At 35.1% G+C, this 144,179-nt stretch overlaps 12 protein-coding genes and 1 long non-coding RNA gene across 16 annotated transcripts in view; 7 read left to right on the top strand and 6 right to left on the bottom strand.

Annotated features, from left to right (window-relative positions):
- Positions 1-5,517: 5,517 nt before the first annotated feature.
- LOC132301155 (GDSL esterase/lipase At5g03980-like) lies at positions 5,518-8,246 on the bottom strand. Its single transcript, XM_059798431.1, has 5 exons — positions 7,982-8,246; positions 6,646-6,858; positions 6,418-6,566; positions 6,029-6,302; positions 5,518-5,914 (listed from the first exon to the last, which is right to left on the bottom strand). Exons 1-5 carry the CDS (start codon positions 8,244-8,246, stop codon positions 5,697-5,699), a joined length of 1,119 nt encoding a protein of 372 aa, XP_059654414.1. The 3' UTR covers positions 5,518-5,696.
- A 17,853-nt stretch (positions 8,247-26,099) lies between these two features.
- On the top strand, positions 26,100-33,849 carry LOC132299660 (26S proteasome regulatory subunit 6A homolog). The gene is made up of 10 exons (XM_059796414.1): positions 26,100-26,326; positions 26,417-26,533; positions 27,278-27,385; positions 27,800-27,991; positions 28,081-28,272; positions 28,668-28,786; positions 28,933-29,020; positions 29,406-29,525; positions 29,615-29,755; positions 33,602-33,849. The coding sequence occupies exons 1-10, from the start codon at positions 26,210-26,212 to the stop codon at positions 33,677-33,679; spliced, it is 1,272 nt and encodes a 423-aa protein (XP_059652397.1). The 5' UTR covers positions 26,100-26,209; the 3' UTR covers positions 33,680-33,849.
- An 18,579-nt stretch (positions 33,850-52,428) lies between these two features.
- Positions 52,429-59,109, top strand: LOC132299659 (probable U6 snRNA-associated Sm-like protein LSm4). The gene is made up of 6 exons (XM_059796412.1): positions 52,429-53,379; positions 54,226-54,267; positions 54,715-54,789; positions 54,881-54,940; positions 57,195-57,234; positions 58,238-59,109. The coding sequence occupies exons 2-6, from the start codon at positions 54,265-54,267 to the stop codon at positions 58,471-58,473; spliced, it is 414 nt and encodes a 137-aa protein (XP_059652395.1). The 5' UTR covers positions 52,429-53,379; positions 54,226-54,264; the 3' UTR covers positions 58,474-59,109.
- A 440-nt stretch (positions 59,110-59,549) lies between these two features.
- LOC132298668 (GDSL esterase/lipase At5g03980-like) lies at positions 59,550-60,951 on the bottom strand. Its single transcript, XM_059795059.1, has 4 exons — positions 60,741-60,951; positions 60,470-60,618; positions 60,105-60,390; positions 59,550-59,860 (listed from the first exon to the last, which is right to left on the bottom strand). The coding sequence occupies exons 1-4, from the start codon at positions 60,949-60,951 to the stop codon at positions 59,646-59,648; spliced, it is 861 nt and encodes a 286-aa protein (XP_059651042.1). The 3' UTR covers positions 59,550-59,645.
- Positions 60,952-61,378: 427 nt separating this feature from the next.
- On the top strand, positions 61,379-67,221 carry LOC132299658 (uncharacterized). Its single transcript, XR_009480157.1, has 5 exons — positions 61,379-61,922; positions 63,317-63,368; positions 63,513-63,646; positions 66,227-66,346; positions 66,492-67,221. It is a non-coding gene; the product is annotated as an uncharacterized LOC132299658 (long non-coding RNA).
- A 579-nt stretch (positions 67,222-67,800) lies between these two features.
- LOC132299657 (26S proteasome regulatory subunit 6A homolog A-like) lies at positions 67,801-73,986 on the top strand. 2 transcript variants are annotated; one of them, XM_059796410.1, is made up of 11 exons: positions 67,801-67,868; positions 67,950-68,105; positions 68,201-68,317; positions 68,834-68,941; positions 69,360-69,551; positions 69,642-69,833; positions 70,405-70,523; positions 70,670-70,757; positions 71,121-71,240; positions 71,333-71,473; positions 73,606-73,986. In XM_059796410.1, the coding sequence occupies exons 2-11, from the start codon at positions 68,001-68,003 to the stop codon at positions 73,681-73,683; spliced, it is 1,260 nt and encodes a 419-aa protein (XP_059652393.1). In that variant the 5' UTR covers positions 67,801-67,868; positions 67,950-68,000; the 3' UTR covers positions 73,684-73,986. The 2 variants fall into 2 exon arrangements, with proteins under 2 accessions (XP_059652393.1, XP_059652394.1); XM_059796411.1 differs by lacking the exon at positions 67,801-67,868 and having other exon boundaries at positions 67,878-68,105.
- A 2,636-nt stretch (positions 73,987-76,622) lies between these two features.
- LOC132299656 (translationally-controlled tumor protein homolog) lies at positions 76,623-79,412 on the bottom strand. The gene is made up of 5 exons (XM_059796409.1): positions 79,258-79,412; positions 77,854-77,927; positions 77,556-77,684; positions 77,318-77,475; positions 76,623-76,958 (listed from the first exon to the last, which is right to left on the bottom strand). Exons 1-5 carry the CDS (start codon positions 79,283-79,285, stop codon positions 76,841-76,843), a joined length of 507 nt encoding a protein of 168 aa, XP_059652392.1. The 5' UTR covers positions 79,286-79,412; the 3' UTR covers positions 76,623-76,840.
- A 4,070-nt stretch (positions 79,413-83,482) lies between these two features.
- Positions 83,483-93,834, top strand: LOC132299655 (E3 ubiquitin-protein ligase RFI2). Its single transcript, XM_059796408.1, has 6 exons — positions 83,483-84,017; positions 86,888-87,057; positions 90,355-90,413; positions 92,106-92,131; positions 92,262-92,649; positions 93,138-93,834. The coding sequence occupies exons 1-6, from the start codon at positions 83,870-83,872 to the stop codon at positions 93,598-93,600; spliced, it is 1,254 nt and encodes a 417-aa protein (XP_059652391.1). The 5' UTR covers positions 83,483-83,869; the 3' UTR covers positions 93,601-93,834.
- A 6,785-nt stretch (positions 93,835-100,619) lies between these two features.
- On the top strand, positions 100,620-103,892 carry LOC132301153 (putative disease resistance protein At3g14460). The gene has a single exon (XM_059798430.1). The coding sequence runs from the start codon at positions 100,620-100,622 to the stop codon at positions 103,890-103,892; it is 3,273 nt and encodes a 1,090-aa protein (XP_059654413.1).
- Positions 103,893-118,411: 14,519 nt separating this feature from the next.
- Positions 118,412-126,308, bottom strand: LOC132299652 (nuclear poly(A) polymerase 1-like). The gene is made up of 10 exons (XM_059796403.1): positions 125,744-126,308; positions 125,597-125,656; positions 125,387-125,494; positions 122,341-122,403; positions 122,078-122,239; positions 121,350-121,463; positions 121,134-121,196; positions 120,706-121,035; positions 119,839-120,003; positions 118,412-119,727 (listed from the first exon to the last, which is right to left on the bottom strand). Exons 1-10 carry the CDS (start codon positions 125,840-125,842, stop codon positions 119,017-119,019), a joined length of 1,875 nt encoding a protein of 624 aa, XP_059652386.1. The 5' UTR covers positions 125,843-126,308; the 3' UTR covers positions 118,412-119,016.
- A 372-nt stretch (positions 126,309-126,680) lies between these two features.
- Positions 126,681-129,850, bottom strand: LOC132299653 (SNW/SKI-interacting protein A-like). 2 transcript variants are annotated; one of them, XM_059796404.1, is made up of 3 exons: positions 129,701-129,850; positions 127,796-129,564; positions 126,681-127,357 (listed from the first exon to the last, which is right to left on the bottom strand). In XM_059796404.1, exons 1-2 carry the CDS (start codon positions 129,717-129,719, stop codon positions 127,820-127,822), a joined length of 1,764 nt encoding a protein of 587 aa, XP_059652387.1. In that variant the 5' UTR covers positions 129,720-129,850; the 3' UTR covers positions 126,681-127,357; positions 127,796-127,819. The 2 variants fall into 2 exon arrangements, with proteins under 2 accessions (XP_059652387.1, XP_059652388.1); XM_059796405.1 differs by lacking the exon at positions 126,681-127,357 and having other exon boundaries at positions 127,631-129,564.
- Positions 129,851-131,463: 1,613 nt separating this feature from the next.
- LOC132299654 (serine/arginine-rich splicing factor SR30-like) lies at positions 131,464-140,380 on the bottom strand. 2 transcript variants are annotated; one of them, XM_059796407.1, is made up of 14 exons: positions 140,298-140,380; positions 139,482-139,573; positions 137,804-137,869; positions 137,526-137,600; positions 137,277-137,382; positions 137,132-137,178; positions 136,956-137,013; positions 135,576-135,625; positions 135,324-135,380; positions 135,077-135,183; positions 134,893-134,994; positions 132,257-132,290; positions 132,046-132,120; positions 131,464-131,924 (listed from the first exon to the last, which is right to left on the bottom strand). In XM_059796407.1, the coding sequence occupies exons 2-14, from the start codon at positions 139,566-139,568 to the stop codon at positions 131,910-131,912; spliced, it is 879 nt and encodes a 292-aa protein (XP_059652390.1). In that variant the 5' UTR covers positions 139,569-139,573; positions 140,298-140,380; the 3' UTR covers positions 131,464-131,909. The 2 variants fall into 2 exon arrangements, 1 of the variants encoding a protein (XP_059652390.1); XR_009480156.1 differs by lacking the exon at positions 131,464-131,924 and adding an exon at positions 132,830-132,946.
- Positions 140,381-141,790: 1,410 nt separating this feature from the next.
- LOC132298667 (uncharacterized) overlaps positions 141,791-144,179 on the top strand; it is a 3,147-nt gene continuing 758 nt past the window's right edge. Inside the window, exons 1-2 of the mRNA XM_059795058.1 lie at positions 141,791-142,135; positions 142,248-142,338. Of these exons, the coding sequence (XP_059651041.1) occupies positions 142,060-142,135; positions 142,248-142,338 (167 nt within the window). The 5' untranslated portion in view covers positions 141,791-142,059. The remainder of the gene's footprint in view (positions 142,136-142,247; positions 142,339-144,179) is intronic.

Here is a 144,179-nt window from a genome sequence, read left to right as displayed (position 1 = left end):
TATCGGAGATTTGTGAAGGATTTCTCCCGTTTGGCAGCTCCTATGACCCGTTTGACCCGGAAAGGGGTCAAGTTTGTCTGGAATGAGGCCTGTGATTCATCTTTTCAGGAGTTGAAGATGAGATTGACTACAGCTCCAGTGTTGGTGATACCTGAGCGTGGCTTAGGTTATGTGATCTATTGTGATGCTTCACGTGACGGGTTGGGATGTGTGTTGATGTAGGATGGTAGAGTAGTGGCTTATGGGTCTCGACAGTTGAAGACTCACGAGGACAACTACCCTACTCATGACCTGGAGTTAGCGGCAGTTGTATTTGCCTAGAAGTGTTGGAGACACTATTTGTATGGTGAGAGATTCGAGGTATTTTCAGATCACAAAAGTCTCAAGTACCTTTTCTCCCAAAAGGACTTGAACAACAGACAGAGGCGATGGGTCGAATTCTTGGAGGACTACAATTTTGACTTGCAATATCATCCGGGCAAGGCGAATGTGGTAGCGGATGCCTTAAGCCGAAAATCTCGTGGAACTTTGGCCAGTTTAGCTATTCGGAAGTGGAAAATGCTTGAAGATCTGGCAGAGATGGGATTACAGTGTTGTGATGATGATGCTTGCAGTGAGTCGGCATTCTTATTTAGTCTTGTGGCTCAGCCTACTCTTGTTGTACGAGTGATTGAGTCACAGAGACAGGACCTGGACTTAGATGCCATCCACGCTTTGATCTCTAGTGGTGAGACAGTGAAAGATTGGGCCTTGCATGCAGATGGGGGTCTACGGTTCAGGAGCTTGTTGGTGGTTCCCACAGTTTGTCGTGAGGATGTCCTACGGGAGTTTCACACTTCCCGTTTTGCAGTTCATCCAGGTGGTACTAAAATGTATCACAATTTGAGGCGTCAGTATTGGTGGAGCGGGATGAAGAATGATGTTGCACAGTTTGTGGCTAGATGCCTTACCTGTCAGCAGGTGAAGGCCGAGCATCAGAGGCCAGCAGGTTTGTTGCAACCGTTACCTGTAGCGCAATGGAAATGGGAGCATTTTGTTATGGATTTTGTGACAGGTTTTCCAAGGTCACGGAGGGGCAATGAGGCCGTATGGGTCATCATTGACAGATTAACCAAGACGGCTCACTTTTTGCCTATTAAAGCAACAGATGATGCAGAGAAGCTTGGTGTTCTTTATGTGAAAGAAATTGTAAGGTTGCATGGAGTTCCTGTAACCATTGTGTCAGATAGGGATGCTAAGTTCACTTTAAAGTTCTGGGAAGGACTTCAAGTAGCGTTTGGTTCAGCGTTGCATCTTAGTACGACATTCCATCCACAGACGGACGGTCAGTCGGAGCGTACTATCCAGATTTTGGAAGATATGCTTCGGGCATGTGTACTTGATTTGGGAGGTAGTTGGGAGGATCACCTTCCACTTATTGAGTTTGCCTACAACAACAGTTATCAGGCGAGCATCCAGATAGCTCCATTTGAGGCGTTGTATGGTAGACCTTGTAGGTCTCCTGTTTGTTGGACTGAGGTAGGCGAGACAGCCGCCTTAGGACCCGACATTGTACTCGAGACTACTGAGAAGATTAAGTTGATAAGACAGAGGTTACTTACAGCTCAGAGCCGACAGAAGAGCTATGCGGATAAGCGGAGACGACCGTTATCCTTTGAGGTGGGAGACCACGTTTTTCTACGGGTTTCTCCACGGAAGGGATTGATGAGATTTGGGAAGAGTGGCAAGTTATCGCCACGATTTATTGGACCATTCGAGATTTTGGACCGAGTAGGAGAGGTTGCCTACAGGCTTGCTTTGCCACCACAGTTGGATAGGGTCCACAATGTTTTCCATGTATCGATGTTACGGAAGTACGAACCGGATCCATCTCACATTTTGAGTTGGGTAGATGTGGACATTGATGAGGATGTTTCCTGCGAGGAAGGACCAGTTCAGATCCTTGACACACAACAGAAGGTGTTGAGGAACAAGACGATACCAATGGTGAAAGTCCTTTGGAGACACCATGGAGTCGAGGAAGCTACTTGGGAGCTTGAACAGGAGGTTCGGTCCAAGTATCCAGCGTTGTTTTCTTCCTCAGGTATGTCTTGATTTCGGAGACGAAATCTTTTAAAGTTGGGGAGAATGTAATGTTTAAGTTTTTATTTTTATTTTTATATATATGTGTGTTAGTGGAGGGACCCACAATTTTGTTTTAAAGTGGTCATTAAGACCACATTTGTGTTTTTGGTTTCTGCATCTCACTCTCTCTTTCCCAGCTGCCCGCTTCCACCTTCCTCTCTGTTTTCTTTTTCCTTTTTCCACTTCATGGTTTCAATCCTTGATTGCTCCCTCATTTCTTTGTGTTTTTAAGTATCGTTTGAGGCAAAACAAAGCCCGCGACGAGCTCTACGCGCTCATACAAGCAATTTCAGGTTTTGGTCTTCCTAGGGGCTTCGAATTTAGAGACCCAATTTCTAGGGTTTTGCCTATTTTGAGGTAGGGGCATCTTAATCCATTCTAGTCTTGTTCTATTGTGAATTTTACCTCCATGTTGTATTAAATATGCTTAATTTAGAGTTAATTATATCTATGATGGTATTAATGATGTCTAGAGGGTTTTCACGATCTTAGATATGGTTGGTTCATGTGCAAATTATATTTAGTTGTTGATTTCCTATGTTTATTATGTGCTAGCATGCTGAAATTGATGTATGAGAGTATGCTTATTTAAATTGCGCCAAATTTCCCAATTCATGATGTTGAGCTCATATATGTATATACATGCATATGCTTAAATGTATTTTGTTGTATCTTAATATGTTAATAATTACTTAGGAGATGTTGAACATGTTGAATGTTTAATTTTATGATGGAAAATTTTAAATGCCATGACATTGAATGTATGGAACATATATACATGCACATACCATTGGGTTTGCATGAAATGGGAGAAATTGTTCTTGAAATTGTTCTTGAAATAAATATGGGGAATTTCAGGGAAGTGTTTTTGATAAAATGGTTTTATGCGAAACCCGGTCGCTGCGGGGTTACCAACGGGCCGGAAGTTAATATAGCCTAGAGGGGACTAGGGAGTCGCCCTAGCGTGGTTGAGCTAGCTGGGCCCCATAATGACGCCGCGGGGTTACCAAGGGTCAGGGACACTAGCCAATCCTCCTTTCGTGTCGCGGCGGGGTTACCAAAGGGCGGGCTGTATTAACGTTTGAAAGTGATGATTTTGAGAATGAAAACGGGGAGTGTCATTGACATGCATTGCATTTCATTTCATTGCAATGCATTGTTTATACTTGGAATTGACTTATATGTTGTATTTGATCCCCTACGTTGTATGATCCCTATCTCCCATTGGCCTATGCTTTGCTTAAATTCACAAGGATACAAGATTTGTGTCTTAAGTGTCACCTACTGAGCATATAGCTCACCCTACTATTTATACATTTTTTTCAGGTCTTGGAAAAGAATCGGTGGACGACAACCCACCTCAAGCTTGAGCGATACTAGAAGCTCACTTTTGTGTCTTTTGTATATTTCCCATTATTTTTGCAAAGCACTAAAAGTATAAAGGTATATATGTATATTTTGCAAACTTTGTCATGTAACCTTGTTGATGAATGGGAAGGATAATCTTAGTTAAAGTAATTATCGGTGTTATTTGATTGTGTATGATCATATACTGTTGTCGTGAATTCGGAATTTGAGCCATGATAGGTTAAAAATGAATTTAAACAGGGTATGGTAGGCCTATTTTTAGGGGAGGTTATGCCGAATTTTTTTGTAAAATTCTTGGCATCAGCTAGGGTCGTTACAAATTTGGTATCAGAGCAAAGGTTCGAAAACCTTTAGGACGACGGGTAGAGGCCTACATAGAGTCGCATGGGATGTTGTTTATATTGTTTACTTGACTACTTGCTACGTGGTATCTTATTTAAATGAGCATGCTTAACTGCCTATGTGCTTACTTGCTTACTTGTTTATGTTAAAATGTTTCTTGCATAGTCTTGTATGCTAAGTGTTGTACGATATTAATTCTTGTTGAGTCGTCCACAGTGGACCTTAGTGTCATATTTCTGAATCGTTTTCTTATTTTATAGCACGATGTCACGGCGTGAGGAACCTAGAGAAGTTGGCCCTAGGCCAACAAGGGGCGATGTTGGTGAGAGCTCTAGCTCCAATCCGGCGGAGCCAGTTGATGAGAACATGCTTCTTAGGGACTTGATTCCCCCAAGAGCTGTTCCCCCAAGAAGAGAGAATGTTGAAACACCCGTACCCGTAGAAGTGGGTGAAGGTTCTGTGGCACTGGAGTTTAATCGTTTGTCGCAAAATGTCGTGAGAGCAACTATTGTTGCTCAGCCGCAGTTAGTACCACAACCTACAGTTCAAGTTGAGGAGACTCCAGCTCAGAAGCGTCTCAAGATCATTAAGGGGTTTTCTCAGCTGATGCCGGTTATGTTTGAGGGCAGTGCGGATCCAATGGTAGCAGATGACTACTTGGATCAAGTTGAAACCCAACTAACTTCAATGGATGTGACAGAGGATCATCTAAAGATCATCCTAGCTACGTATAAGTTTGCTAAGGATGCTAAGGTTTGGTGGAAGTCAGTCACCAACCAGTACAATGCTTAGCAATTCCACATGGTTGCATGAACCCTAATTTCTTTCCAAGAACTTGCAGTAAGGTGTCCATTTAATTTCATCTTCAACATCTTTGAAACCTCCATTGATTATTTTTGAAAATATTAGCAACGTCGGGCTTGGATTGAGAGTTCTAAATCTTTAATGATTTTTAGTCCAAAGTCCACCCAATATATATAGGTCCAAAAGCAAATGGTAATGAAGTAGCCTTTCCATTCTCTATATGGTGCGACATAAACCTTTACACAACCTCAAGTACCTTCCTCCAGCCCTAGCACACCATCTCCAATTCCTTAGGGCCAGTTTGGTGAGAAGGGAATGGAAGGAAAAGAAAAGAAAGGTAACCGAGGGAGATGTGATGTTTGTGTTTGGTACAAAATGTTGGAAAGAAAAGAAACGGAACGGAGGGATTTGGAAGGATTCAATATATAATACTCCATGCCTTATTGAAAGAATATTATGGAGTATTATTCGGATTAACTACTAGGTATGAAAGAATATTCAAATTGAATACACTTATATGTAAAAATCCCAAGAATATTCGGATTAACATTTGCAAATCCATGCAACTGTAAGAAAGAAGACATAAGCTAGCTTCTTGATGGAAGTTGAAAGGTGTCTACAACCTGTCTAGTAACATTATAGGTTAGGTGTAGACTTGTTTTACGACAAACGACCACGAATTCCACAGCAAGCTTTTTGCAGATCTGGTAAGGAATTGGATCGATCTCCACACCCAATATTGCACACTCAGGACAACTCCAACTGTGTGTGTGTGTTGAGGAGGTGTTTGGTTATATAAACCATTTTTCTATTTACTGCAATAGTTGAAAATCTGGTAAGGAATTGGATCTCCACACCCATCACCATCAAACACCATGTTACTGTTTTGTAAAAGGACATTGTTTTTTTAACTAATTCAAATCAATCAAACAAACAACATAATTTACAACAACACTCTCAATCCTACCTATTAAAAATAAATAAATACACAAAAGTGTCCTAAAACAAAATACCTATGAATGACTACATATGACATTGGCAAAGCAAATAAAACTATTTTAAGCCATACATTGTAGTTGGGGTAGGGTGTCATCAATAAGCTTTCCCGCCATAACCTTGTATGCCTCTTGTGTCAATTGGACTCCATCCCAACTAATGAGTCTATTAGGTTCACCACAAACTGGAACTTCAGGAGCTCCACACATTCTTGCTAGACTAAAATTGTTGTCACCGCCAATTCCACAGCAAGCTTTTTGCAGAGAAGTGGCATCAAATCCTGTAACAAAAATAAATAAATTAAGAACAATGCTACTCTAACCGATAAGTTTAACCTAAAACACAAGTCGAAGGGTCCCACTTGGAACGTATCTAGATGCAGAGAGAGACTCACCCTGATTTGAAGCCTCATGTAAAAGCCATTGGAAGGCATTGTAGTGATCACCATATACAATGATTGCATTAGGGTATTCTTGCTTCAGACCTTCAATGGCTTTCTGCAGACAATCATTGTGATACATCGAAAAGCTGTTCAACGCTTTCAGACAATGATTTTCATCATAAGCCGACAAGTCATTAGTTTTAAATCCTGTGAGATAAATCGGAAAACAACCTATTGGAAAATTTCCGGGAACAACCACTCGAACTGCTCCATACTGAATAACTCTCTGCAGCCCAATTCATAGAATTAGAATTAGATAGAGTTAAAATAGATAGTAGCAAATAATTATACACACACACACACACACACACATATATATATTGATTTTTAGAAAATCTTACTCTAACAGCATCCATAATGGCTTCAACAATTTCAGGCACCATGCTCTTGACCTCCTCCATGGATTTGCCTTGAAACAATGCATACTTATAATCATTCCCTCCTATCTCTCCAACAAAGAAGAGAGAGTTTTTGAGCTTCTCAACACAATCTGTGAAAACAATATTAATAATAAGAACTTAAATCTCTTAATTCAAAGTTCATGTAATTGATTTGATTCAATCAACAACCTCTCTCATCGTAGCAGATGGAATTGAAATGTGTGAACATCCAATCAAGCTGAACGCTGAGAGAACTACCGGTGACCGGAGACGAAATGTTCTTGACTGCAAGAATCTCTGTTGGTAATGCTGTAGAACCAGCAACTGCAAAGTTTGCTCCATGTCTGAAGATTGCATCAGTGTTCTTGAAAGGATTGAGAAGTGGAAGCCCAGCTGCCATTGCTGTGAGAATATGAAATATATTACAATTTAGTAATTTAATTAACTACATAAAAATAATAATTATTAAACAAATAACTCATAGCATGAAATTCATTCGTTATTCCAAAAATAAAATAAAAAATTTGTGTCATTTGCATAAATGTTGTGGAAACAAACTTCTAGGACCCATGCATACGGTAAAACGTACTATGCATATTTGTATATCATTGGAGGATGTATCATATGGAAATACATACATAGCAATGCCTAACCATAAGCAAAATTAAAAAATAAATCACTCCCCATAATTACATGTTTCCTTTTGATTATATTAATTTGACAAGAAATTTTTTGTTTTTTTTTTTTTTTTTTAATATCCTCCCCATAATAATATGTTTCCTTTTGATTAAATTTGACCATTTGACGAGACTCAATACATGCATTAAAAATTAAAATCCCATACCATGCAGCATAGAGTAACAATATTTCAATATTTGAAACTAAAAATGAAAGTGATATGTACAATTGTGTGTGTGTGTGTGTGTATGAATAAACCATATGATTTCTTCATCAACACTACACCAAGAAATTTAAACTGTGAAATTCAACTTCAAATTCCATCTTAAGATTTGTTATAAGTTCCTTAATAGAAAATTCTGGATGTTCTTATTTATCAAGATTTTTAAAAAAAAATCTTGATGTTCTTATATATATATATTGCTAATCTGCTAGGCTTCCATTAAAATTATTCGGAGGGTCTCCAAGAAGATCAAAAGATAGAAAACAAAGATAAATGGAGTCATATTAATGGTAACTGTTTAGAAAAGACAAAAATAAATAAATTGTGAGGCCCTTTTTCTCTCCTTTTCTTAAAGTACCTTTCAGTAAAAGTTTAAACTTTTGTGAAAAGCAAAAGAAATATTTGAACTGTATGGCACTTATTATGTTACTTTACTTTAGATAGTTTTGATGGTAAACTATCAAAATTACATAAACAAAAATAATAATAAATAATGCAATAAATGATTGAGATCAAAAGAGAGAAAATTTATTTTTTTAAATAGAGACATTAATAGTCTTTGTTGGACTTTATTTATTGAAATCAAGCGAGAATGAAAAAATAATAATAATTAAAATGTCATACCAAGGTAGTCAATCATGAGGAGGCCATTCGAGCACCGACCGGTGGCAGTTTTAAAGAAAGTTTCACCATATGGAAGTCTAGCGAACGGAGATGCAGCTCCAAATGTACTCTCCCTTATCAAATTTCCGGTGTCGGAAATCGAGTCTCCGAGTTGATAAATCTGATCAAGATTGCAGCTCTGCAATGGATGAGCATACCATGCAGGAAGAAGAAAGATGGAGCAGAGCATCAAAAGCAGAGAGAAGAGCACATGGGTGGTGGCCATTTCTCTAAAAGTTTAGCTTAGTGCATGAATTAGGTAGCTTTATATAGATCTGAATAGTTTACAAATTTGGAACCCTAGTATTATGGAAAGTAATGTACTGTAGTACGTTACGATAAATGATTGAGATTAATTTCATGTTGTATTTCATAGTCCAACGTCAAACTCAAAGTTGACTTTGACCACATGGGACCCATAGTGTTAAGAATGCAATGAATGGTACGGATGGGATGGTGATTGCGAGATTAACGGTACTCAAGAGTTAAGAGTTAAAGTAAGATTGGAAAAGTTAGAAGTGGGTGGGGTTTGGTTCAGTTTGACTCATGGTGGGCCTACTAGTTTTACTTTGGGTTCTGAATAATTTGGCTCGATTTACTCCGTTTGATAAAAAGGAAGGAAATTAGATGGAAAGAAGAGAGTAAGGGAACATAGTTTGGCTCGATTTGCTCCGTTTGGCTCGACTTGCCCATTAATAATACATTTGCTTACTTGTTAAATGGTGATGGCTAATGATACCATGTAATAATTTATCCTCTTCCTTTCTCTTTTCTAACCATATTTTGATGATTAAAATTTTATGTCGTCAGAGTGACAGCTCCATCCATCATTTTTTTCCCATTCCTCCGTGTATCTCCTTACCAAACAAAAGAAGTTTATTTATTCCTTCTTATTTTCCTTTCACGCAGGCACAAACCCACAATAGGACCAGTAGGGCGAATGCCACCACTGGATTTTTTCTTTTTTCGTTTTATATTTCAAATTTTTAAGAATGTATGAATATGTCCCCACTAAAATTACAATTCGCCGCCACTAAAATTCTTTTTTTGCATTTTATATTTCAAATTTTTGAGAATTTATGAAGATGGCCCCCATTAAAATTACAATTCGTCTCATTGAAATTCTTTTATTTATTATACATTTTATACTTCAATTTTTTGAGAATTATGAAGATGATCCAAATAAAATTACAAAAATTGACTCACTATATAAATTTGTCCCCGCAAATTAAAAGTCCGCCTCCTCTCAAAATTTTCTGGTCTCAAATAAAGTAGAATTGGACAACTAAAAGTGGGTTGGGTTGGGCTAGGTTCAATTTGAAATTAATGGGTCTCAAAACTATGGGGCTATTACCAATTAGCATTAGTCATGTTTACAAGTATTGTATGTTTAGATACATATTCCGCCAAAGCTACCATACGACCCAATAAAAATATTCGAACAAAACAAAGTGTTTGCAACCGCACAATAGATTTGTTTGGTAATTGTTTTTGTTTATTGTTTATGTATAACTTTTGGTTATGGATAAATACATATATTGCTTTCACGTAATAAATTGTTTCATTTTTTTTTTAAGATATTCATTACTTAAGTAATAAAAGACCCACCAAAAGAATGATGTTTGTTTTTTTTATTAGCTCTTTGTTTTCTTCATGAAAAAAAAAAAAAAACTAACGATTATAAAATTGACCTGTTGATTATATAACTGAATCTATAAATATAAACAAGTTATTATAATCAAATCACTTTACTAGTAGGACATGGATTGGTGATCAAAAGTTATATTTATATATATGTGCATGCATATATGCTCATCAATCCGAGCCGCTCCATTAACGCATTAAGCACAAAGTAAGAATGGAGACATACAATCAGCCTCCTTCCACCGCCGCCGACCTGATCCAGGCCCCTTCCGCCTCCGGCGACCGGACCGTTCGCTTCGCCTCCGCCGACCCACACTCGATCCGACCCACTGGCTTCGCCGTAGATGGAGACGACAACGTGGCGGTAAGCAACAACTCTAATCCTTTTTTTAATTTATTTTTACTATATATTATTATTATTTTTTGGTTTTGGCTGGTAATAAATAAATAGCGTGGAATTATAGATTCGGGAGGTAGTTGCGGGATAGATCTACGGGACCTATTTTGTATTTGAATGTAAGGCTTGCAAGGGCGAGTACCATCTCGATGATGTTTCAGGATGGTATTTATTTTTGGAAAAATTACATATAAATGGAGTTAAAGTTTCATATTTATTTAGAGGCTGAGTCAAAGTTTTATATTTCTCTAAAATGGAGTGCTGAGGTGGCACATGGTTTTTTACTGTTTAGAAATTGTAATGCCTAAAATACCCTTCCGCGAAGGTACTACTTTTTCTTCGAAGGTATTACTTTTTTGAACTGAAGGTACTACTTTTTGGCGTCCAGGTACCATGTTTTTTAAACACTCGCGAAGGTACTACTTTTTTGAACTGAAGGTACTGCTTTTTTGAACGGAAGGTACTACTTTTTTGTTAGGGAATGGCATTTTAGGCACCACAATTTTCTAAACAGTAAAAAACCATGTGCCATCTCAGCAATCCATTTTAGAGAAATATGAAACTTTGACTCAGTCTCTAAGTAAATATGAAACTTTGACTCCATTTATATGTAATTTTCCCTTTATTCTTCTACCACTATACTAATTGTTTTATTTTTTTATTTTATCCCGCGAAATTCTATATATATAAAGTTATTTTATGCTTCGACTTATTACCATACCTTTACTAGTGCACAAGCTCTCATATTGGAGCATGTGTAAAATCAAGACACACTCAATTCAATTTTAAGACTTGCCAAACTTATATTCGGCCAATTTAAAATATTTAGTCAAAATAATTTTTTAATAAATTTAACTCAAAGAATTCTCAATTTCGCACCGGACTCATGTAGAGATTTTTTTTTTTTTTTTTTGGCATACCCCTTCAATGTCCCCTTTCAATAAAATTTCTAGGTCCGTCATTATGTGAGGTTCGTAAAGCATTTCAATTCACATAGTTTAGTAAAGCACGTCAATTCACATGTGACTTTATTTCATATTTCATTGTGTTAATATAAGTATATGTTTTGAACAGGTCTGAATCCTTGTGTAGCAGTCACAGTCCATAATTTAAGTCTACTCTTATATATTAATCCTATATTCTCTTGTGTGTGTAAAACTCTTGGCATAACCAATCGAAAACAAACCCAATCAAAAGCAACTCAATTGGAAAACCTCATGAATATTTTGTCATCCATCATTAAGCAAACCCAGCACAAAATTCTCCACCCATCACCAACTCAATGTAACAGAACTTTAATTGAAACCACTAGTCGATCATTGGGTGAGTCTTTCGTCACTGATTTTCACAGTCGTCATTAGAATCTGTCACTGTCATATTCCTCACCAAATATGTCTCTGGATTAAAGGCTAAGATGTCGGTGGAGATTGTGCTGGAGAGAAAGAGGGTGGTGTTGGCCGGTCGTCGATAGTGGGGATCTTTGAAGAAGAAAGAATATAGTAGTGTATATATATATATATATATTTACACACACGTCACATTCTGATTGGCTATTGATGATAAGGTTGGTGTGTTGTCGACTTTGTAGTGGATGCTAAGATTACACCCCTCGATGACTAATTCAATGAGAACCCTCCTATCATAAAATTTTGTAATTTATTAATACACTTTTGCAGGACTATTTTCTCAATCTTGGAGCTGTATTTAACTGGTTTATCAAATATTAATGGTCCACGATTATATAATAATTTATCCTATGGTTAGACTATTGGTGATAAGTTGGTTGTGTGTTATCATATTTTTAGTGGATGTTGTGATTATACCACTCCATGTCATTTACTTTATTGAAACCAACTTGAAACAATATAGTTTTGTATATGGGTAAAATTATTTTTAATTTTTTCTGTTCTCACCAATTGGCTGGAGATGTTACATTTGTGCTTTATTGCAAAAATTTAATAATTCAAGGGGACAAATTATAATTCTGAGGTTAATTGCAAATGGCCGAGTTTTTATATCCTATCATACCGTGTCCGTACCTCCTAACTTTCCATCTATATGCTCTTTGTTTATTTATCCACTAATTAGAATCATATTTTTAAAATTATTTTCCTCAAGTATGTGCTTCAAAAATTGTTTTTGTTTATAAAATGCAACTTGAATGGTTAAAAATTTTTAAAAAGTCAATCTAGTAATAACTTTTCACTGCATTGGATTTTGATAGACTGATAATAAATTATGGGAGTCAATGAAAATTGTGCACTGCAAAATTTTGATTTTCAAAAGGATAATACTTTGCCTACTTATCGGTGAATAAAAAATTTCTACGTACCATTGATGTGGCTTAAAAATGAGATGACAAGTGTATCGTCAATTAAAATAAATAAAAAATAAAAATCTAAAATGAATTCAAAGTAAACCAAATAGCAAACCGGATCCAAATTAAATTCCTAATTATTTGCCCTGTCTCTCTCACGCTGCTCTAGCCAAAGAAAACTAAAGACTGTAATCTCTCTCGCTACTCTAGTAGAAGACAACGGACAACCTGCAAATTCTGTTGGTTGAGTCTCGTTGGGACATTTTGTGGTTGAGAAGATGAATCCTAATAGTTTGAATTTTATCCAAACTCTTCACCATCATCCAGATCTTTATGGACAGAAGAATGAGATGCATTGTGATTACTTGTATGATTACTTCTTTTTTTTCTTTGGCTCTGCCCCCACTTTCCCATCGTTCATAACTATGGGGAAAAAAAAAAAATTCAGATTTAGAAATTGATTCTCTTCTAATTTTCCAAGAGACTTTTCAGATGCCAAACAAATGAGAACCGAAAAGGAGTAGTGACAGGAAATTGATTGTCAGTAGTGAAGGATTGATGGTGGAAAGCCTAATGGGACTGTAAGTCTTAGATGAGTTAGAGTGATTTGGGAATTGTTTGTTGCCTTGGGCTAGGGTAGCATTTCTAAAAGGGGATTGGAGGCTATTCATCTGTCTTTGGCTAGAATAGTGAGAGAGAGGGGAATGAATTAGGGATTCAATTTGGATCCGGTTTTTATTTGGGTTTAATCCAAATGCATTTCAGATTTTTGTTTTTTATTTATTTTAATTGACAGTACACTTGTCATCTCATTTTCGCACCTCGATGGTAAGTAGGAATTTTCAATTCACCGGTGAATAGGTAAGTATTGTTCTTTTTAAAAACAAAAAGAAAGGGGGATTTACATTATCAGAAATTGATAGTGCGACGTGACTCTTACGACCATTTCATAGTTTCATATTGCAAAAAAAAAAAAAAAAAACAACAACCCCACTAAATTTTTTATATTTCAAATTTTTAAAAATTTATGAATATATCCTCACTAAAATTACAATTCGCCTTCACTAAATTTTTTTTTTTTTGTATTTTATATTTCAATTTTTTGAAAATTTATGAAGATGACCCCATTAAAATTACAATTCGCCCCATTGGAATTCTTGTTTTTATTAAAAAAAAAATTGCATTTTATATTTCAAATTTTTGAGAATTTATGAAAATGACCCAACTAAAATTACAAAAATTGACTCACTATATAAATTTATCCCTACAAATTAAAAATCCGCCCCCTCTCAAAATTTCAACGTCTCTTTTTTCCTTCCTACCAAACAAAGAAAGTAGGATTGAGGCATCTAAAAGTGGGTTGGGCTAGGTTCAATTTGAAATTAATGAGCATTAGCAATTAGCATTAGTCATGTTTACAAGTATTGTATATTTATTTATATATTCCCCCAACGCGCTACCCTTATGACCCAATAAAAATATTCCAAGCACAACAAATTACAATGGTATGTTTTTGATTATAATTTATCATTTAAGTTTAAACATAATGAGTATTTATGTGTAACTTTTGTTTATCCATAAATAGATATATTGCTTAAAAATATTTATCTTTTTTTTAAAATAATAAAAAGAAAAACATAATTAACCTTATAATGCCTTAAAATAAAAAAATAAAAAATAAAAAATAAAAATTAAAAATTAACACTAGTTTTAATCAAATAATAAAAGCATTTATGAAGTGTCCAATTAATTCTTACTTATAATAGTCCATAGCTTTTAGGTAACCAATTGTGATATTTTAAAATATTCATTATGAAGACTTACCAAGAGAATAAAGTTTGTTTTGCTTATTAATTCTCTGTTTTCTTCATACCAAAAAAAAAATCATAAACGTAAACATAAACATTGTTTTCACGTTTACAAAATTGAACTGTTCATTATATAACTGAATCTATAAAAACATAAACGCGAATATATTTTTCTTCCAAATTTGTTTATATAAATAATAAATAATAAATATAAATAGTTACCAAACCTCCTAAGTATTATAATCAATCCACTCTACTAGTAGGACATGGATTGGTCATCAAAAGCTATATATATATGCATGCATGCATGTATCCTCGTCAATCCGAGCCGCTCCATTAAGGCATTAAGCACAAAGTAAGAATGGAAACATACAATCAGCCTCCTTCCACCGCCGCCGACGACCTGATCCAGGCCCCTTCCGCCTCCACCGACCTGATCCAGGCCCTTCAGCGGCCTCCGCAGACCTGATCCAGGCCCCTTCCACCTCCGCCGACCTGATCCCGGTCCCTTCCGCCGCCGCCGACCTGATCCAGGTCCCATCCGCCGCCGCCGACCCATCCGGCCCATTGGCTTCAAAATGTTTGTAAGGGGCCTATTAGTAAATAGAGTGCATTCTGTAGGTTCGGGAGGTGACGTGTGCTTGCGGGCGAACGCGTACAGTGGAGGTGTCGCACGGTACTTATTTAAGATTAACATGCCTGCTTTGCAAGGCGAGTATGCCCTCGAGGATGTTCCAGGATGGTATTCATTCTTCTACCACTATGCTTTGTGTCAGTGTTCTTTATTTATTTATTTGTGGTGGACATAATAATCTATTTGATCATTGATTTTTTTTTTTTTTTTTTCCTTCTTAGTGAGAATATTGTTGCCGCAATTCGCCAATATCCAGATTTTAATGCCTTGATGGATACTGCTTATTTAAAAGCCTCCAAGGCGCTTTTAAAAGCGCTTTTGGACCTTCAAGGCGCTTATCACGTTCCTTCATTGTTCTTTCTTGAGCTTAATTAGTCGGAGTTAGCTCTTGGATCTCTGAATAAGTTTTTACTAAAGCACCACCATTACTTTTCCCTAAATCACCCATGTAATGGTGCCAAAACCCCACACTTTATTTATATATATATAGTTATTTTATGCTTTGACTTCTTGGGACTTTTTGGGCTTGGTAAATTTATTATTTCATATATATATATAAATAATTAAAAAATTGATGAGTTTAGATGTGTTCGTACTTTTACATGTTATTTTATGCTTCGACTTCTTGGAGTTCTTGGGACTTATTGCGCTTATTACCATTGGTCCTTACAGGATGTAAATTTGTTATTTCATATATATATAAATAAATTGATGAGTTTAGATGAGTTTGCACTTTTACATGTTTGATGTGGTATTACTTTATATTAATTCTCTTAAGCCGTTGGATATATCTTCCTGATTTTAGCTGTATTTTTGCCCTAATTACTGGAATTAGGGTAAAAGGGCATTTATGTCCATGAACAAATACTTCTAATTAGTTTGATCATGAGTTACTCCATAAATAATCTTATTAAGTCCATCTCAAAAAGTCTAATATATAAGTTACCAAAAAAAAGTCTAATAAACTCACATATTCGAACATGTGTAAAATCAAGACACACTTAATTCAATTTCAATGATTTAATTTTAATTTTAAGAGTTGTCAAATCTATGTTCGGCTGCTAAAATTTATGGAATTTTGGTGTAATTTTAAACCAAGTCTTTCGGGCAACTTCAAAGTAATTTTCAAATTCAATTTAAGTATAAAAATTCTCAAGTTCACGCTGGATTCATGATTTCTTTTTTCTGGTTTTTTTGCATACCCCTTCAATGACCCCTTTCAATGATGTTTCTAGGTCCGTCATTATGTGACGTGGACATAGTTTTGTAAAGCACATCAATTCACATGTGACTTTATTTCATCCTACTCTCTCAATTAAGTGTGGGTAATTGGATATCCCTGTGTTAATGTAAGTATATGTTTTGAACAGGTCTCAATCCTTGTGTAGTAGTCACAGTCCATAATTCAAATCTGCTCTTATAAATTAATCCTATGTTCTCTTCCTCAGCAGTACATTAGCTAGGGGAGAAAGTTTTGTTTGGATTAATTACCAACATCTTTTGTCCACTAAATTCGCTTTATTTATTTTACCTCCCAACGTGAACGACAAGGATTTGAGTATTCAAATGAACAAAATGGGTGTTTATGAATTTCTTGCCATTAACAAAATAAAAAATTAGTTTTATTTCTTTCCACTCTCTCAATGAACTGGGCACATATAACCAGGCTGAAAAGTATTTGATTTTTTAAAATAAAATTTTAAACACGGCTAGGATATGCATGAAGACGAGTTCGAATACGTTTTAAGCAAATTTATAATTTTTTCTTTTATAAAGTGGGGTTCACTAAGTAATATTCAAATTTGGGTGAAGACGAGTTCGAATAGCAGCATGCCTTCATGGATGCTGCTATTTTAAAAGCTTCAGGAACTTTAAGGCGCTTTTAAAAGCTTTTGGGACCTTCAAGGCGCTTATCATGATCCTTCATCAATGGTTCAACCCTGTTCCTTCTTGAGTTTAATTAGTCGGAGATAGCTCTTGGATCTCTGAATAAGGTTTTACTAAAATACCACCGTTACTTTTCCCTAAATCACCCATGTAATGGTACCAAAACCCCACACTTTATTTATATATATATTTATATAGTTATAGTTATTTTATGCTTCGACTTCTTGGTACTTTTTGGGCTTATTTCCATTGGTAAATTTGTTGTTATTTCATATATATATATATATATATATATATATATATAAAATAAAAAAATTGATGAGTTTAGATATGTTCGCACTTTTACATATCTGTAGTATTACTTTATATTAATTATCTTATAGCATCTTCAGCGATTTGTTAAAATCTTTTTGTGTAAAATATACACCACCACATATGAGTTATAAATTTTTTTCATCACCAATAGTCTGTTAAGATACTTTTTTCATCACCAGTATCACCAATGTGTAAAAGGGTTGTGTATTTTATACTGCCCTTTTACACAGTCAAGTAAGCATATTTTTTCAACTGACGACAAGGCAAGAACTGTTCGACCATTTTTTATTGATTTAATTATTTATTTAATAAAAATAGTTTGATTCATCACTTTCGTTTCTATCTTCTGTGTAAATTCTAGGGTTTTTTTAAAAAAAATTTATTCTTTCACATTATATTCTAATGAGATAAATATGTACTAACCAAATATTAGATATATATTTTAATCACGATTTTATATAATTGTTGTTTGATACAGTTATACAAATTATTCTTATATTTTTCTTTAGTCAATTCAATCGTATTTGTTGTTACATATTTTTTGTTTATGTAGAAAGTGAAATATAAGGGGAAATTATTATTTTTTTCCTAATTGAAAAGGAATGAGATGTGAGGTTTAATCACGAAAAAGTAAATGAATCAAGTAAGTTCTGTAAAAGTTATGTTGGGCCTTAAGTATGACACATGATTGGAATCAAGTAAGTTTGTAAAAGTTATATAGGGCTGTAACGTCCCTAAATTGATACCAAAAAAAAAAATTTGGCATGACCTCCCCTAAAAAGGGTCCTACCACAACCTGTTCAAATGAAAAAAAAATGCGATGGCCTTTCAAGACCTATCCAACATGTCCCAACACACAATATAAAAGAAATATAATACATTCCCTAATACTACAACATCAACAATCTCCCCAAGTTAGCCCATCATCATCATCCCATTCAACTTAAGCATTTATATAGTCTTGCTTCCCTTCAAAATATCAACAAGAGTTATGATTTATAATACATGACCTTGTCTTGCAAAAATGAATACACGACATTTTAGTTTTGAGACTATACAAAAAAAAAAAAAAAAAAAAAAAAAATTGGCTAAGATACAAAAGATAACAAAATACAACTCCTAATCTTTTTTTTTTTGTTAAAAGGGTAAGATTTATAAATAAGAAATATATACAACAAAGCAACCAAAGAAGGAGAACTTCCATAGCTTAGAACACTACAAAACACCAACATGTTACATAGTCTATAGAACTATTACTAATCTGAGCCTATCAAGAGTTGTGACAAACGAAAGCAGTCATTCTTGCGGTGGAAACCATGATTGACCTCTTGCATACGCACAGCCTTGTATGAAAAGTTGTTGCATAGCTTCTACATTGCCAATCTTACTCAATTCAGCAGCATTTCTTAACTTGAAAGAGGCAAATCTAGCTCTGATGCATCATTTGATGAGATTAATGATTTGGTAGGTTGTTGCAGACTTGTTCCTGAAGGCTCTTGAATTTCTCTCCTGCCAAATGAAGTATATGGCACAAGAAATGAGGAGCTTGTGAGTGATGAAGTGCTGTTGTGTCCATGTTGATGAGCACCAAGCAATCAGGTCTCTCCATGAATCTGGTTTGATGTAGAAGCCTGCAGCATGCTGTACAAAATCCCAAATGCTACAATTGAATTTACATTTGAAAAATAAATGATCTATAGTTTCACAATCAGCAAGGCACAAGTAGCATGCATTTGTATAATGCTTCTTCATCATTGGCTTTGTGTCCAGTGTTGCTAACCTTTCTTTCAATGCTAACCATGTAATATAAGCATGCATGGGAATATGATGTTTGAACCATATTAGGTGAGTCCAAGCAAAGACAAAAGAGGGAGGAGAGAAGTACTCCAAAGTGAGCCTGTGAGAATACTTCTTTGTCAAACTGGGGAGCCAATGGATTTGATCCTCATCAGTTGTTGGTGTAGGGATAGATTGCAGCTGGGAGTTGAATTCCTGTGATTGAAAGAAAGGGATTTGTAGAAGAGAAGGTGGAATCACCCACTGATCATTGGAAATTAGGCTATCAACTTTGACTTGGGGGTCCAGTTGAAGAATTTCCAATTCAGTTAGGTTGAGCTGCTGTACAATAGGGCCATTTGGTAACCAAAAATCCAACCACATGCTGATGCTACTCCTCTTCCCTACACTATGCTTGACAAGTCCCCTAGACATGTCTCTCAGCTTGAGTAGCCTTCTCCAAAACCCTGAACTTGTGCTTGTAGCCTTTACTGTCCAGAAAGATTTTCTCTTAATTAAATACCTGTATATCCAGTCAACCCAAAGGCTTTCCTTCCTTGAACAAAGTCTCCATAGATGCTTAAGGCTAGAAACCCTGTTTGTGAGATCAAAGCAGGGAAATTCAAGACCCCCAAGGTTTTTTGGTTTATAAATTGCTGTCCATGCCACTTTAGCACCTGTCTTCTTGAGCTCCACACCAGACTAAAAAAACTTCTTAACACTTGGTTAATTTGTTCAATTACTTTCATAGGAAGTATAAAAGCTTGAGTCCAATATGATTGCATAGAAAATAAGACTGACTTGATAAGCAATGCTCGTCCAATATAAGAAAGGAACCTTGATGTCCAGTTGCCTATTCTTGCAGTAATTTTTTGTACAAGGATTTGGCAGTCCAATACATTTAAAGCTGAAGAAGACAGAGGTAAACCTAGGTATTTGATTGGTAATGTACCAATATCAAATTGAAGAGAGGACGATATGGTGTTTCTGGTGTGATTGTCAACCCCTGCAAAGAAAGCTTGACTCTTGGAGCAGTTGATGGATAAACCAGAGATTAGGAGGAAATTTTCCAGAGCTGAATATAACACCTCCACAGATGCAGTGTCCCCATAAGAGAAAAGCATTAAATCATCCGCAAATGCTAAATGAGATAATGAGAGTTTACTACACCTCCAGTGATATTTGAAGTTTGAACATTGTGCAATAGCTTTATTAAGTGATAATGAGAGAATTTCCATTGCAATGACAAACAATTGAGGGGAAATAGGGTCTCCTTGTCTCACTCCCCTCTTCCCTTTGAAAAAACCACACAATTGGCCATTTAAAGAGATTGAGTAGGAATGTGTGGTTATACACTGACTAATCCAATGAATGAACTGATATGGAAATCCAAAGAGGTGAAGAGCATCAATTAGGAATTGCCAATGAATGGTATCAAAAGCTTTCCTAAGATCAATTTTGAGAGTACAAGAAGGAGGGTGAGAAGTTTTGTGATAACCATTAAGCAATTCATGAGCAAGTAAGATGTTATCAGTGATATGCCTTCCTTTCACAAATGCAGTTTGATTTGGGCTTATGATTGAGGGGAGGACAAGGCTCAATTTGGCTGCAAGGAGTTTAGAAATACATTTGTATAACAAGTTACAACAAGATATTGGTCTATAATCATTGACAGTGGTGGGGTTAGGGATTTTGGGAACAAGGGCAATGTATGAACAATTAAGCTCAGCTAGCATTCTCCCAGAGACAAAAAAATCCCTAATAGCAGCTGTGATTTCTTGGCCAATGATAGGCCAAGCTTGTGTGAAAAAATAAGAGTTAAAGCCATCAAGTTTAAGGCTTTTGTAGGGATTAAAGGAGAAAATGCATAGTTGAATTTCCAGGTCTGTGGGAATTTCAGTGAGTAAAGCAATGAGGTTGGAGGGAACAGACTTAGAAATAATGCTAGAGAAAGAAGGCATACCTAGGTATTGATTGTAGCTTTGTCCCAGCAAGCTTTGAAAGTGATTGAGAAACTCATTCTGCATGTGAACACCTTGAACAGCATCACCATTTTGATTCTCAACTGTGACAATTTTCCTTTTATTCACCTTTGAGGAGAAGCATTTCATAAAATAGGCAGTGTTTTGATCACCAACTCTTAACCAATGCATCTGTGATTTCTATTTGAAAAACATTTCTTCTGCCAAACAGAGATCAGCATACCTTTTAGCAATTGTTTTCTCACTAATTCTCAACAAATCATCAGCAGGGTTGTGGTCAAGGCTTATTTGACACTGTGAAAGCTCTTCCTTACATGCTTGGACCTTCAAGGTAATGTCACTGTATTCATTTTTGTTGAGTGATCTCAGAGGGTGCTTCAATGCTCTTAACTTTTTGACAACACAAAACATTTTAGTGCCATGAACTTGCATTTGCCAACCTTGAAAAACTATGTCAATGAACTTGTCATTAGCAGCCCAGAAATTGAAGAATCTAAATGAAAGGTTCTTTTTTGGTGCAATTGTTCCAAGCTTGACCACCATTGGTGAGTGATCTGAAATTCCATGGGGTAGGAACTCAGTTGAGGATTGGGTAAAAAGGTTCATCCAAGCATGATTAGCAAGGACTCTATCTAACTACTTAGAAATATTAGCAGGACCAAGGGTGTTGTTGGTCCAGGTAAAGAAAATACCAGTGTATCTCAAATTTTCAAGCTTATTACTTAATAAGCAATTCCTAAAATCATCCATCCCCTGAGTCCACCTTGGTGCTCCCCCAAATGCTTCATTGACATGAAGTATAACATTGAAATCCCCTATTAAGATCCATGGTACATTGGGGTCATTATGATTCTTTAGGCTTCTCCAAAAAGGTACTCTTTCAGAGGCAGTATTGGCTACATAAATAAAGGATACAAGGCATCTTAACTTTAAATCAATTAACCATACAACACAGTTTAGGATTTGACTGTTTTCTATCATCACCATTAAGGATAAAACTGCAGGGTTCCATAACACCCATACTCTTCCCATCACTGATGATAAGTAATTACATCTTTTTTGCCAAGAAGGAGCAATGACCTTATGAATAGATTCCATGTTTGCTCAGCAAACTTTGGTTTCAAGTATAGCCACTAAACTTAAACCAGCATCTCTGATCAAGTTTATAACCTCTACTTGTTTGGGGTGAGAGTTCAACCCCCTGATGTTCCAAGCTGCCCAGTTCATCTCAATGAACTAGTGAGCTTACACAATCCCCTAAACCCCTTAAGGGGTGAAACTTGGCTCAAATTTGGCTTGATAACCTTTGACTTTTTGGCAATTTTGGAATGTTTTCCAAGGGAAGGCTTTCTTATCTTCATTGCTTTGTTTATAATTGGTGAGTAGGATGGATCATAGGGTTCCAGGTTTGATGAATTCTCATCCTCTGAAGCAGTATCATCCACATTTGCAGCTTCATATTTCCCATCATTATTTGCATCACAACTTAGGAATGCAAAGTTATTGGAGACAATGATTGGTGCTGAGGGAGGACATTTATCAATATCAACAGACAAATTGTGACCTGTTAAATTAACCACCAAGTCCAAGGTTTTGAAGTTCATAGTTGATTGAGGTTCAATTTGTAAGGGTTCAATGCCAGGTTCAGTTTGCAAAGGCTCAGCTGTATGTTCAGCGTGCTTCATTGTGGATGGTGGTGAGGGGACAGGGCATTTTGATAGTGTTGCTTTGGGGATTCTCTTGTTGGTTTGCAATGTGCTCTCTATAGGAGTTAAATAAATGGGGTGAGCATATTGCTCAGTAGGTGGTACCTAAGACACACCTCTTGTGTCCCTGTGAATTCATACAAAGAATAGAGCAATAAGAATCGTGGTCATACTATATCGGGAAAGTACAACATCACATCCAAACTCAACATCAACAATACAATACAATGGAATGCAATGCGTGTCACATGTCGCTCCCCATTTTCAAAATCATTCATCTGTCACTTTCCAAACTGTTAATATAACCCCCTTTGGTACCCCCGCAGCGCCGAGAGAAAGATTGGCTACTGTTCCTAGACCTTTGGTGACTCCGCAGCGTCATCGAGGGGCCCAAATAGCTCAACCACGCTAGGACAATCTCCCTAATTCCCTCTAGGCTACATTAACCTACCGGCCCGTTGGTGACTCTGCAGCGACCGGGTTTCTAATTCAACATCATAGTCATGGAAAATTCACAAATCAAGCATGCTCTCCACATAAATTAACAATTACACATATATATGCATAATTTTCTAATTCAACAATTGTATCACTTTCAAAGTAATTAATTTAAATAATGCATGCTTTCCACATAACAAATTCTACCAAGTTACAAACACACAAGCATGTAAAATCAACATCTAAACATGTTTATTTCACAAATCTACATATACACATAAATATGAATCTCACATACAAAATCACATCATTTTAGAGGTAATCAACTTAATTAAACATGTTAATCATCAATTTAAACACATTTAACCACAATTAACAAGGAATAACTTACAAGGGAGTAAGAACACATGGATTAGGAACCCCTACCTCTTAGAATGCAAAAATCCTCAAAGTGGGTCTCAAAATTCGAACTCTAAAGGGTGCACGAAATCTGCAATTGTTGGTATGGATGTGTAGAGTTCGTCGTGGGCTTCGTTTTGCCTCAAATGGCACCTTAATCCGGCATGAAATGAGAAAGAAATCTTGTTTCGTAGATTAGTTGTCAAGTGGAAGAAAAAAGAGAAGAGAAATTGAGAGCGAAAAGAATTGGACGGGGAGAGAGAAAGAAATGAAGGGAAAATGGTCTCTAGACCATAAATTGGGCAGTGGTGGGTCCCACCACTATCTTTTGACTTTTCCTTTTTCCATTTGATTTAATTTACTCCACATATGAATACATAGTGTACCACCATGCAAATACTACATAAGTCACATGAAAATAAATGCACCAAAAACAATTGGACTCAACCAAAATCCCACGTGTAAAAGTGAAATGACCAAAATACCCTTGTGGCAACAAAATCCTAGAAAATTGAAAAAAGGCTGAAAATCGGAAACGTTACAAGGGCCTTAAGTATGACACGTGGTTGGTTGTTATGGGGGGATATTTTTTAACACGAAAAATATAAAATAACCCTTAGAACTAAAAATAGGTAATACAAATTTTTTTTGTAAATCTAGTCTGATACATCAAATTTACACAAAAATATATGCACAACGGTTGAAGATACTCTTATGCCATTACATATATATTCCTGATTTTATCTGTATTTTTGCCCTAATTGCTGGAATTAGGGTAAAAGGTCCATCTCAAAAAGTATAATATATAAGTTACCAAAAAAAGGGTCTAATATACTGTTAATAACTAATAAGTGTGCCTTTAGGTTTAAAACTCATGCACAAGCTCACATTTTCTAGCATGTGTAAAATCGATTTAATTTCAATTTTAAGACTTGTCAAACCTATGTTTCGCTGTTAGAATTTCTGAAATTTTGGTGTAATTTTAAATTAAGTCTTTCTTCAATTATACCAATTTTAACTTCAAGATTTCAATTTTATGTAACTGAATATAAGGCAACTTAAAATATTTATTCAAAGTAATTTTCAAATTCAATTTAAGTTTAAAAATTCTCAATCTCACACCAGAGTCGAGATTTTTTTTTTTTTTTTTTTTTTTTTTTTTTTTTGCATACCCCTCCAATGACCCCTTTCAATAAAGTTTCTAAGTCCGTCATTACGTGACGTGGACATAGTTTTGTAAAGCACATCATTTCACAAGTGACTTTATTTCATGCTACTCTCTCAATTAATTGTGGGTAATTGGATATATCGTTGTGTTAATATAAGTAAATGTTTTGAACAGGTCTCAATCCTTGTGTAGTAGTCACAGTCACATAGTTTGAGTCTGCTCTTGTATATTAATCCTATGTTCTCTTCTTCAACAGATGTTCTCTTCTTCAACAGGACATTTGCTAGGGAAGAAATTTTGTTTGGATTAATTATCCACATCTTTTGTCCACTAAATTTGTTTTATTTTTTTAGCTTTCAACGTGAGGTGAGGTTTGAGTATTCAAATGAACAAAGTGGGGATGTATGAGTTTTTTGTCATTGACAAAAAAAATAAATAAATAAAATAATAAGTTTGACAATTTTGTTTTATTTTTGAATTGATTTAGTTTATAAATTAAATATAGATTACCTATCGTTCTGTTTGTTACTTAGAAAGATGAGCCTTTCTCTTTCATCCATTTTGTAGAAATATAGGAAGATGGATATTATTTATGTATAGTATTATATATATTATTTATTTGACATATCTTGTCGTGTTCGTATTCTAAATTTATCGTATCGCTTTCCGTACTCATATTCGTATCCGTACTTCTTAACTCTCAATCTATATGCTCTATGTTTATTTATCCACTAATTAGAATCATATTTTTTAATTATTTTCCTCAAGTATGCAATTTGAATGGGTTAATCCAATTCAATTCAGTAATTACCTTTTTTTTAAATAAAAAAAAGTCAATCTAGTAATAGCTTTTCACTCCATTGGATTTTGATAAACTGATAATGAATTATGGGTGTCAATGCAAAATTTTGATTTAGAAAAACAAAAGCAAAGGGAATTTACATTTATCAGAAATTGGTAGTCGACATGACTGTTTTGACAATTTCATAGTTTCATATTGCTAAAAAAAAAAAAAAAAAAAAAGAAGAAAAAACAGGTGCTTCAGTGAATTGAAAATATCCAATGCTAAGGGTGTGTTTTGGTTAGACATGTAAGGTAGAGTGCAACTTGGGTTGGACAAATTCAACCCGAGCCCAGCTTAATTTTTTTTGTGTTTGGATAATTATTTATACATATAGAGTTTGAGTTAAAAATTTTCAACTTGAATTTAATTAGAGTTGGACTTAAATTAAGGTACTAACCCAAATCTGAATTATAATACTAGTATAATATATATATATATTATATATATTAATTATATTATATATAATTTTGAAACATGATTTCAAATATATTTTTTAAAAGATGATTAAAAAAAAATTTAAAAATAAAAAAATAACCGCTGATACGAGGACTGTGAAGAATCTTAAATTAACAATTTCTTATTTTGAAATTGAAATCGAAATCGAAATCAAAACTGAACCATAATAAAGGAATCTAATCCAAGGACAGTTTCCTATTTTCTTCCATTCTTAACAATTTTTTGTGCACCCCCATCATAAGAGTCATACTTAAAGTAGGATTTGGAAAAGTGGGCTGTGAATAATTTGGCCCGTTATAAGAGTCACAAGGTCATGTTTTTTCTTCCCTAAAGCCACCGAAACAAGGTCTCTCTCTAACTCGAGCCACCGAACAGAGTTCTCTCTTCTCTCACACATTTCACACACTATCTGACAGAGATGGCGACTCCCATGGTCGAGGATAGCAATTTCGAAGACGATCAGCTTGCTTCGATGTCGACAGATGATGTCGTTAGGGCTTCTCGTCTTCTAGACACTGAGATTCGAGTCCTCAAGGTTCTGATCTCTCTATCCTTCTATGTGTCTCATCGATTTCTAAAGTTCATCTAAATTTGACGATCTGTGTGAATCTATTGTGGTTTGAAGGAAGAGTTGCAGAGAACGAATCTCGAATTGGATTCGTTCAAGGAAAAGATAAAGGAGAATCAAGAGAAAATTAAACTCAACAAGCAACTTCCCTATTTGGTCGGCAACATCGTTGAGGTAATAATACTTTTCTTTTTATTTTGTTTGGAGACCGGAAAAGGCTAGAAAAAGAAAATTAGGGCTTTTAATATAATCGGAATAGATTATATTTGTTAGTTTTATTGTGGGTTCTTCTTGTTTATTATTGGGTAAATGCAAATTTGTATGTGTGTGTTTCATCTGAAAATAATTTTCATTCGGATTTTTAATATGGATATGTGAGTTTGCAATGCAATCTCATATCAAATAATGTTGTGATGTGTTTTTCTGTGCTGATGTAGCTAGGGCATGTCGAATAACATGTTTAGGTTGGCTACTAGGTATTTGATGTGTTGTACGAATTAAGTTTGAGGTCATGTGGTATTATGATTGCCTTTGGCCTAAGTTTTTGTGGGACAATAAATGCGTTTTGCAATTTATGGAAACAATTTGTAACTTGTATAATAAATATGACAGGTTTTGAGCCAAACTTTTAAGTATCAAATACATACTTCTTTTATTGGGATTACCTAGTAAGAGATATGGTCTTTTACACTAATACTGATAATGTCAACTTATTTTATTTTATTTTTTTTGAAAGAACTTGTGCTTTGAGTTTACATTTGAAATTATAGTTTGACCGGTATGGATATCCAAAGCTCAGTTAATTAGAGACTATGGATTGTAAGCTACAGTTTCAATGGTGTAGGTTTTAAGCAGAGGTCATCACATGTTTACTGTAGATGTAGTTCTGGTCATTCACTACAAATTTTCTGTCTTTAGATTTTGGAAATGAATCCAGAGGATGAGGCTGAGGAAGATGGTGCAAATATTGATCTTGATTCACAAAGGAAGGGTAAATGTGTTGTATTGAAAACGTCTACACGCCAGGTAAATCATCATGTTCTTATGCATCTATGTGTCTTTTTTCAAATAGAAATATTATATAAATTTCTTTTATGTTTTCATCTTCTTTGGATTATATGCCTTTTTTTCCCTCTTTCATTTCTTTGGGGAATGGGGGTGCAGTTGGGGTGAGTAAGTTGAATTATCTTCAGAGAAGCTCTTATTTTATGTCAAAATTATTGATTTTTTAGACGTTAATTTTCTAATGATATGTATAAAACCATTTTCAGCGAGGTTCTATTTTATATGCAAATTTGAGTTTGTATGCCAATGATTATACTCAAATCCTGATTGCTCCTAATATCATTTGTCAATTATGTTCTGTTCATGCTATTAAGTTGACAAATTGAAAACCCTCAAACTTTATCTTGAAACACCATTCTTCCATCTTAATTGCAGACAATTTTTCTGCCCGTGGTTGGTCTGGTTGATCCTGATAAGCTAAAGCCTGGTGATTTGGTTGGGGTGAACAAAGATAGTTATTTGATATTGGATACCTTGCCATCTGAATATGATTCAAGAGTCAAGGCTATGGAGGTCGATGAAAAACCAACGGAGGACTACAACGATATTGGAGGGCTTGAGAAGCAGGCAAGTTTCTTTTGCTCTGAATTCAAGTTTCTAATATATGTCTACCTGATATATTACTTTTAACTTGAAGTTCATTCTCATTTTGACAGATCCAAGAACTAGTTGAGGCTATTGTTTTGCCGATGACACACAAGGAACGGTTCCAGAAACTAGGAATTCGTCCTCCCAAAGGAGTGCTTCTGTATGGACCTCCTGGGACTGGGAAGACTTTGATGGCCCGTGCATGTGCTGCCCAAACCAATGCTACTTTTCTGAAGCTAGCAGGTCCCCAACTTGTACAGGTATGTTCTTTATCAATTCTTTTTTTCTTTTGTTGTAGTTTTTTTTTTTTTTTTTTTTTTTTTTTTTTTTTTTTTTTTTGGAAATTTACTCGTTTGGATGTTAAGAGACATTTGGACTCATAAACAAAAAATTTCTGCTAAAGTGTATATGGTCTTAACTAAGGAGATGCCATTTTTGTAAATGACTTGAATAGTTATATGGAACTCAATTTTCCAGTTGGTAAAATTAACAAGAACATTATTCAGAATTATAAAAATAATTTTCCTATACTTTTTTGACATCCATAACAAAGAATATCTCTTAGTTGATTTATTCAAGTGTGCACGGATTTATTTATTTTATTAGGATTTATTTTTTACAATTGTAGTAGTAATCTTACTTGTACTGCTCATAGATGTTCATTGGGGATGGAGCAAAACTCGTTCGTGATGCTTTTCAGCTTGCGAAGGAGAAATCTCCTTGCATTATTTTTATAGATGAAATTGATGCTATAGGCACAAAGCGGTTTGACAGGTATGCCATATCTCTATTTTATGTGTAATTTACTTAATCTGCCTTGGCAATTTTCTGAATCTTGGTTTAATGGATTTTGGATTGAATACTTAAGAAGTTATGCCATAATGTGACTAATTGATTGTAAATTCTTTCTTTTGATGCAGTGAAGTCAGTGGGGATAGAGAGGTCCAACGAACAATGTTGGAGTTACTCAATCAGCTTGATGGATTTAGTAGCGATGAACGGATAAAGGTCTTTATCTTTGCCTTTAATTAAACACACTTTTAGTTTTCTGGTCACACATTCAGGCAATTGTGAGCATTTAGAAGGTTTTGAATTCCATAATTAGGAGAGTTTTATTTGGTCCCCATATTTGTGGCATGGAGATTGTATTTTCAGAACATCTTACTTTGTTGAAGGGTCAGATATAAATCTGGGCTATGGTTTCTACATTTTGAGTGTCTTCAGATTATAGTTTTCCTCATCAGCTGAGTCATAGCAGACTCATCTGTGCCCGTGTCTATGAACCATCCTTCAGATGCCACCAACAAATAGCTACTTCACTAATAAAATTTCAGTTAACTTAAATTATTATCTGAGTTAGTAATTCAGTATTTCGTAATCTCATGAACTGCAGGTGATAGCAGCAACAAATAGAGCTGATATTTTGGATCCTGCACTCATGCGTTCTGGTCGATTGGATCGTAAAATTGAGTTTCCTCATCCCACTGAAGAAGCCAGAGCTCGAATATTGCAGGTAGCCTTTTGAGTGTCCTACAAACTTCACAGTATCTCATTGCTCATGATAGATGAACACTTGTTGAATCATTTTCACTGGGATTATAGATCCACTCTAGAAAGATGAATGTTCACCCAGATGTCAATTTTGAGGAGCTTGCTCGTTCCACCGATGATTTTAATGGGGCACAGTTGAAAGCTGTTTGTGTTGAGGCAGGCATGCTAGCTCTTCGCCGTGATGCCACTGAGGTCTCTCTCTCTCCCTCTATTTCTCTCTGTCTCTTTGTGTTTTTTTTTTTGTGTGTGTGTATGTTGCACATTTGAAAAACTTAGTATTAGGTAAGGTGGGTTAGGTGACATTCTAGGACATTAGGAACCGACAGTAACACTGCTTGAGTGAGGCAATGTGTATATTTTGGTCATTTATTTGTATAGGTAATTTGGACATTTTCATTATAGTCTTTTTCTCCAGTATCACCGATTCCGTTATAATCTAAAAATATCGTGTCAAGGTTCTGCACAGAGCAGGTGCCTGGGCCTTCACAGTCTTCAGTAGTTCTTAAATCTGTGGTCATGGATACATCTTCACTCTCCTAAATGGCACTGTTAGTTGATTTATTGTTAATGCAATTGTACAACCACACTTACCAAAAAAATACAATTGAACCACCACACCTGCCATTACTCCTCTATGATGTCATATGTGGAATCGTAGTTGATGATGCTAAATATTTTCTGCGTTGGACCTTCTAAGCCTACCTTATTGTTAAGAAAAGGAGAAAAAGTCCTCTCCAAATCCTCCACTTTTGTGATCCAGTTCTGGACCTCACAAAAGGATCTTAAGAGGGTGGAATCCTTGTGCAATACATATTAAAATCGCACGAGCTGCAGGATCCATAGTTGACTCCCAATTATACAATACTACTGTACAACTTTATAATGTAACTTTTATATTTCTTTTTCATGAATTTTCATCTTATAGTTTGTGTAAGGTTGTTCAAATAAAAAGGTTTTTTTATGCTAGTGAAATTTTCCTTTTATTTATGGAGTATTAATGTGCTAAAAAAATATCGGGGAGAACTTTAGGAAGTTTTTGTGCTCTAAACATTTGCCTTAATCATTTGCATTTTTTCTCGAGTTTTAGGTTAGTTCAACGGGTACTTTTAAGAATTCTTAAGTTGCATAAGTGTTTTTAGATGATATCTCTCTCATTCTGTGGTTAAGCAGTGTTATCAAAGGCCCAAGGCGCACTAAGGTGCTAGAGGTCCTTTGGAGCCTAGGCGCGATGCGAGGCGCACGCCTGAGTGAAGCGAGGAAAGGGGTTAAAATCATAAAACCCACCTCTACTATATTAACAAATAACCCCTTGAAGTATCAAAAAATATCATTTTGCCCCCATTCCGTGACGGAGCTGTTAAGTGAAATGTAAAATGACAAAATGGATCTCCATAATTTAATATTAATTAAAAACCCGAATGAATTATTTTGAAATGACAATTATGCTCTTTGTGGGGTCCAATACCACCATTAGTTGCACAATCCTGATCCCACCATCCCTGTATATATGTATGTATTGACATAGAAACACACACACACACACACACACACACATATATATAATTGAGACAATGAGATTCACAAAAGATGGAATCAATGAAGGGAATCAATTCAGCAGTATCCATTTGATTGTATTAGCCTGAGACACCAACACTGAGACATCATCCGAGAGACATCTTCCCAGAAGAATCCATTGTTATGAGTTATGTCTATCTATAAGCCTTAATAATTGAGTAATTTGATTGACACGATTTGTTGGAGGTTCTACCTTGGGTTTGCCTATCCATTTCTTTGCCAAAATTCCCCGATTTAGAGGTCAAAATTTAATATATTATAAACTTTTATGAATATGTGAGACAATAACTCTTCTCATTCCAACAAATAAGTTGCGGCCCCTGCCTTGTGTTACACTATTACTTGAAGGAAATTCTTGCCAGGGCACCTTGTTTTGTTTTCCTGTGGCTGGTTTAGTGTTGAAAGGCTTTGATTGGTAATGTCCTAGATCCTAAGAACTGTCTAGAATTCCCTCTATTATGGATTCTTTTGGATCAATTGCAGTCTCGAATTCCTCGCCAACTAAACTTCTATATTCTCTGAATAAAATTCCCAATCCAACAGATGAAAGTAATTTCGTTCATCAGTATGATTAAATAAGTCCATCATCTGTGTTCTTCATATTTTCAAGTCATTCTTAATAGGTGCTCCTCAATTATAGATCACTTCTAGTACTTATTCATCCTTAAACCTTTTATCCGACCATTACCAATCAAAGCCTTTCAGAAAGATGGATGGAGAAAGTTAGGGTTAGGGTTCAGAATGATAGAGATAGACTTACTTGGGTGGCTTGGTATGGTGTAAAGATAGAGTTGGGTTAGTCAGCGGGGAGATTGGAGTCCATGTCCAACAACGTGCCTGGAAAATTGAAACTCAGTTTGGTGGTAGTACAATAGTGGACGCGAGAGTGAAGAAGACTACGCACGTGCGACTCCTATGGATTTAAAAGGTTACAATGGTCATTAAGTGATTACAATGATAGTTTGGTCATATTTTAGTTAAAAGGTGGCACGTATGACAGGAACATGCTTTTCTCTGTTTGTTTCAAACGGCAAAGAAACGGAATGGGGTAATATGATAAATTTTTTAAAACTGATGGGGGCGATACGATAGTTTCTTTAATATAGGGGGGGTTATATGACTGTTTTTGGTTACTAGAGGGGGGTTTTATGATTTTAACCATAAAGAAAATTCATATTCCATGTTAAAGGCGCAAATGTTGTCAAAGGCGCACTTGCGCACACAACAGGCGCAATTGTTGCGCTTGTAGGAGCCTAGAGCCTAGGTGCGCCTTTAACAACACTGATCTTAAGATTCTCGATCTGATCTCTCTAGACCTACTTATTGATCCAGCATAGAACCTCAATTTCAAGAACCTTTCATTATATTAATTGACAAGGTTTGGAACTCTTATGAAGTATATTGATTAATTCATTAGTATAAGCATAAAATCCAGATTTCTGCATGCTCAGATGTGCATTGATAGGAGTATAAATCTCATCTACAAGTGGTTCTATATGTTAACTGATTTTCTTGGGCTATGTTGTTTCACTGCATTATGTGGTTGTAGTATATGATATTCTCCATAAATTGCCTGTAGAAGCCTAGAGCCTAGGCGTGTCTTTAACAACACTGATCTTAAGATTCTCGATCTGATCTCTCGAGACCTACTTATTGATCCAGCATAGAACCTCAATTTCAAGAACCTTTCATTATATTAATTGACGAGGTTTAGAACTCTTATGAAGTAGATTGATTAATTCATTAGTATAAGCATAAAATCCAGATATCTGCATGCTTAGATGTGCATTGATAGGAGTATATATCTTATCTACAAGTGGTTCTATATGTTAATAACTGATTTTCTTGGCCTATGTTGTTTCACTGCTTTTATGTGGTTGTATTCTCCATAAATTCTCTATGACATTCACAAAATGGTATATGCCTATAACCATCATGCATTATTTGTTGAAAATTGGTGAAACATAGATGGAGAAATTTAGTATTTTCTTTATTGCGTATAAACTTCATTTTATTCAGCAAGTATGATCTCACCAGTCTGCCAGTGTGAAGATCCATAGTGATAGGATCAGAAAAAAATGCAAGCGCCACGGATTTTGTGCGGTTTTGATGCTAAGAATCAGGATCTTGGTGAAACTTTCCTGTTCTTGTTCGCCCAATATTAGTTGAAAGCTGTAAAGCCAATTTTACTTGTCTAGATTACCCACATCTTTTGTCCAACGTTCACCCTGGGATTAAACCAATAACACTGAATTGTGGTCAAGAAAGCTGGTGCATATGAAAGTTCATATTACCACGACCGGATATATGAAAAATTAACCACAATTGGATGGTAAATTTGTGACAGCTACACATCTAGATATTTTTTGAAAACTTAGTCACTCGGTATTTTCCTAGTGAAGGCACTTCTTGTTGGATTTTACCTCTCTTTACTAATACAAGCATTGATTCGGTGTTTTCCAGGTGAATCACGAAGACTTCAATGAAGGCATTATCCAAGTTCAGGCCAAGAAGAAAGCAAGCTTAAATTATTATGCATAGATTATGCATAGTTTCCGAGTCTCAGAAGATTGTACCCGTTGAGTTTGGTGGAGAAGTGCTACAGAATGTTTACCCTTAATCGATAACTTTTGTTCAACTGAAAGAAAACTAAGAAAAGTTCTGTTTCCTTTATAAAATGAAAGTTTAATGTATTTTTACACTGGGATAAACTGAAAGTCTTTTCGAATTAGTTATGCATAAATGATGAACTACTGGGCACACACACCAACTAGGAAAAAACCTGTTGCGAGTGAAAGGAAGACTTCGGAAATTCAGTTGGGTGATGAGATAAAGTTATGAAGTCCTAATCCTCCCAAGTCACCAGAATTGTTATCAACATAAAGCTGACTTTGTAAAAAAAGGTTTACAAGTCGAATATAAAATGTTTCACTGCTAGTAGAAATAAGTGATATACAACAATAGCATGCCCGAGGAACAACATTACTGTTGGGATTTCCTAGGAGGCAAATTTGCCTTCACCAACTATATATGATTATTCGAATTTAATTAAACTTTGTTGGCAAGAAACTCCTAAACCCGTTTGTCCTTACAAGAACTCGAATCCTCCTCACCTGCCAATTTGGAGGTCAAGACATGCTCATACTCATCTTGAGGCCAGATTAGGAACTGGGTGCGCCCTCCCAAAACTGTCCCCAACCATTGCCGATAGATCTCACAATCATGTACATTGGCAAATGCAATGGATAGCTGGAAAAAAAAAACTAGAGGAGAGTTCCAACCTTCCCTTCCCACAACATTTCTTGAGTCAAGACTAGGAACTGGGTGCGCCCTCCCAAAACTGTCCCCAACCATTGCCGATAGATCTCACAATCATGTACATTGGCAAATGCAAAGGATAGCTGGAAAAAAAAACTAGAGGAGAGTTCCAACCTTCCCTTCCCACAACATTTCATTCTCAATTTCCTTGTATAGGAACGAGTCGGATAACAAAAATTCTTTATTAAAATTCATTGCACCTACACCACAATGCCAACTCAAAAACTGCGTCCATGAGAGTGGGGCAGTGCCGTTTTGCCTCCTACAACATCAATAAACCCGGCGTGTGTCAATAAGTTCGATCTGTGGGTGTTTTTCACGCCATTTTTACTTTTGTTTGGCTAGATATGCTCATGTTTGGCTTGTTTCCGGCTAATATGGGTGGATCTACTGTTTTCTCTCCGACTAGATCTCTTTTCTATGTCGGTTTTGGTTGTTCCCGACTTCATCTAATCTTTTCTACTTGATTTGATCTTGTGCGGGTTTTGGTGGTTTTCTCCCTAGGAGGCGCCTTGTGGATGTAGGTTTGGAGTTGTTGCCTTGATGATGGCCAGGCTTTTGGGTCACTTTGGTTGCTACAACATTTTGGGTTCTTAAGATTTACCATCCAATTGTTGCGGCTGTAGGAGCCTAGAGCTTAGGCGCACCTTTAACAGCACTGATCTTCAGATTCTGGATCTGATCTCTCTAGACCTACTTATTGATCCAGCATAGAACCTCAATTTCAAGAACCTTTCATTATATTAATTGACGAGGTTTAGAACTCTTATGAAGTAGATTGATTAATTCATTAGTATAAGCTTAAAATCCGGATTTCTGCATGCTCAGATGTGCATTGATAGGAGTAAAAATCTTATCTATAAGTGGTTCTATATGTCAACTGATTTTCTTGGGCTATGTTGCTTCGCTGCTTTTATGTGGTTGTTGCATATTTGTGACAACTACACATCTACTCTACTTTGTGTGGATAATTTTTGAAAACTTGTATTCACTCTGTATTTTCCTAGTGAAGGCCATTGTTGTCGAATTTTTCCTCTCTTTACTAGTACAAGCATTGATTCGGTGTTTTCCAGGTGAACCACGAAGACTTTAATGAAGGTATTATCCAAGTTCAGGCTAAGAAGAAAGCAAGCTTAAATTATTATGCATAGTTGAGTTTGGTAGGGAAGTGTCGCAGACTGTTTGCCATTTAATCCTTGTTGCGGATAACTTTATAGTCATTTTATATTATTACATTGGGATAAAGTGATTGCTTACAAATAAAAGATACCCCCATTATATAATTTCTTACCAAGATACATTACTATTAATGGTTTAGATATGCTGTCAAACTTTTGATAGAGATATTTACCATCACTATCTAACCCTTTATTTTTTCTAAAATATTTTATGAATTATAAATTTCTTTAAACTCACTAATGTTCTACTAAAATGTCTCTAATATTTTGACCATCACTACCTAACTCTATACTTTTCTAAAATATTTTATAAATTATAAATTTCTTTAAACTCACTAATGTCCTACTAAAATCTTTCATTACTCTACAGTATTACACAGACCCTCCCTTGGATAACTTCATAGGTTTTTTTCCCACTGGGATAAACTGATTGCTTATCAATAAGAGCCTCCACCCATTTATATAATTTTTTTCACCGTTACGATTAATGGTTTAGATCTACTCTCAAACTTTTGATCCAGATATTTACAATCACTATCTAACTCTCTACTTTTCTAAAATATTTTATAAATTATAAATTCCTTTAAACTCACTAATGTTCTACTAAAATCTTTCATCACTCTACAATATTACAAAATTCTACGTAGAAATGTGAAATGTTCATAACTTAACTTTTCACACATATACGTTATGCAGAGTCTTATCCAATGCTTTTAAAGAAATCCTGCATGTCACCAATCATAAATAAATACATATATAATGTGATACAGAAGACCTTGTGATCCTCTCCAAAGATGTGTTTTTCTTATGTTTAAGATTGGAAATGTTTATTAAACCTTTTTTTTTTTTTTTACTATTTTCCTTCGTACAAGTAATAAAATTTGGGTGTTCTAATTGAGCTGGTGTACAGTCTCTCTACAGAAACAATTTTTTGAAATTTGTGAACTGAAATTTTTAAAATTTGTAAACTGAAATGAATCATTTATTATCTTTTAATTCAAATTCTCCAAAAAATGAGAGGCAGGCATTTGTGATGCAATAAAATCACAACTACTCAATGGTACTTAAAATTTTATGTCAATAAACTACACCAAAATCCCAGTTGACTGCCTCTCATTCCATGTTCAGGTCTACAATAATAAAAAATTGCTTGTATTGTAACTCCCAAAACAGAAATATATTTTAGGAGTTAACAAAAAAATAACTTGGAATGTTTTTTTCGTTACTATCATCACATCATCTCTGATTTTGTTATTAATCATCAGGTCCATTTGTTATTGGTTACATCAAGTCAGATTAAATACATCAAGATGACCTAAGTATTATCTATAGCTTAATAGAGAGTACACTAAAAGTTAGTATGCATGAGGGGTGCACACAGTCCGGCTCAGTATAGTTCTAAGTTAAATTAAAACCAAATCGATTCCAACGGCTCCTAAAAAATTCGAATCGGAACCGTTGGGGGTTAGAACCGAACCGAACGACAGTTCTTTTTTTTTTTTTCCATTAAAAAACACACAGGAAAAAAAAAAAGTAAATAAAACCCAATAACTCACTACCAACCACATGGATTTGGCTTATCAAAGCAAGTACAAGTTTATATAGCAAAGGAGCAAAATAATAAATGCCAACCAAGAAGTAAAATATATTTGTAGTCTAAAAGCAAACCATGCTATTATCCTATTTGTGTAAGACAAATGTGAAATTTAGAAGTAAAAAATCATTTGAGAGTAGCCTTATCTTTGTGTATGGTCTAAAAATCATATTATAGTGTAGTAGGGTGTAGTTTTATGTTACATATATTATATTATTGTTTATTAATATTGTAATATATATATATAGTTTACGGTTCGGTTCCAATGGACTTGGAATCGAAACTGGAATCGTAACAAGGATGGTTGTGCAAATGTGAGGGAACGGTTAGATCTTCATCCATGTTCTGTATGATGAATCTGGTTACAATGAGATGCATGTCTAGTGACATTTCTTGGTAGAAGTATATTTGAACTTATTAACCTCAACTTCCTATGCTTGCTTAATCCGGTGGAGAATTTACTAGCGTAGCTTAATCCGGTTGATCCAACGGCTGAGAGATCCAGCGGCTACGATACCCCCGGGGTATTGCAGACTTTCACAATTATGGTAGAAGTATTGATGGTTGATCCAATGGCTGAGAGACCCCGGTAAGGTACCATCGGGGTATTGTAGACTTTCTCAGTTTGTAAAAGTATACAATATTCTGGGGGTATCTTACCCCTTAGGTTCCCAGCCTTCAAATGTGGTGATGGGACCAACCTAATGGTTGATCTAACGGCTAAAAAACCCTGGGGGTACGATACCCGTGGTATTGTAGACTTTCTCCTAAGGTTCGATGTATATCAGTTGTTAAATTCCACCATCCATTCCACTGTACCCAAGCCTCGATCTCACCATTTCTTCATATTTGCACTCTGACTAATATTTAATATTAAGAGTAAATTACATTGACCTCGATGGGGTTTTGTCAAATAACACACAGGTGGAGCGTTTAATGTTTATTACTCTGTAGGTTTGAGTCGTTTGACACATGTGCCCAAAATCCCCTTGCTTTATTGAAAATTCAATAAAAGTACTAAGTTGCCCTTGTCATGTGTGAAAAGACACTCATAGCCTCAAATTTTGATGAAAATGATATAGCATCATTGATACATTGACCAAAAAGCCCTTATTTATGAAGGACATTTACCAACACCCTAAAGTTTAATTCTCTCTGAGTCTGTCTTTCTCCCTCTTAAAAATCATTCACAGTTCCAAATCAATTCTTTTTTATTTTTTGTTTATTGGTTATCAATTAGCATATATATATTTTCATTCAATTGATTCAGTTATAGAGCACGAGATTTGTTAATTGTTACGAGTATTGGAAGAATTTACAGAGAAACCTTCAATTATAAATGTACAGAACTAGATATATATATGTCTCTATATATATAATATCATAGATTGATGAGATATTTGAATAAGTTGAATTATATTCTAGTTCTGTACATTTATAATTAATTGATGAGATATATTTGAATAAGCAGGGAAATTTGCCTCCTATGAACTCCCAACAGTAATATTATCCCTCGCATGCTATGGTGGTATGTCACTTCTTTCTACTAGTAGAGAAAAAGAGTGACTATCGGTCTACCACCATGAATGAACCTTCTGATTGGAGAGAACAAAACTAAGTATATATGATTATTCAAATTTAATTATTATTATTTTTTTATATTAGCAATAAACTCGTAAATTTGTTTGTCCTGCAAGAACTCGAACCCTCCTCACCTTCCCCATGTGGGGGTCAAGACTGACAAGACATGCGCATCTTAGGCCATACTCATAACAAAAATAGTGACATATATACATGAGTAATGATACTTGCACTGATCACTTTAACAGAATTGTTAGGACTACTATATTTGATTGGTCAATGCTTGCTAAATATAAAAAATGAGACCCTCCACTTCTTTATCTAATGCATTAATGACCTATCATATATAGTAGGCCTCAAGTTACGACCTCAACACATGGCAAAAGCAAAAAAACTTTAGGGTAAAGTGCAAAAAAACCCCCCGAAGTATGGGCCAAAATGCAGTAAACCCCCCTGAACTAAAAAAAATGCAATTAACCCCCTGAACTATTGTACTTCATTGCAATTTACCCACTTCGATGACCGGCAAAATTTTTTTGACCGTAATCAGGTGCGTGTAAGCCATTTTTTTTTTTTTTCTAAATGCCCATTTCACCCTTGTCATACAAAAATACCAAAAAGCCCTTATTACCCAAATCAATTACCCTAATTTGTACTTGTGTCTATATATATAGTAATCTGTCTCTCTCTCTCGATCTGACTCTCTCGATCATAGTATCTATCTTTTTCTTTGTCATCTCTGTCCCCCCCCCCCCCCCCCCTCTCTCTCTCATCTCTGTCCCTCTCGATCACGATCTCTGTCCCTCGATCACGATTCCGGCAAGATATATACGGATTAATTGTTTCGATCTACACTATCTCTTCTCTATCTCTATCATTTACCATCCATATATATACACAGATATATATGGATTATTACAAAGGATGAGGTCAACTGGTGAATCCTCTTGCAGTTCTGGCATTCGAAAAGGTGTATTCAAGAATAGGAAATGTTTTTGTGGTGCCAAGGCTGCTGTATACATATCTGAGTCCAACAACAATCCGGGTAAGCTATATTTCAAATGCAAAAAAGAATTTCATCCTTGTACGTTCTGGGAATGGTGGGTTGAACCTGGTATCCAAGATGAAGTAGCAGCACCAGCTCCAGCACCTTGCCTAGTTGGTCTACCTCATTCACCAAGTTTTGTGAATGATGATGGATTGCCATTGAATGAGTTCATTCAAATTGTAAAAACCATGTATATTAGCAGCATGGTTTATTTGTGATGTGTTTTTTAGTTTTAATTGTTTCAGTTTTTGTGAAATGAAAATTTTGTTGGGTTTTGCAGGTGTATCCGAAATGATGTGTTTTGTGGTTTTGTTTGTGATGTGTTTTGTGGTTGTGGCATTTGTTAAAAATGCAATGCATTGATAGAAAAATCAATTTATGACACCAATTGACCTGCAATACATTGACACGAAGCAATTAAGCACTTATGGATTCAATACCATTTATTGACACTAAAAGCACCTGTATTGACATCACTGAAACAATTTTCAACATCATGAATAAATACCTGCACTTACTACCTGTATTCACATCAGTCAACAATTTTCAACAACCATTACTGAACTGGACTAGGCACTTACTACCTGTATTGACATAACACCATGCAATAATAACATATGACCATTATAAGCTAGCATACTAAACTAAATTTACATTACCAAATCATTCTTACAATAGCCATAACCAAAGTACTTAGCATTCTTACATAACATCCAAATACTTAAAACATTCTTACATTACATTAACTAAATACATGATACATGTCAACAGACACAATGAGACAAAAAATACTTCCACTGCTTCATGTCAATAGTAGCTATCATCAGTTCAGTACCAACCACACCCAAAAATACTTCCAGTTCTTCATGTCTACCATGAAGCATAATCACTGTCCATCATGGACCTGTAAAGAAGTTGGGAAAATAAATAACTTATTAACATGTTTATACATTAACATATTCTGAAGTTGACATGAGAATGAAACACACCTAGAACTGGATGCATGTGTTGATGATAACTGTGAAAATGGTATGTTATGAATCTATTAAGAGCATACACAAGTTAGGAATTTCAGTAGGAATTTCATTGTTAAAGGAAGAAAAAAAAAATACAACTTAAACGTGTACCTCTTGACTTTGAATTGCAGTAGGGATTTCATTTCCAACAGCAGTTGTTCCACCTCTTGCACCTCTCCTGCCCCTTCGTCTTAATGGTATTCCTCTTCCTCTTCCAAGTATTGGTGGTCTGCCTCCCTTTTTTGGAGGAGGTTTCTCAATGACTACTGGTTCAGGGAGTTTACATGTCCTTGAGTTATGGCCTTTCTTCTTGCAGTTTGAACATGTCAACATATCCTTGGAAGTACTAACCTTGGTTGGCTTGCTGGAAGTACTAACCTTGGTTGGCTCATCATTTGAAGTACTAACCTTGGTTGGCTTATCATTTTTCTTATTCCTTGACTTCTTTGGTCTACCAATAGGTTTCCTAAAGATTGGTGGAAGCATTTGCTCACTGGGTTATGATTTCAGCAACTTTCTTATGGGAAATGGATTGATCAAACCAGCATATGCCTTCAAGTAAGTTTCTCTATGATAGCATGGATCAACATATGATTTAGGCACATCCCCCCTCCTTGTAAAAATGCATGCTACAACATGTCTACAAGGGATACCAGTCACATTCCATACCCTGCAGGTGCAACTCTTATTTCCAAGATAAACTTCCTCACTGATACCAAAACACTCAACCTCAAACTTGTTCTCACCAACATAGTGCACCTTGCACATCCTTACTGCCTTCTTCACTTTGTTCAATTTGTTTTGAATATCTGGACACAATAAGCCATCTTTTAATTCCATCCACTCCCTCTTCTATTGAAATCTCAGCATGAGATGCCTCCTGATCCACTCTAACATATAAATTAGTGGTTTATCTCCGGCTTTAAGAATCACAGCATTCCAGCTTTCACACCTATTATTGATCACCATATCACTTTTTGATTGGTCTGTGAAACTTGACTTTGACCACATTTGAGATGGCACATTCTGAAGCCAACCATAAGCTTCAACATTCAACTCCTTTATCTTCCTAATATGTGCATCAAAATCAGGTTGTGTATATGACCTTGCAGCTTCCCACAACTCAATTTTCAACTGCTGTCCTTTAAATCTGAGTTTGAAGTTCTCATACAAATGCCTCACACAATATCTATAGATTGAACCCTCCATGATATGCTCAAAAGTTTCAACCAATCCCTGCATTAATAACAAATTGCACTAAAATAATAGATTTTAAAATAATAAATTGTAGTAAAATAACATATTTTAAAATAATAAATTTTAAATTAACACACTGTAGTAAAATACTGACCTTTTGTCTATCGGATATGAATGTGATGTCAGTATAAGGCCCCACAGCCTCCATCAGTTCTGTCAAAAACCAACTCCAAGAATCCCTTGTCTCAGCCTCAACTACTGCAATTGCAACTGGGAACATTTGTTCATTCCCATCAATAGATATTGCACTCAAAAGGTGGCCACCATATGAACCCATCAAAAAGCAACCATCAACACTAATAAGTTGCCTATAACCTTCTTTAAAACCCTTCCTTATTGCAGCATAATAGATGAAAACCCTTTGAAATCTCCTTACATTCTCTTCACACTTGGGCTCAGTTTGAATTTTAACAACACTTCCAGGGTTGGATGTATATATTAAATGATAGTATTCCCTCATCTTTTGATATTATTCTGTTTTATTTCCTTGAATGACTTCAATAGCTTTTCTCTTTGCCCTTCTTACTTTGTGTTTGGACACATCAATGTGCATATTAAAAGCAATAGTGGTCCTTAGTGTATCACAAGTTATGGTTGGGTTCATTCTCACTTGCTTTAAGTACTTAGTGGCTTAATAAGAAGAGGATGATTGTCCATTAGTTTGAAACCAAAAGCAGTTGGTATGTTCTGACTGATATGTCTTTACTATCAAGCAATTATGACTTTCTGGTTTGCTTGCAAATACTTTCCACCCACATTCAGCCTTACATACTACAGAGATCCTATCACCATCATTTCTTTTGAACTTTATATCAAACATGCCCCTCAATGTTGTTTCTCTAAGTGCCGATCTAAAGTGTTCTGCTGTCCTAAATTTCATTCCTAATTCTAGTTCTTTTACATCTAAATCCCCTGAAGGATTATATTCTGGGTACTTAGGACCACTAACCTCCTCATCTGATCTACATAAACTGATTAACTCATCACTAGGAGTATAATCTGAAATATGTTTAAAAGTATCATCACTTGACCTATTTGAGTCTGAGCTAGCTGTTGGAAGCTGAATCTCTTCCCCTTGCACATTCAACAGAGGTGCAACAATGTATAACTTGATGATGGTTGTTGCCCTCTCAGCTTCATAGTCATAAAACATCCTAAGTACATCTAAGTCACACCTAACCTCTCTGAAGCTTTGACTACCCTTTAAAAATGGTACTTTGTAAAACACTTCAACCAACTCCCCATATCCCATGTTATCTTCCATCTCTTGAATATCATCATATGACATGATGTCTGGGTCAACTGTTGGAATCATAGTGAAATATTCTCCTTATGTATGACATAGGGGGTGTTTTAAAGAACACACCCCCATGATGGAGTTCAATGCTGTAAAAGTGCATCTACATAACATAAACCCACATACTTTAATCACACTTGACCTGACAGTAAACAAATAAAAAAGTTAACCAAATACTTTAATCACACACACATTAAACTAAACAACTAAAAAAGTTGTTGACATTTCAAAAATGTCAAAAAATCGTACCCAACAACACTATAATAGTTGAGATTAGTAAATCGCAACTACTTTTCGTGGATTAACACAATATTTAGCAATTAATAATCATATATTTACCAATTCAAGAACAAAAATCAAGTACGTTTACGGTTTTTGGCTTCTTCTCAGTCGCGATCTTTAGCTTCAGAAACTTGGTAGTCTCCAAAAGCCAAAGTAGTTGTAGTCGGCGCAAAGGGAGAATGAGATATAGCTGAGGTGGTTCAAATCCTAAACCTAGGGCTGTTGATAAAGTGCTTGCTGAGGTGTCAAGTTGTTATTAGCTCTCCAGATTACAATCTGCCATGTCATTGGGTTCAATTTAGGCCTAATAAAGTTTAATAAAACTATGTCGTTTTGTATAAGGGTATTAAAGTCATTTAACATTTCCGGTGAGGGAGTTTGCTCGAAAAAGTTACTATTGTCCTTAATTGCAACAATTTGATAGTTCAATAGGGTTTTTTGTAGTTCAGGGAGGTTATTTGCAAATGGCCCATACTTCAGGGGGGTTTTTTGCACTTTACCCAAAACTTTATATCCCTACATCATTGAAAATCTAGTGCGAGATTGAAATCATTCTAAACACGTGCACACAAACACCAAAGAAAAAAAAAAAAAAAAATCATGTCATGGTGTGTGTGTATGTGTGTGTGTGTCCTCAACACAGCTTATGGTCCAAAACTGTAAGAGATGGCAAAAGCAAAAATATATCCTTGCATCATTAAAAATCTAGTCTGATATTGAACTTTGAGTGAGGGCATTACTTTTCCTTTCAGGACAAGAGGAGGGGTGGATCTAATACTCTTTTTTCTTGGAATTATGAAATCTAACGCTATGATTGGTTGGAAGGAAGGATTGGAGATATATGAGAGAATGGATAGATGATACTTCTCATATTTGGTTAGAAGGAAGGGAGGAAATGAATGAAGCATCCTTGCATGTTTTTTTATATGTCCAAAATTAAGCCGAAGAAAGGAGCAAAAGAAAGAATAATAAATAACTAAAAAAATGTAATGCCATTTTTAACCTGTTAAGTTATTTACCAAATTAACTTATTAAAAATTCTGTGAAATTCTCTTACACATAATGAGGGGTACATTGGTAACAAAAAATTTTAAAAAATGCACTAAGGCATGTGGCGTAGTGGTGTCTCCACTTCTTTCAAAGTACAAGGTGGAGTATTTAGATCTCCTCAAGAACATTTAAGTAGTTATTTGCTAGGAAAAAATATAAAATTTATAAAATTCAAAGAATCAAAGGCCTTGCCAATTTTGACAGAAAATAGCACCAGGAAAGAGATTGCAGTGATGCCTTTCGAAAAAGGATCAAAAGGATTATGTAACTATGATGATGCATGTAGTAGTATATATTATAGATGATGTAAAGCATACTTTAAGATGATAGAGTATGTGCTAGGCTTGGCAGCTTAATAAACATAACTATAACCAATCAAATCAATTGAGGATGCCCTGTGTGACCATGCCAAAAAAAAACTATATAATTCACTACCAATTACATGAATTTGGCTTTTATCAAAGCAAATACAAGTTTATACGGCAAAATAATAAATGTCAATCAAAAAGTAAAATATATTTGTAATCTAAAAACAAACCAGCTATTATCCTATTTGTGTAATGCAAATGTGAAATGTAGAAATAAAAAATCATTTCAAAGTAGTCTTATCTTTGTGTATAGTCTAAAAATCATATTGTTGTGTAGTTTTATCATTGTTGCATATGTTATATTATTGTTTATTAATATATATATATATATATATATATATAGTTTACAATTTGGTTCCAATGGACTTGGAATCGGGACTGGAACCATAACAGGAATGGTTGTGCAGTTCAGTTCGATCTCACCGTTCCTTCCCATTTGCCCTATGCTTAATATTTAGGAAAAATTACAATGACACCTCTTGAGGTTAGGTTAAATATCACACACGGAGACTTTTTGGTTTCAACTTTCACTCAAACCCATGTCAATTTTAAAGTTAAAAAATGTGTGAAATGTCATACATGCCTCCACTTTTTTAATTCAATTTAATAAAAAATAGAGTTAATTTCACTGACACTGTTTGGCCAAATATTACCTTGAAACATCTTCCGAAAAATACTATCATTCACACCGCAAATCACTTTTCCATCACTAACACCGTTAAAATGGGTGTGGAATGTACCAAAAGAAATATCTTCACTAGATAATGGTTCAAGTCCAAAAGACACCTTTACTGATGCACACGACTGTACCAATCGTTCAAAACAAGTGGGGGATTGTTGGAACTTGTTTTAAAATATATAATTATTTTTAAAAGGTTATCAAAGTATCCTTTAAATATATTTACTTTATATTTTATAAAACAACCAACAAGTTGCCTAGTTGGTAGATGGAGATTAGCAGTTTCCATTGTGCACGCACTTAATTATGATTAATCATCCCCCTTGATAAGTTACGTAATCAAGCGATCGTAGCCGTCGGATCTCTCGAGACTCTTGGATCTCTAAAGAGGTTACAAGATCAAATGATTTGGACCATCGAACATGGATTAGTGGTTAATGGGCTGGTGAACTTTGAGCTTCTGGATTAATGACCATCATTTAACCCACCATAAATTAGATCATTATAAAAGGGCTAGTGGAAAACCCATTCTAATATGCCATACTTGAGAACAAGTCCAAGTCTTAAAGGGAATTTCGATGAGAGGGTGAGAAATCCGGTGAAATACCGATGAGGATTCCGACAACAAGCCCGGATTTCGACGAAGGTCTGATGAAGTTTCCGGCCAACAAACCCAGGATTTCGGCAATAAGACCGGATTTCGACGAAGGTCCGATGAAGTTTCCGGCTGACGAACCCAAGTGCAAGCGAGTTTCTGGCGTATTCCGATAAGGTTCCGATGAAGTTTCCAGCTAGACTCCGGCGAAGGCTCTAACATTTCAGTTCGGATTCTGATGGCTATTTCGGCACTCAGAATTGAAATTCTGACCAACTTTTGGGTAATAAATAATGGAATTTTGAACATTCAATGGTACATTTAATATCTATATATATATATATATTGATATATGTGTTTAAATATAATTTATTAAATTATATGTTAGTTTGGACGAATAATTGGATGGAGATGGATACATAGGTTCATAGAGGGTGCCACTCTATGGACATACAGATTGATGAATCTGGCTTTGTATCCTAGAGATAGTGCTGCCATTTGATATTTCGATCTCACCTAGGAGAGACTACAACTATCTTCAAAAAGCGATTTCGCCTGTTTAAGCTTTGATTTGAAATTATATTTAATTTATTTATTAATATTTTTAGAATATTATTATTTATCACACATATATATTTATGTAATTATCTCCTCTTACAATTGGAAATATTGTCACAGTTGCGATCCGGTTTCATCAGATATGAGGGTGGAGAACGTGGTGGTAGTGCCACCGTTAGTTGTTGGGTGTGATGGTGGTGACAGTTACTGCAGGTGATTTTGGGGTGAGGTGGTGGTGGTTATGGGATGGGGATGATATTGCCGTTACCGTGGTAGTGCTGCCACGGCTGGTGGTGTAAAAGGTGGTCGCCGGGGCATTAACTATATATACATATATAATTATAAATTTGCAAAACATTTAGGACAGTTTAGTCTTTTAGTATAATTTGTAAGTTTTTTTTTTTTTTTTTTTTTGACAAAATTAAAGGACATTTAAACCATTTTATATGGGTAGAGTACAACAATTACTTTATTTTGGGACAATGACACCCTGGTGAGATTTGCAAGGCAAAGAGAGCCTTAAAACAGGTGAAAAGCCAACATTACCCTTCCCTATTTTATTAATTTTAATTATAAAATATCAAAATAATCACCCAGTCAATCCTACAACCAGATTTTGCCGTCGCAGCCGCACCAATCTCCACAACCACCAAAACATACAAGCCCCCAAAACCACCTCCATCTCCACTGCTCGCACCATTTTACTCTCTCTCTCCCTAAACCCGTTACTTTCTCTCTTCAAAAGCTTTCTAACATCACAATTTCATCACCAACAGAGCCTCTCTCCCTAAGCTTTCTCTGTGTGCGAAATGTCAAAGTCGAATAAACAATGTTACGTTTCAGTTCCCTCTCAGATAATCAACTTTCTCTCCTCATCTTCGCTTCAATCTCTCCTTCTCTCTCCTAAAAAATCTTCAAAGAGCTCAAAGGCGAAGCTTTTGAAGAACCCAAGATTCTGGTTCTTCTTTCTCTTTCTTTTTGGTTTTCTCAGAATGTTCTTCAAGATGGGTCTCAATCTAGATCCCCTGATTCCATTCTCGCAAAACCCATGTTCGATTCCTCAACAAGGGGCCTCAATCTCAAATGGGTATTTGGATTCGCAGCTTAATACTGTGTCTTTTAGCGAGAAAAATGGTGGGGATGTGGAGAGAGACGAAGAACATAGTGGGTTTTGGAAACAACCTGATGGGTCGACGGAATCGAAGGCGGGACGCGGATCTACCGGCGCCGCCACCACATCAAAATCCACAACCACCAATCTAGCAGCAAAGGCCGCCGTGAAAGCAATATGACGACCGGCATAAGATCGCAGCACTGGGAACGGTCTGCCGTGGTGGCGGCGATTATGGTGGTCGGCAATATGCAACGACGACGGCGATGGAATCGAAGGCGGGCCGCGGATCTATATACATATATGTGTGTATGTATCTGTATATATATATATATATATGTGTATCTGTGTGACAGACTTCGTATGTGTTGGTGTTTTGGGGGCGGAGGAAGAGAGAACAGAGAACAGAGGAGAGAAGGAAAGAAATGATTACGTGTATGAGGTTGAAAACGTCATTTTAATATTTAAATTGATTAATATAGAAGTCAAATATAAAATTCTCATTTCATCACTATTGGAATGTCTTTAATAACTATATTAAACTTGAGGGGTGTTTTGTTTCAAAATAGGTTAAATTTTATCTGTATTTTTTTTTTGACAAAGCTCATATGATATTCCTGTAGTTTACCCCATTTTATATAGTGACAGATGCAGTCACTATTGGGAGTCCGATTGAAAACCGAATAAATTTTTTTTAGATTTTCAATGGTTGTTTTAAGGGAACCGTAAAAACTATATATATATATATATATCAGATGTCAAATTACAATTTTGCAGTGCATAAGTTATTGACAAATAGCAAAGTCTTTCTGACCTAACTGGTAAAATGTCCTTCCGTTGATTCTTGGAGTGCATGCGTTCAAGTTTTGGTACCAACTAACCCCTACACTTGCACTTCAAAAAAATATATATATATTGACAAATAATCACTCTCTTTCCAATGAGTCTGTTCTTCTCTCGCAGTCAACCAAATCACCAAAAAGATACGGACTACTTATGTTACCTTTTGCGCACTAGAATTGGGTGAATAATCTGCGGCGGAGGAAGTGGGTGGTGGAGCGTCACCAAGCGTCGCCTCCATATGATCGGACTAAGAAGCGAGCGTCGGCTAGACAGTGAGGAAGGCGATGTGAGAGAAGAAAGAGAAGGATTGGAAGATCGGTAACGTGGGGAATGCCGGCAAGATGATGAGGAAGGCGATGTGGGCGAAAAAAGAGAAGGATCAAAAGATAGGCAGCATGGGGATCGTCAGCGCAGATTTGAATGAAATGGTCAACGAAGATCAAACCATACAGAGGTTAGCATTTTGTCTTCGATTTGGGTGTATTAGAAAAAGGAAAATTAGTGTATTCTTTCATGTATCTTCAGTCTTCCCCTTCTTGAAGGGTAAGTGCTTTTTCTGTTAAACATCACAAAGACGCAAATACACAAACCCATCAAATACAATTTTGAATGAGTAATTCCTTGTTTTACTGTAGGCAAGAAATTTTAGTGCACATAGGTTTCATTCATTAGTTATCTTGTATATATAAACTTGATGAATAACTAAATTATTTTGTATTGGGTATATTTTTTTTCCCCTTGTGGATGTGATTTGTAATAAAATATTATCATCAACAGCTAAGAAATGAGGAACTAGGTGTTGTGAGGTTGAAGATAGAGATGATAATGACAAAGAAGATAGCTAAAATATTCTATTGAACTAAAATTTTTGTTCCATGATATTTGGTTGGATGATTTTTAACATTGAAACAAATTACAATTTTATGGTTTTTTCATCAACTTCTGATCATTTGGGTGCAACCCAGTTCCTCACCCAAGCACATTTTCTTCATTTACCCTGCCTCTCATTTCAAGTTTTCTTTAATAAAAATGACAGACACGTAAACACACAAAATTGGAATTACCAAAGCTTGCTTGGTGACTAATGCCGACTTCATCTAATTTCCCAATCTGCCACCTCCGAACCACCACCAGCGGCGGCGCTTGCTTTCTCAGATGACAATTCCCGGTGGCCTTTGGCTCCATAGTACACAAGGTATCTCTGTTCTGGTGGAGGTGTTAGAAATCTGGTGGAGGTTTTGGCCGGCGTAGCAGTCGAGGAGGATGTGGAGGGCGAGGGATTTCTTGATGACGCAGACGGGGTGGTTTTGTTGCGAGTGCAGACATGGCTGTGTTATTTAAGGCGAATATAGTGATGGTCTGCCTGCATCGATGCCATCGGTGAGCTTTGTTTGGGTGAGGTAGCTGCTGAAGAGATTATGGCTACATTGGTCACTTAAAAATGGGTCTTGGTGTAGTTAAGTCATTTTATCCGTAAGTCATTTTATACGTGAAAGAAGGGTAGAAATATCATTTTACACGTAAAAAGTCCTCTCACACACTACTAAAAAGTGACATTTGGGATGTGAATGAAATACGAAACAAATCTTCACAATGCGAGTGAAAGTTAAAACTAAAATGTCTCTCCATGTAAGATTTGACCTAACCTCAGGGGATGTCAGTGTAATTTACCCTAATATTTAATATTAAATACTAAGGTTAAATTTGACATTTTACAACTCATCTGACGGGTCGGTAAATCAAGTTTTGGGTTAACTTTATAAATTTTGTTAGTTCATGGTTTTTTTTTTCAATTCTAGTAGGGGTTTTATGCAAGATTTTGAAAGTAGATGGAGGGTTTTGTGATTTTAACCCTATTGTTTATTAATATTATAGTATATCTTTATATAGTTTACGGTTTGGCTTGGAATCCAAATTAGAACTGAAAACTAAGGGCTAGTTTGGCGTGATTGAATGAAATAAAGTGGGAATGGAATGAATTAGAGAATTGAATAGGAATGGAATGACCATTCTTATTCCCATGTTTGGTTATACAGAAAAATATTGTATTTTTGTAAAATATATATTATTAATATATATATATATATATATGTATATATATATATGTGTGTAGTCGACGTTTTATTAAATGCATTTTTTATTCATTTATTTATTATTATTTTTTTAAAGTGGGAATTGAATGGTCATTCCTTTAGTTAGAAAGTGGAATGAATTAGTGGGAATCACCATTCTAGGAAAATGGGTACGAATCATCATTCCCTAAAAATAGTTACAGAGACCTTGATTTGGCACCAAATTTCAATCCAGGGCAACTATTATGATTTATGTATGAGATTGAGGTGGAGAAAGATAGGAGTGGATTTTTAAAATTAGTTCCATTCCCACTTCATTTATTTCCATTCACTCACACCAAACATGGCCTAACAATTCTTTATTTTGGAATTGGAACCGAGAATGAACCGTATAAGAACCGAACTGAAAAGTTTGGAAGAATATGCCCAAAACATATATATATATATATAATGGTTAAAATGATAAAAACCCTTTTTACTTTCAAAATCGTGCATAAAACCCCCTATAGAATTAAAAAAACCTAAACTAATCAAGTAACCCCCAAAATCGTGACTTACCTGTTAAATAGGTTGTGAAATGTCAAATTTGACCTTACTATTTAATATTGAATTAAAAATTATAATTATTATTTAAAAATTACAAAAATAATATTGGGGGCGAGAAATGGGTAATCAATTAGTAGTAAGATAACAACCCAACTAACATTAAATAAGATTATTATAAATGTGCACTTTAAAAATTTTAAAATAATAATTATAGCTTTTAATTGAATATTAAATAGCAAAGTCAAATTTGACATTTCACAATCCATTTAGTGAGTCGGTTGGGGGGTAATTTGATATGTTTTTTTTTTTAAAATTCTACTGGGGTCTTATAACTTTTATGCATGATTTTGAAAGTAGAGGGTTTTTATTTTTTATTTTTTATTTTTTATGATTTTAACCTAAAAAAAAAAAAAATGAGGCATTGTAGCAAATTCACAATTTTATCGAACCCAAAGAACTTCCATCTTCAAAGTTGTTCTCAACAATCAGCAACTTGGGAGACAGAGATCTCTCTCGATCTCTTCACACACAGAGCGATATAAGGTTCTCTCTAGTCATCTCTTTTTAATATGTTTGGTTTCTCTAATTCTAGGTTTAATAGAACTTCAGGAATAATCTCTCAAAGCTGAGGAAAATAAAAGAAAGTCTTATACTTTGCTTGTTTTGGTTTCGGAAACTCAACCCTAACAAGCCTACGTAGTTGTATTAGGAATAAATTACACTGACACTCTTGTAGTTAGGGCTAGGTCATATTTCAGATAAAGATTTTGATTTTTAACTTTTTATTTTTACTCGCACCCTAATTTATTTTTTAGCTTCTAATATATGCGAATTAATAAAATATGTATAATTTTACTCTTAATTTTTTAATACAAAATATGTATAATTTTATAAGAAAAAAATGTCCTGTGTACACACTGTTTGTACATGCGCCGACACCATCCTTAACCCCACCACCCACAACTTCCTGTGTCTGTATATAAAAAAATCCCCGGCGGCAACCCTACCTCCACGTTGCCGCCGCATCATCACAGCTCCACCACCCACAGCCACATCCATCATCACTCCCACAACCACCACAAAATTGACAATACCCACAACCACCATCAAGCCTTCACCTTTGTCCTTGTCACAACATAGCACCGAAATCAACAATAGAACGCGCACCGAAATCAACAACAGAACGCTGAGGACGGTCCTCCACCACACACGTATCAGATCTCGGCCCAGAGGAGTCCGACGATTCCATTCACCGGAATCACTCTGTGTCGTCGGATGGCATGAAAGATGCAGAGTGTAGAGAGAGGGGGCTAAGAATCTGAGGAGAGAGTGTTGAAGTGTGGTCGCCGCCATTACTGCAGATCGAGGTGGTTCAAGACGCGCCGCGTGGGTTCAAGACGCGCCGCGTGGGTTGAACGCGCTGTAACGTCGGCTATGGCGGCAATTCATTCTTGGCCGTCTGGTTGTCTTCAACACTGATGAGGACATCGGCGCCAGCGTGGTGAGGGGAGGCGAGGATTTGGAACCAAGAGAAGGGTTACCTACCGAGAATATTTATCATTGATATCTACCATCTAAAAATAAGCCCTGCTTTTGAAGCATGACATCCAAAGTGCTTGAGCAGCTCTGTTTTAGGGGACACGGGAAACAATTCCTCAAACATGTCAGCACATTTATCATTGATATCTACCATCTCAAAAAAAAAAAAAAAAACAGAGAAGCAAACGCCGAAGAAGAAGACCATGACTGGGTCAACGAGTTTCTTGGAGCACTAGATTGTTCCAGTATAGAAAAGGCAAATTTCTTCGATTGCGCACTGGTAGTTCTAGTCTCTGGTTCCAAATCCAGGTTTGATCTTCAAATCAAAATTTTGGAATCCGTGTTGTGTTTGAGCAAGAAGATAAAGGTACCCCATACAACATTTATGCTTGTAACCGTGTGAGGGGATGAGAGAGAAAGGGGAAAAAGAAAGGTAGAGAGAGAAAGAGGAATCGGAGTGCATGAGGGCTTGAAAGAGAGAATGGGGTTCGAAGAGGAGAGAGGATATGCGTGGGGAGGAGAGAGAAACAGAAGGGGGGAGATTTGGGGCTAGAGAGAGAGAGAGTGGGGTTCATTTTTTACGATGAATAAGAGAGAGAGAGATGCAAAGGTTGGTGATGGTGTTGCGGAACACAGAGACGGGCGGTGGTGATTGTGATGACTAGTTTGGTCACAAAAATAGTCAATAGGATGTCAAAGGATGGTATAGTTGTTTAATATCTCATTATTTAATATCTCAAAAGCCCTGTAACTCTATAAAAAATTAATATTTGAAGTATAAGTGAATGTTAAATCACTAATTCAACCATAAGTGAAATGTAAACCCAAATGTAATTTAGCCTTATATTAGTCCTGTGAATGTGTTGTTTTAAGCTTTAAAAGTCAAGTTTGTTTGTTTGCTTGTTTTTTTTTTTTTTAATACATTTTTTCAGCAACTAAACGAGCTTCTGTTAAATATTACCTCTCTTCTGACCACATTTTGTCTAAAGGTTGATTGACATCGGTAGATTGTGCTGTGTGTATAGCAAGATGGTATGCTAATCACTGCACTGATTTGATACTTCCGTTAGGGTTTGGTTTGGTTTTGTTTGGTGTTCTTTGAAGCTCTGATATTTGCATGTGCCTATTGAACAGATTCAATTGTTTCTGTTTCAGCTTCTACTTTCTCTACTCAAGATTGCACAGGGGCATCCAATGGTGACACTCTTCCCTCCTTTTGAGATGAATTTTTTAATTTAGTCTTTGTTTTGTTACCGAAATTATGCTGAAAACAAATGAAGTTACATACATAGTTCAAATTTATGCTCTGTATGATTGCCAAGAATTTTGAGAAAGAAAAGAAACTCAAACATTTAACAGCAATTACTTGTATACAATCTTAAGCCCAAAATAACAACCAGTGAGTAAATTTACAATTTATTCAAACCATAATAGGCAAAATCTGGGGATTCGAAGTTTTAGTTTCTGTTTTTTTTTTTTTTATTATTATTTTTATTTTATTTTGTCTCTGCTTTCTCAGTGGCTAAAGGGTGAGACTATTGAGAGTTTTAAAAATCATTTGCTTTTATATAAGAAGAATTCTCTCTGTGTCTCTCTAAAGATTTATTGTTGTTGTGGCCGTTGGTGGAACTAAAAAATGGGGAGACTTATAACTGGCATTTGGTGAATTGCGACACCTGGATGAATATCCATCTTCGTGAAGTCATCTGCACCTCAGAAGTATTTGAATATTTTGATCAGCTTTTAAAAATTTTCTTTCTTTCTTTTTTCATGAATCATGATTGCACCTAAAACTGATAATTAATTGTAGGATGGAGAATTGGAGATAGGTTTTGGAGAATGCCTGAATGCTACATTCGTGGGGATACAAGTAAGTATTTTCGTGTTCCAGATGACGTTTGTTTAACTTTTGATGTTTTATGAATATAGTTATTTGAAGACATTCCTGTTATATATCCTACTTTAGATTCTGCTGCTGATGCTGCATATTTATCTTTGTACATTTTTTTGTGTATCAATGGACTTGCTCCAATCAACTAAATATAACTTTGATCCCAACTACTTGATAGTGGTTCATCATCAATGGTTTTTAATTCATTGGACATCAGTTCTTGGTTGTTAGTGTAAAGCATGAGTTTATTCTTTTAATGGCTTGTCGAAAAGGCTGAAATTTCCTTTATTGAGAATTGAAGGAGTTGTGATTCTGTACTGTTGGGAAGTTTATTGGTCTAGGCATGCTTACAGAATTACTACTCTTTGTTTTTTAGGTGTCTTACTGTCTTATTCTTTAGACCATGTACTCTTGTTAAAAAATTTACGAGTGACACAAAATTCTGTAATAATACTTAAATTGATTATGGAGGGAAATTGATGTTCTTTGTGGATACATCTTATTAGCTATCCCTTGTAGTGTATCCTACACAATTTATATTTTAATTTTTGTCAAAGTGGAGGATCTCGGTAAGCCATCGTTACAAATACATGTCCATTTATTTATTATTATTATTATTTGGTTGGGTTGAGGTGGGATATGTCTGGTACAATCTAAAAATATGGTTGAGATAGAAGTTAGAATATCCAAGAATGTCAAATGTTGTTGGGAGGGTGGACTCAAAACATACATAACCTTAGTGTACCGGGTGTGGGGTTAATAATAGATTCGGGAACTGCACAAGTGACTAGTTGTTACAAGGGGAGTCTTGGCCCACATCGGACCCGGATGGGAAGTGAAATGGGTATAAATGGGTTGGGTGTTAGCACCACCTAATGGCTTAAGCTTTTGGGTTTGATTGTGAAACACCCAACCTGTTATAGTTGGTATCAGAGGCAGACCCAATCCTTGATCCGGTGTCATGCAAAGTGCCCAGCCCGGAAATGCTCTGGTTTGCCGCCTAGGTAGGCAAGGTGGCCCGATTGCAACAAGGGAATTGCGAGTTTTTTTTCTTTTTTTTTTTTGGGGGGGGGCGGGGGGGTGGGGGTTGAGAATGTTACAAGGGGAGTGCTGTCCCACTTTGGATCTGGATGGGAAGTGAAATGTGTATAAATGGGTTGGGTGTTAGCCCCACCTAATGATTTAAGCTTTTGGGTTGGACCGTGAAGCACCTGACCCGTTACACTAGTCCTTTTGGGCATGGAACTGACCCATTATGACATTGGTATTAAAGATAACTGGGGGTACTACAATATGGGTCGGAAGAACTAATGTACAGGTCCCACCACCCCACAAGGAGCTGTGGGCAGATCTGAGTAAAATGACAAAAGCTACAAAAGCCAGGGGTTCCCCGTTCCTTTTTTTTTTTTCCCCCTAGTTGGACGGGGGTTCCTATTATTTGACAATTATTGCAATGTACAATCACCAGATCAACAAGGTCTTCAATATCTCAGGAAATATTATGTGGTTTCTAAATGGCATCAATATATTGCATCGCAACTTAAGTATAGCCACTAGACTTACCATCAGGATAAATTACAAATTTAAGTTCCTTTATGTTAACTATAATTTCCTCACATTTTAGCAGGTGTACATTTTTATCTACAGATCCTGCTTTTTAATTATGCTATTTCTTTTTGTCATTTGTTTAATGCAATAGATCTTCCCATCTAAGTTTGCGTAACTGATTGCAATATCATATTTCATGAAGTTCGGTCTATAAGCAGTTTAATGACAATGTTGTAAGCCCATCTGATTTTCTTATAATTTCTAGGGAATGGTTATCTGCTGCTATTTATTGATCTTGCCGGTGAATTGATATAGGCGAAAGTTTTGGTACCATATGTTGTGGGATGAATTCTATGCTCTTGCACAAATGTATCACTGCAGTGATTCTTTGTTGGTTTATGATGTGATTAAATACAATAGTTCACTACTTGATTCCTTCAGCAACATGTTCAGTACCTTATTATTATCATTATTATTTCCAACTGCTGTTTGGTCTCATGAAATTGGACTTCACCTATGTAGTATGTACAGATATTTCATTTCAGAAAGTTGACCAATGCCATTACTTTAAAATCTCGTTGGTCTGTTTCTCTTCATTTTCGATTTTGGTATTGCTTTATTTTATTTTTCGGAATTTCTAATGATGATTTTTGTTGCTGTTATAATGTTGGTTTTGCTTTTCCAGGTGATTGATAAAGTTCAAGAAGAAACCAAGAGCCGTGCAGGTACCGATTGATATTTCATTGTTAAACCCATTGGAATACTCTATTTATATTTATTCTACTGCTGGTGACTTTGTTCTTTTCTCAAACACTAACTGAGATAAACTGTGAACATGTTACTTCTTTAAATGAAGTAATACCTTTCTCCTTTTAGTCTTTTCTTCTCTATACACGTTGAGCGCACATGTAGGCTTTAATAATAATCCATATCACTTTTTTCCCAGTGTCAGCATGGTCATTTCTTTTAGAGTTATCATCCTTGCATGGCCAAATGAGCATACTGGTGCCAGCAGACACCTTCTGTGAATAGCACCAACAACTTTCTACCACAAGTACGTGAAAATTGTAATAAAATCTTTTTCTCAACATAATGCTTTTGACAAGTACTACAACCACTTAGGACAAACTTACCATCTGTGTAGTACTGTCGAGAACTTGTTTGTATCTTGGCTCAAAATTTTACACAGGGCATGAGTATCTACATATTTCATTTTGGGATTCTTTTCTGAAGAAATTATTTATCTTAGGAAAACAATGCAATTTGAACAGGTCTTTATTACTATCAGTGTGGCCTGCATAATTTTTGTGCTTTCTTATAAAAAATCATATAGTTTGTTTGATACTTTGCAAGTTATATGCGAATGCGATGCTGCTTTAGCAGTTCCAAGTGCTGTACCGGTTGAAGTTCCATTTTTTCTGATGTTAACAAAACCATGGAACTGTCTGGATAGAACTTATGCTGAGTCCCAAATCTTTTTGAATTTATTTTATTGTTTCTAGTTCAGAGAAACATAGCATGTGAACAAAAAGGAGGAGAAAATAAAAGATGTTTGACTACATGAAGTGGCAGGCATTTCTAGTTTTTTGGCAATCACTGAAAACTAAAATAGTTATAAAATTTCAGGACATGTTTGTGTATTTGTGCATGCATGCCATGGCAGTTTTGGTTAATTCTCTTTATCACTCATACTTGCAAATTTTGCTACTTGCTGTTTTACCTTTTCAGATAGAAAACCACCTGGGGTAGGGCGTGGAAGAGGAAGAGGTAGAGAGGATGGTCCTGGTGGGAGGCCAGCAAATGGTATTGGGCATGGCATGGATGATGGAGGTGGCAGATGCATAGGTGGAGGCCGGGGCAGGGGAGCGTCTGGTAGCAAGCCTGGTGTCAGCAGAGTTATAAATTTATACTCATTTATTCCTAGTCTAGGATACAAGCAGCAAACCTATAATTCCCATTTCTGATGATTTTCATCACAAAGACAACTGCATGATTTCCTTAAAACATATTGTCGCTGATAAACTTAAACACCATATGAAATTTTTATTCTTTAAATGAACAAATCATGTTTTATGGTGATCATAACACATGGTATCCGTGCACTATTCATGATTTTCTTAAGCATGTATTTTTTTTTCGAGTTTGTAAGAAAAGAAACCCCATGTGAAAAATCGTGTGTTTAAGGTGATCCTCACTTGAATGGTGCATATACCTATTTGTTGAGGAAAATAGCAGTTGCATTTTTGTTGCTTTCTAAGATAATAAGTGGATTGAAATTTGGTGACCGGTGGAGGTCCTGGTCGTGGCTGATACCTATTTGTGACAAAAATAGCAGTTGCATTTTTGTTGCTTTCTAAGATAATCGGTGGATTGAAATTTGGTGACCGGTGGAGGTCCTGGTCGTGGCTGATACAAGTAAAGCTGCCGAATCAAGTAAATGGAAAGAAATTTGCTGCGTTAATGGACAGTTTGTCCCTTTATTGGCGCAATAAAAGTGCAAAAATACATTGTTGGAAGAAAGATCTTCTTATCTCCTCCAATGGTTGAGGAGGAGGATGTGAAGGAAAATGATCACTTTTAAGTAACAGATACTGTCTTCCATTTCTTTTTTGTTTGTTTCTTTGTTTGCTGTAGGTGTGTGTCTCTTGCTTAGATTAAATTATAATGTGGTTGATTTTTCTTGGATAGTTGTAGAAATCCCACCCCTTATCAGTACTGTGTGATATGGTCTGTGGAATGAAAATATATATATATAAACCCTTGTTTAGTTTTAAGGGTTAGTTTTATTTGCTGTGGTAGAAAAAAAGTGTGCGCGCGCGTTTGGGGGGGGTTGGGGGTGGTGGGGTTACGGAGGTGTTTGAATATTAAAACCCTTCTTTATTTTTCTATTTGTTATAATAGAATAAAATCTGATAAGGAATTTTGGATCTCAACATCCATCACCATCAAACACAATAATAATGTTACGTAAAAGGATTTTGTATTTTAAGTAATTCAAAATCAATCAATCAAACCATATATAAATTCAAACTACACTCTTAATCATACCTACTCACAGTTTAAAAAATAAATTTAAATTAAAAAATACACAGAAGATCCTGAAGCAAAATACCCATGAATAAACATATGCCACTATTTAAGCAACGCATTGTAGTTGGGGTAAGATGTCATCAATAAGCTTTCCAGCCATGACCTTATATCCCTCTTCTGTCAAATGGACTCCATCCCAACTAACGAGTCTATTAGGTTCAGGACAAACTGGAACTTCAGGAGCTCCACACATCCTTGTTAGACTAAAATTGTAGTCACCCCCAATTCCACAGCAACCTTTTTGTAGAGTGTTGTCAAATCCTGTAGCAAAAATAAATAAATTAAGACTAATGCTACTCTATCCGATAAGTTAAACCTAAAACTTTAAGTGATAAACATGATCTCACTTGAAACATATCTAAGGATAGATAGCCCTTCTGCCATAGTTTTAGGTCTAACTCATCGGCCTAGATACCATTTTTATGAATTAAATTACAATCAATGTTCATTATCAAATTATTGTGCGCCTTTTGTTAGCGATGATCAGATGCATAGAGAGACTCACCAAGTTTAGGAGCATTATGTAAAAGCCATTGGAAGGCATTGTAGTGATCACCATATACAATGATTGCATTAGGGTATTCTTGCTTCAGATCTTCAATGGCTTTCTGCAGATGGTCATTGTGATACATCAAAACGTTGTTCAATGCTTTCAGACAATGATTTTCATCATAAGCCGTCGAGTCATTGGTTTTAAATCCTGTGAGATAAATCGGAAAGCAACCTGGAAAATTTCTGGGAACAACCACTCGAACTGCTCCATACTGAGCAAGTCTGCAAAATTCATATACCTAGAATTAGATAGAGTTAAAATAGATAGTAGCAAATAATTATATATATATATATATATATATATATAGAAAAACTTACTCTAACAGCATCCATAATGGCTTCAACAATATCAGACACCATGCTCTTGACCTCCTCCATGGATTTGCCTTGAAACGGTGCATAATTATAGTCATTCCCTCCTATCTCTCCAACCACGAAGAGAGAGTTTTTGAGCTTCTCAACACAACATGTGAAAACAAATATTAATAACAACCAAGTAAATAAAATAATTATTCGTAATTACTAGTAAATAAAAACTTAAATCTCTTAATTCCAAGTTCATGCATATATACATGATTGAATCATCAACCTCTATCGTCATAGCAGATGGAATTGAAATGTGTGAACATACAATCAAGTTGAACACTGACAGAATTGCCGGTCACCAGGGATGAAATGTTCTTGTCTGCAAGAATCTCTATTGGTAATGCTGTAGGGCCAGCAACTGCAAAGTTTGCTCCATGTTTGAAGATTGCATCAGTGTTTTTGAATGGATTAAGAACTGGAAGCCCAGCTGCCATTGCTGTGAGAATATGAAATATATTACAATTTACAAATAACTCAATAGCATGAAATTCATCAGCTACCCAAATAAATATAGATTAAAACTAAAAAATAAAAAACTTGTTATCATTTGTGTAAATGTTGTGGAAACAAACTTCTAGAACCCATGCATACAGTAAACTGTATATGTCATTGGAGGATATATCATATGGAAATACATACATAGCAATGCCTAAACATAAGCAAAATTAAAAAATAATTTCCTCCCCATAATAATATGTTTCCTTTAGATTAAATTTGACTGTTTGACAAGAAAATTTTAAAAATAATTTCCTCCCCATAATAATATGTTTCCTTTTGATTAAATTTGACTATTTGACAAGACTCAAGACATGTATTAAAATCCCATACCATGCAGCATAGAGTAACAATATTACAATATTTGAAACTGAGTAGGAAAGTGATATGTATAGTTGTGTGTGTGTATATATATATATATAGAGAGAGAGAGAGTGGTGATCTCTTGCCCAACGGTGAGCAAGAGAATTTATCCACACTTCGTGAAACGCTCATCAAACTCTCTCTCATCCTACTATGTCACTAGAGCACACCATATCATTTCAGTTCATTTTCTCTCTCTGTCTCGATCGATCCTTCATTCCTCTCTCTGTAAGCTAAGGTTTCATAAAACATATATATTTCATCTCCTCTCCCTCTCCCTCTCCCTCTCCCTCTCCCTCTCTTACAGATATTCTCTGTGTTCATGTTCTTCTAACACAACGCTAATCTAGGGCTTATCTTTGTGTTGATGGATTGAGTTTCTGAATCGATCAATTAAGGAGCCATTAAACGTGTTTTGGAGCTCTGAGAGACACACTTAGATTGCATTTTATCAAAGTCCTACATAATCGATCTTCCAGTCTCCAACTCACTACTCTCTCTCTAGGGTTTTCACAGCTCCAAGCACAACGTCCATGAGCACCATCTGGTATGTTTTTGCAATTTTTGTTCCCATTTCCTTTGATTAAAGGCCCTTTAAGGATTCATTTCATTCCATTTGAGTGTTCAATTTTGATATGTCTATTCAATTGTGGTTGATTTGAGCCATTTGAATTTAAATTCTTGTCATGTCCTTTTGAGAATTTTTTTTTTGATTGGATGTTTTGGATTTAATTTATAAATTAAATATATACATATATATGTATCTGTGTTTGCGGCGCGTGTATGCATAAAATAGACTACATAGGAGAGAACCACCGAGTTTTTATAAATTGCACACGTGTTATCTAGTATCTTTGTCAACAGATCATGAGGATTATCCATCCGACTTCTCCCAGTTTTAGCTATGGTCAAGGAAATGGGTAGTTTTTGTCCTGTATTATGTAAAATACAATAAGTAGGAGAGGACCACCAAGCGTTACAAATTTCTCAAACATTATCTGCTGATTCTGTTAACATTGAGAGGATTTCGAGCCGAATTTTCCAAGTTTTGGATATTATCATATACTATGTGGGCATATAAAGCAGTAATGGAGGGGATTGTGGGATGGCAAATTGTTGGTCTCATGAAGTTGGGGTTTAGAGGCACGGACTTGGTGTTTTGGCTTAATTTACATGAAGTAGCTACTTTCATACTTAACCTTTGTTTCCAAACTTCAGGTCTTCACTTTTACCTTTTGTACAAATCTTGGATTGGTCCTATAAGTTGAAGGCAAAGTGGAATATAAGAACATCAGTTGGATTAATAAAAGCTTGTTGATTCCATTATAGTTGAATAGCTAGCAATCATGCACAAATGTAAGAGCAAAAGCAATTAAGTCAGTTCACTAATTTGTATGACAAGTTATAGCACAATATTCGCGGCACTTATCCCAGTTAACGATTATCTTGTGGGACACTTTCACTATGGCATGCTGCAATACACATGTCCAACAGTAGTTTGAATTTGTCTTTTCGATAAAACTGAAAAATATCACGTCAGATGGTTTAGTGAAATCTCATTTTCTATCTCATATTTTTGAAATGACCTTATCTTGGGTTATTATTTCACTTTCAAGTTCCTGCAGTAAGATTATTTAAATCCAAAGGGGACTTCCTAACACAAACTATTGCCCAACAATTGAAAAAGAATAAATTTTGTGTACCATTCGTACCATGTTATAGTATAGGAGGGTGTAAATTGAATTTTAAATTGAGATCACATGTTTGAATTCAATAAATTCATCTGATCCTGACACCAACTCATTTAGCTATTGTGATCGAATATGCAATAAAGGGTGTTTCTGTGAGGATGAGGTTTTTAATTTACTGCTTATAGTTTGACATATCTTCTCCAATGCATGTGTTGCTTATATGATTTGGTGTATCCTGTTTCTGCTGCAGGCTTGCTTCTTTTTAGCAACTAATATCTGATGTCAGCTATTGTTATGGAATGGTATTTTTATCCTTTCTATTTGAAATTTTATTTTATATATTTAGAGAAAAAAATATTTTATATATTTTGTTAAATTCTGATTTTGGCAATGCGAGCTGGATAGTTTACTTTGCTTCTTCGTATTATGTTTCTTGATGAATCAAGTATGTCATTGGGACTTGAAGTTGGAAAATACCTTGTTGGATGGCAGCCCTACTCCTCGCTTGATTGTGACAGATTGACACTTGCGATGGTTTCTATTGTGAGAGCTTCAAACCCAAGAAAAACTATAGACGAAGGTAAATAATCCATGGCTTCCATTGCTCCTTGACACATGCAGCACCAATTAGGGTGCACGTCTTTATTTGAGTAAAATATTTCATTAATCAAAACATGCCTAACACCATTATTTTAGCAAAAAACCTATCTGGAAAGTGCTTTCAAACCCCAAAATCCAAATGACTCTCTATGGAAGGGAGGAAATATGGTCTCTGTTGAGCACCATAGCATGCACCCATCCATTCTCCCCACATTACCTCATCACACCCTCCCCCAAAGTGTTGTTCCTATATACTTAACCTAAACACCTTCTCAACTCTCTCTGCCTCCCAACCTTGAACCCCCTGATGTTTAATACTTTACACTAATCAAATGAAATCAAGTGAGACTTGCTTTGTTCAATATTAATATCAAGTATGTTCTGATGACTTCTTGTTACAAGTTTAATATCTTAAGAATATATATGTATGAGTCCTAGAAAAACTCTCAAGTGAACAAGCCTTGTTGAGTGTGACATTACTAGGACAATGATAATAATATTTGTTTCAAGCATCACAAATAGCAAAGATAAAGTTATGCCTTGTATGCGTCAACTGTCAATTATCGAGTTAAGAGTTTTTGTGTTGCTAGATTGATATGTCAACTTAGAACAGTGCATTAAAAAAAAGGACAATACTTGAGCAGGCAACTTATACTCACCACGTATGTGGCGCAATGTCAAACTGACTAGTGATCTTATATTTAAAATAATTAAAAATAAATAATTTGATAGCTATTGGGTTAAACCCAAATGGATCCAAATCAAATTCTAATTCTCTCTCCTCTCCCTCTTTCTCACGCTTCTATCACGTGGAAGCCCTAATCTCATCTGTTCTGTTCCTCTCCCCTTCTCTTTCGCTCATATTTTTACAGAGTTGGAGGATATGCAAAATCTGCAAATTGAAGTCCTGTAAACAGCAGTGGAATAGCAAGAGATTGAATGATACCATCATCAGAAAATCAGACACAATACGCAATCAAGAGAAGATAATATTTATTTACAGAAGTGTATACCCAACCATCAACATATTCAGCCTTTCCATCGAAGTCCGGTAAACAGCAGTGGAATAGCAAGAGATTGAATGATACCATCATCAGAAAATCGGACACAATACGCAATCTTGAGAAGATTATATTTATTTACAGAAGTGTATACCCAACCATCAACATATTCAGCCTTTCCATCCAAGTGGTAATATACTTCATCCTTGTTGTCCTTTTTGACAAGCTGCCACTCCTCCATTGAATTCTTATTCCCGACTCTATAACAATAGAATTGAGTTTTGCGATCAGGCGGACTTTGATTTGTATCTTCAACTGAAATGAGAATATAGCCCTTGATGACCGCATAACCGAGGACAGTCATGGGTTATTTTTCCTCCCAACCCTGAAACTGATGAGGTAGTAAAGAAGAATCCCACTCTTGATTACCATCATGATTAATAGTAGTATAAGCGCGAGAGAGAGAAGGGGAGAGGAACAGAACGGATAAGATTAGGGCTTCCACAGGATAGAAGCGTGAGAAAGAGGAAGAGGAGTGAGAATTACTACGTAGAATTTTATTCGGATCCATTTGGGTTTAACCCATATAACTATCAAATAATTTATTTTTAATTATTTTAAATATAAGAACACTTGTCAGTTTAGCATTGCGTCACATACGTGGTGAGTATAAGTTTCTTACTCACCGGTGAGTAGGCAAGTATTGTCCTAAAAATTATATGTGAGTGTACGGCATACCAGTCTCAAGTGTTAATGTTTCTACTAGCTTATATGTCTGCGCTTGGAAAACATCAATCTCAGGTTCTCAGGCCTCTCGTCTTCCCTCCATATTTTATCTCCTTAATTTTTGTTGCTTTCCTGGTATTATTAGACACATAGGCACTGATAAAACAATCGAGTGATGTTATATAGTTATTTAATGAAATGTTTCCTGTTAAATATGTGCTTTAGTTTTGTTGAACTTTTGGCATGATAAAGAATAATATGGCTGGTGGATTAAATAAGTTCTTCTCCAAAAGTGGGACGCACATTTATGTGAGTGGTGAATGGGGAAATGATGCCGACATAAAAAAAATCAGACATCGTGAAAATAGTCATGCAATAGTCATTTATTTTCTGGAGGTGGTTTCTTTTTTGGGTGGTGTTGATAAAGTTAGTCATTAAATCAAATCTCGGATTTTGTTTCGTTATAAATCTTGACTATTGTATTTTCATGTAGATTTTTCAGTTAATAATTATGCATTTAAGACAAACTTCTTAAGGTTGGAGTAAAGCACCGGTGAAAGGTGCCAGGTACGAAAATATTTTTGCTGGTTTAGAATTTGACTATGTAGTGAAAATATACCAAATTAAGAAGTCCAACAAATATGTCTTGTTGGTTTATTCAGGGATTGCAATTCGACCGTTTTCTCTGTCAAATGTACTTTTTTGCTCTGTTTCTGCTGCTATACTACTTTCACCTGTATTGTTATCTTTGTTAAAGAATTGGTTCTTCCTACCAAAGAATTTATTTTTACTATTGTATTTTTCTGGTAATAAATAAATTGAGTGAATTATAGGTTCGGGGTGACCTGTGGTTGCGGGAAAACGCATACAGTGAGAGTGATGCATGGGACTTATTTTATTTTAACGTATATTGTTTGCAAGGGCGAGTACCCCCTCGATGATATTCCGGGAAGGTATTCATTCTTCTACAACTAAACAAAACACAGAGCGTTTTTATGTATTTTTATTTTTAATTAATTTATTTATATAATGGACATAATAACAATAATAATCTTTTCAATCAATGATTGTTTACTTTGTTTTTCTTTTTTCTTACAGTGAGGAAATTGTTGCGTTGGTTCGCTGCTGGCCAGATCATGAGTATATCTCATTTCATTCGATCTTGATGAAACTGAAGTAGTTTGAGTGAATCTGCTTCTTAGAATCCTGAAGTTTGAGTGATGCTGCTCTTGGAACCCTTCAACAAAAACAAAAGATATTCAGTGAAAAGAATGGTATTAGGCTCAACTCTAGTGGTACAGGTGGAAATCTGTAGCGTATCACTCATGTTCATTATATTACATGCTTGTGTATAAGTATGTTTACACGACTCTGCTTGTGTAGTAAAACTATTCTAGGGATTTATAATTAATAGCTGTAAATGGTTATATACTTTGCTGCAATATTACAAACTACTGAAGAAAACTACCTAAATCTTGAAGGCAATATATTGATGCAGATATATAATATATACTGTGTTTTCACAGCCCACAAAAAATGGGAAACAAGATTAGAATAGTAAGAAATCTTACCATTGGCATTGTAGGATGTTTACATGAACTTTGAGCGAGGGCATTACTGCAACTTTCAGGAGCAGACGAGGGGGTGGATCTAATACTCTTTTTTCTTGGAAATATGAAATCTAATGCTAGTTTGGTTGGAAGAAGGATTGAGGAGAGTGGGATGAGAGAAGGGATAGATGATGCTTCTCATATTTGGTTGGAGGGAAAAGAGGAGATTGGTGAAGCATCCTCGATTCCCTCATAGCCTCTTTGTTTGTTTAAATTTTTTTTTTGGTCCAAAATTAGTCGGAAGAGAGGAGGGAAAGAATAACTAACCCTCCGAAAAAAAATGTAAAAACAATTTTAACCTTTTAAGTTATTTACCAAATAACTTGTTAATTCCTATGAAATAACTTTTTCGGCTATATCATATAAAAAATTTAAACAATACAATAATTATTATGGATTATAAAAATTAAAACAATGCAATTTTAAAAAGGAAAAAAAAAAAAAAAAATCACTTTTCTCCAAATTTTTTTAGCCCAAAAAAGCCTTCAAGGCACTGCTTGTGTCAGCCAAACAGTGCCTTGAGGGCTCTTTGGTTCAATTATGTTGGGGGAAAAAAGAAAGAAAAAAAAAAAAAGCCAAAAAAACTGATTTTTGGATTTTTTTTTTTTCCCAGCCAAACACGTCCTTATATTGGGTCTTGGTTACAGTGTTTTGGGCCTCAAAATTTAAAAAGAAAAAAGAAGAATCGGGCCCATTTTAACGACCCAAATTGGAGTAGGCTGGGTCGCCAAAAGGACAAAAATCGCAGGATTGGGCTGCTGAGCTGTAGTTTCTCGTCCTACTTAAATTTGGCTTGGGTCTCTCTAACATACCATATTAGGGCAACTTACAAATTGGGCAGCTAAAAAGTGGAGTAAATAACCAGGTCTCTCTATAAAACTCAACTCAATTTGTCTTTCGTTTTGGTTCTTCGCTCTTTCTCTCACAGAAAGTTGTTCGCAAACAGGAGTTCTTCATTATCTGCACTTACTTCACGCGCACACATCATCTGAGGATCATGGCCACTCCCATGGTTGAGGACGACGATCAGCTAGGTTCTATGTCGACAGATGATTTAAGTAGGGCTTCTCGACTTCTAGATACTGAGATTCGAGTGCTCAAGGTAAAATCTCTTTGTCATATTCTGTGGATTTCGTCTATTTTTTCAAAGTTTATTTAAATTTGACAATCTCTGTGTGAATCTATTGTGGTTTGAAGGAAGAGTTGCAGAGATCCAATCTGGAATTGGATTCCTTCAAGGAAAAGATAAAGGAGAATCAAGAGAAAATAAAACTCAACAAGCAGCTTCCATATCTGGTCGGCAACATAGTGGAGGTGATAAATTTTTTTTTTTCACCGAAAAAAGCTGGAAAATAAATTAGGGCTTTTATACTCTGTTTTGTTGTCAAAAATAATTTTATATGAAATTAAGAACCTGAAATTGGTAGGGAATAGATTATATGTATTTATATTTCATTTGAAAATAATCTGTGATTGCAATCTCATATTCTGTGCTGATGGAGTAACTTCTTCCTTTAAGTCATCAAAACATGTAGGCACTTGACTTCTAGATGTGTTGTATCTTCACCCAACATGATTGCCTTTGGCCTAGGTTTTGTGGGACAATAAACGATTTGTAACTTGTATAATAGATCTGACGGGGTTTGAGCCAAACTTCAAAGTATCAAAATATCACAAAACGTACTTCTTTTATTCTAATATTGGGATTACCTAGAGTCTAGAAACATTGAAAGCTACAGCTTCAATGGTGGTGTAGGTTTTAAGCAGAGGTCATCACATGTTTACTGTAGATATTGTTCTGGTCATTCACTGCGAATTTTCTGTCTTCAGATTTTGGAAATGAATCCAGAGGATGAGGCTGAGGAAGATGGTGCTAATATTGATCTTGATTCACAAAGGAAGGGTAAATGTGTTGTATTGAAAACGTCTACACGCCAGGTACATCATCATGTTCTTATGCATCTATTTGTCTTTTTTCAAATAGAAATATTATATAAATTTCTTTTATGTTTTCATCTTCTTTGGATTATATGCCTTTTGTTCCCCTCTTTCATTTCTTTGGGGAATGGGGGTGCAGTTGGGGGTGAGTAAGTTGATTTATCTTCAGAGCAGCTCTTATTTTATGTCAAAATTATCGATTTTTTAGGCATTAATTTTCTAATGATATGTATAAACCATTTTCAGCGAGGTACTATTTTATATGCAAACTTGAGTTTGTATGTCAATGATTATACTCAAATCCTGATTGCTCCTAATATCATTTGTCAATTTTGTTCTGTTCATGCTATTAAGGTGGCTAATGTTTGAAGACCCTCAAACTTTATCTTGAAACACCATTCTTCCATCTTAATTGCAGACAATTTTTCTGCCCGTGGTTGGTCTGGTTGATCCTGATAAGCTAAAGCCCGGTGATTTGGTTGGGGTGAACAAAGATAGTTATTTGATATTGGATACCCTGCCATCTGAATATGATTCCCGAGTCAAGGCTATGGAGGTTGACGAAAAGCCCGTAGAAGACTACAACGATATTGGAGGGCTTGAGAAGCAGGCAAGTTTCTTATGGCTCTGAATACAAGTTTCTAATATTTGTCTACCTGATATATTACTTTTAACTTGGAATTCATTCTCATTTTGACAGATCCAAGAACTAGTTGAGGCTATTGTTTTGCCGATGACTCACAAGGAACGGTTCCAGAAACTAGGAATTCGTCCTCCCAAAGGAGTGCTTCTGTATGGACCTCCTGGGACTGGGAAGACTTTGATGGCCCGTGCATGTGCAGCCCAAACCAATGCTACTTTTCTGAAGCTAGCAGGTCCGCAACTTGTACAGGTATGTTCGTTATAAATTATTTTTTTGAATGTTTTTGGATCTTGTTATATTTAACTTTGGAGATTGCAAATAGTTTTTTTTTCCTTTCCTGAAAAAGTGTATCAGTTCAGTTTTTGAAACATACGGTTTCTTTTTAGTAAAGGATTTTGATTACTTTTTGATGGATTTGCGTCAAGTATTCCTGTACTGGATCTTTCCCTTTGAACCTTTTTTGGTGCGCCAGGAAATGGAATATTATTCTTGTTTCTATTTGTTGCTTGTATAATGGAAATTTACTCTTTTGGTTTGGATGTTAAGAGACGTTTGGACTTGTCAACAAAAAATTTCTGTTAAAGTGTATCTGGTCTTAACTATGGAGATGACATTTTTGTAAATGACTTGAATAGTTACATGGAACTCGATTTTCCAGTTGGTAAAATTGACGAGAACATTATTTTCAGAATTATAAAAGTAATTCTCCTATACCTTTTTTTGCCATCCATAACAAAGAATATCATTTATTCAAGTATTTATTATCAATAGTAAATATTTTTTACAATTGAAGAAGTAATAGTACTTGTACTGCTCATAGATGTTCATTGGGGATGGAGCAAAACTTGTTCGTGATGCTTTTCTACTTGCGAAGGAGAAATCTCCTTGTATTATTTTTATAGATGAAATTGATGCTATAGGCACAAAGCGATTTGACAGGTATGCCATAACTCTATTTTATGTGTAATTTACTTAATCTGCCTTGGCAATTTCTGAATCATGGTGTAATGGAATTTGGGATTGAATACTTAAAGAGGTTGTGTCTTAATGGGACTAATTGATTGTAATTCTTTCTTTCAATACAGTGAAGTCAGCGGGGATAGAGAGGTTCAACGAACAATGTTGGAGTTGCTCAATCAGCTTGATGGATTTAGTAGCGATGAACGGATAAAGGTCTTTATCTTTGCCTTTAATTGAACATACTTTTAGTTTTCTGGTCACACGCTCAGGCAATTTTGAACATTTAGAAGGTTTTGAATTCCATAATTAGCGGATTTTATTTGTTCCCAACTTTTGTGGCATGGAGATTGCATCTTCAGAACATCTTTACTTTGATGGAGGGCAGATATAATTCTGGGCTATGGTTTCTTCAGATCATAGTTTTCCTCATCAGCTGAGTCATAACAGATTCATTATCTTGAACCATGCTTCTGATCCCACCAACAATTGTGCCATTACATAACTAATAAAATTTCAGTTCACTTAATTTATTAACTGAGTTGGTAATTCTGAACTTCGTATTCTCGTGAATTGCAGGTGATAGCTGCAACAAATAGAGCTGATATTTTGGATCCTGCACTCATGCGTTCTGGTCGATTAGATCGTAAAATTGAGTTTCCTCATCCCACTGAAGAAGCCAGAGCTCGAATTTTGCAGGTGTCCTTTTGAGTGTCCTTTTATAAAGTTTAAAGTATCTCATTTCTCATGATTGATGAAATCTTATTGAATAATTTGCACTGGGATTGCAGATCCACTCTAGAAAGATGAATGTTCACCCAGACGTCAATTTTGAGGAGCTTGCTCGTTCCACCGATGATTTTAATGGGGCACAGTTGAAAGCTGTTTGTGTGGAGGCAGGCATGCTAGCTCTTCGCCGTGATGCCACTGAGGTCTCTCTCTCTCTGTTAGTGTTTTTTTGTGTGTGTGTTTTGACAAACTTAATATTGGGAAAGCTAGGTTAGATGAGATGACTAGGACATTAGGAACCAACAATAGCACTACTTGATTAACCATTAGATCATGTTGTGAAATTACTTTCCAGGTTGGACATTTGAAGCTTACCTTATTTTTTAAAAAAATGTCCTTTCTACAAATCCTCCACTTTTGTCATCCAGTTTTGGACCTCACAAAAGAGTCCTGAGAGGGTAGAATGCTTGTGCAATACATATTAAGATCACATGAGCTGCTTTAGGATCCATAGTCGACTCCCAATTCCACAATAGTACCTTGCAACTTTATAATGTAATTTTTGTATTTCTTTTTCATGATTTTTTCATCTTATACTTTGTGTATGGTTGTGTAAATAAAAAGTTCATTATGCCAGTGAAATTTTCCTTTTATTTATGGAGGATTAATGTCCTAGAAAATTATTGGGGAGAACTTTTGGAAGTTTTTATGCTCTAAACATTGTCTTAATTATTTGTATTTTTTCATGAGGTTTAGGTTTGCTCATCATATACTTAGTGTTTTTAGATATTATCCATCTCATTCTGTGGATCTAAAGATTCTTGATCTGATCTCTCCATACCTCCTTACTGATCCAGCATAGAAACTCAATTTCAAGAACCTTTCATTATATTAATTGACGAGGTTTAAAACTCTTATGAAGTAGATTGATTTATTCATCATTATAAGCATCATGCCATGTGTTGAAAATTTGGTGAAACATAGATGGAGAAATTTAGTATTTTTTTTTTATTGTGTCTAAACTTCATTTTATTCTGGAAGTATGATCTCAACAGTCTGCGAGCATGAAGTTCCACCATGTGATAGGAGCATATAAAATTTTTAAGCACCATGGATTTTTGTGCTGTTTTCATGTTATATAGCTAACTACACATCTACTTCACTTGTGTGAATATATTGGGAAAGCTGGGTTAGATATAGATGACATGACTAGGACATTTAGGAACCAACAATAGCACTACTTGACTGGGGCAATGTGTGTTCTTTGGTCAATTACTTTCCAGGTTGGACCTTTGAAGCTTACCTTATTTTTAAGAATAGGAGAAAAGGTCCTTTCTACAAATCCTCCACTTTTTTCATCCAGTTTTGGACATCACAAAAGAATCCTGAGAGGATAGAATGCTTGTGCAAAACATATTAAGATCGCATGAGCTGTAGGATCCATAGTCGACTCCCAATTCTACAAAGTACCTTGCAACTTTATATTGTAATTTTGTGTTTCTTTTTCATGAATTTTTCATCTTATAATTTGTGTATGGTTTTGTAAATAAAAGTTGCTAGTGAAATTTTCCTTCTATTTATGGAGGATTAATGTGCTAGAAAATTATCGGGGAGAGCTTTTGGAAGTTTTTGTGGTCTAAACATTCGTCTTAATCATTTGTATTTTTTTCATGAGGTTTGGGTTCGTTCATCATAGACTTTTAAGAATTCTTAAGTTGCACAAGTGTTTTTAGATATTATCCATCTCATTCAGTGGATCTAAAGATTCTCGATCTGATCTCTCCATACCTCCTTACTGATCCAGCATACTTTTAAGAATTCGTAGGTTTGGGTTTGTTCAACGCATGCTTGTAAGAATTCTTAAGTTGCACAAGTGTTTTTAGATATTATCTATCTCATTCTGTGGATCTAAAGATTCTCGTTCTGATCTCTCCAGACCTCCTTACTGATCCAGCATAGAAACTCAATTTCAAGAACCTTGCATTATATTAATTGACGAGGTTTAGAACTCATGTGAAGTAGATTGATTAATTCATCATTATAAGCATCATGCCATGTGTTGAAAATTTGGTGAAACATAGATGGAGAAATTTAGTATTTTATTTTATTTTATTGTGTATAAACTTAGTTCCACCATAGTGATAGGAGCAGATAAGCACCGTGGATTTTTGTGCGGTTTTCATGTTATATAGCTTACTACACATCTACTTCACTTGTGTGAATATATTTTGAAAACTTGGAGTAAGCGTTTGGTATTTTCCAGGGGAAGTCACATGTCACTCGATTTTTCTTCTCTCGCTTTACTAATACAAAGCATTCATTCGGTGTTTTCCAGGTGAACCATGAAGACTTCAACGAGGGTATTATCCAAGTTCAGTCTAAGAAGAAAGCAAGCTTGAATTATTATGCATAGATTCCGAGTCTCAGAAGATTGTACCAGTTGAGGCTGGTGGTGGAGAAGTGCTGCAGACTGTTTACCATCCTTGTAGCGATAACTTTCCTTCAAACTGCTGAATTATGTAACACTAATTTTTCTTCAATTTTAGTTCCAAATTAGACTGGATGTCATTGATGGTACTGTAGTTGATTTGATACAGGTGGACATCCAGTAGTATTTGGGTTGTATGTAGTAAGAACAACAGCAAAGTCCTGGGTTTGATTTTGATAATTTATCCATCCCTCTCAGGTTACTATATAACAAAAAATGGTTCTGTCAGGCATGAATAACCATATATTATGAGACCTAAAATTATCTCCTTACTTTTTTGGCCACGTCTATAATTATAAATTCCGTGCTCGATAATGAAAAACTCAAAATAAATTTTTATTTTTTTATTTGTCCAAAAATATCAATTGGAGCACACGCATTAAGATCTGTATGCCAAAAATGATACTTATTTCGCAAAAATTTCCTCAACATAGAAACATGGAAAATATTGTGGAAACGATGTAAATGGTCTACACGATCCGTAATCATAAATGGTATCACGAAACGTGGTGACTTCTCTTCTTCCCAAAGCCCGTCACTCCGTTCATGGGAGAAACTTTGAGAAAAATTTGATTCCTAACTTGAAACTATAGTTTTTACCTTTGACCATTTTTCACAGGATGTCATTGTGTATTTACCACACTACCCTATAACTAACTTTTTTTAATAAAAAATAAAAATAAATAAAAGACAAAATATCTTAAATGCTTTCTCTAATAAATTGAGGTATTATTATTACATGATCCTAAATTGACTAGAGTATTGTAACTCCTCATATGGGCCTTCTGTCTAGTTTATGTGAACTCGTGCCGAATGAGTTTCCTCCTCCTTTTCTTCTACAGAATTGGAGAACACGTGTTCATTAATTTTTTCATCATTTGTAGTTCTATTTATTTATTATTTTTTATAACACTTCTTCATTTGTATTCATGGCCTTGTTCAGTAGAGAGTAAAAAGACGAAAAATCATTCAGAGCACAAAACTAAATAGTAACTTATTGAAGTTTCAAGCAAATGAAATCCTTGAAATCTTTAAGGTGAGGAATGAGGAAAGCTTTTGAGGCCAAAAAAGGATTTACAATCCCACATTTCAAATCATATGTAAGTGGGGCTTTAACTACGTCCCTTTCATGGTTGTATTATATCCTCAGATATATTGTATTATATTACAGACTAGTTGATATAATCTAGTTCTCAAAACTCTTTTAGTAGATAGAAAATATAGAAGTGAAAGAAATACACATGAACATATATGTATATATACCAACGGGCCAGTGGCCTAGCGGTATTAGTCTTTTACTTTCCAAAGGAAGGTCAGGGGTTTATGTCTCAGAAGAGACAAGTGTGTGCGAGTACCAACTAAGAAAATAATAATAATAATAATAATAATTTTTATATATTACAACTTACTATAATCAAATACACACACATATATATATGTTTGAATGAACTGGCTTTGGAGGGAGAGCATAAAGAGAAGATGCAAATGGAAAGGAGAGAACAAAAATAGGTTTGATTGGAACAAAGGAATGCAAAAGCTTTTTATATTGGAGGGTACTTTTGGGATTAATCAAAAAGTATCAATCATATGCATCACAATATGGTAAGAAAGCGGTTGGAAGTAAAATGTAAAGTGACAAATTGTTCACTTTTGAAACTATAGGGACGGACTCGCTCACTTGGTGAAACTTCAGATTTTTTTTTTTTTTGCACTTTTGCCTAAATACTTTTTACAATTAAAATATTTTTTAATTTATTTGGTAAGAATATTTGTTTAAACCCTTTTATTGTTAATTTTACAATAATATCCTTTAATAGGATGTTAGTCTTACTATATATATGATAATATCAACTTTATTAAGGAATGAGTGTAATTATCTTTATAAAAAATAAAAAGACAAAATTGTCTAATGAAAAAAAATTACCTAAAGTATTCAACCTCTACCCGCAATTATCTATTAAGTTAAATTTGATAACCATTAAAAATACTTTTAATATATATCAAACATATCCAAACGCAATCTTATACTTTCTTTAAATTTAAATTTTCTAAAGTAAATTTTTTTTATAATATATGAATTTTAGTTAAGGATTCAAAATAGTAAAGATTATAAGATTTGAGCCATATTCTAAAAAAAAAATTACTTTATTATATCTCACAAATTTCCAAATTCTAATAACATAATTTGTATATACGTGCACCGCATTTGGATCGGTTAGTAGCTCAGGAACAATAGACCTTCCTACTACCGCCCTATCCCTAGCTCTTGTGTGTCTTTTCTTGTGGGTTACACCACTAAGGTTCGAATCCCTGACCTTCTTTTAAGAAGTAGAGATCTTGTACCGCTAGGCTTTTAGGAAGTAGGCGTCTTGTACCGCTAGGCCACAAGCCTATTGGTTTGAAATGGCAAATTGTGTTATCTTTTGTTGCTTGAGAGTGATCATGTTCAAGCTTCTTTTTTGTTTTAGATGAGATTCATATTCGGTGATGAGATACAAGTTACGATGCCCTAATCCTAAGTCACCAGTTAGGAGGCAAATTACAGTTAGGAGGCAAATTAGCCTGCTCCAAGTATTACATATGTTTATTCGAATTTAGGTCATCTGCTCGACTCTTGTTGAGACATACTCATCTTAGGCCACATTCATCCCGAGGTGAGATTGGAAACTGATCTAAGAAATTATTATAGGATCCGGGACTACATGGTCCCAGGTGAAATTACTTGCTCGGCAGATTGGTACAAACTAGGACCATGCAGTCCAGATCATGTAATAATTTCTCCCCAAACCTGCCCCTAACCATTGCTGATAGTCTTCACATAGAAGACACGATCATGTACAAATTAATTGCAAAATCAAACTACATTATCCTCAAACACAGTGAAACGTATTATTAGGTAGTATATATCCATGTCAACATGGAAGCATATTTTACCAAAAGCAACATCTCAATCCAAGACTCAAAAAAAAAAAAAAAAACAATGTAGAACCTCATGTTTACCAATGGTAAAAGAAACAAGATAATTTAACCATATAGATCACAACAAGTGCCTCCATCTTAGAGCTAGACCGACCAAAATCCTCTAACACTTGACCTCCTTTAACCCATGTGCAAAATACAGAAAGGTTGGATCGGCCGCACCGTCCTTGTAATATGCAAACACCATGGTGCTGTCATCATGCATGCTCTCCCCAACAAAACTGCAAGACAAATTCAAACAGTTACATTATTAGATATAAATACCATTCTACCATATAAACACATCCATTACGTATCCAAGGTCTTTTGTTCTTATTGGCATGAGGTCGAGAAGGTTCAATTGTCAGAAATGAATTTATAGACTCGGGATTTATCAACGTCGAGTTCGTAAAAATTCTTCTTGCCAATTATGTATGGTCAAACAACTAAATTATGAAAGGAAAACCTTCGCTTATTTATATTCTTTTTCTACTAGATATAGGAATTCCTTATACCGCGTTCCTAGTTATATAAATTCAAAATTAAATTGCAACCCTTAATAAAGATGGTGTGTATTAGATAAGAGCTAAGATGCACATACAATTGGAGGTCACTGAGCTTCGAGAGAAGGAACTTAGTTGCCCCCTGGATGGACTTCATGAACAACTCTTGCTGCTCTGGTTCCAACTTAGGTGTTAGCTGCTTAATGTACTTCTTAACGTATGCAACAAACTGCTTCTTGTCAAAAGGAGGTTGCTCCTACAAAATTTAAGAAACGATTTTAGAGACATGGCAAGAAAATCAAAACAGTGGCCATGAACACAGTGTACTCGACTTACCTGAAGTCTGAATGTATCAACAATATCAACGACCTTAACAGCCTGGTCGTCGACACCCTCATCTTCTCCTCCACCTTCTGCAGAAGGGTTAGCCCCAATATCTACGTCAACTGCTCCTTGGACAACCCACTGCAAAAAAGCCATATCAAGACACCAAGTTATATAATTGCACCGTAGGACATTGTCTAGACAACAATGGGGCAAAAGAAACAAATCATTCACAGATGTTCATCACCAAAAGAAATGGATGGCTGAAAACTGAAGAAATTCAAAAAACAAAAAAGAAGAGGGTTCCGACCTTCCCTTCCACTTCCCACAGTATCCCATTCTCAATTTCCTTGTACGGGAACGAGTCAGATAGAAGCTCATCACCTGAAATTCATGATTAAAATAAGTTGCATCAACACTACTAAGACACAATACCAACTCAAAATACACATAACTAAATTAATTTTCCAACATATTCTTGAACAACAAACACATTCGTATAGAGTTTGGCAACATCATAACAAAAAATAGCGGCCAATCCAACCCAAACTGTAAGATGGCAGAAACAAAAAACTTATATCCCTGCATCATTGAAAATCCAGTGCGAGTTGAATTCATTCTAAACACACGTGCGTGACAGTGCACACCCAACCAAAAACTATTGATCTCTTCCCATGTAGTACATAAATTGTATTGAAGAATCAAAATAAATGCTTCCACTAGATAGAAGCACAATCAGACGAGCCAAAATTGGTAAAAAGGGTAAATTCTAGTGAAGTAAGATCAAGTATCTTTGATAAGGTGCTTCAGTAGAGGTAATATTAAAATAACATATGTTACATGTATTCAGAATTAAGCAACAAACAATATCACACGAGTAACACAATAAATTTTTTGAATTGAATGGAACTCACACCATACAAAGAATGGATTACAAAGAAATATAAATTAAAAAAATAAAATAAAAAATCCCTTTTTGTTCGTCTGCAGCTTTTGAAACACTAATTCGAGCAAATCAAGTAAATTTTTTTTTTTTTTTTTTTTTTTTTTTTTTTTTTTTTTTTTTTTTTTTTGAGTATTTGGCTCAGCTGATGTGACTTTTGAAAACCAAAGCAACATAAAAATCCAAACATGTAATTTTTTATCCTCAGTTAGCAATTTATAATCCACTAGACAAACAATAGTATGATAGAAAGACTATCCAAAATTGATAAGCTTTCACATGATAAATTTTTATTTTTTACAAAAAAAAAAAACATCAGCAATTTAACGTCCAACACAGCACAAAACAATAATTAACATCGACCTCATGTCTCATAAAATTTTAAAAAATAAAAAATAAAAAATAAAACAGTTGTTTTAATAAAGACTACAAACAAAACACACAATTAAATTAAAAACAAAAAAACAAAAAACAAAAACACAAACAAACAGATAACTACAATTTCCATATTCAAAAGATTAACTCTACCGAGCAAAATCTACAAATCATGAAATCTTCAATAAAAATAACGTCATACAACTCAAAACACAAAACCCATATAAACCCACCAAATAAAATCTTTAAAAAAAAATCATTCCAAACAGAACACAACAAAATTCTACACACATGCGAAACACAATTTGAAATTTAACTCCAAATTTCTAAAATAATCTAACAAAATAGATAAAACAAACAGAAGAAAGAAAGAAAGAAATAAAAAATTGAAAGTACCGGTTAGGAGATCCTGGTAAACCAACATGATGATTGCAGAATAATACTACTTTCTCTCTCTAGAATTGTTTGGAAGAGAGAACAAAAGCCAGATAAAAAGGGAGTTTACGCGGTGACAGAATATGAAATAAAGAACGAATTTCGGGGGTTCAGCGGCGGTGAATATTTATAGCTGAGGCTTTTCCGGATTGGGTAATGGGTTCGGTACCCATTTTACCAAAATAGCCCTGTTGTGTCCTTGAAACTACGATTCTGTTTCCCTTTCCGGTTCAAAATAGGATTAGATTCGGTGAACCGACCATGAGCTGCCATTTTTGACTAGGAGACTACGCACCATGTGCGTGGTGGAGTAACTGCACCTTTATTGATACTAACAAGTAGTAGTAGATACTAATGAGGTTTAAAATTTACTTTTTTCGAATTTTAAATTTAATTAAGAGGTTATTAGATAGTCTTGAATCATTATTAAAATTATTTATTAATTAGGTAAGTTTTTAATTTTTATTTTTTAGTAACAAAATTAGATAGGATTTGCAAGTTATAATTATAATAGGATTTTAAGATTACGAATTCGAAATATGACACAGTTTGTCTGCATGCAATCAGACAATATTAAAATTTTATGATGTATTTTTAATCCTTTTCGCACTAGCAAGAGCCTTTCTTCTAATTTTTTTTTGGAAAATATTAAAATTTTATCAAGTAGACAAAGGTGTTACCTATCAAGGATAGGATAATGTGGAAAACTCTTTTCATTCTAAAAGCATGAGCTTAGAGATACTGTCCCTTTTGAAAAATAGAAATTTAATACCGCTTGACCGGTTGGTGATATAGTTCATATATTTACTGAAATTAATATGTAGAGACAGTGAAAATAATTTGTATTGTTTAGAGTTGCATCCACTCAAAATTCAATTTTTATATTTTCTGTCTCCACAGTTAATATAAATTGAAATTGAGTTGATCTCAAATTGCTCAAATATAGCATCTAGTTTCATTTTTGAGCTAAAGCATGAACATAAACTTGAAACGAAGATTTATAAAAGAGAAAATTTAATGAATAATACTTAGTTACTCGTCAATGAGTGGTTCATCCCTACTAATTATTGATGTGGTTCAATTACAAAATGGACTCATAGTCGGTAATTACAAAATTTGAAAAGTTATAAATAAGGACAATATATATATATATATATATATATATATATATATATATATATAGAATAAATTTGCATCATTCCTTCTAATTTTCTTATTTATCACTTTTCTGATTTTGTAATCACAAACTATATATGTATTTGTGATTGGACCACATTAACAATAGTAAGGATGAACTACTCACTAATGAGTAGCTAAGTATGGTTTAAATTTAATTATAGATCCAAACAAATCTTAATAAAGCGTGTTCATTAATTTAAATAACCTATTCACAGATGGACTGAAAATTTTCAGTAGTCTAAGTAGCTCGTTTTTAAAACTAGTTCGAACTTAAAACAAGATTTAGTCATAGTTGAATTTGAACTGTCATGAAAAAATCAATTCATTTGTTATTTTGATTTGTAATTATGAAAACAATATTCTGTTATCAGAAAACTGAAAATAGTATAAAAAAAAATTCTGATTAGTTCAATTTTCTGAGAACTCAATATAAAAAGTCATATTTTAAAAAAATAATTTTTATATTTATTTATTTTAAAAATTTTTAAAAATTATTTTCAGAATTACAAATCAAACAAACCTAAATTTTTATATTTGGGGATATAAATGTCACTCTATATTGAGATTCTGTCACATCAACTAACTAGTGATTTAGTTTTAATTCTATTCATCATTTTTTTTTTTTTTTGACGATCCTTGAGTTATAATTGTGCTTAGCATTCTCTCCTCTAAAACGACCAAGGCAGAAAGCCAAGGCCGCCCAAAATTATTCGATGTGGTCCCATGCACCTCACAAACCACTTTAACAAGTGGATCGCAGGGGCCAGTGATGATAAAGTATACTACAATATAATTGATTAATTGTGTTGTATTTCACTGGTGCGAATATTTTATTCGAACCTAGACATATTCTTTTCCATAAGTTTAGTGGGACAATAACAAAATGCTACAGTAGTAATTAATTTGACCAAAAACCAAACAATAAGAAGGAAAAAAAACACGGCTGACTATGGTGTGTTAACGCAGGCAAAAGTATAAAAAAAAATTTCTCAAAACTATTTTAAAATCGTAGTAAATTTTCTCATAATATTGCCGGTTTACTGGCAAATCGAACAATAAACTATTAAAAATTTACAAATTGTTCTTTTTTGTCATCGTCATTTTTCGACGTCGAGATGATTAAAATTATCTAAATAATCCCATTATATACTTATATAACATTCATAAAGTATCACAAATATAAAATACCCATAATATCCTTTAGGTCATCTTGCAACTAACCAATAGTTCAGAATTTTATTTATTTATATTTTTTAACTCTAAATTTCCTTTATCTTCTTAGGTTCTCCTGTTAACTACTCGAAAGAATGATCAAATGCCTGTTTTATGAGCACACGCTTACCTAATGACAAGGTCTTACTCAGCAATGTTAAAGATATATAAAATTGACATGTGTCCTCAACAATATCGCTAATATTTTATTTTCGGCAAACTTGTACATGTACGTATATTATCATCACATTATCTATCACACTAGTGTGACCAATGGAATTTCTTCAACATTCAGCAACCTTGGAGAATTTGAGCCACAAACCCCTCCATTAGACTCAAAATATAATAATATTTTAAAATCTAATTCAAGTTAATTTTGTCATTACTTTTGCAGCTACTTACTATACCATGTAACATATTATTATTTTTTGTATTATGTTTTTGGTACTTAACTTCTTTTTTTTTTTTTTTTTAAGTTGCTCAACTATAGCTATAATTGCGATGTTCCGCTCATGGTATTTGCTTCTGTCAATCATATTCACAACTGGGAGTTTATATGTACAAAGTTTGGAGGAAAGTGCTAGCTCGTCATCTCTGCCAAGGTAGATTAACCATTCTTAAATTTTGGATTTCTTAATTTAAAAATTTTTTTTTTTAATTATTTGTATTTGTTTATTGGTTTTCTGTCATTTTAAAAGCTAATATGATAAGAATTGAAGATGCTGAAGGAAGCTTGCACAACACAGAAGTGATACTACGCATTTTGGGTAATAGATAGAGTATGAATTCATTTAGATTTAGTACCCATTGAATTGTCACTGAATTAAGAACACGAGAATGTTTAAATTTACAAAACTTAATTTGCAGAAACTTAAATTTTTTTAATTTTTTTTTTTAAACTCCACCTAAATTGGGCTGAAGGTAATATTGTAATTTTTTCTATCCATACAAATATTAGGTGTAACATCAAATTGGATATAACGTTCTGTGATATATCTCGAGCCCTTACCTAACTTAACTCGAATATAATTTATAATGATGGTTTGTTTAGTTACTTACCTTCCTATTTATTGGTAAAATACCTTAATGTGATATGTTGTAACCTATGCAAGTGTCGCATATACAGTACTAAGACAATTCTAATTTTTTAGAATGCTACAAAAGATCAATGAATGACGATATTTAAGCTCCACTATATCAAATGTTGAGAATCACCTACAAACCTGCACAATTCTCTATGCAAGTGTAAAGAGTTATAAAACGCATTTGCTACCCATTAATTTCCTCTCCATATGTCCTCTAAGCTATCATCCAATAAGGAACAAGGAATTTCATTACTTTTGCATCTACTTACTGTACCATGTAACATATGGTTATATGGGCAACCTAATTTAAACAAAAATATGACATGACGTATTTATAATCTTATAAAAAAAATTATAAAACCACATACTTATCTTATCATATATTTTTCCTATCACCACACGTCACACTAATCCATAAGCAATTGGAGTCATTGGACCAATCATGGTCGGACATTTTTGTCCATCCATGTATATTTCTTCAACTCAGTGAAACTTACTGTATTAAATAAAGCGTCTCTAACTTCCAATCCTGACCGTCCACACTTACCTGGCCCCACATCTTGGTGTATCTCGTCAGTAGATTCACTGTACATCAACCTACCAGATTGCCCCCTTTTGAAGCTTAATGTGACATCAATTTCAACCACAGCTAATCCACAGAAGAGCACCGAATCAATCCAAGCCGTCCATCATATTCTCTCATTTGGACAGCGGTTACCGAACGGTCCTCACAATAATCAAATCCCAAATCTATCTTCTGCCGTAAAACTGGCGGAGATGAGAGAGAAAGAGAGAGTTTAGAGAGGGAGAAAGAGACTTTCAGATTTTCCAACACACAAACACATCATCGTGATTCAAGAGAAACGAACGATCCCTTCCATTTTCTCTCTCTATTTACTCGTCGATTCATAGCTCTCTCTCAATATCATATTCAAACCCTAGGTTCCAGAGCTTGTAATCTGAAGTCTACCGTTAGATTAAATCTTACAGAGCTGAAAAATTCGAAGCTTTTCGGTAAATTTAGGAGAAATCTATTCAATTTTTGACGTCTATATGTTGATATATGTATATATGATGATGAAACAAGGTTTTTGATTATGGGGTTGGAGGATGCTGATCTCCTCGACGATGGCGTTGCCGCTGGCAAAGCGTCGTCGGTTTCGTGCTCGATTTGCCTAGAGGCCGTGACCGATAATGGGGGTAGATCTTGGGCGAAGCTTCAATGCGGCCATCAATTTCATCTCGGTTAGTTCAATTTGAACTCATTCAATGAAAAATTATGTGTTCATAGAGAATTAGACGTGATCTGATTTAATGTTGTTCACCAATATGGGAGATACTTTCGATATATACAAGTTGTGAAAATTAGAGCTTTGAAACTGTGTAGTTGAATAATTGAATTTGTGCAACGTTGTGTTGCTTTTATTAATTTATTTTTATTGTGTTCCCATCCGTGGACTTTTGGTAAGCTTCTAGATTTGTAGATGAGCCTGCTTTAAAGATCAAGGGAGCTGGGTGTTTGAAAGAGAATTAATGAGTTTTATTGAAACTAGATGGGCGGTTGTTGATGGATTTATATGAAATATGAAGTAGAAGAATTTATGCTATGAGCTTGTGACTGAAGCTCAACTGAATGAGCAATATAAAGAGTAACCACGGTTGTTGACCAAAGAAACAAATTACTTGAAAGTAATTTGGTTGAAAAGTGTGGGAATGATTGGTGAGATAATTCAAATTGGCCTATATAGTGTTCGGTAACTTTGTATTTTCATTATTTACAATTTATCAATCCATTTGTAGTGTTCACCTCTGCCGTGCTCAACAATCTATAGTCAGTTCTACTTGAGTTTGTCTGTCATTCCCATTACTCCTTTTTATTTTGTAAGTCACCTAACACCTTTTTCTGTACCCTTTAGTAACTTAAGTGTTAATCATTGAATTTCTCAGCTTGACATGACTACAATCATCGACTGAAGATGAAATTGTAGTTGAATTTCAAGCCTTGCCATTTATCATTGTTATCTGTTAATAAGATATATAGTATCAGGCTAATGTATTTTATTAATGGCTTTTTCATTTGGGTTTTTACATTATAAAGTAGGTTTTGGGTAAGCCTAGAAAATCAGTTTTAAACAATATAGGTAAACCAGAGTGATGGTTGTTTTGACCAAATTCGTTTTCCCAATTTAGAGAGAACACTGTGAGCAGCTCATATCTCACCTTACTGACTCCTCTATAAACTTCTTGAATGTCTCCTACTTACCAGAAAATTATCTTAAATGATTAAAGAAGAAACCAGAAGGGTTTTTGAAGTGTGAATATAATTGGAATTAGGTGTGTAGGTAATATGCCCTTCTTTTCCAAATTTTCAGTAATCAAATGTTCTTTGATGGGCGACAGAAAAGCTTAAATTGTGGGCAGCCCTAGTTTGTTACAATATCCAGGAAAATCCATTTATTGTTTGAAAACACAACCAACTGTTGCCTTTAGTCCATGTCCTCCAGAGATAATGGAAAAATTATCGAACTTTCAGTGATCAATAAATGAGAAAGGATATTGAAAACAAGACCTTTGAAAGTTGATCATAAATATATATATATATATTCTTTTTATTTCACTCTTTCAATGGGCTAAGTTGATTGAAGTTTTTAGATTTGTTCATGATTTTATTTGTGATTTGCGGTTTCTTCTCATGATTTGTTGTGTTTTTTCAATTTTCGAATTTGTTGATTGATTAATTTATTGAACTTTCAGTGATCATCTTTCCATTTTTGTACAATTTCATTATTAATTAAGAACGAAAGGATCTGAGACTGAGAATATGATTAAAACTTGAATTACAATATCAATACGATCTTACAGTCCAACTAATCTTCTTTGTCTGATTTGTTCCTTGGGCGTGCTCCCCTTTTGAGTGTTTTAATGAATTTTAATTATCAAAAAAAATAAATAAATAAATAAATGAAGCAACCAACGCTAAGATGTATCTGACAGAAATAATGCTAAGAAAACAAAAGAAATTAGATATAGTTCAAGAATTAGTGTCAAACAAACTAGTGGTCCAGGAGAACCTGTTAAAAGTATAATTTGTTGTCCTATGAACTATTAACCAGTCCTCTGGTTGGACTTGAACTAGACTCGTCCTAATTCTAGAATTTGAAACAGGTCTGTACTCTGTAGTGTTCATGGCTTGATACAACTCTAAACAGAAAAAGTGTAAACCTCTTTTAGGTTCTCCTCCTAATCCACCTGGATGATTCAATTCATTCCTAGGTGTATAGATATGTGCAGAGGGTTAAGCCTAGTACTGTTGTGCAGAGAGGTAAAGCAGCTGCACCATATGATCTGAAGGCTGGATTTCATTGTCTGCCAAAGTTCTTACTACAGTAGAAAAGGACAAGGTTTTGAAGATGGAAAGGGCTTTACATCACAATTAGTATACTTCTGAGTAGAGGGGCAAACCCAGACATATTGTCACAGAAAATGGCTTTTTTGATACCCACAAAAATCAGCTCCTGATTGATGGTCAGGAAAAGAGTACTACATCAATAATTGCTGTTCATACGGTAATCATTCTTCTTTGGTGGCATTAGGACACTTGTTGGAGGAGAATTATTTTCTGACGATGGTTGACCATCATTTACACCCATTTAGATTACCCCCTAGCCAGAAGATTGATACCAACTTTTGTCAGTGAAAAGTTTGCAGCAATAGCATTGGTTCAATTTAAGATAGCATTCCATGTAGGATATGTCATTTGCAAGGTACTTTTGAGTAACGATCACTAAGGGGCATGACCTATACACTCTAGGTATGAACAGACGCTTTAGTCAATTGCCGTATAATCTTTCTGAGTCTACCTTAATTCCTACCAGTCTTTTAACCACATCTTGCTTTAATAGTATGCCTTAAATTCTGTACATTTCCTTTCAGTACAACAGTTTTATGTGTCCATCTTATTTGTTATGTTCAACTTGTTGAACTTGTTCATATTTGTCTAGGCTGCACATTTCCTTTTATTTTATCAGTGAAAAATATTTGTTTGTTAGATATTGTAGCTGTTTGTATATTGTCCTTTATTATGTTAATAATATCTTTCTCATGGCTATTTTTAGATTGCATTGGTTCTGCATTTAATATAAAGGGAGCAATGCAATGCCCCAACTGTCGGAAAATTGAGAAAGGACAATGGCTTTTTGCGAACAATTGTCGTCCATTTTCCGAGTATAGCATGGATGACTGGGCCCATGATGAGGAACTTTATGATCTAAGCTACTCTGAAATGGTAAAGTCAGAAAGTTTTAATTGCATTTTTTTTTTTCATGCAGTTTCTGATTTATGTTAATCAGAGTAATTTTGCAGCAATTTTGGTTAGGTAAATTATATTGTTGCTCCAAGAGAAGGCCGAGGAACTTCATTTCTTATGGCATGTGTACTTCTTGGCTATGCAAAAAATACTAAATAAATAAAATTCAAGGAGTTTTACGAGAATGTTAATCTTAAAATTGTAACACAAAAGAAAGACTATGTTTCCTTCACTTCCCATGAATTTTAATTTTGAAGGGTTTGTCGGTTGGAATATTGATGTGTCTTTTTTTTTTTTTTTTTTTTTTGGGTTAAGGTTATAAGGATTTTATGTTAATTTATTTTCTTTTGTTTTATCATGTGCTTCAAAAAAAACGTGGCTGACATTGCATCTTTTGATTTCGAAGTATTCCCGTCCTACATCAAGAGGTGTACAGGATAAAGTGTTGTTCATTGAGAGGTATGTAGATATGTGTGGTGGCCTTCTTTGGGGGGTTTTGTAGTTTGATGTTATAAGTGGGGCAGATAGCAATTCATTGTGAAGATCTTTCAGGAGTTGAAGTCGTGTAATGGGGATAAGGCCTCCAGTCCTGAAGATTCACCATGGGTCTCTTTCAGCAGTGTTGGTCAATGTTTAGGTGTTGATGATGGGTTCTTCATATTTTTTTGAGCTGGGGATCTTTATTGCAGTGATTCCCTGGAAAGGACGTGTGCATCATGCAGTTGGCGTAAAGGATTTTAGACCGGTTAGCTTGGTAGGGTGTGTTTGTAAGCTGTTGGTGGTAGTATTTAAGGCTTGATGGTTGTGAATGGAACTGTCTGAGAGGCACAAGAAACATTTGTGGGGTTAGATGCAAAGCGTGTTGCGAAGCGCGATGCAAAGTGTGTTGATGCAAAGCGTCTTGCGAACGAATATGTGGACTTTAGACTGAAGTGAGGAAGAGAGAGTACTTTATGTACCTCATAAGCTAGACATTGAGAAGTTGTATGACCATGCAAATTCTTAGGATGGGAATAGGATCAAGTGAGGAAGTTGATGGAGCCTTGTAATCTACTGTCTGATTTCTTGTTTTGTGACTGGCTCTTGAGAAGGGTTCTTTTTGAGTAAAAGATTTGAGGCCGGGTGATCCCTTCTCTTCTATGTTGTTTATATTGGTTTGACTTGATCAGGTTGCCGAGGAGGGCGGATGCGTGGAGTTTGTTGAGGTGCTCTGAAGTTGGGTAGTCAGTAGTGGTTATCAGATGGAAGTTTCTACCTACTGCTAGAAGATGATATCTTTTTGCATATAGAGCACTTGAGGCATTTGCATTATATTATAATTTGTTTTGTATCAGTCTCATGGCTCCAGATAATCTGGGAAAGAGAAGCTTATTCCAGTTGGGAAGATAGGGGATATGGAGGATATGACTTTCAATTTTGGGTACAGAGTGGCTTCCCTTGGCTACCTTCAAGGTGAAGGCATAACGTGGGGTGCTATAATCTGTTTCAGAGGTGGCTTAAGGGATGAACTGGCAACATTTCCTGAGAGGGGAAGGATTAATCTTATAAAGAGTAAGTTGCCTAGTATTCGTGTCTCCCTTCACCAGTCCTGCACTGGCAGAAAGTGATTGGCTAAGCTCCATGATGATGATCTTTTGGGAATTGGGGAGAAAATAAGTTCCATTTGGTGGGATAAGTTTGCCTTCTAGTTAAGGATGGTGGCTATGGAATTAGGGAGGTCAGGGTGTCTTATTGAGCATTACTGGAGACGTGTCTTTGGTATTTGCTAGGAAGGAATCCTTGTGCTGAAAAGTAGTGGAGCACAAGTATGGATGTTCTTGGGGTTTAGGTGTCGAGGGAGGTGGATTCTTCGAACTTAGTGGGCCTGGAGGGTACTACAAAAGGTCAGGAGATATTCCTACGTCATGTTTTTTGTGTTGAGAAAATGAGATAGAGGCAGATTTTGGCATATGTTTGTTAAAGAGACCTGAAAGACAGGTTCCCCGAACTCTTCCAGATCACAACAGATAATGATGCCTCAGCTACAAGTTTATATATATTTTGCCCACTGGTGTGGTTTGGAGGCCTAGAATAGGAGAGCTTTGCGGGACTGGGAGATGGACCCAGTTTCAGCCTTATTGGAAATAATGCAAGGGACCAAGTTGTGTGGTGAAATGGAAGATGAGCTAAATGCACTGCAGGCTGCAGCTAAAGGTGGATTTTTAACGAATTAGCTTCTGGTCCTTTTATGAGGTACACTCTAGGGGAGTGGGCAAGTAGTTCCCCTTAGAAAGGTATATGTCCCACAAAGGCCTCCCTTAAGGTGGCAATTTTTTGCTTGGTTAGCAGCTATGCATTCTATTATCACTACAGATAATTTGTAGATGATAGAGTTCTGTATGTCCAATTGGTGTTACAAAAGCATGGGTGCTGAGGAAGCTGTGAGCCATTTTTTACATTTGGAGTGACAACTGAATTTGGGAGCCTACTTTTTTTGTTTGCTTGTCCAATGCTCCACTTTGCTTGTTGTGGTGCATTTTTCAAGGAAGGGATGGGAGTTTCTCAGCTACCGCTTAAAGATTGAAACAGTACTTTTGAGAACATTATACTTCTAGATATAGAAGACTGGAGTCTTATACTTCATATGTAGGTTCTTTTGTTGAGTTTTTTTTTTGGGAGAAATGAGTTTTTTTAGTGGCTTTCATATGAAGTTGTATACCTCGCATATACATGAACTGGACCTGCATTTTGCCATTATTAGTAGATTCTTTTTACTTATTAAAAAATATATATGTATATGTATTTTATATATATATATATATATATATGAAATCTAATATTACCAAGTTACAGTTTTATTTTGTGAGGAGTTACTTCTTACTGCCATGTTTCTTGCTTTAATATTAAGGTGATAACTTAGAATCTATACATTATTAATAGTTATATCATTTATCAACTCTCTATGATGGATTGAGTTAAATCTTTGCGAGCCTAAAATTGTATCAGTTTGTCTCCTTCCGTGCTTCTGCAAAGTTATTGGTGAATCTGAAGTGTAGCTTTATTTTTATGTTTTTTTAAATAGATAATTCAGCTGTAGTGTGCTTTTGATTGCATTATTTGACTTTATACTAATTTGTCAAGAACTCCATATGCTGGCCAACCGATCACGTGATCCTTTTCATATAAATATGGTCAAGTGTCTAGCTTAATTGAATTTTACTGACCTCTGTTATCATTTTTCAGTTAGCTACTGACCTGGTTTTTATTATTATGGTTTCAATTTTTTTTTTTTTGCAGTCATTTGGAGTCCACTGGTGTCCATTTAGTGGATTAACGCGACTTCCTTCATCTTTTGAGTAAGCATAATTTCTGACATTGTTGCTTATAGCTGATTAAATATCCTTAAATTTTGATGCTGCAATGTTGTGTGCGGGAAGTATTTTCTTTTCTGCAGGCCAGTTGCCTGGTCTCCTCCCTCAGTGTTTCTGTGAATGTTTGCTGAATTCTCTACCTACCATGTAGTGTTCTATACTGAATATGTTTCGATTATCTATGTTAATGCATCATGCTCCTTTGCTTCAAAAAGTGCACATTAGTAGCTATGAGTCTGTGACCTCTTATGAAAAGTGATATGTTGGTCTCAGTTACCCAAATGAATCTTTTGTCATGCTCTGACCAATGGCTTCATTCTTAAGACCTAGTACACCTTTAGCATTTGAGACTATAGTTGTATGGACTTACAACAAAAATGTGTAGTTCGATTCCACTTCATGCAGCTCAAGTTGTTGATGGACTAGTACAACAAAAATGTATAGATCGACTCCACTTCATTTGGCTCAAGTTGTTGAGTTCTTCAGTTTTCCAAGTATTGTTTCAGAATTATTCTAAGTAGGGACTAGGTAGCCTCAGAAAGTTGGTGAAAGCCGTGAAACTGTTGTTTTACTCGCTCTCAAATAGTTGGTATAAGGTATTGTTGAGTTCATTTTGGTCGGATAAAATATTTATATATTTTGTTCCTAGATTAGCTTTATTTATCTTACTATATTTTCCAATGCAAAGACAGTAGTGCATTTAAGTGTAGTGCTTAAGAATTTTTAGACATGGTATTTGTTATAATGTGTGACATGAATGCCAAAGTCGCAAAGTTTAGATGGTTCTAGAACTATTAGATGGTTCTAGATGGTTCTAGAATTTTTAGACATGGTATTTGTTAAGTACTTTTTCCTTTTTTGGCCAATTATTCGAAGAAAGGAAGTATTATGGCATTAAATGACCAAAAGAATTCTTAGCTTGATAATTGTCAACTTAATGTCTCTGTGTGTATGTAAAGTTGATCCGTTTAATGTTGAGCTCTGATCTCTTACTTGTGAACCATCTGTACTAGAGAAAACAAAGGGCTCAATGCGTAAATTGAAGTTGTTTACTTGGCATATGAGGGTGAAAGGCCCTTGCAACATAGTTGAAAGAGTTTGAACCTTTGAACTAAAATATAAGCATAAATATCTGATTGTTTTAATATAAAATTATTTTATAAAAAAAAAACAAAATTTAAGTAAATATTTAATGACATGTTATTTAACAACCCCCCGTATTGAACTCTTTCAACATAGCTATTTTTTTTTATTTTAAATTTTTTTTTTCTGTAAATCCCCAAGAATGCATTACTAATAAAGGAAAAAAGAAAAAAAAAAAAAACCAAGAATAGGACACGCCTGTCTAACAATTATCCATGGCATGTTGGACGCGCATCCATGGTGTATCCCTGCCATGACCGAAGATTAAAAAATAAAAATAAAAGAAATAGACGCGTTTTTTGGCGTGTCCGACGCGTGTCGGGGTGTGTGTCAGTGTCCAACATGGATTCTTTGCCCTTTTAGGCGTGTTTGTTGTGCTTCCTGGATGGAGGCTATGCCATTCATTGTTGCTTCTGCTATTTTTAATTGCTGTATTGAGCAACCTGGTTCTTGGGGTTCTCTGAAGTGTTTTGGTTTTGATTGCGTTGTTTATCTTGGCCTCTTTCACTCACATGTATGATCTACATTTTGCAGTGAAGGGGAATTTCCATCCACTGCGTGTAAGTTTATATTTTTCTGCCTCAGGTTTTCTAATTTTATTATTTTATTATTATTTATTTATTTATTTTTAAGTTTTGGCAGAGGAAGACTTTATAGAGAAATATAATAGGAGCTTTTGATTTTATGCAGATCATGATCTTATTGGACAACATGCAATCTTTGCTGAACATACAGCCTTATCATCTGCCACTCATCCTTGCCCATATGTTGCATACTTTGGACCGATCCCCCCTTCGTCGTCAAATTCCGGTGGAAGTGTTTCAGATGGTTCTACTTTTACCAATCACTGGAATAGCCCAGCAGTTCCTAGCGAGATTCCCACTTCTTACGCTTTTCCTGCCATGGACGTCCATTATCACAGTTGGGAACACCATTCCTCTCCCTTTCCCACGACGAGCAGCCGTATTGGTGGTGCTGATCAGCCTCCTGTTCCGTCTATGACACAGAGGGCAGCTAGGGCCAATTCTGATGTACCAAGATCAGGATCTTTTGTGCATCCATTCCTCGTAGGCCACAGGTAAGCCCTTGATAAAACATTAGGCCAGGTTTTGACATTTTTTGTGGATAGGTAAGACAACCCCCCATGTTACTCGCATACACTCACTATTTGCCCTATTGTGAACTTGATCTCTCAACCCGAGGACAACGTGGAGGAGATGTCACTTTAGCTAAAGGCTTGGCATGTTTTGACATATGCAAAATAAGGCTTGGCAAATGCTTTTTGGTCCCTTTTTTTCCCAGGGCATGGGTTCTTTAAACCAGCAGAGGAATGGAATTATTCTATGTTTCTGAAGAAGCAAAAAATAAATTTCTATATTTTTTTTTCCCTTGAGTCACTATTGTGGAGAAATATGATATTCTATAAAGCTGACTGAGAAAGGTGCCCCCCTTAAAACCTGTGAGAAAAAAAAGAAGAAAAAAAGAAGAAGAAAAAGGCCCTAACCCACCCAAATACTGTTTTCCCTTTGAAGCTTCATAATGTTGATTTTTCATGCATTCTCACAGTTCTGCTGCTAGAGCTGGATCCTCAATGGTTCGCCCCCATCCTGGCAGTGTTGCTCGGACCCGTGACCGTGTCCAGGCTCTCCAGGCATATTTTCAGCAACCCAGCAGTTCACCTACCATGCGCACACCCATCATTTCTGGCACACGAAGATCTACTAATCATAGGGCCATGGCTCAAGTAGGGCCAGTAGCCTCATCATCTGATCAGACTGGTGGCTTCTACTACTTCCCATCAGGTTCATCTGGTAGGAACTTCCACGAAGCGGAAAATTCCATGATGAATCGCTTCAATGGATGGGAAAGAGAACATTTGCCTTCGTTCCCACCGAGCCAAGTTGATAGAGATCCAAATTGGGGGCCATTCCATCAGGCTGCTGGGGGTTCAGATACTGCCATCAGGTCCAACAGCAGCTTCCGCCAGAGGCATGGATCCGAGAGGATGCCATCACAAAATCGGTCATAGACTTCTTATTCTGTTTTGTCGATAAAAACTATGAAAACTATGACTGAACCAAAAATTGTGCATGCTTGAGAAACGATATATATTTATGCTTGGAGTCTGTCTGACGAGACAGACTATACTGTGGCATCGCCCAGAAATGGTGCCTTTTGGCGGCAATGTGGTTGTGTGATGGACTTTGGCTTCCTCTGGTTTCTTTTTGCTGGGATATAAAATAAGATCATAAGTTGGATGGCAGGATTGGAAGGTTTCTTACAATTGTCATTTTAGAAAAATTGTGCCCTAGATATGGCTAACAGATTTGAGAAGTCTTTAACAAAATCGAATGCCAATTTCTTCTTACACAAGCGGTGAGTTTAGTTCAGAATTATCTTCTCAGGAGTGGACTCGAATCAAATTTAATGGACGAATTTTTTTTAGTAGTTACTCACACACACTTGTAAATTCTTAGACTTGAACCTCTAACTTCTCTTTGAAAGTAAGAGGCTAATATCGATAGGCCATTGGCCCGTTGGTTTGGGCGAATTTCTTTTCATTTGCAATCACTTTAGTTTTCTCTAGTTCAGGTCTTTGTTCATTATCCTGGAGAGTAATGTGCTAACTCTCTAGCGAATGAATAGGATCTTAGAGAGGTCTTTCCTTTTCGGATTATTGTATGTTCATTAAAACTTTCTCCAGAAAGTTAGGTGGTTAAAGATATTTTTCTTTACCAAATTTTTAGTCAAAAAATTTTCATTTTTTTTCTTTTTGTTTTTATCTAACCTTAAGGAGCCTTGGGAAAAAGCTTGACAAGCACTAGGTATAAACCCAACATTTAGCACAAACGTGTGTTGCGTAGTCTAAGTCACACAGAGTGAGTGAGGAAATAAGGTATGTTGCATAGCTTAAGTCACACGGAGTCACGTAGAGCAAGCGTGGAAATAGGAGCGAAAGCGGTATAAGGAGTAAGATAAGGAGCTAAATAAGGAGACGGTACTAGATCGGCACTTGATTAAAAAATTTATGTTACTTGGTGAATAGCTACAATTAGTGGCATGTGGGTTCCATAAAATTATTCCACATTCTTATCCACTTCCACGGCAATTTCAAATCAGTGACAACACAATGTTGTACCTCAACGGAAGGCTGTGATTGCTCACATATGTGGAGCCTACAGCCGTCCCTGGATTTACTGCACCATGCAGTAGTTGCAAACTTTTGGAAGAGGTCAATTCCAAAGTTATCTTCCCATGGTATTGTATAGAAGGGAGGAGCACTTCAATTCCAAACTCGTTCCAGGTAGGAAAATCAATTCCTAAACTCACACTGATGAAAAATAAATAAATAAATAAATAAATTCGATCCTAAATAATTTTAAGGCAGAAAGTCTTATGAAAAAAAATTAAAAATCATGAAATATTTAATAATTGTAATCATAAACTTTGTTAGTTTTACAGTTGAAAATTTAAAAGATTATGACTTATCAAAAAAAAAATTTAAAAGATTATGAAAAATAATAATAAAAAAAAACAATATTAAAAATTAATTTTAAAAAGAAGTAAATTAGACGTTTTGTGCTGGACAATTTTTATTAATTTTATTGTCATTCTAATGTCATTTTCGAATTCCTTAGGCTTCGTTTGGTTAGATAGAAATAAGCAAGAAAAGAAAAAAATGAAAAATAAAAGAAAAGTAAAGTGAATGAAAAGAAAAATTATTTTCTATCAAGCATTTGATTAGTATGAAAATTTATTCAGGAAGATTGTATGAAAATAAGTTTATTAGTTTGGATAGCATGAAAATAAAAAGAAAGTGATTGTATATGCCAAAATTATCCTTATGATTTCAAATACTAAAAAAATAAATAAATTTGTGTTTAATGATGTCTATTTTTATCAAAGTTTTAATAAAATGATGAATTATTATTTTTATTTATTTATTTATTTTTTTCCTAATTGGGACTCACACACACTACCTTCACTGAGATTCGAATCCCGAATCTCCGTAGGAGTCTTATACCGCTAGGCTAATATAATTATTTATATTCATTTATATTGTTTAAATTAAAACAATAATTTCTTAGGTGGAAGTGGAAGTAGAACTAATTATTCATTTAAGAGAAATAAGGAAGCTTAAAAATAAAAATAAAAATAAAAAAATAGACTCATGGACTCATGGGCTTTCAACCAGAGAACACAAAAAGAGCAAAATATATATTATTCTCTGTATATATAATAGAGGTGTATATATATTATCAGATACAATGTATATATTTGGAACCAAAAAATACCGACAAGTAGTATTGCAAGAGAACATGTTTAGAGAGAACTTGCTTTTTAGAAATCTACTAAAATAGAAATTGTTAGAGAACTAGCCTCTTTAAAACTCAGTAGAAAAGAAACTCAATTAGTTGTTTTACATGATTTAGTTGTTGGATAAAATAAGAATGTTAAATAAAAAGAAGCAGTTTTTACTAGAAAATATTATTTTCGCAAGTTTTTTGTGAGAAAAGTTTTGAAGGAAACTAATCTAATGTGGGAAACTATATTTTCTATGGTTTTTTTTTTTTTTTTTCCATCTATCCAAACTCTAAAAAAATTTAAAAATTTTCTTTCATTTCTTTTCTAGTTGATTCCATCTAACCAAACGAACTTATTGAATTTTTTTTTCCGAGAAAGTTAAGCAATTTATTGAATAAGAAAAAAACTATACGTAGTCCATATAATTGGACCCACAAATTTTGGGCCATTGGCCATACAAATTAGGCATTAAAGCCCAAAAAGACAACATACTTTCCCAAACCCAGCCCAGCTAAGTGAACCCACAATTGTATTCTTCTGTGATGGTATGTGGATCAAGCCGTTGGAGATCAGGGATCATGGTCACGATACTTTGGCGGGAAATTCCATGAGTCATCAAGTCTCCATGAGCTTAATCTTGAATTGCTTGGTATTTCTGAGCTAGCAATTTGATCCTGACTGAAGCTGCTACATAGAGGAAGATCAGATTAGAGAGCCAATTATGATGCCAGAAAAGAGTAGGGTGTTCCCATTACCAATCTTGGTTAACACCAGGTCTCAAATGCAACAACTTCCTCAAGTTGAATGAGCATTTTCGAGGTACATTGATTTCCCATAAACACCTGTTTCTAATCTTATATTCCTGTGTGTGTGTGTGTATATCTTGCAAACTAGGAGATAGAGGACACGGGCCCACCTGTTCCTGAAGCTGGATGATCTACCAACTAAACCACTAGGTAATATTCAGCCTACCGTCCTCTTTAGCTCTACAAACATTTATCCAGACCTAAGTAACATAAAGCGGAAACAAAAGTGAAAACTGTAAAATTAAGTTACAAATAGTGCCAATGGGAACGAAATCGCGTTCGGTGCGTGAGAGCGACATCCGTCGAGGAGGATTGTGTGACTTAAATCCAGACCATAAAAACTTCCTACATAAGCTGTTAATTTCTAAGATAATGATGCAGGTAGGATGAACATAGTAGCCCAATCAAGTTGAACACTAATAATAATGGATTGAATAGATATAAGTTTGCTTGTCCAGTGATCAATCCTACCTGTGATCTTCTCAACTAGGGGCATGCAGTCCTGAGCTCTCCCAATACGGTGGCGATTAATGGTATCCCAAAGTGTTTAATAGGAAAACACCCAATGCTAAATCCTAGTAGAGAGGAAATATTGTGTTGGATATTGGATCAACCCCACTGAAGAACACAGAACTTTTGGCCTGATTAATATGCAGACCCGTGAGAGAAGAGAACAATGTAAGCTATGTTACATGGACTTGGTTACGGGTATGTATCTATGCATCGGACGTATTAATTCTCTAAACCGAAGGACACGTCTAAATATTCATTTTATTTAGTTAGTTTATTTTATTTTATACGGTAAAGTAATGTTTTTATCTAATATAGTGTTCAATATATGATTTTTTTAATTCATTTTAATGTAATAGTACAATATAATTGAATGATTAAATATGCTTTTTAGGTATATGTCCAACTAAAAGTGTCAGACACATATCCCATACCCATGTCTAAGCAATATGTATCATACATGGATACTTTACTACTTTTGAAGAGTCCATGTAACATAGTAGGGAGGACATCTAGAAGGAACTGCCAACTTGCAGAATCAAAGGCCTTTTGAAGGTCTATATTCTATGGCATATTCTATAGCATAATCAAATCTCTGCCAATATGGTAAGTCATTCCATAAATCGTGGTTATTATATATGCTAACATATGCATAATCAAATCTCTACTATTATGGTAAGTCATTCCATAAATCGTGGTTATCATATATGCTAACAAACACATTTAAGAGTTGGAGAGTGCAGATTATAGCCATGCAATAACTCGAGAGAGTAGAACATTGTCACTGATGGACCTCCCTTGTATGAAGGTAGACTGGCTTGGGTCAATGAGAAGTGGTAAGACTGGTTTTAATTTATTGGCTAATAATTTTGTGATGCATTTGTAAATTGAATTACAACAGGAGTTTGACCTAAAGTCATTTGAGGTTTTAAGGGTTTGGAGATTTAGGAACCAAAGAGATGTCGGAGCAATTAAGCTCTTGAAGTAGTTTACCATTGGTAAAGAATTCCCTAGTTGCCTTAGTCAAGTCTTCTCCAATAAAAGGCCAAGCTTTTTGGAAGAACAAACTATTAAAACCATCACTGTCACTTGGAATAGAAGATAGGTCTTCACAAAGGCGAGGAGGAACAGTTTTGGTAGTAAATGATTGCTGGTACTGTCTTCCAGGATAAGCGTGGGATGAAGACCCCAAAAAGGACTTGAAATGAGAGACAATAGCATTTTTTATGGGACATCACCTTGAATAAGCTCTCCATTAGGAGTTATCTTCTTCCTGTTGATTCTTGCCCCTATTGACTTGAAAAAGAAAGAGAATTATTGCTTGGTAGTTGGTGTGTGAATACAACTAATTTTCTCTTCATTTCATGGTGAATTGGTGAGTCCTCTCTCCTGCCACAATGTACAGTCAACAGTCTTGATATTTATCGTAAGAAGTATTGACCATAAAAGTAGCTTCTTAGCTTCATGCAATTCACCATTGTACCAACCACCAAACTTACCAGAAATTTCCTAAATGGTTCTGACCAATATTTTTTTAAATTATTATTATTTATAAAAGACTTTCTAAATGCAACCCATAATGATAATTCTTATATCCATTTAACACAAAACAATATAAGAGTAATGGTATGCTTGCACTGTGACCCACACCCAACTCCCACTCACAGTCGGGTGTCATTAAAACTATCTTTTTTCAATAAATAAACAGCACAATGTTAAAAAAACTTATCCAAATACCTAATCAGCTGTAATTTATTAGGAAATATTCCGAAAATTCTCATGATTCCTAGAAAATTCCAACACACATCCTTAATCACCATCTCGATTTAACCATAAAAACATTTTTCTTTTTTATTATTATTATTATTTTTTTTTAAAATGATTCCACAGTCCAATCACTAGCTCAATACACAATAACAAAAGATGAATGCACCTGCTGTGAAAACCTAACAATGAAAAAGAGATCAAATTATTCATCTAGGCAAGTGGAGCTGATTTTATTTTCATTGACCAAAAAATTTCTTTTCAAGGTTAGTTATTTGTATAGTATTATTCATGTTATAATTTTCTCTTATATGTTATATATAATATATGATTGAATAAAATAAAATATATAATTGAATAACATAAAATAAAATATTTTTCAATCTAGCAGAAGCTTTTTCCCATTCTGAGTCCCAAAACGATAGACTACTGGTCTCTCTCACTTCCGCATTAATGTTGCATTTTCTGCCAATATTGGAGTCAATGGGGCTAACAACAATAATGTTGCATTTTCTTTTATATGTTATATATAATGTATGATTGAATAACATAAAATATATAATTGAATAAAATAAAATATTTTTCTATCTAGCAGAAGCTTTTTCCCATTCCGAGTCCCAAAACAATAGACTACTGGTCTCTCTTTCATTTCCGCGTTATTCTCTCTCACTTTCTGCCAATGGAGTCAATGGGGCTAACAACAATAATGTTGCATTAGCTCATTCGAGACGTATTTGTTCATTAAATATGTTAAAAAGAGCACATAGTCTCCATTATGGACGTGTTTTTCTGTAAATGATTCTAAATTGCTAGACTGTGGACATTGATTGTGAGAAGGAGCCAACACGCCCATGTGAATGCTTCATCCAAGGTTGAATTGTTGGCATTTCTTTTGGTAATATTCTATTCTCTTGCTCCATGCAAATACTCTTCCTCTCTCTCCCAGGGGCTTTTTGCAGCTACTCTCTGTCTCTCTCTACTTTGCACAAAAAAAGAACATGGCTGAAGCTTTGGTGGGTGGCGCTTTCTCTCGGCTTCCCTTCAAGTGCTGTTTGATCGGATGGCTTCTCGTGAGTTCAAAAGCTTCTTTTCCAAACGAAAGTTCGATGATGGACTCGTAGACAAACTGAAGACAATCTTGCTAGCCCTTCAAGCAGTGCTGGATGACGCGGAGGACAAGCAAATTACCAACAAACATGTTAAAGCTTGGCTCGACGAGCTCCAACATGTTGTCCACCAAGCTGAGGACTTGCTGGATGAAATTGCTACCAAAGCCTTGAAGGACAAGTTGGAAGTTGATCACGATCAGTCCCAAATCCAAAGCATGACAACTAAGGTTGGTTTCAATCGATTTTTTCGTCCTTTCAAGCTATCTCTATTACCGATTAATCGTTTTGTATCTTCTTATACGTACCTGTCTGATAAAGCAATAGAGTTGAGGATGAAGGAGGTCGTTAATAAGTTGGAGTGTTTTGTTGAGCAAAAAAATTCTCTTCATTTGAGAAACAACGCTGGAAGAAAACAGTGGCAAAGGCTACCAACCACATCTTTGGTAGATGAATTTGATGTCTATGGTAGGGACAACGACAAAGAGAAGATTATTGAATTGTTGTTGTCTAGCAATACAACTAGGAAAGAGATTGGTGTAATCCCCATTGTAGGAATGGGTGGGGTGGGCAAGACAACCCTTGCTCAACTTGTATACAATGATGCTAGAGTGGATCAGAATTTTGATTTGAAAGCATGGGTGTGTGTTTCTGATGACTTTGATATTTTTTTGATAACAAAAAGAATTGTTGAGGCTGTTACGACATCAACTAATCAAATTAATGAACTTAATCAACTTCAAATCAAGTTGAAAGAGAGCCTAGCAGGGAAGAAATTTCTGATTGTTTTAGACGATGTTTGGAATGACAATTCAATTCACTGGAACCTATTAAGAAGACCTTTTAGAATTGGAGCACAGGAAAGTAGAATTATCGTAACCACACGCATTGATAAAGTTGCATTAGTCATGGGCACTATTCCTAGTTATTGTCACTTGAAGCAATTGTCATTGGAAGATTGTTGGTCATTATTTGCAAAACATGCATTTGAGAATGGAGATTATATGGCTCATCCAGACCTAGAGATAATTGGTAGAGAAATTGTGAAGAAGTGTGGAGGCCTACCTTTAGCGGTAAAATCACTTGGAGGTCTCTTGCGGTCTAAATTGGAAACTGAGGAATGGGAAAATATATTAAAAAGCGAGATATGGGACTTGGATCCTAACACTCTTCCAGCTTTAAGATTGAGCTATCATTATCTTCCTTCGCATTTAAAGCGATGCTTTGCATATTGTTCAATATTTCCTAAAGATTACAAATTTGAAAAAGAACGATTAGTCCATTTATGGATAGCCCTTGATCTTGTGCAACAACCCAAAAATAATATATTATTGGAAGATGCAGGTAATTACTACTTTCGTGAACTATTGTCAAGGTCTTTCTTTCAGAAAATAAGTCATAACACTAAGTCTGATTATGTAATGCATGGCCTAATCCATGATTTAGCTCAACAGATATCTAGAGAGTTTTGTTTTAGGTTGGAAGATGGCAAACCCCTTAATCATGTATGTGAAAAAGTTCGTCATTTCTCGTATGCTAAGGGTGTATATGATGGATTCGAGAAATTCAAGGCTGTTAATGAGGTTAAGTATTTACGGACCTTAATATCATTTGATGAAAAAGCATATTGTTTCTTAGGCAATAAGGTACTACGTGATCTGTTGCCAAGCCTGAGATGCTTAAGGGTGCTATCTTTGTCTCATTACTGGATTTCTGAATTGCCTCAATCGATTGAAAATTTGATACTTTTACGCTATTTAGACGTCTCTTGGACAAAAATCAGACGGTTACCTGATGCGGTAACAACCTTGTGCAATTTACAGATATTAGATTTGTCATATTGTCGGGATCTCACTGAATTGCCTCTGAATATGGGTAAACTAATAAACTTGCGTTATCTGGATGTCAGAGGAACAACATTAACTGAAATGCCGATACAATTGAGCAGACTGAAAAATCTCCAACATTTAACATATTTTGTAGTTGGCAAGAATAGTGGATCAAGGAGTAATGGATTGAAGGAACTGTGTCATCTTCGGGGGGAACTTCTCATTTCAGGGCTTCAAAATATGACAAGTGGTCTCGATGCATCAGAAGCCAATCTAAAAGGAAAGGAGCACCTTGAAGGGTTAGAGTTCAAATGGGATGGTGATGCTAATGATTCACACAAAGAAAGAGATGTACTTGACAGGCTACAACCTCATGCTAGGGTGAAGGATCTACGCATCATTAACTATGGGGGCACAAGATTTCCGAATTGGTTAGAGAGAACTCGTTCGTTTCATAACATGGTGTCCTTAAAATTAATAAGGTGTGGAAATTGCTATTCTTTGCCATCGATTGGCCAACTACCCTCTCTAAAGTATCTAAGAATTGAAGGGATGAAAGCAATAACTAAGGTGAGTCAGGAATTCTATGGGGATGCTGATTCTTCAATGAAACCATTTCAATCTCTCGAGACACTAAGCTTCAAAGAAATGGAAGAGTGGGAGGAATGGGATGCATTAGGTGCTGGAGAGTTCTCTCGCCTTTTAGAACTTTCTTTGGTCGATTGCTCTAAGCTAACCGGTGAATTACCCAGTCATGTCCTTTCTTTAAGAAAAATAGAAATTTCTGGATGCCAACAGCTTGTGCCAGATCAAGTGAGGCAGCTGCTGCTACACCGACCTCATCTTGAGGAATTGAATATTTCAGATATGTCAAACTTCATGGAATTTCAGCCGGAATTGTGCAATTTAATGAAACTTGAAAGGTTGACGATAAAGAAATGCCCGAGCCTTGTGTCATTTCTGGATGTGGGATTGCCGTCCCTAGCAGCAGTACCAAAGGGAATAAATATGAATATGAATATGATGGGCATCAACAATTGCCTTCAAGAGTTGCGCATCTATGATTGTTCATCTCTTCTTCAGTTGTCTTTCCTCATTGATGGTCTACCTGCTCCCACATTGAAAACACTTGAGATCTCCTCCTGTAGTCGTATAGAATTTTCCCTGACGGAGCATAATCACCACACATGTTCCATTGAAAATCTGATTGTATACAACTGTGACCTTCTCAAGTCATTGTCATTGGGATTATTCCCAAAGCTTCGTTATCTCAAGATCTCAGGGAACATAAATTTTGAAACGCTTTCAATTCGAGATGGCGAAGAGCTTCAAAATCTGATGGAGCTTAAAATAGATGATTGCCCTAAAATGGTATACTTTCCCCATGGTGATGGAGGAAGATTATTGCCTGCTCCCAATCTGACGTATTTGAGAATCAGTTTTTGCAATAATTTGAAGTCGCTGCCGCAACAAATGCACACCCTCCTCCCATCTCTTGAAAGATTGTATATATGGAACTGTCCAGAAGTTGAATCCTTTCCAGACGGAGGTTTGCCGTCCAACTTAACTACACTTTGGGTCTGTAATTGTGAGAAACTGATGAAGGGTCGGATCGGTTGGGGTTTGCAAACACCTTCGTCTCTTAAAGAATTCGATATCTGGGGTGAATATGAGGAAGAAATGTTGGAGTCATTTCCAGAGGAGTGGCTATTACCCACCACTATTACCACTCTTTGGATTGCAAAACTTCCAAATCTGAAATCAGTGAACCACAAGGGCCTTCAACACCTCACCTCTCTTACAAGTCTATACCTGCATGAATGCCCAAAGCTCCAGTCATTGCCAAAAGAGGGGCTGCCCAACTCCCTCTCTTTTCTGCAGATACAGAATTGTCCATTGCTGAAACCACGCTGCCAAAGGGATAATGGGAAAGATTGGCCCAAGATTTCCCAAATCCCCTGGATAAGCCTTGATGGTGAAGACATCATAAACTTAGAGTGACATTCATCCATTCTCGCATGTATTCCTTTGGTTTCTATTCATGCAGGAAAACCACCCTAATTCCTTCCGCTCAGGTACTACACTCTGTTCAACACTCTCTACAACATAACGAAATATTTTACTTTCTTCTATCTATCATTAATCCCCCCTCACTTTCCTTGCACCATCAACACTAGTGCTGCGCGTTAGTTGATGATCAAATCACTTCATGACCATAACAAGATGAATTATCACCTTTCTCAACATTGATGGTTGCAGAGAAACTTCAATTCTCAGTTAGGTATGTGCCTCCACATTTTGGCAGATACAAACTAAATTAATGTCAATTCTAGAACAAAAAAAATGCTGATTCTAACAATTTTGTCATTGCCAACATGTATAATAAATCTGGTTTAAATTGATGGAAAATTTTTAAACTAACATGATTTTATTTTGCAGCTAAATACCCACCCTCACGTCTCTATTTGATTCTCAGAAACAATGATGGAAGGCAAAGAAAATGAAAGAAATGCGGAAGTGCAAGAAAACAATCAGCAGGTAAAACCTTTTAATTTCTAATACAGATTTCCCCATATCTTTTTTGCTCTGTATGCGAACTTGTTTTGTGCAAGTCATAGAAGTCATTTTCTCCCTTCAGATTTTATTTTCTCACAATTTTCCATTACAAACACACACACACTAAAAAAAAAAAAAAAAACAAATTGTCTTGCATGAGCCACTCGGGCTGTCATGTTTGAATTCTAGTTTGCATTTGTTATTAATTACTTTTATTTATTTAATACAATTCTTGACTTACTTGAAATCTTGATATCTTCTGCCAGCACTATGGTTTCCAATTATAGACTTCCCGAGCTACGGAACACATATCAGTTCTGTTTCAGTTCATGAAGCAAGCAAATCCCTCAATTAGTTGGAGTATATATTGTATGCATTCTGGAAGAGAACCAAAACAAGATTCATGTGCCTTTGGAGCTCGTATCGACCTGGGCTTGACATGAACTATTGAAACCATTCATGTATACAAATGATAAGGTATGCAAAATTGAGTAGCATCTCTTTGGAATATATGCAGAATTCCATTTGAATCATTTATGCTGAATATGCACTAAAATGTGCCCAACTAGCCTATATCTGTTTCTGTTTATTTTTTGGGTCATTTTTTGGTTCAATGCTAAAAGCTCAGCCTGATAATCACAAGGACACGGGTTTGAGTCTGAGGTTAACTACTTTGCAATAAAATATTCCAAATGTTTGTCTCGAGTTCCTAGAACAGTATTAGATACTGACCTTTTTATTCAACTACACTACACATTGCAGCATGGTGACAAATGCATTTGGAGTTGGCGGGTGGGGGGTCTTAGTTCACTTCTTATTCATTATAATAGCTTTGTCCACCATAAAAAAAGAGTGTATATAATTATTATCTCAGTGCTTCTAGGTATTATTATTTTTGAAATTATTGAAATATGACATGTATGAATACTTTTGCACCCTACATTGGGTATGAGTGGATTATGATGTTCGAAAATTGATGCAGAATCACAAAATGATTTCCTCCTGTATAGCTTGGGTGAAGGAATTGGAGAGTTTATACTGGTCTCTGTTAACTCATATTTTTAGTGATCACAAACATAGCAATTCCATGATTAAACGGTCAATGTGACATTTCTGAGACCTACTTCATCGTCTTTGAACACTTGATGGTGAGGTTTATGAACTTCTCCCTCAATTCCCGCTTACATGAGCCACTCAGGTACAGGTTTAAATTCTACTTTGCATGACTAATTAATTACTTCTACTTATTTGATTGCAATCAGCTTATCACTCTATCGTTCATTAATGGCAGCTTGCAAGCTGGAAGGGAACTAGAGCTTGATTCATGTGCCATTTGAGCTCACATGAACCTAGGCATGACCTGAACTCTGAAGTTGCCCATTTAATTATCTGATGAGGCAAGCAATTTTTTCTTATTTCTTTTTATTTTTTCTGTTTTCCCCCTAGGCATGAGGTTGGCAATTTTTCTAGTATCGTTTCAAAACACATGCAGAATATACTAGAATAATTTTTTTGTGAATGTGCAAGTACGACGTGTCAAAGCCATTGCAACATGGTGATACTGGCTCCAACTACTTATATTTTCTTTGCTTCAGCAATTCCAGATATATCTTTTGGGGAGCAACCAGAAAGAGATACTGTTAAGGGGACAATTAAATGCAAGTGTCCTCTTATTGTTACATTTTACAACTATAGATCTGCTAAGACATGCTCTGTAACTGTAATTGTTACAGATGGAAGTTTAACTGCGGTGCAAACTATTGCATCACCCGCCAATTGAGGTGTCATCCACTCAATTGTTGGAGGACAACCACTGCTTATACTTGGAGTTGCAGAGCCAACTGTATTGATGTACATGTTGGGAAACGTGCAAGTTTTAAAAACTTTTCGAGGGATTTAAATTCATAGATCTTGATTCATTACATAGAGACAAGTTTCATGCAAAAATAAAACATGATGTATCATTCAATTAAAAGATTGAATACTTACATCAAGGTTTGAGTAAACCTTAGATCTCTCCTCTAAAGTGAATGTTCTCACTTATTGTAGATCCCTTAGCAAAATGCATTCTCCTTGGATCTCCATCTTCTTGGTAATTGTTTTGCCTTTAGGAATCACTCATATGCCTCCATGAATGACCTTGGAAAACTAGGCTTGTGGGAGCCTCCATTAGATGAGAACATAAACCCTAATATTCTAGAGAGAGAAAAGTTATTCCTATTTTCTTCTCATCAGAATCACCCCTAAAATATACATAGACCATGTATATTTATAGGCAACATAAAGATAAAGAAAAGGAAACAACAAATCCTTCTCCATTTCTAATTCATATGTCTCAAATCTAATATGATTCCAATATCAAGTTGGGCTATGAGTGAGAATCCATTGGGCCTATTATTTTATTGGCTACAATGAATTAATGATTGACCCGGTCCATGGACCCAATTCAATTAATTCATAAATTAATTTCTACTCCACTAAAAGAAATTAATTGAACTCCAATTAAATAATAAATAACCTCTAAGTCAATATTGCACTTTGACCCCTCTATGCATAATTAGTTATCGGATAAATAATGCCATCAATCCGACTACTTAATTAATATATTTATTTTGGTACCTTTGATTATTTCTGGCTCGATTACAATAAAACATTTGTTCGACAAAAATAATAATTTAATAAATAAATATATATTAAATCATTTTGTCTAAAATCATACGAAGGCCTTCGAATTTACTTTGTGATCAACCATAATCAATACAAAATAAATACAAGTAGCAATGATGCAAATATTGAAAATATAACCCTCTAACTATTAATTACATAACTACCCGAAGTGTCAGTCTAAGGATCCCAAAGAATCCGCCGAACAAATCAAAGTAATTATTAATTAATAAAAGAGTCTATACTTTTCTCATGCTTAAGAGTCAAATGCCATGACGGTGATAGAGAGTAATTGCATACGACGGCTCTCGCAATATATCTCAACCTAACGCGGATCCAGTTCAAGTCTTAATTAATTATGAGTCCATCCATAATTACCGACTATGAACAATTTATAATTACTATTTATATATCATGCATTGATTGTCATCACATACATATATATAAATATTTCTTGTAATTACATGGACACTATCAATTTCATAGTGAATCGAAATATAATACATTGAATTCACCAATTGTATAAAACATAAATATTTCAGAAACGTCAGGAACATATGTCAATTAATCCAAACAGGAATTTGCTATGCCAGGGCATATAAATCCCAACAGCTCCCACTTGCCCTCATAGCCAATTCAAATTGCACCTAACTCCAATGTTATCCAGATGATGATCAAAATTATTGATCAATGACACATTTGATAATGGATCAACAAAGTTGTGTTCCAATGCAATGCTCTAGCTACAAGTACATTTTCTTGCCGGATAATATCATGTAGAACATGATACTTCCTATCAGTGTATTTTGTTCATCTATGGAACCTTGGGTCATTGGTTTGGACTACTTCTGCACTATTGTCGCAATATAGCTCGATAGGCAGGCTAGTATGCTCCACAACCTCTAAATCAGTGAGATCAAACCAATAGGCTTATATTGCCACATTTAAGGCTGCAATATATTCCACCTGCAGGTTTGAGTCAACAGTTGAAATCTGCTTGACAATCTACCAACTGATTTCCCTTCCATTAAGTGAACATACACTAAGTCATGAACCTCATAGTATCTACTTCTGATTGAAAATCAGAACTAGCATACCTGACTAGGACCATATCATCACATCCATAAATGAGTATGATATCATTGATTCTCCTTAGGTACTTAATGATATTTTTCACAATAGACCAGTTGTCAAGTCCAGTATTGGACTGATCTCTACTGACTATCCCTACTATGTAGCGGATGTCCTGTTTGGTATAGACCATGGCATATATGAGACTCTTATATGCTGAAACATATTGTTCCAGTCTCATTTGCTCAATCTCCTCTGCTAGTCTTGAAAAACTACTTACTAGAGAGAGCGATCCATATCAATAAAGCAAGAACTCATTCTTTGAGTTATGCATACCAAACCTGGTCAAAACTTTATCAATGTAGGATTATTAAGATAAGCCTATTTTTCTTTTAACCTGATCTTGCAAAAGCTTGATCCTAGGAATATAGCTTACATCTTGAAAATCCTTCATTTAAAAGTAATTGAACAACTACCTCTTTATTAATGACAAAACTTCCACATCATTCTAAATGAGTAGGATGTCATCAATATATATAGAATTAGAAAAATAATGACATTCCTTTGTACACTCATGATTTATTCACTAAGAAATCTTCTAGTATTTATTTGTAGATTAACTTACCTTCCATAGGAATCACCCTACTAGAAAGTTCTACAAGATCCCAGAATTTATTAGAATACATCGATTCTAACTCTGATTTCATAGTAACTCACCAAAACGATCTGTATCCACATCGGTTCACGCTTCCGTGTAGCTTACTGGGTCCAACTCATGTTTAACAGGGATGTCCATAATGGTCTCACCTAAAAACATGATTCTGTCGAATTGGATGATAATCCTCCCACTACATCAATGTACCGATGCAAGAATCTGTGTAGTAGATGATGCTAACACATTAATAGGGAATTCATATATTATTCTCAATTTCTATAATAAGTGTGTTCATATGTGGTACATCTGGTACTCTTACCATATTCTCTAACACTATACTACTAGGTATGTGATTCATAATATGATTCTTTTATAGATAAACAGTGAGTGTAAACAATCAACTTTTATCATTGAGATCATAAAATAATCCATTCTAGTGACTTTTAGAGTAGCTATCAAATCTATCATGCGTATGATCTGTTTCCAACTTACTTGTCCATATCAAGCGCACATGTGCAAGACTACCCCATATGTGCATGTGATTCAAACTAAGATTTAGTCAAAAACACAGCTCAACGGTATCCTTGAGACAGACTAAGATGGAATGCAGTTCATAATGCGCATCGATGTCATTGACGCTAAACTCTTAAATGAAAGAGATAATGTGGCATAACTGATCATAGATTTAACCATGTTATCTGGTATTATGTTATTCCTATTTGACACCTAAATGCATTTAGCGTCAATTGCGGAAAACTGGTACATAACACCCTTATTGACCATATAGTCTTTGCACTATCCCAAGAAATACTCATATCCTCGATCAGATCGAAATTTCTTGATAAGTTTACCTAATTTGTGTTCCACATCAGTCTTAACCTTCTCAGAAAATACCAAGAGTTTAAGACTTGTGTTGCATCAGATAAACTTATCCAAAACGTGAGTAATCTTGCTTGGATGTTCATAAGACCACACGTGTCAGTGTGTACCGACTCCAATTGTCCTTTATGTCTTTTTCATCTGGCCGATTAAGCCCTAAGAGTTATCTATCCTTCAAAACAGGGTTCACAAGTTTGGTTTAGGCTCCCCTGCCTCACTAGGTAATTAACCTTCTTTGACCAATCTTTGAATCTTATTTTGATTGATAACAACCCAAAAATAGACATTAAAAATACAATGAGTCAGGAATAACAAATTTTCTCTTAACATTCAATCTAGAAGATGCAACATTAGTTTCTACATCCTGCAAATCTTAAGAGTTTGTGATTATAGTATATTAACCATCTTTCAATACACCAGAAGAAATCGCATATCTATTCAATTTTATAAAACCAGTTTTACAAAATAACAACACAGTTTTTATAAACCACAAGTGAAACAAGAATAAAATAGCATCTAACTTCTGTGCATAAAAATAGTTCTCTAATACTAATATCCTCATACTCTCTATTTTCAGATGTAATACTCCCACTGACTTAGCTACAACCTTGACATCAGGTTAAGTACAAATATATTCCATATTATCGAGGCTTCTGGAATCCTGAAATCCTTACAATAAATTGCAAACATGTTTAGTGGCTCCAGAATCTATCCATCAAGAATTAATAGACACAACCACATAACATGGCTCAATGATTAAATATATATTTTCCTATGCCACGTCATTGCTTAAACAGTTCGTCCTTTAGTGTTTTAGTTAGCAACAAAAGAAACAGTTTTCTTCGCCCTCAACATACACTGCCTTATTCCCTTTAACCTTTTTGAATACCCATGTTTTGTACTAGTCTAGTCCTATTATCATCCTTCTTCTTTGCTTTGCTCGTCCACTTGGGCCTAGAAGAAGATGGTATAGACTAGGTTAGATTGATAGGAACGCCCATACTCTTGATTATCCCTTCATCTGTTACCAATTCTATAAGAATATTAGCGAGTGTGAACTCAAACTGATTCCTTATTTAGTTCACTCTAACAGAGTCGAATGAGTTTGGTAACAAGGCAATAATCATGTTAACTTGAAACTTACCACCCAAGTCAGCCTTATTGATCTCCAGCTAATTTTTAAATAATAAACAATCATTGTTCAAAATTTGATTTCATACTGGAGTTCCTTAGGCTATCTTGATGCTATTCAAGTCTGACATAGTACTTTGGCATACTCTCTATCTAATCTCACCAAAACATTTTATTGACATTTAACATGATGCTTGAAGAAAATAAAATAATACAAATGTTAGCTTAGGAGTATATTCGAGCTAAACTCTAAAATATTGCACCAAGTCATATCATTTGCCTTATCTAATTTATTAAAAGCATTAATGTCAAATTTGGTATCTCAAAGTAAAAGAGATAGGTATAGGAGTAATAAACACATTTGTACCCTTACATTGTGAATAAAATATCTAAGTTCATTTTCCAATCATTATAAATAAGGTCCAATATCATAGAATATGTAAGCAAGCAGATAAACTGGATTAGACATAATTAATCTAAATATAAATGCATTCATACAATATGCAAGGTGAATTGTTAATACTGTCATGCATATTTAAAATTAAAATGAGTTTGTTAACCACATAATATAATAAATCTCAATTGAACAAGAGATCATTATCATTATTGGTAAACAATCCCTTTTAATTAATGCGGGTCCCTCAACTCTGTAGCAAAATAAATAAACCAATCAATATGTCAATAACTTATCCTGTTGGAGGAGTTCATTATTACTATTGTTGAGATTCATCTACTATTAGGTGAGCACTTCCATTAAAATAGTATGTGGGTCCCTTAACCACTGCATGAAAAATCGGATAACCAATACACCAATAACTTATTCGGTAGGCGAAGTTCATTATTGTTATTGGCGGACAAATCCCATCATCTCCATATCTCTGAAGACAATGCCTTGTCTATCTATATGAAATGATTCCCGATTATGTTTAGCCTTTCTAAAATCACCTAGTGTATACCACTCCGTTGGGGAGCTAACACTATTGATTTTAGATTGAGTGTATAACATTATTAATGCTCTAATGAAAAATAAAATATTAAATATCTTGTCACTATAATCTAGACTCTTTAAATCATGCGTAGGGCCTTATTTTTAAAGATCTAATTACAATGAACATTTAATGTTATTATTTTTATGAGATAACCATTCTTGTAATATTAAGACTCTTCAAATCATGCGTGGGGCCTTATTGTTGAAGATCTATTTACAATGGTATTAATAACGAAGGCCATGGGGCAATGTATAAAAATTCCCGCTCCCACTCAATTTTTAATCATTCATAATTAGGGTTTTCATTTTATTCATTTACATGATATAATGCATGCAAAACGTCTTGATTTTAATCCAATTAAATTTAGAAAATATTTGGACTTTAAACGATTCACTAATATTTAACTTGAGGCACACTTCAAAAATAATTTATAAAAATAATTTTTCGTTTCCCAATAAGTGCCCTCTAATTAATTAGTAATCAAATCCAATTAATTTTCATAATTTAACTAATATAAATCAAGCCATTTAAATAAATATCATGGATCCAATGCATGAATAATAATTAATTAACAATTATATATTCCATGCATTTCATACATCGCATAAATAAATAAATGACAGATAAAGCAAATAAAATGGTCAATGGAATCAGCTTTTAACATTTAATTGCTCTAATCACTGCGCGAAGATCTTCCATCAGCTTGCAAACACCCACATAAGGCTGGTACGCACCAGGAGAAGCAAAACACCGCTTGGAACGCGCCTGGAGGGCCCCACACGCGCTCACACGCGCCTGGGGCATGCTGCAGGTCTTTGCACGGGCTCCCACGCGTCCCCACGCGCCGACACGCGCTTGGGGCGCGTGGGACGCGCCCTCACGCGCTCCCACGCCCCTGGGGCGAATGGGACGCGCCTCCACGCGCCTTCACGCGCGTGGAGGACAAAACCTCCATGGCTGGCGCGTGAGATCCACGCGCCAGCTTGCCCATTGACTAGTCCACTCCTGGCGCGTGTGGAACACGCGCCAAGCTCACCTAACCGCTGCCACACCTGATCCGGGCCACCTCCGACGCCTCTTCTCGCCGCCGGCGAAGCTCCGGCCACCGGAAAAACGCCGAAAAAAAAACCAAAAAATCCGGAAAAATCCCAGAAAATTAAATTAAGCCTCAAAAAATTCCAGAAAAATTCCAAAAAATTCGGAAAAATTCCAGAAAATTACTGAAGCCTAATTTAATCCTCTTGAACCTTCTTGAAGCTTCATAACATCCTTAAATGAAGATTACATGGCTTTAAAAATATTTACAACTTGAAATACAATGGGAAAAATAAATTACATCATTGAACTTTCAAACGGTTAAATCAAAACCTTAATTACATTCATCCAAAGATAAAATTACATTCATTTAACCTATAAGCTTCATCCATGGCCCAACCATACATCATCATTCATTCACAATCATTCATACATCATTATATATCAATATATATCAACATATTAAATCATACATCAACATATATCAATAAAAATATATATGAATATAATTTTGGATCCATGAATGATGATTTTCATAAAATCGTGATCTCTAGTAATGAATCAAACCATGCTCTGATACCACTGTTGGGAAACGTGCAAGTTTTAAAAACTTTTCGAAGGATTTAAATTCATAGATCTTGATTCATTACATAGAGACAAGTTTCATGCAAAAATAAAACATGATGTATCATTCAATTAAAAGATTGAATACCTACATCAAGGTTTGAGTAAACCTTAGATCTCTCCTCTAAAGTGAATGTTCTCACTTATTGTAGATCCCTTTCTCCATCTTCTTGGTAATTGTTTTGCCTTTAGGAATCACTCATATGCCTCCATGAATGACCTTGGAAAACTAGGCTTGTGGGAGCCTCCATTAGATGAGAACATAAACCCTAATATTCTAGAGAGAGAAAAGTTATTCCTATTTTCTTCTCATCAAAATCACCCCTAAAATATACATAGACCATGTATATTTATAGGCAACATAAAGGTAAAGAAAAGGAAACAACAAATCCTTCTCCATCTCTAATTCATATGTCTCAAATCTAATATGATTCCAATATCAAGTTGGGCTATGAGTGAGAATCCATTGGGCCTATTATTTTATTGGCTACAATGAATTAATGATTGACCCGGTCCATGGACCCAATTCAATTAATTCATAAATTAATTTCTACTCCACTAAAAGAAATTAATTGAACTCCAATTAAATAATAAATAACCTCTAAGTCAATATTGCACTTTGACCCCTCTATGCATAATTAGTTATCGGATAAATAATGCCATCAATCCGACTACTTAATTAATATATTTATTTTGGTACCTTTGATTATTTCTGGCTCGATCACAATAAAACATTTGTTCGACAAAAATAATAATTTAATAAATAAATATATAATAAATCATTTTGTCTAAAATCATACGAAGGCCTTCGAATTTACTTTGTGATCAACCATAATCAATACAAAATAAATACAAGTAGCAATGATGCAAATATTGAAAATATAACCCTCTAACTATTAATTACATAACTACCCGAAGTGTCGGTCTAAGGATCCCGAAGAATCCGCCGAACAAATCAAAATAATTATTAATTAATAAAAGAGTCTATACTTTTCTCATGCTTAAGAGTCAAATGCCATGACGGTGATAGGGAGTAATTGCATACGACGGCTCTCGCAATATATCTCAACCTAACGCGGATCCAGTTCAAGTCTTAATTAATTATGAGTCCATCCATAATTACCGATTATGAACAATTTATAATTACTATTTATATATCATGCATTGATTGCCATCACATACATATATATATATATTTCTTGTAATTATATGGACACTATCAATTTCATAGTGAATCGAAATATAATACATTGAATTCACCAATTGTATAAAACATAAATATTTCAGAAACGTCAGGAACATATGTCAATTAATCCAAACAGGAATTTGCTATGTCAGGACATATAAATCCCAACAGTACATATTCATGTTCAACATTGCAAAGGACCAAAAAGATTTGGGGCAAAAATTCTTCTTAGCCTGGACAGAATGGTACCTCCTGGAAACTCTTAGAATTTGACAACACGTGATTTGATATTCTTTGATAATTCTTAGCCTTTTTTTGTCTTTTTTTCTTTTAACATTGTCATATTCAGGGTTTGTGTTTGGACTTCCCTTTTACTACTCCTGCTGGCCATATTGGGTGCATGCTCTATAATCAATAGGTTTACGCGTCTGGCTGGTGAACTATTTGGTCTTGTAGTTGCAATGCTCTTTATGCAGCAGGCTTTTCGGTTGACTATGGTATATAATCTTTCAGCTGATGTGTTTTAGCTAACATCCTTAGCCAGTGTTACACCAGTACTGATTACTTTCAACTAAATACCCTTGTAACAACATACTAATATATGTTCCTCATTGTATTTCAACTCATGAATTCCATTCCTTAGGGAGTTGTTGAGGAGTTCGGCTGAAAACCCTAATCAGACTGCACTTCTTCCTTCTTGGCGCTTTGGAAATGGGATGTTAGCATTGGTTCTGTCCTTTGGCCTTCTGCTTACCGCATTGAGGAGTATTACAGAACAGGTATGCTTTATTGCTTTGAAACTCTAAATTAAATTCATTCCTTGCTAGTTTAAAATATAGATTATGTATTTAGATTTCTAATTTAAATATCTATTGGTTACTCTTAGCAATCATGAGCTTATAGTTTGGGGTTACCTCCTCTGTCCTCATAATCAGTCGGTTTTGTGCTGTTAGGATTACAAATAATTTTCTGTTTTTTGCTAAAATACTCGGTGTATTTACCTTTTAGTTTTCCGACTCTAAGATGTGATTTCAAGGTTGGCTATGGGGATTTGTTGCAGATTTTGGCATCTCACTAATAGTGCTTGTGTGGACAGTTGCATCTTACATATCAGTTAACGATGTCCCAAGAGGGATTCCAAGGTAGCTTTTAAGTCCAAATTCATCGTCTCGCCGTGCATATTCCAAAAAAAAAAAAAAAAAAATTCTTTTTTCCCCGGCCTTTTAAGCTACCTATTGCTTCCTAATTTTGCTTGAAACTAATGGTCGACTATTTGAACAGGAAATGTTGAATGTTCCTTCCGCAACTACGATTGCTGTACTTTACTACTTTAATCACTGCGTTGCATCTCAACTTGCACAACAAAAGGAGTTCGATCTGAGTTCATATCATTTCAACCTCCTTCTTATGGGATTTTTGGTGAGCTGTTAGCCTGGAACTTTAATAATCTTTAATCTCTGTATTTCAATGGAAACAGTCACACCAATTATTGAACCAGCGGCTTTTGTATTTGATCATACCTAGCATGGCTTTTCCTTATTTCCTTCAAATATTGTTTTCGACCAGGTATGTGGTCTCGTTGGCATTCCTCCTTCCAATGGAGTTATTCCACAATCTCCAATGCACACAAAAAGCTTAGCGAGCCCGAAACATCAGGTAATATCTAATTATTCAAGGTACTGAAAGTTTATATCTCACGTCTGTGTAATTGAAAGAATTCTCTCGTCTTTTTGAACTATTAGATTTTTTTTTCTTCTTCTTCTTCTTGTAGTGTTAATTTCGATAGGAAGATGCCTTACCCTTTTACTGATAATATACATGTCTGCACTCTCCATTAAAAGAGGCGCTACATAGTTAATTGTCTCGGCATTTCTATCACTGTAATTTTTTAAATTCGTGAAATGCTTCTGCACAGGACATATAGATGTGAGCCGATTCTGGTGTTGGAAAACTAATGCAGAAGCACAAAAAGATGCCCTCCTCCTCTATGGGTTGCGGCAAGGCAATGGAGAGAGACTATCCTTCATCATTGCCTCATTGGGCCCATTTGTTGAATGAGTGTGGCATACTGTTCTCTCATCTCATTCTATTTAACATCACCAACCGCTAGAATTCAATCCGGAGTTTACATTATTAGTCTACAAGTTTATTTCAGTGTTTATCATCGAACTGATTTCAGAACTAGCTTGTTCATTAAAGTTTGGAGATGGTCATACTATAGAACTAGGATATTAAAGTTTGGACGAGTTTGTTTTCAACTCTTTGGAAGAGACTAGTTTTTCTTTAGATGTTTGTAAATTTCAAATGTGTCATTTTGAATTACCATGTAACTTTTCCAATGAATAATTATGTTTGTGACGATTTTGATTCCATTAATTTGACTCAAGGACATTTCTGTGTCTGGTATGATTCTTAATTTGTGATACACATCTTGCAATAAGAAGCAAGAAACTCATTCATGATAACATGTTTACTTAATGTGACAGAAGCCTTTGTTTTCTGTTTCTGTTTTCAATGGAAATTGAGGAGCAAACTGAACTCCACTAAAATGGTCAGAGGGATTATCCTCCTAGGCACAGTGTGTTGTCGGTCTAAAAGATTCTGATACTCTAGTCGGAGAGACAGATCAAGGAATGAAATTTATAGCAAGAACTTGGGATCAAGTGTTTTCGTACCTCGTACTTTCTCCACTCTCTTCCTTCTTTTATCCGTTAGACATTCTCATTTCGGACAAATGCGTGCTTGTAACCATAGCTATTAATGCCAGTAGTTGAGAAAGTTATGATTGTCCGTTGTTTTTATTCTCTACTTGTTTGAACTTTGCCCTAAGTAGCTTTTTCCCTCTCGTTTGTACTTTACTAACGTGCTTCTGAGTTCTGTCGTACAAATGTAACCATAGTTAAACCCTAAAATCTACGGAGTACTAGTTTTGGAAGAAAAAGTGACTTTTCTTACCTCGTTCTTTCTCCACTCTCTTCCTTCTTTTATCTGTTAGACATTCTCATTTCGGACAAATGCGTGCTTGTAACCATAGCTATTAATGCCAGTAGTTGAGAAAGTTATGATTGTCCGTTGTTTTCATTCTCTACTTGTTTGAACTTTGCCCTAAGTAGCTTTTTCCCTCTCATTTGTACTTTGCTAATGTCCTTCTGAGTTTTGTCGTACTAATGTAACCATAGTTAAACCCTAAAATCTACGGAGTACTAGTTTTGGAAGAAAAAGTGACTCGATATTGTATTGATGAAAATGGTAGTCCAAGGTCAAATGTTATTAAGAATTACTGCAAAATTGTTACTGCTCTCGTAAGTCAGACGTAGTGGTATTTGCTTGTCTCTCAAAGTAGATGGTGGAACTTGGAAGGTTGGCGGCAAAGTGTTTGCGTGAGTATAAAAATAATAATAAATAAGTAGGACCGAGTGAAAATAGAATAGCTTTGCAAATATAGCTCACAGTTAAAACTCAACTTCAGCATGTCCATTTATTGGAGGTTTAGAACCTTGCTTCAATCTCTTGCTATCAGTTTTTCAAATTCAATGTAGAGTTGCTATCAAATCCCATTTTATATTCACAAAACAACAAAATGTTAAAAACAAACTTCGGTGTTTTTTTTTTTTTTTTTTTTTAATAAGAATTTCTATAATTCCAAATGAGAAATTCACGATGATTTCATCTCGATTTAACACAAAACAATAAACAAGCAAAAATAATAAAAACAAAACTAACCCAAATACCTAATCCGTCGGAATTTCAGTGGTGGCAATTGCCCCAGCTGAAAATTCTTTTGTAATTATACCGTAAGTTTTTTTTTTTTCTTGACAAAGTAAGGGGACACGAACACAGACACACCCATTCGAGGAGTTGGGCACTCAATCAAACTAAGCCAGTGGATAATGTCTCAACTGTAGTACCCTTCCAAAAAATAAAATGGAAACAAATCACTTCTCCACTATATCCAAGATGCCCAATTTTTTGTGCTTCATCAAAGCATTCAGATTTGGAAAGGAAGAGTAATCTGGTGGAAAGTCAAAAGTTCGATACCCATTGCAAAAATTACCATAAAAAACAAATCCACAATGGATTTTTCACAAGAAACAAGAAATGGAATAATGGAACTTCACATGCAACAATAATAGAAATAGGGAGTTCGAAAAGTTAGACCTCAAGCTCTTCTAAACCTTCATTCAGGTCCGAACCGACCGAGGACCAGCAGCAGGATTGACATTTGCATTGGAGGATGATTCCGTCGGACCACCTCCTGTGCTCACACCAAAATCTTTAACTTGATTTCTATATTCAACGTCATTTTCAAGTTCTTCTGGAAAAGCTTGGTGGGTATTATATGGACAAGCGATAAAGCTTCTCAACTGCAAGTTCCTCGGCTTCTTGACAGCTTGATGACTCATCATTAGCAATGGTAGGTCTGCGCCTGTCTTCATCAATTGCTCCACCACTCTTATGAGGAAGCTCCGATGGATTTATGAAGCCTTCCAAGCCTTCTTTTATTTCATTTGCGACTTTTTCTGCCCTTGAAAGACTAGAATTTGTGCTAAGAGAGCTTCCTTCATAAAATTCACATTGCGAGGAAGCTCCAGCAGCAAAATACTTCGCAGCTCTTAAGTTAGACCCTGCAATATCTTCCTCCCGCTTTTTCTTTTTTCGGTCATTTGCTCCACCTAATACAAGCTTGCTTTCCTGTGACTCTTCTGATTCTTTATGGCCAGAAACCTCGGGTTCTGAAACCCGCCTACTCTCCCTGGATGCTCTGACAGGACGAACCCCACCAGGAAATACAAAATTGGGTATACTACTACGTCTTACATGGGTTATGTGGATCTCCATCCCAGGCTTCCATAACATGTACATGGCAACAGAGTGTTTGAATTCCTCAACGGTTGGCCTTATATCAAACTGTTCACCTTCAATTACTGGAATTCCTTGTTTCCGTTGCAGACCCATGAAGTAACAGCAGTGGAAAGGTCTGGTTTTGTCTGAAAAATCACCTGGGTGTGGATGGCATTGGAGCTTATTGAAAGTGTCTCTCTCAATCTGGATTTGCACATAAATAACAGATATTAAGACAAGCATATCTTATAATTAGAAAAAACTAATAATAAAGACAGCTAAAAACAACACAATATGAAAAGAAAACTGTGCCACCTTCAGCATAAGCTGACGGAGATGTGATTCAACCCAGCCTTTCCATTTCCTCAGGTCATCTGCATTCGCTGCGGTGCTATCTATCTGCAGATAATTCTTGTATGCTTCAAAGAAGGGGTAAGGCCCAAAAAGTGTATTCCAGTCAGCCTTATTCGCCTCTATACACTGCAGGGATCGGCAAACACAAAATTTGCAGCAAATACTGATAGCAACATTCGTTTGGGAAACACAGAGAGTAATTCCCAAGATCCCACCATAGAATAATTTTAGTATTGGTCATTCACTAAACTCTACCAATATCAAATTTCTTACACGAATGACATATTTTATCAAGTCATACCCGCCACTGAATTCAGAATCTAATCCAAGCCGAATTAGTGACCCAAATGGCCAAGGTATTGATTACACAGAAACTTGTCAAAAAGACCAGTGACTCTAGTCCAGATTGTACAACAGCCAACAGAGTGGAAACAGAACACAAATTCGCTGGTATAGTTTACAACAATTCAACCCTAAGGTCTGTTGTGCAGAACTAAAGAGACAAGTGTCCAATACCTTGCAAACAACCAAACAATCAAAATAACAACCAGATATGACCAAAATGTTACAAAAGGGAACATGTATGCACAAGAGCACAACCACACTATTGAGTTCAATATAACGGAACACACATGCCAATGTGGGAACTTTCCAGCAATTATTGAAAAAGTATCGCAAAAGTAGGAAGAGAGACTGCATTAGAAATAAAAACAATAGAACAAATCTATGCGGAATTATTATAGCCCGATCAACATATTAACTTTAACGGGAAAAGATATTTATATTAAAAGGAAGGGAAAATAATTTATTTTTATCACAAAACCATACCTCACAAATTTCATTGCCCCTCTGAAATTCTTCTGTCAGTATCCGCAAAGTATTCGAAGACACATTATAGCTAGAGTTCATGCAAGGATAAACAGGAGTAATTGTAGGCATCAAGTCGAACCTGTCCTCGGGATATCTTCTGGGATCCCAAACTTGGAGTCCTAGCGAAGCCTCCTCAATATGACAGAGCATTACTGGATTCGGCCAACGCCACTGAGTATAGAGCCTGAAGAACCGAGATACTAACATATTGGGCAGGGCATTGGGATATAGCTGGCAGACGCGAGCAACAAGTAATGCCCAACTTATACCACCTAGAAACCCAACAACCTGGCCAAGACAGAGAGGAACACGATCTTAGATATCAGATATTATAGTACAAACTGTAATATGATCTTGCCTTTAGAAAGAGAAAGATCTTCCCGTACATTGGAATAAATGCCACGCCGCTTCGCCCAAAACTTCATACATCTCAAGGTAGTTCGGAAATTCTGTGCAACAGAACAGAAACACAATGACGGACAAGCAATGCTATGGAAAGAATGAAAAGCAGATTTCTGAACTCAGCTCTTCACAAACCCAAAGAACAATAATAACCATAATAAGGTATCTAAAAAGATATATAAGAACCACGGCTGGAAAACCTGAATATTTGGCACCAAACGCAGAATTTGGTCAGTTGCTCTGCAACCATTGAGACTAAGAACTGTTTGCTCATCCACGTTTTGTAGTATCAAGTCCTGTGAAATATCTAAATCCTACACCAAGTAACATTTGAAACTGAATCATTAAATGTACTTTAAAATTCCAAATTTTTTTAGCTCAACAACCCATTGCAGCATCAACTCAAAATTGTACTGAAGTAAAAAAATCTTATCTTACGCATTTCAGGTTGATCAAGGAAGTTAAAGCATGGGTCTTGAATTGGTCAAGGCAAGAAGGTAAGAGAAAACCTTCAAGCTAAGTATGAATCTTGTCGAAAACACAAATTAAGAATCAAGGCATAGCTGTGTACTCTATACAGCACCATTCATTAGGAATACACCTTATTTGAAATTTTTTTTTTTAAAAAAAAAATACCCTTTTACTTTTACCTAATATTGCATAACTTTTTATTTTTGAAAAATATTTATTTGTTAAAAATGTTATGCTTCTTTGGTATTTGCTTCTTGCAAACTGGTTCGTTTGAATCACTTAATTGAAGATCAAGAGTACGGCTTTCCCAAAGGTTAAAGTGAGGGAAACAGATTAATTACCCATCCACTAATGCATCAATTACAAAAGAATAAAAATAAAAAAATGTTGCATATATTAAACGGGATAAATAAAAAGCACACCATGTAAGAGGTTTGAAGGATAAAACAACACATACTTCTGGGATAACCCAAAGTGAGAGTTTTGCATAAAGAAGATCAATAGAAACCCCATTGAACTTGAATTTCATTACTGGAACATGAGCATCAGGGACAGGGTGCAACTCTGATACTTCCGGCATCTCTGACAGCATTCTATGTAGCTCAATAAAGAAATCTTCCTGCATCCAATTTATAAAAGCACTAATGTCCATCAAGCAAAACCACTTAGACAAAGTAATATATATATATATTTACACCAGAGGGCTAGAGCTGATCGTACTTCTCGACTTGCATGCCTTGGTCCCACACAAAGCGTTTCCATACCCTCACCGGGGCCATGTACCTAGACATAAAATGAAGAAAATATATAATTAGCCCGAAAGTATAATTTAACTTAATTACAACAAAATTTGAAGCATTAGAATATGGTGCAAGCACAAGGTAACAAAATGCTTTGGAACAAATGATGCAGTCAGCTTTTTTGACTACTATCTTCTATCTCCCTCCCCACAAATTATTCCCAAAACAGTGAGACTGAGAGACCTAAAAGCATTATATAGAGTTCAAATATGGAAAGAATTATAACAGCATATTTGGAGCTTTGAAATGCAAAAGATTCAAGAACAAGATAACAAAATTAATGATTTTTTACCACTTCACCAAAAAAATTATTATTATTTTTTGTTGACCAAATGATGAGTAGTACAGGTGTTATAAATCCTTCAAGATTGATGAGTAAATTTAGACTCCATTTGGTACGAAAATCAGTTGAAAGAGAAGGTAGGAAGGATGGAAGAGGTATCCCCAAGGAAGGAAAACAGAACTTCCTTCCGTCTGGTTAAGTATAAGGGAAGGAAAGGAGGCAACACCTCCCAGTATTTGGTAGTAGGAGGGAAGGGAAGAGGAGGTTTTAAATGCTAATTACCACTATACCCCTCACTTTATAAAAAACACAAAAGCAAACATTATTTCAAAAGGACGTAAAAACAATGTTGGAAGGACATTTTGCTGCCAATACATGTCTTTTCACATACACAGTTATATAATATATAGAATTTGCTAATCAGCAACTAATATTCAATACCTCCTTATATCCAAATAATAATAACAATAAGAGAATGGTGTAAATTGGATCATTCAGATCATTAAAAATATTGACCTTACATTGAAATAGGTTACATGAAGAGAGATCCCTTCTCTGTTAACAATCTTCACCAACTTAATAAATCTGTCTATAAGCTTCAATTTTCTAATAATGGAACATCCACAAGATATCGGATTGCTTTCTAATTTAGAAAATCTAAGCTTGCATTCTAACCTTCTTGAGGGATCTATTCCATTCAGTAACACTTAAGTCAGTAGGACGTGGCTAATTTAAATCTAGAGTCTGTAAGTTTGGTTCTAGCTTTTATGTACATTTCAAACGTCAGGTAAGTAAGTTTGACTCTGTCCAAGGAAAAATCGGAAAATTCAAAGCTTCAACAAGTGCAAAAGGTTAATTTCACTCTCAATATTGTGCATTCACCAAATTTAAGTTCACTTTCATTTATTCATCCAATTAAACATGCTAGGGTTTTTTATTACACGTTTTGATCCATAAAAAAGTGTTTTAAAATGCATAAAATTGTTTTAAGAAATGTCTCTTTTTTTGAAATCCTAAAAGAACAAGGACTAGGAATTTTGATTGATGGAAGAAAGGAAACCCAATGGACTAAGTTCGATCAGTCGAACATTGTGAAACAACAGTTTCTAAATCTGGTTCAAACTCTTTTAAGCCTAATATAAAGAACATATGCTTTCAGAAAACCTATGCAAGCACAGACCAAGCATATATTAAGCAGTATATAGTTTTATTTTTGTGAGGCATATAGTTCATGCTATCAATCCAATTGCTAGAATTTTATTCCATTCCTCATTCATTTAAATGGTGAGCATTCATGTGTGTTGAGAATTATTGATCCTAGAGCTTCAAGGACTTTTTTACCACAAACAATTTTACAACAAACAAGAAATCGAATGCCGTGTCACTGGAAATCAAAGCACAGATTGAAGAGCAGATCACGTGAAGACAAGATTTGGCACCAGCTGAGATCGATGTCGTCTGGCATGACTCTAGGTCAAAGGTTACTAGGGGATTCTTGAGTAATATAGTTAACCTAATTGTAAAACCTAATGTCAAAATTTTAAATTATGTTTTACCATATGGTGACGTGGATTTAGAACCATAAAAGAAGGGCCACCTAGAATGCATGAAACACATTGATTAGAGATGAATATTAGGCATCACATGCTGCCCTTTGCGGATCGTTCTCTTGAACCCGAGTTTGTGATATCCTTCTCTATTTTAATTACAAATAGATGAAATCAACTATTGGAAAGAGTCTTTTCATAAGCAGCCTTCAAAAAGCTTTAGCTTATGTCTCATTTCTCTTTTCTCCATCATTCTATTTGACAAAGAAAGTTCCTAGGTGTTGAGCAAGCCCTACCCTTTGGTAAGCTTTAAGCATAATTAGGTAAAGCTTTAGTATCACCATCCTTTATATATATATATTTTTTCTGTGTTTAAAACACCTATGCACAATTTAGCATTAGTTTATTTTTTCCTCTAAGCAACTTTTAGAAAACCCGGTATTAAAATTACAACAACAAAAACCAACAATGATGCCGGTACAATTCTGGTTTGTTCAAATACCAATACCAACACTGCATGCCCTACAACCTCATAGAAATTTAAAGTTTCCATATACACACAGTCACCCACCTTAGTTGTAAACAATTAGTAACAGCAATTCTAGGATTGCACCTTTTTTTTTCGTTTTTTGGGGTGCACATAACCAAAAGAGAAGTAATTGTACAAAAAAGGAAACCTTTCTCCCCAACACAACAGACAAAATGGAAATATCAAACCTCATATCCCTAACTAATAAAGGAAAAGAAATGAAATGATAGTAATCATGTTTGGAGAAAGAAAGGAAAGGAAACTATTTTAATGAATTTACCACCATACCATTTTTCATAGATTTTGTCTTTTATACAAGTAAGGTCAACTTTGGTATTAACACAGTTTATTAGAAATACTAGCATTTCCTCCCATTTTTGGAAGGATAAAAAACCAACTCATCAAGCTTTACTGTGTCGCTCCAAATCCTGCCATTTCCCTTCCTTTTCCTTCCAAAATTTTATACCAAAAAAAAAAAAAAACCTCCATCTCCTTTCTTTTCTTTTCCTTCCATTTCTTTCCACCCAAACTGGACCTAAATAAGAATCAAAGGAGAAAACAGAAACAGAAAAAAAGTAAAAAAACAAACAGATAAAATTTCTCATACCCCAAGCCGATAAGAACCAAAGGTGAAAATCTTAGCATTAGCTTCTCGTACCAGCTGTTCATTTAATCCCTTGGCCTGGCTTATTTTTTTTACCCAAATCTTCACAATCTGTTCAATTTTGAAATACCCAAATCAGTATTAAACAATAAACATAGCAACCCAAAAAACACAATATATTACAAAAATCAAAACTGAGAGAACGAAGTCCACCTGGTCTAATCTCCCAAGCACTTCCTCCTGACTCTCAGACAATCCTACATCCTCTAGAAACTGAAAAAAAAAAACCCAAATTTTGAGTTTGATGCACTCTCAATTATGACTAATAACAGAAATGTTGCTTAGAAAGAAAATTAAAACCTTCTCAAGTTCTTGGTTCTTCATCATATCGAGCTCGGTAGGTCCGGCCAATGAAATTGGTTTTGTAATGCCTAGTTGCTGCCGCTGGTAGCTACCCATTTATACGTTTATTTTACAAAATTTTTTAAAATTACTGATAAAAATGCACACTTTCTTTTCCCTAGCTCTCAAGCAGAAAATTAGGAATATGCTGAAGTAAAAAAAAAAAAAAAAAATTGAAATTAGATCTGGTACAGTATTGCGAATAAATTGAAGGATAACTAAAAGAGAAAAATGTAAAACAAGACAACCCTAGAATTGATGATAATTGAAGTATCTATGAGCATAGAACTGACACATCATCACTTGAGATCTTTATAAAAAAAAAAAATTCTTTTATTTTTCAATTCTATGAGAAAACACTAACCCTATACATTGAACTAAAAGACGAACAAACAAAAGACCAAGGTCGCCAAGAACTGGATATTCAAAAGTCAAAACCCGCCGGCCTCTGGAGTTGTCGAACCAGCTGTTCTGCCGTAGTCATTGCTTCTTGTATTAATCAATTCATTCGCGCGTATTTCATGTAATTTTATATATACATCTATTTACCAATATACCCTCGTTATATAAATTTATAACAAATAAAATTCCTTTCCAAAAACTTTCAAACATCTTCACATATTTACCATTCTATTACCTGGAAGTCATGAATTGGATCTTTTAAGCACAACTTTGTCACTAATGACTTCAAAAAAATATAAAATAATAATGACTTCAAACTTTTAACATAGTTCTTATAATTTCAGTTATTATGAAGATGATATATATTTTTTATCTATCTTTTTTCTGATGCAAATAATGTAAGTATTACTGTATATCTAAAACATATACATGTGCAACGAGCTTCTCAAAAACAAAACCAGAAAAAAAAAAAATGAACTTTCAAAAAAAATCATATGGGCATTGCGCATTGTTTGTATGTGAAAATTTTAGTTGGATTTAACCATTGATTTTATAAATAATTAAATGTTAAAATTGATATTATATACTTATAAAATAATTTTTTTAAGACTCTAGTATTGTATTCAGAACTAGCTTGTTTGTTAAGTTTGGATATGGTCATACCACAGAACTAGGATCAAATAAAATACAAATCACTTTTTTCTTACAAAAATGTTTTTCTGGGAAAATATGATGGCTCTATAATAAGCCTCCTCAGCTTGCCAGAGATTTATCCTTAAATTTAGATTTGTGGATGTTCAGGCATAAATCCTCTTTAGTAACCCTGTCAATGGATCAAAATATGATGGCTCTACAAGGCTGGATATTGTAGGATTCACAGGTTCTTAGGGTTGCAAGTCTTTACATAGAGAATAGAAGAACCATTATTGGCTCTGCACCGCTGCTCACGAATTATCTTCCTCTGCAATCGCCTTCCCTTTCCTCCTTTGTCTCCCTCGGGACATCCTCATCCTTCACAAGCTCATAATCCCCCCTAATATCATCAACATTCTCTCAGACCGCGCCCTCTGAGCTAAAGCACGCAATTCTGTTCTTTCTTTTCTTTCTCCTTGATCATCATTTCCTTCTGAACTTTAGACCTCATCGCCACTGCCTCTCTAGCTTTCTGTTCTGCAAAGCCACAGACCAAAGATTGTTATATTCTACATAGATACAAAAGGCTAAAACAGCAACCAGACATGTCATTTAAATGACATTGAAACTACTGATCAACATTGGTTCTAGTATTTGGGCTAACCACATATGAACATATCCAATCAAATCTTTAGAAGAAATTAAGTGCTAAAATAGAAAGAAAACCATATGAACCACATATAAACATATCCAATCAAATCTTTAGTAGAAATTAAGTGCTAAAAGAGAAAGAAAACATTATGAACCAAAAAAAGAACGACCAAATCAGCATTGTAATTCAAGTTCTGAAGACAATTGGATCCTTAAATTAATCATAAGGTGCTAACGAATAAAATCATAGCAAGCAGCATCATATCTGATGAATGCATCCAAGTCTCCACCAACTAGTACATTATCAAAGAAGTCTTGTGTTACCTCCTATTTCTCCATTTTCCGGCATCACTCACGCCCTCTTTCAAATGCAACGCGAGTTCTACCAGATCCTTCATCCCCATCTCGCATGGATGACCCAGCACTTGCTTTCATAGTTCCTCCACTGCCAACTTTATCCATGGCGGCTTTTTGACTCTTCTCCACCGCTGTGAAGAACGGATCCAAACCAAAAGGATCAGGTTCTTGGGCTTCCTTGTCGAATTCAACAGGCCTATCTCTTGGACCACTCTTACCGGAGGTACCAACAAAACCCCTGTCAGGTTTAAAGCGTTCGGTTTTCATGATCTTGTCCAAATGCTCATCTGCAGTACCTCCATACATATCAGAATCGACATCCTTCTTAGGCCTGTACAGGGTAGGCTGAGCAGTGAACAACCCCTTATCATACACGTTGTACTGATCATCAGTGGCAAACCCAGACTCCATTCCCTTCTCCTGGTTAAACAACCTCTGGTCATACATAACTTGCCCTCCTCCTCCTCTTCCTGCTCCGGTAGAAGCCATCCCAAGAGCAATCTTCTCACTCACATCGCGGTCTCCATCTCTAGTGATCTTACTCTTCTTTCCCATTGCTGCATCCTTGGCCTCCTGCCTTCTTTCTCGACGCCGCTCCTCGCGAATTTTCTCCCTCTGCAATCGCTCATAATCCCCCCTTACATCATCAACATCCATCATAGTTTTGTCAGAAGAACTCGGAACTGCACCTGGGGGTGGTGCCACCGCCACACCTGCTCTCTCAGACCGCGCTCTCTGAGCTAAATCACGCAATTCGTGTTCTTTCTTTTCTTTCTCCTTCATCATCATTTCCTTCTGAACTCTAGACCTCATCGCCACCGCCTCTCTAGCTTTCTGTTCTGAAACATACAGCGCTTCTGAAAGCTTGGCAAAATTATCATTAATCTGAACCTCCTCAAGTCCCCTACCATCTCCTGCAAGCCGCTTATCAAGTGGAATAGAATACCCTTTCGGGTTTTTCCAGTTCGAAATACATGGTGGGATCTTCCAATCCTGCTGGTCCTTCAAAGTCACGGGACGAGGTGGAGACTGCATGACTGGCACGGGTGGAGAACCAGACCCCTTTGGAACCCTCTTGTGTTTGAATTTTGGCGGGTCTAAGGGATCCACAACCATCTCGGCCATCCTTACAATCCTCTCCTTCGCACCAGAACTAAAATCTGCAGATTGTTGCGATGGTTTGTATTTGATGAATTTGGAATCAGAAGACTGTGTTGGTGTGTTAACATTCAAAATTTTCTCAAGGGCGGCTTTGGTCTCCTGGGTTGTCTCCTCAATCTTTTTCTCCAACTCATCCAGATCCTCTTCAGGCTCTTCCTCTTTCTCGTTTTTCAAAATCATCGGCACAAGGTCTCTGTGCTGTGAATAAACTACTTTAGAAGCATTCTCGTTTTGCTTCACAATTGCATCATATCTCACGTTACCATGCTCGTCAACGGTGACGGGCAGCACCGTCTTCCGAACATTCTTCCTGCCCATGTCAAGAGGGTACTGGGCATGGTTAATTTCCGGAAACGCCCCTCCATCTCCAAAATCTTCAGGCTTCGATGGCCAAAAGCCGCTCTTCAGGTATGGTGGTACCGGTTTTGATTTGATTAGAGCAGATTGTTCGGCCTCGGCAGCGCTGTACCCCTGCTTGAACCACATCTCATTGGAGTGGTCGTAATTCCAAGTCCCAGATGATGATGTTACTGGTGGGAGAAGCTCCTTCAAAGTTGTCATCGGAAACCCTAACTCTAGATGAAGATACAAAACCCAATAAGTAGAATACAATTCACACAATTAATTATATAATCGTGTGTGTTTATATATATATATATATATATATATAGTGTATATACACAGAATAGAAAGAGGGAGAGAACTATTTACCTGATTGATCGCTAACCATGCCGAATGCTTTATTTATAAGAGACTTGGGAGTAGAATTGGAATCCGAATCGAAATTGGAATTGGAATCGAAAAAGGATTCGTAGGGTAGGAGGGCACTTATTTGGTAAGTTATAAGTACTTAGTCAATATATTTTCCTTTTTTTTTTTTTTCTAATATATTTTCCTTGAAATTTCTTCAAATTTTATTTTGTTTTAAAATTCATATAAAATTTAATTTTCTTAAAATATGAGATTCTAGAAACAGTGTTAATAGTTTAATCTAAAATTGTGTGACTTAAATTTAAACACGATTTATATATTATTGTCAAAATATATCAAGTCGATGGGTCTTTCTGGCTCTAAATTGCCTAATGGATTTGGCCCAAAAGTAATGTGGGATAGACGAGTCCTAATGGATCATGCTCACTGATTTTGCTTTCTGAAAGACGCATGAAAATTAAGATTGTTACTGATATATGTGGATTCACGTCTTTAAATTGAAATTAAATTATTATTATTATTATTTTTAATTTAATGTCCTCAAACGCAACATAAACCTCTTTCAAGTTAATTGCAAATATTAATGTGTTATAAAAATTTAAAAAAGAAGAAGAAATATTAATATAGTTTTAAAATAAAAACAAATATTATTATAATTCACTTTGAATAATTTTTAAAGCAATGCATGGATGATTCGGAGAATTGAGTATAGTTATTTAAGAAATTCTTGAGTTATGACATTTATAATGCTTTTGAACAGGATATGTAGATGTGAGTCGATTCTAGTGTTGGAAAACTAATGCAGAACCACACCAAAAGAATATTCAATTAAGAGTTTTCATATATTTTACAATTTTATTTCAAATTTTGTCTTCAAACTGATTTGATTTTGTATATATAACCATATAGTGAAGGGAGATAGGAGACTGATATTGAATTCAGAACTAGCTTGAAGAGGCAAAATCTTCAGGGTTAGACGGCCAAAAGCGGTTTGGATTTGATCACAGCAGATTTGTTCAGCCTCAACAGCACTGGTGGAAGACGGTCCTTCAAAGATGCCATCAGTAACGCCGACGAGCTGCTATTGAAAGAAACAAGAAAGTGGCGTCGGGTGCGACTTGCGAGACCTTTATTTATATACAAAAGCCCGATAGGAGTACGTTTGGTTGCGCATGGTTCTTTTTCAACACGGAGATTTGATTACCCCTAAAATGGATTTGGAGCAAAAGTGATCCGGGATAAATGAAACGGAGTTTAAACTATTGAATAATATTAAATTCCAACCATTTTTACCCATTTCAGTCTTCCCCAAAAAAACTGGCAACAAGGGCGAGCTCGAGCCATCTTGCCAAACCAAGGTAACATACCCAAACACCCGTACCCAGCGCTCAACTAGCTCCAACTCTTATGTAACGTATTGAATAATTGCCCTCTAACTCAAAGCTTAAGCTATTGAGTAATGTTATATACTCACCCATTTATAACCATTTCACTTCCATTCGGATGAAATGTTGGACACACTAACAATTATCCTCCTGCTCCTGGGTAGGTTGAGATATTAAAGCTGGAAGAGGCAAATCAACTCATGAAATATATAGAATTTAGGATTAACTTTGTTCATGACCAAACAAATGAAAATTACTGTATGTAATTTCCAATGCTTTTCCTTGAATGGAGAATATGACCCCCATATATCATAAAGTACTATACGAACAGAGACCTTCCAATCCCCCATTAATTTGGATAATTCTTTTCGTCCAAACTGTAGCCAAGGAAAATTACATCCTACCAGAATTATTTATATCACCACAACTAGAATGAGGTACAAACTACAATAACGTTCATATTCATTCTTGGCCTACGCAGGGCCATCATATAATAAGGCAATCACCATTTATGCGTTGTGCCCGTCCTCCTCTCTGAGCAATTGTACGAGTCAAATAACATGATCAGGGGTTTCAAGGATGGGCCGTCAACATATACCCATCAACATTGCAGGAAATAACACAAAGTTGAAAGACTAGTTTCAGAAGGCAAGCCAACATAAAAAGAGATCCGGAAAAAACACGAGTGATTCATCATATAAGGAAGCACCGATCCTAATTGATCTGTAATACTACCTAATTTAACTGCAGCTAACTGATCCTCAAAGAAGTCCTGGTGTTTACAAGTAATCCTCCTAGCAGCTGCTCAAGTCCACCAATCTGACTCAATCAGATCTCACCTGTAAATCAAAACCATAATTAAAACAATAGAAGCAAGATAAAATGTAAAGATCAGATTAAAAATAATAAAAATAGAATGCCACAATCAGATTAAAGAAAACAAAGAGAATGGAGATGTACAGGTGAACGAGACTGAGATATGCTCCTGCTAGCACTGCTCCCTGGACTTTCACTCAACCTTCTGCGGCGATGATGCTGTAAAACACCAGGTTGAAAAGCATAAGATGATGTAAACTTGTAAAGCTCACAATGAACATTTGAATCTAGTTTTATATCCCCCTCCCAATTAGTTTTTATGTACACAACTAAAAACTTAATAAATTTCACTTACTGATGCGACTGGAGATCTGGATCTTGATCGTGATCTGCAAAAAGTTACAAAAGCAACCCAATTCAATATATATACCCATAATTTGCCTTTAAGACTTTTGATCCAAACAGTACCAATGTCACTTCTTGGAGTTACCACGACCCAAAGGAAACAACAACAACTACCAAATTTTAGTAACACTCGACAGAGAAGGCAATAGGCCAAACCCAATAAATAATTTCTGCCTCACCAATACGAAAACCAGTTTAACAAGCCAGGTCATGCGGAACTTAAGATGGGTTTGGATCAAGGGTAAGAGAAGGGACCAGAATCGAAGCACTGTATGATTAATATAGGGAAAAGCAAGAAAATACTTCCTATCAGTATCGTCACAACCCACATTGAGAATCCTGAGTTCAAGCTCTACTAGACAAATGCAATTCAAGTGGCTTTGGAATATTTATACTCCTGATTTGTGGTTGATGTATCGATAGTACTTAGTTTGCGATGATCCAGCTTTAAACACCACACAGCAGTACTCAACTATAGCACCCATAGACGTGCACCATGCATAACATGTTAGAATTAATATACCATTAAGGTTCTGCCAGAGGTGCTCGTTGGCAAAACAGCATAACTTCACAACTGAATGAGTTGCAATCCCATCAAGTCCCTACCATGCAATCCTCGGATCCCCGCGGAAAGCCAGATCTAGAAAAACAAACAAGGTAACCTTCATACTCAATTAACCCCATCCACCTCCAAAAAAATAAAAAGGAATGGTGCACAACAAAAACCACAAGGGAGGAACCATGAACAAATGGGATATTGTGTGCTGAGATTACTTTGTCCAAATATTCTCTATCAATGCGACACATTGTACACACCAGAAACAAGTTATTTCCAAATCCATCAAATCAGGACACAAGGGTGCCTTTTGACATCAAATGGAAATGAAATAAGTTCTTAAAAATTTCAAAGGCTTAATTATGAAAAGAAATCTATGTATTGATTAGTGTGTCTCATAAAATACCTAAAATGACCCACGGACAGGATATCAACGAAGAAGAACATTTCACCAAAAAATCCAATGGAATTAAACTATCTATCAAAGCAGTCATAGTTTCAAAATATATACCAACTCGCTTCACAGAGTGATTTAAATAAAAATAAAATCATCTTAGCACTAGCGCTATCTCCACCTTCCAAATGGAAGGTTGATGGTCCCTGTTCCCAATGGAACAATATTGGGTGGCTTAACTATTAAATAAATAAATATATATATATATATATATATATATATATAGAGAGAGAGAGAGAGAGAGAGAGAGACCAAATAATCACTATCCACATTGGCGGAGCAATAACAACGACAATTACGGAACCCTCAGAAACTTTAGACTTTAATGTAACCATTCTTTTTTTATTTCTCATCCAAAACAAAGATATTTTAATAGATAAACTTGAAATCTAAAAGATAGTTTACTAGGAAAGCTTGAAATCTAACACAGATTTTCAATTAAGAATCCACTAAATAACAGAATATTTAATCGAATTTGTATTACCCGCATATGAACGTCTTCTTATCAAAAGGATGTGGATCTAGAAATAGGTAACTAGACACGAAGAATCCATACAACTGACCCCAGGTATAGAAAATTAGGTCTTGTTTAGTATTTTATATTTCCAAATTATTATCAATGTTTAAAAATTTAGTAACCACATAAAAAGTTAGAAATGTTATTTCTAATTTTTATTTTAGTAACCATATAAAACCTCATTAACAATCTAATGTTGAGTTACACACTTGCACTCAAAAATGCTCTCTTCTATTGAGGTAAAAACACCAATGAAAAAATTGCTTTCAAATGCTACGCAAAAACTAAATTAAAAGGCTAAGTTTTACCCCCATTCAAAACCAAAATTGCCTCCCCCCACCCCCCAAAAAAATATTAATAATAAAAGAGGCAACAGGGAAGAAGGATACTGACATGGAAATAACAGGTTAATAAGATTTAACATTTAAATCTTGGACTTCACACATAATAGTCAATCGTAAATGGCAAATTGACAACCACGCGTGCATTACAGGGAGCAGAAAGGGACCAAGATCCACATTATTCAAATGTCATAACTTGAAGTCACAAATGATTCAAGTTTCAGGCCAATATTTACAATGCCTATAGGCTATAGCAGCTTAAAACAGTTTCTCACAAGCATACAATATGCCATTTTAAATTGACAGAAAAGTCGAGATCTTAAAAATGAATAACCTTTTTATATTAATAAAAAAAAGATTCATATTTTCTTTAATGCGTGATTGTACTCCATACAAATCAAAGTTGACTACTGGTATAGAGAGAAATCAGTAAAGTCCGTAAATGAAAAGTTGCTAACGGGGGGAGCTATCTAACTACACCCATTTTACTTTGAAAATAATTGATCAACACAAAATTTGACTCACTGTGGATTAAATGATTAGTTCACATCTTATAGTTGGCCAACAAAACTTCCCCACAAGTAGGAAGCCTTTCAAACAAGAGCAACTTGTGCACGCGTACACACACCACCAAAACATTTCTAACTGTTGCCCATAAGAAGAAAAAAATGATCCAAGAAACATTACAATGCTCCAAATAAATGCCAAGAAACCATACCTCGAAACAGAACGAGACGACACAGAATAAGGCCTTGAAGAAACAGATCTCAAACGAGATCTGGATGGAGAACGACGATAATATCTGGCCCTTGGAGAATAGCTGCAAAACTCGCTCTTGGTTAATTTGCACCAATAAATAGACCACAAGACAAGTTTATTTTGCTAACATAATTAAAGCAGACCTTCTGCTCCTCCTATCATAGCTATAGCTGCCACTGGGGCTTCTGCTTCTTGAAATATATGGACTGCGACTTCTTGATAAGCTACGCCTTGAATCATACTCCATTACCTATAGCCAGTAAATAAATGTGGAAAAGCAATGAAAATATAAGCACAGTTGCACAAACCTTTCCCAAATATATATATATATATATATATATATATATTTAAGCACGTATATCAGAATTCGCCACATCCACCATCACATACCCGTACGTAAGCCCGCTCAAATTGATTACGGAACAAAGTGTCGTCAAGTTTCCTTATCTGCAAGAGAGAGATGAACAAGAAGAAGGACGTGATTTTTTTTTTTTTTTTCTTTCTTTTTTACCACATCAAACTATGGCACTTGCTACTGAATCGAAAAGTGATTATAACCAAAGCCCACTAATTAAAGGGGAAAAAACAATAAAGATGATACAATAACAGCTCAAGAATTTCAGTTAGAATAGATTAACTTACTGCATAGTTCATGTCGCTATAGTTTGTATAGTCTACAATTCCTCTCATTCCTGCAAATAAAAATCATTATAAAAATTGGTAAAAGATCTGTAAAAAAGGTGAAAAAATAAAAATAAAAAATAAAAAAACATCATCCAAGCTGAAGAGACAATTTCTTTGCATCAAAATGCATGGATTCTCAACATCTATTACATAAATCCAGCTCATCATGAGCACTATAATATTCAAATAATCACACAGAAGACAGAAAACACACAAGATGAAAAAAGGCAGATTTTCAGATAAAAAATAAATTACTTGAGCTACAAATTCAACAGTGTTAATAGATGATATATACAATAAACTCAACAGAACCATTAAATGAATACGTATTAATGCCTGTAAAATGTTTCAAGCGAAACGTCATTTCAAAGTGAATTCTCCCTAAATATATCCACTCAATTAAATTCTGGATCTCATCAGAAAATATTGATTGTGCTAGAGATTCAAAATCCATTTTCATCTCTTTTCAGAATAAATAAATAGATCTAATGGATTTAAAACTTAACTTTCAATAAATCCCTTGTGGACTGCTTCTCTAGAGCCCAATGTCTCTTTTTCCTAAGATCTTATTAACTGATTTTTCCCGGTAATGTATCTTATTTCATTGTTATTCAAAAGTTACTTAAGGAAACCATCAATCCTAATCTGAACAAAAGAAAATTTTAGAAAGAAAACCAAGAAAATATTAAGCAGAAAATGAGTATTACATGTTTTTCTGCATAATCGTATTTTAAGATTAAGGTTTCCTATATCCTTTGTACTTGAGTTCATGTAATTTATTTATCAAAACCCAAAGTTCAGTATTACACATACTGGAACATATAATGACATATATACATTTGATTTCAAAAGCATTATACTTCTACTCATCCAATATACATATATATATTCACAAAACCAATAAAAAGCACAGTAGACAATTTTCATCAAAAAGTGAATCTCGGGAAAACTAAATTAAAATTTTTATTTGATGAAAAAAGCCATCTTCTTCCAAAGTCATCAACCTAAGTCTAAGGGTTGACACACATCCCTTTAAGCATGTAATTGACCTTACTATATATAAGCAAACACCAAACCACTGTTGCCTCCATAACCCATTTCATCTAAACATGAGAAAATAACCATACGATATATGTGTATTAATTTATCACAAGACTAATACATACAAGTTCCAGTCCATCTTTGTGGCAAGACTTCTCCCTCTATTGACCATGATCTTATTACAAAATTTTCCAAACACAAGCTCCTAACTCAGAGCCCAATAATTTTGTCAAATGACGAAGATTCTTAATTGTTGTAGTTAAAAGAAGTATGACAACAAAGTAAATTTCAACTTACCATCACGATCCCGGAAAACTTGAGAAAAAGAGACATCCCCAGCTCGTCGCATGTGATCCTAGTGATTGACAGCACATTATAAGTACTCATCGTATAAGGAAATACAAGTTCTAAAAGATGGAACTCAGAACACATACACAACACACGCCATTGTGATAAAGAAGAATCATGCTCACCTTCAGGTCTTGCCATGAAGCAGAAGAAGGCAATCCAGTTACCAAAACTGCAGTTCAAAGAATTAGAATATTAAAAAGAATTTTTGACAGCATGCAAGAAGGTAAGAAAGTATAAAGAGTAATGCATAAAGTAAACAGTACACACCACGATAGTCAGAGCACCTAGAAACGCCGCCACGACCACCACCACTGCTGTAAGTGCTATAGCGATCCACTGATGACGATCCTCGGCCACCATGTGCAAGTTCAACCTACATATGCACCGAAAAAAATGGGAAAAGGGAAAATGAATAAAGTGAAAAAAAAAAAAAAAAAAAAGAAAAAAAAAAAATTTGAAGCTACATTGGTAAAAATGGAAGTCATTAGTAAAAGGAAATTAAGATAGGTGACTAACTCGTAATCGGTATCCATCAAAATTGTAGCCATCCCTCCCATGAATGGCATCTTCAGCATCATGTGGATCTTCAAACTGGAATACATACAAGTTCCAACAAAATTTTAAGACAACATGAAAAATGGAAAAGAGCAATGAGGAGAAAATATTGAACCACTATCTGAGCTCATATCTGTACAACCACTAACTATTAAAAAAACTGAGTCTATGACAGATGAATCAATAATATCTCAAATATCCTTGAATAATACTAATTAAAATTTAAAATTCAAACTCACCTCTACAAAGGCATAACCAGGAGGCCGGGGAGGGATTTTCAGATCAATATCAATGATAGGCCCATACTGCAGCAAGATTGCCAACCAAATGAGATTATTAAGGAATTAACAATAAGGTCAACCAATCCATACTAAACCAAACATCAACTCTCATAAGCAATAATATTCCTGCTCTGAGTAACCCATTGTACATAATGGTTCAAGTATGCAATAACCACACAGTGTAGAGGAAATGTGCCTGCTGCTAACACGGATGTCTCATGAAACTTACTTAACCAAAATGGGGAATAAAACTCTTGTCCTAGCACCAAATGCTTATCTAAACCCACATGGAAATAAGAAGGGAATAAGTAGTAGTAATAAGCAATACCATCCAAATTTATGTTAATTTATGTTTATATATATATATATATATATATTAATAATGTGGTTCGTCATCTCTAATGATATTAAAAATAAATAAAAAAATACTTAATATTGGAATGTTGTGAAATTTGTGTCTATTTTCAAGCATCGTAATTTTTTAAATGTAGAGATTGATGGAACCCATAGTTATTAAAGGCCCAAGGCGCACCAAGGCGCTAGAGGTCCTTTGGAGCCTAGGCGCGAGGCGCACGGTGAGGCGCGCACCTGAGTGAAGTGAGGCGCACAATTGAAAATTTAAACTACCATAATAACATTCATATCTCATAAGTCATATCAATATTCTAAAAATTAATATCAAATATAAAAAAGTAAATTCATCAACAATACAAGCATCCAACAACAATAGAACAGAGAACAAATTTGTTTTCTTGAAAGGCAAAGCAAAATGCGATTTTTGAATGGCAAAACAAAGCACAAAAAGAAATAAATATGTTAACATAAAATATATATATATATATATATATATATATATATATATATATATATATATTGTTAACAAGAAAAAACAGAGCAAAAAAAAAAAGACAGAGAGATGAGAGAACTAGACAAAGAGAGAGATGTAAACAAAGATAAAAAGAGAGGAGAGATCTAGAGGAGGAGAAGAGGAAAAAAAAAAAAAAAAACAGAAAGAACTGACGTGGTTTCGTCGTTCATTTCTGCAACTAGGGCTTTGTCTTCGTCTCACAATCTCATTCTATCGTTGTTCGGTTAACACTTTGACACTTGGGCTTTCTTATTTTTTTATTCTTTTAAATAAAAGTTTCTTATATCATATGATTGAGCTTTCTTTTTTGTTTATTAAGTTGCCAAAAGTACCCTTTTTGGCTTAAGAAATAGAACAATTGTATTTTTTTAAATAAATATCAGTAAGGCGCGCCTAGGCTCACCTCATAAACAGGACGAGGCACAACTGAGGTGCGCGCCTTGTAAACATCAGTGAGCCTGGGATGACAAAAGGCGCTAAACCTGAGCCTCTCACACCTAGGCACGCCTTTAACAGCACTGATGGAACCTTCAGTGTGTTACCAACTTTCAACGTCTCTGATTTACACATGGTATTGCAAAATAAATAAATAAATCGAATCTACACCCATGTTGAAATACAATTTAGCATTCAGGTCAACAGCACTGCAAAACATATTTGACTTCTACATAAGCATTTGTGATATACTATTAAAAACACATTGAATACATCCAAAGCTGTGATATGTTCATTTTCAACAGTATAGAACAAAATAAATACTAAAATAACCTTGTAAAACAGATCATCTACTTCGCTCTCGCGGATATCACCAGGAAGATTGCCAACATAGATGGTTCGGCTAGAGCGTCTACTCATCCTTCCTGAAACCAATAAAAAATAAATAAGAGTAAATAAATAAGTTGTGCATAAAAAAAATAAGTGACACTTAAGATGTACCAATATCCCCTTGATATAACATATAAAATAATCATGCAGACTAAAAAATGAAGAAGAATAGAATCAAATATTAATCAAATTTAAGTTAAAAAATATTTGACTGCCAAAACAACAACAACAATGAAAGATGACAAAAATAAATGAATAAAATTAAACTAAACAATATATTTCATTATAAACCCCATGTTAGCTGAACTAAAACAGTGTAATGTATCGGGATGAGCAAAATTTGATTCCCATGGTCAAATTAGGACACAGATGACAGATCATAATCAAAATCAAAATCAAAATCAAAATCAAAATCTCTGTCGTTTGCAATTTTTCTCGCACATACATCTATCAAAAGGCAGAGTTTTTCTTGTTAAGCATGTAAAACCCTAAAAGATATAGAAGATGAAATCAATAAATTATGTGCGATAAATCGACTAGATGAATTAAAGCCAAAGGCAGAGTTTTTCTTGTTACGCATGTAAAACCCTAAAAGAGATACACATGAAATCGAAAAAATTACCACGAAATCGAAGAAATTATGTTTGATAAATGGATAAGATGAATTAAAGTCATGAAATTTGAGATAAAATCAATGGAAAAATTAGTTGTTTCAACACATTAATATCTAGGATTTACTTAATAAAGTAACTGACTTACCTTTCTAGAGAGAGAGAGAATTCAAGGAAGCTACTAATCGAGAGAAAATCCAGAGTCCGTGATCGTGTTCTCTTTTGGTTTCTGAGCCCCCAAGATATATTATTTATAGAGATGGAAGGATAGGATAGGATAGTATACATCACATGCGCACGGTTTTATTTTGCACCTTGATCGTAAGGTGATAGATCTATCAATATGATTGTCCAACTTATCAATTTACTCCCAAATCCATAATGTGAAATATCAAATTTGATTCTATTATTTAATATTAAATTAAAAATTATAATTTTTTTTAAAAAAATTACAAAAATACTCATATCTTCTTTCCAATCACTTTGAAAGTCAATTTTGATTTAATAACTTTTAATTCATATTTTTTAAGTACTTTTAGGTATTTTTGTAATTTTAAAATAATAATAATGGTTTTTGACATTTCAATCAATGATTTAGGACTAACATGATAAGTTTTGTTAATTCAATAATTTTTTTTAAAAAATTTACTAAGGTTTTATGACCGATTTTAAAAATAGAGAAAAGTTTTGTGATTTTAACCTTTTATTTTAGGAGAAATTAAATTTTAGTGACAAAATCTAAAGAAAAATATTTTTAAATGACTTAGAGTTGATAATGACAAACAGTCACTAAATTTTAAACTTAAATGTTAAAAAGTGATTATTTGATGATTTATTGCTTAATTGTTTTTCTTGTAAGTATTTATTTATTTTATAATAGGACAAATTTATCTTGTGCATTGACTCAATTAAACAATTGTTTCAAGTTGTCTACCAACCCATTTGAAAAGTAAAAAATAAAAAATATATATATATTTTTATTTTAAATGTAGATAAGTACACATTTAATATTTGTTCCATAAATGTTCTCCACCAAATGCTAAACTTTTTATATATATATACACATTCATTTCTCCATTTAAATTCGATGCGAGACAAATATTTTTTTTTTTTTAAACTATATTATACCGTTTCTAATTATTTCTTTACTAACTTTTTTTATTTTTTATCATAAACGATAAAGACGTATTTATCCTTTTTTTGTCCATTTTCCAATTCACATGAAATCCAAATTAGCATATTTTGATAAAAAAAAAAAAAAAAAAAAAAAAAGGTGTAACACATTCCACTAATATAAGTGTTCGATGACATCATTGCATTTAATTAATTTGTGCATCGTTCAATAAACAATGGACAAATTATATCACCTTATTATCAATATTAAAGTGATTTTACTATTAAAAAATAAGTAATTTTTATAAAATTATACGAGTTCAAATTTTTTTTTATTTATAAAAAGAGCATATAAAATTTTGACTGAATTAATGTACGAAATTTTAACTATATAATTTTAAAAAAATAAAAAGCATATAAAACTTTTACTGAAATACGGGACGAAATTTTAACTCCATAATTTTCATACAATTCTTTTTTCATATTCAAAAATAAAAATAAAAATAAAAACTTTTGAAAAATGTCATACCTGATCCTAGCATTAGTCAATCTAAAATTCAAATAAAATATAGACCAAAATGTTTGAAGAGAGAGGTCAGCAGATTTTTGCTGCGAAAAACACGCGCACCAGCCTTTTCTCACAAGTCCGCAGGTTGTCTTTCTCTTCTACGCCGCCCAAATCTCATATATATATATATATATATATATATATATATATGCCTCACCCTCATTATATGCACCATTGTTTACTGTGACTCCTCTCTCTCTCTTAGATTCTCTCTCTTCAGAAACCAAAGATGGCGGAATCTAAGGCTGAGACCTCTGTTGATTCTATTAGGAAATGGGTCGTCGACCACAAGCTTCGAACTGTTGGTAATTTTCCTTTTATCTTTTCTTAATTTGTTAAAAAGTTAAATAATCATATATGGAGATGTATGTGAATGTTTGTTTTTGTTGATGTGGGTTTGATTTGATTTGTGAAAAGGGTGTTTGTGGCTAAGCGGTATAACGGGATCAATCGCTTACAATTGGTCTAGACCCGCCATGAAAACCAGTGTCAAGCTCATTCACGCCAGGTACGCTTCTCAGTTTGTTATTGACAACATTAATATGGTTGATTTGTTTGGTGTTTATTGAGATTTGAGGGTCTTTATGTGGATGTTTATTTTCTGCTTTGCTTTGATTGATCAAAGGTTTTGGTTATGGATTAATGAGACTGTAATTAGATTTGGCTAATTTGTTAGTTAATTGCAAGTGCTATCACACTTGTTAAGGGAGGCATATGAGGAAATTCTAAACTCTAATTAATTTGTGTTAGACTTTAATCATTGATCCCTAGATCTTAGCACTTCAATTAATTTCACATCCTTATAATGCATAAAAATACATAGTTAGATATACATAATTGATGGAGTATATGCACTTTTATAAAGGCAGAGAGAGGACCAGTTTTTCTTATTAATAACTTAATTCCACTTTCCATTAAAGTAGGGAACAATAAAGGAAAACACTTCTCCAATAAGTAATTACCTAAAAGGTAATTATAAGTTGACCAAGAATAAATAATATTAATTAATATCTATTTACTTAGCCATCAAGTAATATGTCACATGTCCAATCATGTGGGCCACAATTAAATAAATAATCTTACAAAAATGGGAAAGGTTTTGTTTGAAATGTCTCATACCCAATTTTTTTTTTTTTTGGATGATGCTGGTGTCGGGTCTCTCAGAGCACCCTATAATCCACCACCGGTTAAATGCAGTTCTTCCGTCCCACATGCACCGGCCAATTACCCGAAAAATTCCCTGAGAGTGGTCCTAAGTAAATGTCTCATACTTCCAATGCATTTCTTTTCAATGGGTTGAATTTTTAATGGAAAATGGATTTCAAAAGGATTGACAAGCTAGAATTTCACAACCGAATTATTAATGGAAAAGGGAATTCAAAAGGATTAATAGGAATTTCACTACACTTGTTGAATTCGGCTAATGATCTGTTTTGGATTTTGACTCAAGCAGATTCATATGTTACTATTTCAGAACATTAATGTATGTAAGTTTGTTAAATACCAATAAAATTATCAAATAATGAAATAAAATAATACAAGAAGACTAAAATTCCAGGATATTCTGATGGACTACTATATTGTTTCCCGTTAATGGTAAAAGTAGAAAGTACCCCAACTATATTCATAACATCTAATCCTCCTCCTCAAGCTGGAAAGTAGTTATTGCTCATTTCTAGCTTAATATAAATTTCATGATATTTACTTTATCTCTAACCCAAAACATTTGAAATAGTGTTCATCAAAATGTACTACGGAATTCAATTCCAAGTTAATTATTGATTAATATTATGAGAGAACAGTCATGGCGCCAACAATTCGAAACCTGACTCTTGAAGAAGATTAGAGAGGTAATCTCTCATATGAAAATTCGTAATCAATGCATATATTTAACTATGTTTGAAACACTAATCTATTATGTCATATATGATGGAAATCCATGGCTGGTAAAGAATCGTTTGAAAAGCTGGGAATAGCTAGGGTGTGAACTTGAAATATGAGGGAACACAACACCCCACTTACACGCGCAAATACACACGAGAGAGAGAGAGAGAGAGAAAGAGAGAGAGTTGTGCAATCACAAAAGCGAATTTCTCAGCTTGCAGTGGCTGACAACAGCATCATAGTACAAAATTCTATAATGTGTTAGTTGTTAGCAGGCCTTGTTTTGTTGTCTGTAATAAGCTATACTCTTTTTTTTTTTTTTTGGATTTAACTTTTTGAATGTATTTATTGTGTTTAACTCTTACAAACCATTTCAAGTGTAAATGGATGTCTTCTTTTTTCTAGGCAAGTTAAACTTTCGGCAGTTCAATTCCCAGTATATATTGTTTTTTAGGATTTGAAATG

The sequence above is a fragment of the Cornus florida genome, unplaced genomic scaffold, assembly GCF_030987335.1.
Source record: "Cornus florida cultivar Cherokee Brave unplaced genomic scaffold, ASM3098733v1 CherokeeBrave_3.0.0_Hap2_Chr03, whole genome shotgun sequence".
Lineage (NCBI taxonomy): Eukaryota > Viridiplantae > Streptophyta > Magnoliopsida > Cornales > Cornaceae > Cornus > Cornus florida.
Note: the sequence above shows the minus strand (reverse complement) of the source record. Positions and strands in the feature narration are given on the sequence as shown.

Excerpts from the sequence above, each read along its gene's own strand:
- LOC132301155 (XM_059798431.1), bottom strand. The coding sequence starts at position 8,246 with ATGGCCACCACCCATGTGCTCTTCTCTCTGCTTTTGATGCTCTGCTCC. Across the intron at positions 6,303-6,417 it reads CCATTATGGATGCTGTTAGA|AGAGTTATTCAGTATGGAGC; the intron begins GTAAGATTTTCT and ends ATTGGGCTGCAG. Across the intron at positions 5,915-6,028 it reads ACATGAGGCTTCAAATCAGG|GATTTGATGCCACTTCTCTG; the intron begins GTGAGTCTCTCT and ends TTTTTGTTACAG.
- LOC132299660 (XM_059796414.1), top strand. The coding sequence starts at position 26,210 with ATGGCGACTCCCATGGTCGAGGATAGCAATTTCGAAGACGATCAGCTT. Across the intron at positions 27,386-27,799 it reads TGAAAACGTCTACACGCCAG|ACAATTTTTCTGCCCGTGGT; the intron begins GTAAATCATCAT and ends TCTTAATTGCAG. Across the intron at positions 28,273-28,667 it reads CAGGTCCCCAACTTGTACAG|ATGTTCATTGGGGATGGAGC; the intron begins GTATGTTCTTTA and ends TACTGCTCATAG.
- LOC132299659 (XM_059796412.1), top strand. Across the intron at positions 54,790-54,880 it reads AAGTCATCTGCACCTCAGAA|GATGGAGAATTGGAGATAGG; the intron begins GTATTTGAATAT and ends AATTAATTGTAG. Across the intron at positions 57,235-58,237 it reads AGAAACCAAGAGCCGTGCAG|ATAGAAAACCACCTGGGGTA; the intron begins GTACCGATTGAT and ends TTACCTTTTCAG.
- LOC132298668 (XM_059795059.1), bottom strand. The coding sequence starts at position 60,951 with ATGGCAGCTGGGCTTCCAGTTCTTAATCCATTCAAAAACACTGATGCA. Across the intron at positions 60,619-60,740 it reads CATCTGCTATGACGATAGAG|GTTGTGTTGAGAAGCTCAAA; the intron begins GTTGATGATTCA and ends TTGTTTTCACAT. Across the intron at positions 60,391-60,469 it reads CCATTATGGATGCTGTTAGA|GTATATGAATTTTGCAGACT; the intron begins GTAAGTTTTTCT and ends ATCTAATTCTAG.
- LOC132299657 (XM_059796410.1), top strand. The coding sequence starts at position 68,001 with ATGGCCACTCCCATGGTTGAGGACGACGATCAGCTAGGTTCTATGTCG. Across the intron at positions 69,834-70,404 it reads CAGGTCCGCAACTTGTACAG|ATGTTCATTGGGGATGGAGC; the intron begins GTATGTTCGTTA and ends TACTGCTCATAG. Across the intron at positions 70,758-71,120 it reads GTAGCGATGAACGGATAAAG|GTGATAGCTGCAACAAATAG; the intron begins GTCTTTATCTTT and ends CGTGAATTGCAG.
- LOC132299656 (XM_059796409.1), bottom strand. The coding sequence starts at position 79,285 with ATGTTGGTTTACCAGGATCTCCTAACCG. Across the intron at positions 77,685-77,853 it reads TGTGGGAAGTGGAAGGGAAG|TGGGTTGTCCAAGGAGCAGT; the intron begins GTCGGAACCCTC and ends GCTTTTTTGCAG. Across the intron at positions 76,959-77,317 it reads AAGCTCAGTGACCTCCAATT|TTTTGTTGGGGAGAGCATGC; the intron begins GTATGTGCATCT and ends TTTGTCTTGCAG.
- LOC132299655 (XM_059796408.1), top strand. The coding sequence starts at position 83,870 with ATGGGGTTGGAGGATGCTGATCTCCTCGACGATGGCGTTGCCGCTGGC. Across the intron at positions 84,018-86,887 it reads CGGCCATCAATTTCATCTCG|ATTGCATTGGTTCTGCATTT; the intron begins GTTAGTTCAATT and ends GGCTATTTTTAG. Across the intron at positions 87,058-90,354 it reads ATCTAAGCTACTCTGAAATG|TCATTTGGAGTCCACTGGTG; the intron begins GTAAAGTCAGAA and ends TTTTTTTTGCAG.
- LOC132301153 (XM_059798430.1), top strand. The coding sequence starts at position 100,620 with ATGGGTGGGGTGGGCAAGACAACCCTTGCTCAACTTGTATACAATGAT.
- LOC132299652 (XM_059796403.1), bottom strand. The coding sequence starts at position 125,842 with ATGGGTAGCTACCAGCGGCAGCAACTAGGCATTACAAAACCAATTTCA. Across the intron at positions 122,240-122,340 it reads CAAGGCATGCAAGTCGAGAA|GAAGATTTCTTTATTGAGCT; the intron begins GTACGATCAGCT and ends AATTGGATGCAG. Across the intron at positions 121,464-122,077 it reads CACTTTGGGTTATCCCAGAA|GATTTAGATATTTCACAGGA; the intron begins GTATGTGTTGTT and ends TACTTGGTGTAG.
- LOC132299654 (XM_059796407.1), bottom strand. The coding sequence starts at position 139,568 with ATGAGTAGACGCTCTAGCCGAACCATCTATGTTGGCAATCTTCCTGGT. Across the intron at positions 137,383-137,525 it reads TTGATGGATACCGATTACGA|GTTGAACTTGCACATGGTGG; the intron begins GTTAGTCACCTA and ends GTGCATATGTAG. Across the intron at positions 137,014-137,131 it reads CTTCATGGCAAGACCTGAAG|GATCACATGCGACGAGCTGG; the intron begins GTGAGCATGATT and ends GTCAATCACTAG.